Here is a 127,541-nt window from a genome sequence, read left to right as displayed (position 1 = left end):
TTTCTTTTTATACTTTATTTTTGTAAACAATTAATAAGAGGTACATACATTTTTTTTTTTTTTATACAGAGTCACATATTTATCAGCCCACATCACTGGAGTGGCACTGATGTTTAACAGAATATACTATAAACTATGGAAGGAGGCAAAGAGTGAAGAGGCACAGCACCCAACTGAAACAGTTCTCCTTAAGTCAGCTAATGGTAGCAGCTCTCTGTGCCCTAGATTTGTCTATGGTCTGTCTGCTGAGTCACTTTACAGAGGGAAGGAATTCTAATTTCAAACACCTCAGGAGAAAAAAAAAAAAAACAAAAAAACCTACCACCTCCATAAGAGAACCCCTGAAGAGAAGAACAACTTCTGAAACTATGAAAAATATCCTCCTTGCTGCAGAATGTTCTTACATCACTGAATACTTTAGACATGGAAGTTACGCTGCTAAATACCGAAACGGTGTTTAAGGTGTCTGCAAGACACACCTATTAGTTTCATCACATGTAACTGTAGGTGTAAGTGTAGGCGCGTCAGTGATTTAACCGTGTCACCTACCGCGGCACATGGTACATTGATTCACAAAAGAAAGCATTCTGCAAAACAATCTAATCTACCAAACTCAACCACAAATTACACAAACCACAACAATCAACACTTAGAGGTCAACTGAGCAAGACACTTTTATATTTTTCAAACCAAATGTAATGAAAGAACACTCCCTTTTGAGTTCTCTGAGCAAACATTTTATTTATTTATGTCAAGTTTGTGTGCAAGTAAGACTCTCTGTCTCATCGTTGACTGACAGTGCTTCAAAAGCTAATATTTACATGAGGAATGTAAGAACAGCCTCTCTGACTGCCACTCCTCACTGATGATTAAGCCAAAAGAACCCCAGGCACAGCTTTCTTCCAGGCAAAGAGCACAGGAAAAAAAACTCCTGGAATCAGAGCAAAATAATGAATTTGCTGATGATGATCATTACTCAATAGCTTTTGTTTTGTTTTGTTTTTCCTGTTTTGTGCTGACTGAATTAGCCAAACAAATTCTAGTTATTCTCAGGTAATCATAAGCAAAGTTGAGACATCAGCTACTAGAACATCCTAATTGCTTTTTGTCATCAGGACATTCCAGGAACCATCCAACGCAGCATTCCACAATCCTCAAGCCTACACAATCAGTAAAAGGAGCTTTGAACAAATATCATAACTTATTATGGCTGTGGCTTAGGGGAGGAATATAAAGAAACAAACAAACAAATTAGTCTTTTGCCCAATAAATCTGATACTATCATACGCTCATCAGAACAACTGAGTGATTTGACCACGAAAAGCATCACATAATCACGCTCAGCAAGAACTTACACAATTAAAGACAAAACAAGTCATGGAAAATTTTGAGACATTTTGATTTTTGGCTTTAGCTCCGCTTTGAACCACAGTGACATTCCTTGGTCATCCAATCCTCTTTAAACAAATTAACACAGCACTCTGCATCCTTTTAGAGATTTCACAGCTATGCTGGCCCAAGCAATGCCATTCTCCGCTGGGCAGTTTATTCAGTCATGGTATCACTGCCTTCTCTGCTGCCACCACATCATCTATCAGAACCACTATTCCATTATTTAGTTACCACTACAGACCCACATACAGCCCTGTTTTATAGCCTGAATGTGGGAGATTTACTGAGCCATGCTGAGAACTGCTGAGACTGTATCTGGAGATTAGTGAGGCCAGACTGATCATTAACTGGTTCTAATTAAATTAGAAGACAGGAGCAAAATCTGAAAAGATATCACTTGAACCATTCTTGCTCTGCTACAGTCTAAAAAAATTCATTCCTTGCTTCCCCCTTTTAACTTACACAGACACAAAAGAAAAACAAAAAACGCTCTTCATTGTAATCACCATACAATACATAATATAAACATAAGCACAAACTAACAGTAAAATCAAACAAAGCAAGCTATTCAGCCGTTAAGCAAGCAACTGAACCTTTCGTTGCAAGGCCTTGTCCTTCAGCAGTTCCCAGGACACAGCGTCGGAAAAGCAGGTGTGTTAATATTTGATGGAGTGTTTATGTCTGGGCCCCGCCCAGGCTGAGCAGCACCCTAACTGCTCCGAGGACAAGAACAACAGACAACACAGCTCGTAGTGGTAGAATGAGTAACTCAATACTCTCACATTATTTCATTTTCTCACAGACCAAAGGAACAGACCTACACATCCATATGGTCCAGTGTCGCAGATACAGCAGATTACTCCTCAGCGTGTGTGTGAGGTACTCGAGAAAAAAAAATGGTTATGACAGAAAATAAGCTAAAAGGCCCATTTGACTTGCTTAGGGTCAAAATTAGTTCTGACCTCTTTTAGTTCACCAGAGACATCTGGACTGTTCTTGTCCTTTGAGAGTTGGACTGGGATCTTGGTCCTTCTGTTTGTCTATCTGATAGCCATATATCCTGTTGCCCTGCCAGCCTAAAAAAGCATACCAAGCACACATTGATCGATAGTGGAAGGCAGTATAAGGTTACCGGCTCAGGGACAATACAAAAGCTATTTCAGAGAGATGGCTATCTTCTGCCTTTGCTTGGCTACTTCAGTTAGGATGCAAGAAAAGAGAGAAGATAAAGTCCTGACATCTGGCATGGTGCAAGATGGTGATCAAAAAATGGTGCATTGTTAGCAGAGGTGATAGACAGAGCTCCAAGTCAGTGATTCAATGTGTCATCTTCAACCTCAGAGTGACAACATATACTCGAGTACAAAGGGAAGTTTTAGTCTGAAGACACACTGAAGGGTAAGGAACCCATTCCGTCACTGGAACCCATTCTGTAACAGTTTAAGCTTCCTCAACCAACCGGGCAAGCTCAACCTCAGTTCAATTTGCACTGAAGAGAATAAACAGCAAACAGTTCAGGATGTTGAACACAGGATGCTTCACTTTAAGACAAGAGACAAAGACACTCAGAGGGAGCTGTCTGTATTGGCAGATGGTCTGAGCCCCAGGTCCTGCGGTCTGCCCAATGTCACCTTCATCTGAAACTAGAAGCCATCCTTCTCCTGCCATCCAACACAGGTGAGCAGAAGAATTTCTAAATTTAGCCCTCTGTCCCTAATGCAGAAGCCACCAAATCTGTAAATGAATCTGGAGGATGTTTTTATCCTATTCTTCCATATTCTCACTCATAGTTCTAAATTTCTTTCCTGGTACACGAAGGACTGGCTTGTCTGTAGACAAGGACAGCTTCAATTTCATTGGTCCTCACAGCGTAGGCTCTAAGCTCAATTTAACATCCAGCTGGGATTATAAAAGAGTCTGACGGCTTAGGTTTCTGTATTGCCTCGTGCGAAAAAAAGAGACAGCAAAACACACCAACAGATCTGGGCACAAGCACTAGTGAGGGGACAATGACGATTAAAATAGAGAACTTTCCATCCCGTCGCAGTCACATGCCTTTTGTCATCAACACTTCCCAGGATTTACTGGAATTTACCATAAAAAGCATAAACAGTCAGAGCGGAGAGGGAGCTGCATCATTGCTCATTAGATGAAAAATTAACAAAACTGACAAAGAACAACGTGAGGGAATCGTTCAGCAAATTTCAGCGACCAGACAGATTACTTGTGAGTCAGTGAAAGAGCAATCGTGCGAGGCAAAACAGAGAAAAGCAATACAGTCCTGGTCCGTGTCTGCTTACACTCCAGATGGCCTGTGACCTCCCTCTTGCTCACCTTTCTCAGTCACGTCTGTCCGTGATCACAGGCAGCTGCGCGCACACACACATGCACGCACACACACATACGCACGCACACACACATACGCACACACACATACGCACGAACACATACGCACGAACACACACACACACACACACACACCATGCCCTCTCCCACATACATAGAGCAGCACGGCATGGTTAATCATACAGCCCCAAAAAAAGAAGATCATGCAAAAGACCTGGATCATGTGTCAGAGCTCTCTGCTGTAACGCACCTTTAACACAACATGCACGAGAGGATAAACTAAACCCTTCCACTCCTTTATCTGTGCGCCTAAGGCAACATACAACAGACAACTATGCAGCTGGTTTGATGTCTGATATCTGACATCTAGACTGCAATTACCACAGAATCTGATGGCTTTAATCTTTTTTCAATTTACCTCCCATATCTTAATGAATTTATAAAACTACAATGGCGTGGAATTAAAATGCGATACGTGAATATTCACGAAACCTTTCAGTCCAACAACAGATACACTGCACTCCTTACATCTTTCACGGGACACTGCAGGGGAGTCGACAGCCTATTGCCAAGCTTAAAATGTGAGCTATTTCCAATCAAATTGGGGCAAAAAAATGGAGCGCTGTGATTATTGAGTCAGTCCCAAGTGGCACGTTGGCTCTTTGCTAGCTCAAAAAAAAAAGCTCCTGGATGGCCAGAGGCCTTTGCTGTACAATGTGACTGTTGTGTTGAAGCTGTTCTCCAGCACATAAACTCCCCTTCAGTGAGCACAAACAAAGAGATTCATTCTCACACAGGCCACCACCACTGTTGCTTTCTTCTGACTTTGTCCTGATCAAACTGCTCAATTCCAATGCCCGGACCATTCCCGACGGGCATTCAAAATTTCGCTGCCCATCACAGCGTGGAGGCGGAAAAATACCTTAACGGAAAATCGTTCCTAAATCTGGTGAAGACCAGCAAGCCAAACCATTGAATCTGTCCTGTTGGCTATTCCTTTTCAGAAATGAAGAAATGAAAAGTGCTGGAAGACATGCTGAAAAATGCACATCAAAAGTGGTAACCTGAATATTTGTTTTACAGACATTGCCTTTGTGAGCAAAAGCATTCTTTATGTTCTGGCCACTCCCTTTATTATGTTCTGTTTACAGTCCCAACCTGTTTTGTTGATGAGAAAAAATCTGTTATGAATGCACAGGAAACAGACTGTGAACACCGCTCAAAAGTCTTGACAACACTAAACTTTTTCATCAAAAGAACAGCATCCAGAACATCACACAGCCTGCACAAACAGATGCAATTTAGTTGCCCGTTTAACTGAACAAACATGCCATGGTGAGCTCACCATTAAGCAGACAATACACAAAGCTCCAACAGCTACAGCTGATTCCACACGGTCACTACCAAGACACCCAAAAGCTCTCTCATCACACACACCAAAAGCAAAATACAAAAAAAGCAGTTTGACATGCCTTCCATCTCGTCACCCAGTCTAGTTTACATCCCACTCAGGCATAGGAAATGACAAACCCATCTGTGAGGGCATTCCACAGTTATCAGATGACGACTAAATCTGAGAAGTTCAGACTTTGGTCTACACTACAAACATGTGCTAGGCTCTGTAAACAAGCTCAGTATCATTAGCAGGAAGCTAAAAGTAGCCAAACTGTGAAAAGTACTATACTTCAGCTTGAATGAGGAACGGAAAACACATTATCATCACCTTATCTGTTAAGTTAGAGAAAAGTGAAAGGACGTGGGAGCCATTTTGGTCTTATTTGCATGCACTGATAGCAGGCACACAGCTGGAGGATAAGCCACACTTTCTACCCGTGCACTGCCATGAGTCTGAGGCTGATACCACACCCAAAGCCTGGCACTACACATGAATTATCTAGAATGGGCATCCTGAAAATAGCCACGGGTGAGGTGGAGGGAAGGGAACGGGGCTCAATGACAGATACAAGTAAAATAATTACCACTAAGGTCAACTTATCTGCGTAAAAAAAAAAAAATAAATAAAAAAAAAGAGGAGAGGAGCCATTTTGGCACACGTGCACTAACTGAATGTAACCCAGTCTCAAAACATCCAGTTGGCTCTCTTCTGCACCGGCACCTTTCTGTATGTACTGCATTCCAACAGCTGAATGACAGTGGCTTTAAGTTAGGGCAATGTAATTAGCATTCACATGACGAAGGGCTAATTAGTAATCTTGTTAACAGACGTGAAAAGAGCTTTAACCCATTCCCTGTCATTAAAGCTACACCAGTGAGAGTGCACTTTCACAAAGCAAGAATAAAAAAAAACCTGTTCTCCCTTGCGTGTGCTGTTAAAGACACAGAGAATAATGAAAAGACATTGCTGAAGGGAAGAGAAAACATTTTGAGTGTAAGGGCCCTAAAAACATTATCTAACGTTTCCACATAGCTCTGGGGCATACACAGGCCCTCTCTTTGCACCTACATGTCTATGGGCCACATTACATTCGCACCAGACAGCACTGCTTACACTGTCAGTTAGGGTAATCCATGCAAAACATTCTGTTCTCCCCTTTAACTGCCCCTACACCAGCCATCGCTATTACACAGCAACACAACATACAAAAAGCAGGGAAATGTGTGTGTGTGACCCTGCTCCTTCCAAGATAGCAATTTGCACTGTAGGCAAATTTCAAACAGGATGTGTCAGAAACTGTCATTTGCAAAACAATTTGCATGGAAAAGAGCTAACTCCAAAACACACCCTCTGATGATCATATTGCATGGAATTCTCACTCACTCACTCACTCTCTAAGCCGCTTATCCTAACTAGGGTCGCGGGGGTTGCTGGAGCCTATCCCAGCGGTCACAGGGCGAAAGGCGGGGAAACACCCTGGACAGGTCGCCAGTCCATCGCAGGGCAGACACACAGACAATCACACTCACACACACACAATCATAGGGACAATTTTAGTGTCTCCAATTCACCTAACCTGCATGTCTTTGGACTGTGGGAGGAAACCGGAGCTCCCGGAGGAAACCCACGCAGACACGGGGAGAACATGCAAACTCCACACAGAAAGGACTCTGGCCGCCCGGCCGGGAATCGAACCCGAGACCTTCTTGCTGTGAGGCGACAGCGCTATCCACTGCGCCACCGTGCCGCCCTTGCATGGAATTAACTACTGTTTTTTTACAGGCATTTATTCTAAATAAGATTCTCATTCACCTTTTACATACACTGAGACATTCTGTCCATATGTGAAATTGATCTGCAACACTAGGTTTGAGCACTGTGTTGCAATACGCATATAGACAATAAGAAGACTTTGAGAGAAAATTACAAACATCCAAAGTATTCCATGAAACTGGGTCTGAGAGGAACAGAACTTCAATGGCAAATATGTGAAATTTTGACATTCTACAACAGATCATCACTAACAGTCAGATTAAGACATGCCTTGAACAAAGAAACTGATCTGCTTCAATGAACTGTGGTTGAAAGTAGGTCCAAATTTAGGCTAACTTATAAGGAATCAGTTACTTTATGGTTGTATGTAATGGGTACAACTGTTCCTTTATGCATTTTAGCTAAGATATCATTCCCAGAAGAAACGGGCGTTGAAACGGGCGTTTAAATGGGCGTCATGCTTTTTATCATGATAGACAATGTCATCATTACTAATTGTGTTTTCTGTTGTTTTCAAGGCGATTGTCAGGGTCCTTGACTAGAAGACGTGGGGAAAAACGGGGTGGCAGAGGAGAACTTGAGTTTCATCTGATAAATCTCTCTTAAAGTCGTTTATACAAAAAAAAAACAAACAAACAAAAAAGTCGTTACGTTATATAGCAAAAAAAACAAAAAACAGAAGGAGTTGCTTAGCCTGAAGTCCATCTGGCAGCTGGAAAAGTACAAAGCCAGTTCTATAGCTAACTTCAGGTTAATTCTGACATGGTGTGACTAGTCAAATGGATCGCTGGAGAAAAAATATATATACAAGCACAACATTTAGGTTCTCTTCCCATAGCTCATTTGACATCCCAACCATTGCTTGAATCTGTAATGGGAACCGTTGCTCAGAGAAGTTAATATGAGATTTAGGAGCTTTCTACAGCCTTCATTGTCTTATGCCAGCTGTAAAGCTCAAGTAACCCGGGATAACATAAAGCGACTGACACTTCATGCTGCTAGGAGGGTGACTTATTAACAGCTGATAAAAGTATCTTTTAAAATTGCGTGGGAATCGAACGGAGTTCACCTTTGGAATAAATGACACATAGCATGCACCCAGCGATGACGGCTGATGAAACATTAGGGAGTTAACCAGCCAACTTGGCTCACCACTTAATCTACCCACCTTGCTGAAACATCAGTTCAGTTACCCCGTTGCACTGTAAACCGTGGACCATAGTTTTAGGTATTAGCAGTCTGTGCTAAAGCGTTCTCATTGGTGCTAAACGTAAACATAAAAAGACAGCTGACATAGCCAAGTCGTCAGAGGCTGTGTCAAACCGCTTAAGTTCAGAGGTTAAACGTCTGGTCTTTCGGTAAACGTGAAATAACACTCGGATAGTTGTTTAAGTAGATGACTAATTAACATCCATACCTTGAACAGTGCCGATGAGTCCCTTGGGGTTACGCTAGTTAGCTAACAAGACGGGGCGTATGATCCACAAAAATCACCACACACTCAGGCTGTCAACCACGTTTTCTCTCTTCAGTGGCATCCATTGAGCTCCATCGGTCTGAATTCATATCAGGGTATATTAATTACACAATAAGATGTTACGCATCATAGTATGACAGCTAAAACCTGCAATCTGCGAGCTGAGTCTGAATGTGTTGCCGTGCCGGTGTGTACTGCTTTGATTCTCGATTTTTACTGAGTCGCATTACTGTCACACAGCTGACGCTGACGTCAAGGGAAACACACACATTCCTGCGCCTGTGACAGTGTCTATAGCGCCCTCATAGACAGGATGTGAAAAACATTTGAATGTCAAAGATCAAGTAAACGAAATTAACTCATTCATTAAATTATATGAACTACTCATACAGAAAATATCTCTATCAAGCTCTCCGTTTACTAATATAAAAGTGTACAGACAAGTAAGCCTCTCACACCTACCTAATGTCTATACACATAAATCAGAGTCAGCGTTCTTCAAAACGCTTACTGCATAAAAGGTCATAACTGGCATAAGGGCAACGCACTTATGCTGCTATTTTTCATCTCAGTCCGAGTGAAAGCAAAATAAACAGCAAGTAGAGGCACATGATGCTTTATTTGTCTACATTTGGAGCATGATCAAACCAAACATGAGATCTGACACCAGACAAAACATCAGTGTTTTGACTAAAGCAGGAAAAAGAAAATTTCAAAAATAGAGAACCAAAACAACACCCCAAGGTAATTTAACAGTAAAATAATATGGAAAAATCAGGTCGACACTCACTATTGTTTCAAAGTTTCAGTAAAACAACAAGACAGTGAAATATTTGCAGCACCCTCTATTCTTCTGAAAATATTGCTAAGAGACTAAAAATTCACTGCAGTTAAATAACACTATCTTGACCCTCTAGTCACACCTTTCACTGAAATCTTGTTGAACTGCTGAGAATCAAATGTGGATAACTACTTGAGCACACTACTAAGAGACTATCCTAATTACTGGGTCAGCATTTCTCCGTACAAACACGTTTGTTTTATCTTATTGTTAAAAAAAAAAAAAAAAGGAAAAAGGAAACAAAGATGAAGAATGTGAAAAAGAAACAATATGTATGTCATGGAATGAACTGCCATTATTTATCAGGGTTATAATTTGCAATGCTATGGCTTGATAATTGCTTTTATTAGAATGTTAAGAATATTTCAAATAGTTTGTGGGTTGAAATATAATGTTCTGCAGTTGTGTTATCAAAATGAGTGATCAGACTAAGGCTATTGATATCATAACTGCTGTGTCATTCAGAGAATTCCCTTCAAGCTCAAAAAAAGCTTAATCATTCTGTATAATGATGTGCCATGCTGGATGACTACGGACCTAAACCTGCTTTAAATATTCTTTAGAATTGCTTTCAGTATTGTTTAGAATGTGAGTGAGTACACAATCATGCCAGTGATGACATGTTATAAATAAAAACCTTAACCGATTGACCGACTGAATGCTGACCACACTTTGTGTGCTTCTTAATCACCTGCGTACATGACAAATTCTATTCCAAGACATTACACTACATTATGTTTTGGTAGAGCACCTTACTAGGTGCTAAAGCTGCCAATTCTGTTTGTCTGAGTCAGCTTCTGGATATGTTGGAAGATAAGCATCAAAATGTCAAGTGCAAATAGAGTCATTCAGTGACAATCTGAAATGTCTTCCTCCCCAAACTGTGTCATGGTCAAGCATACACACATTTGTGTAGCTTTAGGTTTCGTGGATCAGAGTACCTTTTGCCGCATTTATCACATATGTACTGCTTCCCTCCAGCGTGAACGTGTCGTTTGTGTGTCCGCAGATGACTACCCTGGCTGAAACACTTTCCACAATACTCACAACTATAAGGCTTTTCACCCGTGTGGATCCGTTCGTGTAACTTCAAACTGTTTGTATTGTTGAACCTCTTCTCACAGAAACTGCAACCAAATGGTTTCTCTCCAGAGTGAGTGCGACCATGTGAAATAAGACTGCTCTGCTGACTGAAGCTCTTTCCACACTCCTTGCAACTAAACGGCTTCTCTCCAGTATGGATGCGCTTGTGTATTTTTAAATTGACAGACTGTCGGAAAGTCTTGCCGCACAAATCGCACGAAAACGGTCGCAGGTCTGTGTGAATGCGCTCGTGGTTTTTCAGGTTGACGGCATGTCGGAAACTTTTTCCACAGTGGGAGCACCTGAAGGGTTTCTGTCCTGTATGGATAAGCTGGTGCGTTTTCAAAGTTATAGCACGAGTAAAACTTTTCTGGCAAATCAAACAAGTAAACACCTTCTGACCGGTATGAGTTTGCTGGTGCCTGGCAAGATTTTGTGCAAGATTGAAGCTCTTCCCGCACTCGGTGCAGCTGAATGGCTTTTCTCCTGTGTGAATAATTTCGTGTGTTTTGAGATGCGCCGCTTTCCCAAAGCATTTCCCACAGACTTTACAAGTGAAGGGTCGTTCTCCAGTGTGTACACGGTGATGATCGTTAAGGCTTTGCTTATGGGTGAAAGCCTTGCCGCAGAGCACACAACCAAACGGTTTTTCGCCCGTGTGAATTCGCTGGTGTGATCTCAGGTTGCTCTGGGTGGAGAAGCTTTTTCCACATTCGGTACAAATGAAGATCCTCCGACCTCCGTGCCCAATAGCACCATCAATCTCACCGTTCTCTTCACATTCTTTGATGTGAGTTAGGCCTTCACCAGATCCAGAGTCAAAAAAATCTGGCAGGAAAGCACAGACGTAAATGTACAGCCAGCAGGTTCTATGCACTTAAGTGGAATCTGAATCATTTTTGTCTGAGAAACAAAACATGTATTTCACTTTAATGCTTGATGCACTCTCTTAACTTACTTGCGCTGATGGTCTTCAGATCAACTTTTCCATACTCGTCTTTGATTTTCACAGCCAAAACCACAGGGGAGTCAGGACGTTCGTCCTCTTCAGCAGCAGTCTTATGGTACAAACCAGATCACATGTATCAGCAACTTGTAAACAGTGCAAGACTAAGCGATGAGACTTAAAGAGTGAATAGTTGAGAGGTGTATTTTACTCAAATACGGGAGAGTAACAAAAAGGAGAAAAATCAACGCACAACTGTAATTCACAATACTTACCTCATTGGAAACATATGATCCCATGCTTTTACCGCGCCCATTATAGGAATGCTCCTCCTCTAAAATTTAAATTGAATAAGGAAACATTTATTCAGTAAAGTAATATGCAGTCAGTGTATGTTAAAATAAATCTCTTGATGAAAAGAAATGTTCAGCAGCACCGTGCACAAATCACGTCTCAGTTAGACATGAGATATTAAATGCGTGATCACCATTTGTTTGTGCTTTTACAGACAAATGAATACAGGTCCACAAACAGAAATGTGTTCCAAACACCATAAATGTGAAAAGCAAAACAGAAATTTCAATCCTGCTGGATCTTTATTAGGTCTCGTTTTTCAGGCCAAAAAGTATTAAACAGTATGGGCCATAGAGAAGCTTGAGTACCCTTCTTGATGATTATGGTTCTCTTTAAAAGATCATTTCTGCAACCAAGAAAGGTTGATTTGCTTCATTTCATCAGGGCAAGTCAACTTCAAGGATAAAATACTATTCTGCAGGAACTTTGTACCATCTCATCTGTCAGATATAACACCAGGCACAAACTCCTTTTAACAAACTCTAAACATGTATCTGAGGACTTGAAAATACAGATAATTGACATTTATCTTAAAAAAAGAAAAAACGGAGGATTTAAGCAGACAAACAGGTTTTGCATTCTGGAAAGCTGTCTTGTTATACTGTCAATTGTAAAAGTGTGACATTATTTGTTGCAAAAACACACTGAATACAAACAATTCCCAACACACTTCTAGTCAGTCATTTTAATGGCTAGGAACATTATCAAGAAGTGCAAGTTTAATCAAGATTAATTAATATAAATCAATCTAATAAGTCAAAAACTGAACTGTTCACTCACAATTATAGAAGATACCTTTGGAGAAGGGAATAGTGAAGCATTTGAAGAAAAGAACACTTAGTATTTGTAGCTGGCTAACAAATCTTAGACAGTTATGTCCTAGGATCAGATAAGAATATGAAGTTGAGAAGAGAATAGTTGTTTCAGCAAAAAATAATCTGAAATACAACTCAAAGTCAACCACAAAGTACTTAAAGGAACGACTGAAGGTAGGAGGGAGGTTTTGGAATGGCCACTGCAGTCCACAGACTTAAATAATACTGAAAATCTGTACAGAGATCTCAGATATATTGTGCAACCGATGAAGACAATGTGTGAGCCAGAAGAGTTCTACAGGGAAGAACTGTGAAAAATCCAAAAGCAAGAATAGAAAGACTTCTAGCTCCCACCTTTGTCAATGTAGGTGTTACTAAACCTCTACCAAGAGGGTACCCAAACATTTTCAGGTGCCATATTTCATTAGTTTTATTATTCTTTTGATCCCTTAAAACAGAATGAGTCTTAAACGGTTACAAACTAAAACTGTAAGTTACAAGAGAAATCAACTGTAAAGCAGGGTCAAACACTGACCACTTACCTATGTCTCCAACGGACAGAATGTTTAGAATGCTCCCTGGCGGTTTCGCTCTTCTCCCTGAAAATGTTTTACATTCCATGTCTAGTAACAACCTAGTCTCATCCACAAGCTTGATTATTTTGCCAAGTGCCTCATTACCGAGCACTTCCATGACAGAAGCAAACTGAGTCTGAAAAGAGAACAACAGATTGAGACGCCAATGGCATGCGGACGAGACAATAACACAACGAAATGCGACACTGGACAAAGCTCTTAGCTTGTCTGATAACATTTAGAATGTAAGAAATCACGACACACATCTAGATTTGAGCAGAACATGCGATTTTCATGTCATAACCAACAACTTTAAGGACACATATACTATAGGGATCCATTTATCTGCGCAGATTCAAAACGTCAAGGGGCGCGTATTCAAAGGCCTTGAATCTTCAGCTAATGTGTAAGGATGAACTTACCATTCTAACTTCGCTTTCTGTTTGAATTTTCTTCTGTAAATCCTCGTTTTCGTTCTGCTCCTGGGAAAGCTCCAGACGCAGCACCAACATGCCCTCTTCAACAACTTTACACATTTCAGCAACAGCTGCGTGAACTAACGTCTCCATAACGGAGGCAAGGTGTGTTTGTAAAGCGACACAGCTCGACATTCTATTACCAGTCCCACTTTACTTTCAGCCTTCCGATTTTTTCACTGTTGCATTGATGCAAAACACTTATCAAAGGTGTTTGTAAAATATCAAGACCATCAATCGCCTTGATAATCAACAAACGTCTGAAGAACCCTTAAGTGTGGTACTCTTGAGGAGGGAGAGAAAACTCCGTGCGTAACGGGAAATGGGAAAGTCACATGACTTTCAACGTCCGGGTTATCCTCGATAAAAAATAAAAGTCCTGCTATTGTTTTCCCATGATCCTTTATCGTTGATCAGGCGGTGTGAATATCAATAGCTGGGAAGCGGAGATTAGTTACTGTATCACTGGTTACAGTGGGACGCTCCAATCAAGGATATGTGGATGCAAACTCTGAAGAAATAATGTAGCTTTGCAAAACAATCTCATGATCTCAAATAAACAGAATTAACATAGAATTTTGCTTTTTACCTTGCACATTTAAAATACTTTAAAAACATTGTGTATGTTCAGATCTATTGACAGAAAACAGTGGACCACATGTCGTTTTGGGGGAATAGCATACATAAGTTATGAGTACGGTAATTATGCTGCCTGCTTTTATATTTATCATTGTTTGCACTCTTTCCAAAGATGTACAATGTGAGACATAACCCAGTGAAATGTTGTTTCAACAAGTGTTTGTGTTTTTGTATGACCTCAGTACCGTGCATTGAGCAGGGGGCTATTTCAGAGTAAGTAGTAAACCTACTAATAGAAGAGACCTATGGCTTTATTCTCGTAGCAATACAAAGCCATAGGGCTCTTCTATTACGAGGTTTCCTACTTGCTCTTAGTTAACTATCTCTGAGTTTTCGCTAGACCCGCTTTCTGGGACACCCCCAATTTTCGTCTCCTTCTTCGTCCACAAATCGTCATATGATTTCCTTGAATGTGACGCCGCTCCACAGGGGCGCAAGTGACTGAAGTTTTCCAATTGGTTTATAGAGCAGCACCCGCGAACAGCAACAGAATCATGCTTAAACCGGCGCCATCTTTAAAATTTGTCACTTGAGTCAACAGAATCTACTTTACAGGCTGAAGTACAGCACGCTTATATCCTGCTCGCTTCGTTGCTGTGTCCATCTTCAATATATGATTATTACAGAGAGTGAAGAAGTGCTTCATTATGCCTGTTTGATCTGTTAATAGTGCTAACGCTGGATAAACTAGCTGCAGCTAACTGCAGGAACATCGATTTGACACAAGAGCAGGCTATAAAACGCTTTCCATAACGTTCTGATACAGGTAAGGGCATCTAAACAAGGCAACACTTCTATTGATTGTTTTGCATTTCCTTTTACTTGGCCTGTCAAATTTCACTCGGATTATCTTACATGGATTGTTTTCTAGCGACTCCAGAAGAAGCTGGGTTTGAATACGCTCAAATCAACTAGTTGGTGTCATCTTAATGTTTTCAGTTGTAATTCTAATAAGGAAACGTTAATTCGGTGCATTTAATGCATTTTTCTCCAAATAGCTGCCTTTACGACGTGCATTTGTATGACCCCATAGCGTAGTATGGTTTGAGGTAGTCATTTTGCACTCGACTGGTTCACAAGGTAGCTTCTACATATTGGCAAGCTAGTTTATGAAACGGTATCTGTTATCGTTTTTCAGCTAGTGAAACTTAGCTAACTAAGGCTTTACTGGTTAATGAGCCATTTGAAACATATGCTGGTATGTGCTGTTATTCAGTCATATAGCATCATCTTTCTGTTTCAGTCATATTTAAAAACGTTTATTAGCTGAATGTGTAATTACTTGACGTTTATTTTTGACTCAAGAGCATAACACCATGGGCATACTAGAGCAGTGTGAAGAACTCTTCAAGACTTCGAATCTTTACGAGGTTCTTGGCGTCACAAAGGAAGCGGCAGAATCAGAGATCCGACGTGGCTATTATAAGGTGTCACTTCAGGTACATCCCGACAGAGCTCCAGGAGATGAATTAGCGACTAAGAAGTTTCAGGTATGTTTTCTCTCAACTGAAGTGCCCTGCAATGGATATGGTAGTAAGGGTTGTAACCAATCGACAGATCTGCTAGGAGATTATCTGCTTGATTCCATCATGATTTCAAAACTTCAGATTTCTGTTGCAGTTAGACATGCTGTGAATGTAGCCAACGTTTTAAAGATATGTTTATTGGGCTTTTAAAACCTCAGATTCTAGGCAAAGTGTATGCTGTATTGAGTGACAAGGATCAAAGAGCCATTTACGACGAGCAGGGTGTAGTTGAAGAAGAGACGGACTCAATGAATCAAGAACGAAACTGGGAGGAGCACTGGAGGCGGCTATTTCCAAAGGTATTGTAGCTGTTTCTCTCTCTCGCTCATCTACTCTTACAATATAGTGGTATTTACATAACCCAGGAATAAAACCACAGAAATCCAATATCTAATATTACACCAGGGGGGTATTCCAGAAAGCAAGCTTAGTGAAAACTCAGAGTTTGTTAACTCAGAGTAAGTAGTAAACCTCCTAATAGAAGAGCCCTATGGCTTCATTCTCCTAGCAAAACACATCCATAGGGCTCTGATATTAGGATGTTTCCTACTTGCTCTTAGTTAACTAACTCTGGATTTTCATTAAACCTGTTTTCTGGAATACTCCCCAGGAGGCTTTTCTTTTTTTTTTAATGTCCAGGATCCCAACCTGGCATACTCGGCAATGTATAATGATTACATACAAATTCTTGTTTCTAACTAAATAATGAACATTATTTGTTGGTGACAAGATTCTGGCTTGAACACTACATACACTAAATGTCACGTACATTCATTTGAAACGGTGGGTTTGACATGTATTTGGTTGTCACAGATCACTTTACAGGACATCATGGACTTTGAGAAGAAGTACAAGGGCTCAGAGGAGGAGACGCAGGACCTGAGTCGTCTTTACCTGCAGCACGAGGGCGACATGGACAGAATCATGGAATCAGCTTTGTGCTGTAATGTGGAAGATGAGCCACGCATTAAAGACATTTTACAGAGCGCCATCGACGCTGGGGATTTGCCCGCCTACAAAGCTTTCACTCACGAGAGTGCCAAAAAGAAAAATAACCGCAAGAGAAAGGTAGCCAGTTGTTCTTATAGTTCTACTTGTTGTTTCTTGTCTTGGTTTTTTTCGTCATAGTAATGCACTTGATTGATGTTGATCGGTTTGGTCTGTTTTTAGTGTGCATTTTGTGGTATTGTCACTCAGTGGTTTTGTTACTGCTCTGCGTTGTCTAGGCAGAGAAAGAGCGACGGGAGGCTGAGGAGATGCAGAGGGAGATGGGGCTGAACAGTGAGGACAGCCTGGTGGCAATGATCAAAGTAAGACAACCAAACGAGGGATCCTGAAGCCTGCCAAAATTTATGTTCAGTGTCAGTTTACCTAAAATGAAGACTGTCAAGTTTAATTATGTCTATATATATATATATATATTTTTTTTTTTTTAGCAAAGGCAGAAATCCAAAGAGAGCGGCTTTAACTCACTCATCGCAGACCTGGAGGCTAAATACTGCAAGAGTGGAGGAAAGGCTGGGTCTGGAAAACGAGGGAAGAAGAAGTGACTGTAGTTTTCTTTTGACATAATCTGCCTTTTCCACCTACATATTAGGCTGACAATAAAATGGTGAACCTTGGCCACACGAAGTTCGTAAGCCAAATTCTGTTTTATCCGATGTGTGCGAAATGAATTTGTTTTGTATATATTGTCACCTTACCACTGTTTAACATGAATCACCCTAAGGACATCACGATAATAGACTGAGATGTGTGAGCATAATTACACAGTTTGTTTTTGAGGATTGTTGATTTGGAAAAACAACACTTTAAAAAGTGGCACTGCACAACGATCTGAAAGTGGTGTGATTTATACTGACCATACCATTTTTTCAGTTTTGCTGAAAACTCTGCAGTCGTTGATGTCAGAAAGCACTTGATAAACAGGTTGCTTTTGTTTTGATTGTGTTAGGTAAAGTTCTGAAAACGGGAGAACCTGTCAAAATTGCAAGGTCTTATGTACCTAAAACAAAACGGGCTCTGTTCAGTGTATTTTATTTCAACTCACTAATACTCTTTGGAATTTTTGAAAATTGTTTGCATACAATAAATGTTAATAATTTTGTTTAAATTATGTCAGTTATTTGTAGTTAAATAAATATAAGAGTGCACATTTTGTTAACTTCAACCCCAAAAGGTTTGTGCATTGTCTCTTTGAGGCTGTATCAGTGAAATGTTTAAAAGAAGAAAAAAAAGTTCACAATCTGCTGAAAAATCACCTTTATCATATACTGTAGTTTTGTACAAAAATGGTTGGAGGTAGATTCATTATGTCATTAAACCTAAGGCCACACTGTAATTACATTAAATGTATTATTTAGTTTTCAGAATTTTTACAGACTTAATAAGGATTTATATAGTTTAGGTGCTTCACTCCACAGTCTCCTTCACAAACAACAGTGTTCTGTGGCCTGATCTGTCCATATAACAGCTGGTTTGTAGTCATTTCATAAACAATGGCCACAGATCTTACTTTTAAAGTTTTAAAACTTAAAAATCAAGTGACTGGTCTATTTTGTCTGAATAAAGAGGTAAAGCAATACAAACTGTCTACATATCGCCTGGGTAAATTCAGTAAGTTACAGGTCTCTGTTAACTCCGTTTCAATTTTAACTGTTGCTGCTGGGCCCATTCAGAGATGAGTCGATTAGCTATGGCGTAACTCGGTGGGACCCAGAATGTGGGTGGTTCCCCTTTAGGGTTACGTGGTGGTTTCTTCCTCTGAAGAGCCTCTGTAACTTCTTCAAGAGTGAACCAACGAGCGTCATCCAACTCCACCTTATCCACACTGACCTGGAGACAATTACAGCAAATATTAGTGGAGGTGTGCTATCAGCAGTGCCTGAAACAGTAAGCATGCATGTGATGGGAGCATTACCTCGGTTTTGTCTGGGTTAACAGTGGCATGGCAAGCCACCATGAAGGAGCTCTGAGGAAAAGGCCAGTGCTGAGAGCCAGAGTACTGTAGGGACTGAACCTCTAAACCCACCTCCTCCGCTATCTCTCTGTGCACAGTTTCCTCCACAGTTTCACCTGTGCAAGTGAAATCAAATCAATACACCGGGAACAATGCAAAGAGGAACTTTTAAATGCAACTAAATTATGGTATATATCTGTATCTGACTGCAAGTCTTATACATACAAGAGGTAAGTTAATATCACAGCACACGAAAGAGTTATATTAGGTCCTTACTTGTTTCAGGAAGACTCTATGACCTTTTGAAACCCAGCTCCCCCTTTTTCTATCCTTTCATAGCAATCTTTGTGCCAAGTATATCATTGGACATACTTTGCATGTGTGTTTACTTCACTACAGGTGTGTGAGTGCATAATCAGAAGTAGAGGTACTTTATTTTAGCACATACACTGAGCAGTGACCTCTGCATTTAACCCATCCTAACAGCAGCAAGCACACACACACACTATGAGCTAGAAGCAGTGGCCAGCCACCGCCCACTCCAACTCCAGGTCTTTTGGCCAGTGCCTTGGTCAAGGTCACTGACAGGAGTACTAATCCTGTGGTGGGAGGAAACCCAAGCAAACATGGGGAGGACATGCAAACTCCACACAGAAAGGACCTGGGATGGCTGGGATTCAAACCCGGGGCCCTCCTGCTATGAGGCAACGGTGCTGTTATGTGTCTTGTCAAGGTGGAAAACTCACCCATGTCACAGAAACCTGCCAGTGCACTATACATGCCCGGCGGGAAGGTGGCCTGTCGCCCCAACAGACATCTGTTTCCATCTGACACCAGCACAATCACCACTGGTGCCATCTAGAGGTCACCAACAGAAATTATCAACCTATTTCCCAGGAACATGCTAGGTAAATGGCTTTTAATTGTTTAGTATTTTTTAATTTCTTATTAAAATGTTAGTGGGTAATATCAAATACAATTACCATAGGGTAGTAGGTGAAACCACTACTGTGGCACACTCTCTGACTGCCAGACTGGTTTCTGAAAGTGGGCTGTCCAGTGGCACTGCAGAACTTATGGCTCTGGTGCCATCTCAGAAGAGCCTGGCCCTAAAGCACAAAACAAAGTTCTATCAAATAGTATTAGAGGGAACACATACCTGATTCAATCTATATAACATTTTGTCTGATTCAGGTATATACATGATTACAAGATATTTGCATTTCAAGCAAAAAAAAAAAAAAAAAAAAGACTTGAGGGTACGCACTTTGGCAACAAGTGGAGCTTCATGTGCCCTCAACAGAAAGAAGGCTTTCCTAAGATCCACAAAGACCCCTCCACAAAGCTGTTCCACTTCACTTTGCTCTATCTCACCTGCAACAATGACATCATGGGGTTAAAAAATAGAACATTTTACAGTCTGATTCAACTAGAAAGTGTGGACTGAAAGAATATGGTGCATGTCAAACTAAAAATGTGTTTGTTGACTTGAGCTTTCTTGGAAGGAATATGTCTTGAATTCTCACCAAGGTCCAAGGAAAACTGGGCCTCATTTTCTTCAGTGCAGCCAATAAGGACAGACTCATCCACAAGTTGTTTGTCCTTGCCCAACTTCTCCAGAATTCCCTGTACCTCTAAAAGAAGGAGAAACTGATGCATTCACATTCATTCTACCATATGAAATTATCCAGCAGACAGGAACATGATTTTCTATTAGGTTGTGTTTGGGACATGGAGACGCAGCACATAAGTTTCACTAAAGTTTTCTCAATGTTACCTGAGGTCTTTATAGCTGGCATTTGGTATATACCATTTTTGTTCTTCTGCAGCAGTGGGGCAAGTTTGTGATAAAGAAATAAGCTTCCAGACTGCAGTGCTCCTCGACACACTTCATCATCTTCCTTCAGCTTCATCAGATACCTAAGCAAACAGACCGCACAACCCAAACAAGTAGTGAATGTACATCTCATCCCACAAGTAACTAAATACAATATAATACTATGTAGCATTATGTTGTATAACAACCATTTTATGTTTGAGTCAGATGTGTTTTACCCGCATATCCAATATCCAATCACCCACTGGAACTATTTTCATGGCGTAAAGTCATGATAAATACGATTCACCGACACTATTACCTCATCCGGGACACATAGCTGGAGCAGGGTCGGGATATGGTCATTGTAGGCGTGAGAAGCAACTTCAGCGTGTGAAGCATTGTTCAGTGTAGATAGGCTATGAAAGAGTGCAACAGCAGATGTCTGTGGATGACTTTGAAATTCTTGGATCTGAACTCGGCTTAGTATTCACAACAGTCGAGAACACCTCATACTTTTGCAAGCACAATTCTCATGACATTAGTGTTGTTAGTGCTGAGCCATATCTTTCAGGGAATACGTAGTTGTTTAAAAGTAAATCCCATGATCAACATTTTGACAACTAGGTAGGTTCGACGCTAATAAAGAATATGACTGCATCGTACTAACTACAGGCACCGGAGCACTGTGCAGAGACATCAAAAATGGAGGGTGTTTCGTAATTTCAGATCAGTCGTTGGTAAACGTTGAGTGGCGCGTGTCTGATTAACTTTAGAGTACATTCATTGACTGTTATAGTCTAGAAATCTCTGACCTCAGTGATCACATGCAAAATTATAAATGGATTCAACGTCATCGAAAAACAAAACCAACCGTGCTGTCGGCATAGGAGTATCAGGACGAGGTGGGGTGTTCGTTTGCCTTACTTAATGAATGAACTGAAAACAGCGACATAGGTGGTTCTGTCGAGTAGTGCAGCATGCATACACACTGTACTTACATACATACTTACATACTTAAAGTCTATTCAGCCGTAAATAGATTTTGATTTTTCTCTCTCTACCTCAAGAAGACTAAACTAAAGAATGCCAATAATCTTTTGCAGTTGTCTACTCATACATGCGGACATAGACCACGTACATAGATCCTCAGTGTGTGAGTAATTAGGCTAAGTAAGAAACGTTATTTATGTATGGATTTGTTGGAATGAATAAGTTGTCTTTTAACAGAAACGACAGTATACATACAAACAAGTACTGTCAGAGGATTTTCCTCTCTGCCTTTTCCAAAAGTGGAAACACATTCCTTAAATTCCTTAAATTAAGTTTAAAAAAAAATGTTTCACTATCTATCAGGTATCCTCGGACTGGCTTTTGCGTATATCAAGTATTCTTGGAATGGCTTTTACGACTGACAGAATTTTACGTTCTATCTCATAAAGATTCACTGTCTATCATTAGTTTCGCTGAACATTAGGACTGCTCCGACTCGAAATAAAAAAAAGGGAAATTGTCAAGGCTAAGGTCCTGGGGAATTATAGAACATGCTTCTGTATATGTTTTGTAATACCTTAAATATATCATTTCTTAAAATATTAAAATGTAATTTCATGACTGGATAGAGAGTACGACATTCTATTGTCCTGCACTTTGTGGCTGTGAGGGGCAATACTTCCGGTTTGCACAAGGCTGTTGTTGCTGTTTTCAGCTGAAGGGTCGTGAACAGCCTTAAAGTTGCATATACATTGTAGCCTGCAATCTTTGTGTCATTTTGCTGTTTAGAAGATTCTTTTCTGCATCGTCCATTTTTTATCTTGATGTGCAGATGATTTAACGCAAAGCCGTTTGGTTAACATTCACCATTTTAATAATAATAATAATAATGATGATGATGATGATGATGTACAGACTGCAAACAAGACATCACTGCGTTTTATTTTCTCAGTATAAATTGTTACCAATATAAATTATATTAGCCTATTCCAAAACCAACACTCAGTAAATTTCAAATCTTACCACCAGATGGAGCCATCGTAAAGATTTCTTTGAATCGAACATCAGCCTATCAAGCTGACCTTCTTTACCTTACACTAGCATTCTACGTGCGGAGCTGGACTGAACGACTGGATACTAGAAAACTACTAATATCCGACAGCTGGCCAGAATCGAAAAAGGTAACGTACGTGACCTTCTTAGTGTTTACTTACACAGTGTTTTTGCTGGCGATTGTCCTCAGTAGATATGCATTGCCAAGTATGCAGAGGAAGTCTGGAATTTTCCCCAGCGTTAGTCTTAGGTCTCTCAGTGGAAACAGCTTGTTATTGGGTCAAAGCTCTTTTACGCTCTTATTAGCCCTTAGTCTTAAACAAAATTGGTGACATATTTACACAAAGCGTTTATGTCCTCATCGTCAGTTTTGGTATTAGCTTATATGATATTTGTTATTTTCGGGAGATTTCTTTGTACCCGAAAGACATACAGCTATAACTGTTCGGCGAGGTCAGCAATCCATCTTAAAAAGGTGGAAAAGTTTTCATGTTGTCGATTTAAGAAAATGTAGGTACACAGTTGCTCTAGAGGTGTAGCCTATGGCTGTTTTTGTTATTGTCACGTTATTCAACGCAAAAGTAAGGTAAAGGTTTGCTATATGTAGACACACTGTTACAACTGTTTGGATTGTATGAGTTGTAGCAGTAGTGTACTCTATCTTGTATTTATTAGTTCATAGATATGGGCTCAGCAGTTGTGTTTGTATTTGTTACAACATTGTTATTGTGCATCATCCAGCTACAGTTACAACCAAGCAGTTAGCATTTGTTCTATGTATCTCGTCGTCGTGAATTTGAAATCTGAAATCTATGTTTTGCTGGATTAAAATTATGAGGAAACCTGATTTGCTATGCAAATTATTGCTAGTGCCGCTACCCGGAGAGGCTACATAGTTGCACATCGGAAACCTGAACAATACCAGAATGATTAATCACGTTGTGAAACCCTATTCTGTTACAACTTGAGACAGGCTTTTTTTTTTTAGGAAATAACGTAGCTTGATTTACTGGGGGAGGGGCAAGGACGTGGCAGGCACTGCATCTATGGTAAATGTAACATTACAGTAACAGCGTTTTAGTTATACCTCTGTTAAATTCAATTCTTTGAAATGTTAAATGTTATTTTGGCAACTGTCTTGTACAAATGGTTTAGTTCACTTCTTTAGAAAGCTATCAATAAATATATAAACGCAGAGGCATAATAATAATTATTAATAATATGATATGTAAGAACTAGTACAGTAACAAAACTAATAGTGATTCGTGTAGACCACATTATGCAAACGTATTACACTGACTGTGTGATCGAAATAACCCAGAATCAACAGCAGAACATCAGTTTAGTTGTTCATATTGCCTCAAAAATGCCATGAGTAAAGTTAGTAAATTAGCTTGATTCAGTCAAAGCAAAGATCATTTTTTAAGCTATATTTTCAACTAAACTGAATTCATTAAATTTGAAAGTATAACGGTGTTTTCAGAAGACTACTGGCTAAGCCAGTCTGCATGTCTCTACTGGTTTTCCTTGACTGAAAATGGCAGTTATGTCAAATCGCATGGCTTGATCCCATTCCTGTCCTCTGGCTGAGACTGTTTCAAAGTGCAGGACATGAAGAGCCTCAGGATGAAGTTTCATTTCTCAGTGAGCAAAGTGTGAGAAGACTTTCTAGCGCTGCTTTTACAGCCACCGACAAACATTTTGTCCTCGTGGAAAAGAGAACTACATTTGTTTCTCTGTTTTGTTTCTGCCTGATGTAACACCATGACCCTAAGAAACCTTTGGTTGATGTCAAGATAAGTTTTTAATGGTTAAATGCCAAATAATCATGAGATTGTCTGTTCCTTTCTCCAAAATCAGACAGTCTCCCATAGATAGGAAGATCTCCACCCTTAAGCCATCCAGCTCTGCCTTCCCAGTCCTGTTCTCTGCCTCTTGGCTTGAGACACCTCCCTGTTTTTACGTGAAGGCCTTCTTTTACAAATGTGTCAGCTGTTCAGCTGGCTACTTACCAACTCATCCTACACCTGCTGGCTCTCATTAACATGCAGCTGTTTTTCACACCTGAGTGTTTTCACCCCTCAGATGTTAAAATCCAATGCAACCAAAATGATAGCCTGAGGCATTGAAAAGTTATCACAGCTGACAAAAAAAAAAAAAAACAGTTCCCTAAGCTATAGTTTAACTTCCATACTGAGAAAAGATGTCATTCTGCCATTTGGTTTGTCTACACCTACATTTGCTGGGTTAACCAGCATAATCCATTCTTTTGTAGTTGTCTGTGTTGCAGAGCTACAGAAAATTGACTTTAGCCAGTTAAGACAGTAATAACCTGCTTAGTATTGGCACAATTTCACCGGAGTCATTCGAGGCCCGGCTGCCTTTGATTTACCGAGCAGCAGTGCTTTCTTAGTTACAGGGACAGTTTTTCAAACTACAACGAGCAGCTAATGGGGAAATAGTTGTTCAGCGAGGTGTGTGAATATTAGCTCGAGTTACTCACTGGTGTTTTATATTAACTAATTGAGGGCAGTGGTGAATGAATGGTGCCGTGCTGGTTTCGCAGTGAGCCGGTGTCAGACTATACAGGCATGCAGAGCCAGGGAGTATTGAAAAGTCCCAGTGGCATTCCTTGTTTGTCTAGCTTTTCAGACAAAGAGCAGCGACAGCCAAGCAGCATTCTCTGTTAGGCCGTGTTCACCCAGGCAGACAAGCCTGCTGAGATACTTCTGTTGGCTCTTTTGATCCCTTTTATTTCTCAACCCCAGAAAGAAAAGGCAACAAAAAAAAAAGAAAAGAAAAATATTTTTCAAGTGTTTTACCTATCCATCAGATATGACTGTTTGATGCTTTTAACGCCCAATCAGTGAGCGAATTCTACCGGTGATTCGTCATTGGCTGGTCTTTTTCTCTGCCAGTTTGTGTTTTGCTATGACATACATTACTCTTTCATCGACTTACCTAGGACGTGATGTATCCAGAATCCTAGATGTTGTTACCGCCTGAAGTCTGAGTAAAGATTGATCATGATAGTCTCGTGTCTTTTTTCCCTACTCAGTGTGGAGTCGTGTCATTGGCTGGCTGAAGATGGATGTGCGGCATGTTTGCTGCGTGTTAGTCACCAGCTGTCTGCTCCTCTCATCATCAGCTCATAATGACTTCTTCACCTCCATCGGTCAGTATCTCCGTCTCTTTCAAGTGCTGCAGTAGCTACACTTTTCTTCAGGTCTCACTCTCTAACTCACTAAACTGAAGCTCTGACGGGAATCAGTTGAGCCCCCTTCAGATTTATCTGTCTACGCTGCAGGACTTTTGGTCAACTTAAATGAACTGTCAACAGCGTTCATGACCAGATTCAAAAAAGACAAGATGACCCTCACATCTCTGTTATCCATTCAAAAATGCTAATTTGTTAGCCGTTCATCTGTCATGTCCAATCAACTCAGATGCTAGATTGTGTCTGTGTGTGTTCATTGTCCTTGCTGAATTTGCTTCTGTGTCATTGTCTCTGTCATTGTCCTCATATCCCCTCTCCTGTGCCCTCTGTGCAGGTCAGATGACTGATCTGTTGTTCACAGAGAAGGATCTGGTGGCCTCATTGAAAGACTACATTAAAGCAGAGGAGAGTAAACTGGAGCAGGTCAAGCAGTAAGTGGCATAGTAAGGTTAACTGTCACAATGTAGTGAATATAATAAGCCCACTGGGCCTGGCCATAAGGCTCAGACAACTGGTGCTTGTTCCTTTTCATTACTGTTGAACATTATCCAAAAAACATGCACAGAGATAACGACAGAGCATTGATAATATGAATATTGTGTGTGTGCGTGTATGTGTGCTCGTGTGTGTGTGTGTGTGTGTGTGTGTGTTTGCTCAGATGGGCAGAGAAACTTGATGCCCTAACTGCCATTGCAACACAAGATCCTGAGGGTTTCTTGGGCCACCCAGTGAATGCATTCAAACTGATGAAGAGACTCAATACAGAATGGGGTGACGTGGAGGACCTGGTCCTCAAAGACATGTCTGATGGTCAGTTCTTCAACTATTTTGACCACAACCACTGCAGTGTTATCTTGTATTGGGGAAAAAAAAACGTATTGCTCCAAGTGGTTCCTTTTCTTCAGGAGTTATTCTGTTACTGAACAGTTTCAGCATTGTTTATTACTGTAAATTGTCATCATACTATACTAAAATGTCATCATAGCACCCATAGCACAGATCTACGAAACATAATTAAACTTGTCAAAGACAGTGATTAAGATTCAGTCCTGTATTTCTTCATTTGACCCTGTGCAGGGTTCATCTCAAATTTGACCATTCAGCGGCAGCATTTCCCCAACGATGAGGACCAGACAGGTGCGGCTAAAGCCCTGCTCAGATTACAGGACACCTATCAGCTGGACACAAACGCAATCTCTACAGGAGATCTGCCCGGTGAGAGTCCTGATGAGAAGGAAAAGAAAGGGGTGGTGTGTGGGTGTGTGTGTGTGTGTATGTGTGTGAATGTGAGTGTGTGGTTCAGAGAGTAGGGCTAAGGAAGAAGTATTTGGGTTGCTCTCGTAGTATGAGTTAATAGGAGGTCATAGCAGAGGAAATGTTATAGATATTCAGTCACTCAGCAGTGTTGGAGGGGGGGAAAATCCTTAATTTTGTCTTTTTATATGTTCTCAGGTACTGACTCAGGTTTGCCATATAAGAGTACTCTGACCGTGGAGGACTGTTTTGAGCTGGGGAAAATTGCCTACTCTGAGACAGACTATTACCACACCGAACTGTGGATGGCCCAGGCTCTTAAGCAACTGGATGAGGGCGAGGATTCAAGCGTTGATGTAGTGACTGTCCTGGACTATCTCAGCTACTCTGTCTACCAGCAAGGAGAACTAGAGAGGGCTTTGGAGTATACAAAGAGACTGCTTGCACTGGGTCTGTCTGTATTTTAAAACAACGTTTCACAATTTTCAGTCACAGTACACACTGCAAACTTACAACATCTTATGGCATACCACATTCTCAGTTACAGACAGAAGTTGCCACAACAGTCAGAGAAACAACCAACAGATTTGTGTGCGTAACATCATCAGGAAAAGCAAACCGTCTTATGCCCTTTTCGGGATAGGAAGGATTTAGTATTGATTGTAACGACAACACCCGATTCTGTGAGCAAGGTTTATTCATTTTGCCCGTTTAGCCCAAAATAACCCAGAAAATCTTTATTTTTTCGTGGTACACCTGAATTTGCCTGATAGCACTGTTCTAAGACATTAGCACCACGTCTTCATTCTAAAGCCATACTCTTAATAGATTACTTCCCTGCACAATGCTATGCTTTTTCTTATCCACAGAAGCCATTGCAGGTTACACTTAGATTGCTCCTATATGATAAATCCTTACAATATACTGATAATGGAGAATGCCTGAAGGTTTATTATGATCTGGTGCATATAAACAGTCATAAGCACTCGTGCTGTCTTTTAATGCCCTGTGACAGACAATGTGACTCTTTATAACTGCAGGTCGTTAGTGAAGTGAACCCACATGGTTAGACTGGCCACACAGAGTTACCTTCAGGGTTACCTGTTCAGTAATGATAAGGGATGTAGTCCTTGAGAAAAAAATTGCTCGGCAGATTCAGTCCATGGACGGGAGATGTACGTAAACACTCACTAGGATGTGACAAAAAGTTCTCATTCCATGCATTTCCACTTCCGTTATTTTCCGGAGAGAAATTTGTCAAGACAGATGTAGCTCTCCGCAACACCAAGAGAATAAGATCCGTACCAAAATGATTAGTCTTCATGAATCCACTGTGTTTGTTGCGTGTGTATTCTTTTTGCTCTTTTTTTTTCTCTCTCTCCCTGTAAATGCGTGTAATCCATAACATATTTCCCACTGCAGATCCTGAACACCAGCGAGCCAACGGTAACCTCAGATACTTTGAGTACCAGCTATCAAAGCAAAGGAAGGCAGAGAAGGAGCAGAGTGGGACGGAGGAGGACTTAAAGGAGAGAAGAGACAAGAGAGCCGTCGCCAGGAAGAAAGACTACCTCCCCGAGAGGGACAGGTATGAGAAGCTCTGTCGGGGAGAAGGAGTCAAGCTGGTAAGTGGCTCAAAATACGTTTTATGATAAATGAAGATACGCAAAGCTGGGGGGGGGGGGGGGGTCGTAAATTTTTAATGCAACCTATTGCATGCCCTCTTGGAGTTTACTTGGAGTTTGCTGGAGCTTTGCTATGAGCAAAATTGGTTTACAAGAGAACTTCCTCACCCACAAGTTCAGTAAATTCAAAAAGACTATAAAGATGACCCCCAAAAGGTCAGATTGATCTGGGGGGGTTTTTTTATTGTTTGTTTGTCTGTCTGTGTATTTGTTTTGTTTTGTTTTAAACAGGATGGGTTTTTTTTTCTTATGACCGAAAATGGTTTAAATACTTGTCATAAGAGAGAAATACTTGTGTTATCCCACATGAATCATTGTAGAGTCTGAGCTATGCGTTGTTGGTCAGCAGACAACACTGGCGGTTTAAGAGAACTGAATTCTTATAATATCAGAATGTCTTCTTCCACTCTTAGGCTGCTCTGTCTTTGTCTAGTCCCTTTTAGCCATTCCACAGTATGTGGGTTGTCTTTTTTCACTGTGTTTAGATATGGGGTGGAGGCCTGTGCATGCGTGCGTGCGTGCGTGCGTTCTGTGAATCATATCAGGAAGAATCCAAAGATTTGCCTCGCTCCAGTTCTGTTTCAGAATACTTACCAATTTGGGATCAGCTCTCTGCCTCTGTCCTAATCTGATCTGCCCCAGGCCAGAGAATGAAAGTGTGCTGGATCAGTCGAATAGAGATAGAACAACCAGATTGCATCACTGCTATACCTTTCTGTGAGCAGTTAGTGAGTGGTTCTTACAGCTAAACGTTCTGTATGCAGCTTTAGGGTCAACAGTGTAAATGAACCCCACTCGCAATAAGTGAGTTTTAATTAAGCCTGTATCTCCTCTCAGTGATTCATGTCCAGATTCTGAGCTCTGAGTAGGTGTTTCATGCTAAAGGGATTCACGCTTTGAGTTTGTTAGCATTAGTGATTTAAAGATGTGGGAATGGATGTACAGTTTTTAAGTCTCTATCACACCCTCCACAGACTCCACGCAGACAGAGTCGTCTGTTCTGTCGTTACTTTGACAACAGCAGGCATCCGCGTTATCTGCTAGGACCAGTGAAGCAAGAGGACGAATGGGACCGTCCGCGCATCGTCCGTTACCACGATATCATTTCTGAGAAAGAAATGGAGAAGATCAAAGAGTTAGCCAAACCTAGGGTGAGTTCAGCTTCACGAACAAAGCAGTTTGTTTGGCGTTTGTGTTAACCGTTGATGGTATTTACTCATTCATAAAACTTTACCATGATTTAGCATATTAACAATCTGAGCCTTGTTTCCCAAAAGCATTCTAAATTTAAGCTGTTCATGAAGGTAATCTTAAGAGGCATTTTTTGTTTGCAAAGCGGCTCCCAAAGTCATCTTTAGATGAAAAGCTGTTGTAAACCATCGCCAATCTGTGAGTGCCTTGAACTGTTCTTGAAAATCCAAACGCATCATGTGATGGAGAAATATCACATACATTATTACAGATGTTGATCATTAAACAAGCTCATTTTATTTGTCAAGGTCATTTGTTATTACATGTTTATTTGTATTTGACTTATGTCTGTTTGTAAAGTAGACTCACAGATGGTAATGGTATGATGATTTTGTGTGAAATTTTCCTTGTTCCTCATACTTATCAGTTCATCTCCAGCTGAAAGATGGACCTAAGCCACCTTCTATTCCTCTGAAGTATCGCTTCCAGAAATGCATATAAAAAAAATAATAATAACAAACCCTCTGAAGATTGCATTAAACCCTCTTAAGAGCTAAGATTGATCGTCATTGGGAAACAAGGTCAGATTTTTACTCAGGGAAAAAAAAACAAGTAAATGAAAGCTACATAGCTGACGAAATTCCCTCTAATTTTCTTATCTGTGATAGTGTAGATAAAGTCCAAGCCCAAACAAAACATTATCACGATCAGAGTCAGAGACTTTGGTTGTGTGATACAGGTTTTTTTTTTTTCTAATCCTCCTGGCAGACACACCCAGCACTCAACATCTGACATCTCAGTCTGCTCCTACGTCCCTGCTCCTGCTAATCAAAGGCTTGATAAGGAGCTGTCGTGTTCGAGCATTTTATAAGATCAAACAAGTGCAGTGCCGTTGGCCTCCAGGAACAGTATTATAAGCTACACTCTAAAATGACATAATTAACTTGAAACTAATTAATGTCTTTGATTGGATCACGTAAGTGTTAGCGATTAAAGTCATGCTAGCTTCGTGCAAACTTAAATTAATAACATTACACAACTTGACACAATTCAGTCAAGATAATGAATTTGGGTACGATTTTCTCGTAGAGTTAAATGACATTTTACTTATCTCAGTCTGACAAACGCTGAAAGTTTCTGTGGTGGTAAAGTTTTATGAATAATGCTCACTCTGCTTTACCTTTCTGTATGTGGCCGGTGCATGTGCTGATTGTCGTGTCATTGTACGTGCTTTTGTACTGTGTTACCCTGCGGAAGGCCGACCTGTATTTAAGGAGATCGCTCAGTGTCAGTGGCTGGGTGCATAGGAAGCTATCGTGAGATGACTTACGTAGACAGTCTTTTGGAAGAACACTTAACTGGAAAAGATATCCTATACAGAATGAATTAGTGCAAATGACAGCTAATGAAAGGAGGTCATTCAGTGCAGTTTCAAGCCTTATTAAATTAAAATATTTGGATGCAAATCCAATTGTAAACTTGTAAACATTATGCAAACCCAATGATTTTATTAAAGCAGGGGAAACTGACTAATTTATTTTGTTAATTATTTCAGTCTGCGCAAACTCATTTACTTGATTCAGTCAGGATAATGATTGTAAAGTTAACAACTAGATTATTTGATATACCTTGATAATTCTTATTGGTATGTTATATGTAGTTTCTAAAAAAAAAAAAATAAGTCTCTGCGTTTGGTGGTGGGAATGTCTTCTGGACTGCAGAGGAACTCGTAGAATTGTACACAAGAGTTTATCCTGTTTTTCATTAGACTTACTGTATACTTTAGATGTAAAAATTACTGAGGTTTCTTAGTGTAGTGCTGCAGTGGTTGGGCATGACTGCGGTTGCCATGTAACTCGTCTCCTCTCGGCCGGTTGGCTCCACAGCTGCACCGAGCCACCATCTCCAACCCCATTACTGGTGTGCTGGAGACGGCCGAATACCGCGTCAGCAAGAGGTAAGCCTACAGGCCTGGAGCTCTGCCAGTCACTGTGTCCCGCCTCCTAACTGCATGCTTGGACAGCAGCTTTAACAAGAACACGAACAGAAAGAGGGATGACAGTGCTCAGTCAATGCCATCAAAACAAAATTTATAAAACATGACAAATCCTTTAACCAGTTCCGTTTGAGATTAGTTTATATCAACATCACTTTCAAAAAGTGAATTACTATTAAATATTCTTGTCTAGTGAATGTACTCTCAGCTAATAAATGTAGTGAACTGCATTATGAGCGGATGGATGTCAGCGAGGTCCTTTTCTGGTTGAGCAAAATGTTTGCAGTGAAGTGCACGGGTCATCCCTGTTTGTTTGGCTGTTCTTTTTGAGGGTGCTGTCACCGCGTTAACACTGTGGAGGTACAGACGCACAGCTATAATCAAAAGACAGTTCCCACAGACTCCTAAGCAGCCCAGCCATGGCAGATGCTTCTCAGCGAGTCTGAGATGGACCCTAGATCAAACCCTCACCTGACTGAATGGTCCACAGATTAGTGATCAGAGAGCCCAGTCTGAATGATGCCTTCAGGGTTACAACTCTGAAATGGGCATGGCATTAGCAAGTAGTGACACGCTTTCTCCTCCCTTTTATTTCTCAATCCCTTGCATCTCTGTCTTTCGCTCTTTCTCTCTCTCTCTCTCTCTCTCTCTCTCTCTCTCTCTCTCTCTCTCTCTCTCTCTCTCTCTCCCTCCCTCTCTTTCTCTCTTTATCCTGTCATCTCTCACTCTACCTGCTCTTTAGCTCAGGCGTGCTACCGTGCATGACCCTCAAACAGGGAAACTCACCACGGCCCAGTACAGAGTCTCAAAGAGGTAAGGGCTCAAAGATGATTGGTTGAAAGCTCAGGAATCATGCATCCCTGTCTGTTAAGTTTACCTGCCCTGAATGGGAGCTGTATGTGAATCTCCAATGAACCCTTTCCCATATAATCGGCCATTTTAACAGTCCTCATCGATCCCTGCCTCACAGCTCCAAACTTCTTAGACTGTCATTGCAGTGTAACTGCTCCATCTACCAGTGTTATAAACATAATGCAGGTCATTTAGTGACAGTGATCTGATTGCCAAACCTGTAGTAGAGCATTCTGTTAGATTTTTTTTACCTTGCAAGACACAATGTGCAGGAGGTTTCCATCTTCTCTTCAGGAGACAAGTGTTGGTCAAGTCAGACATAAGTCATTGTTTAACAAGGGAAAAATAACCCTCTAGTAAAAATTCCTTCCCCTACAGATGTGTTTAAAGAAAGGAAAAGCTGGGTGCTAATGTGAATTATTGACAAGTGGGTAAAGAAGTAGTACATGTGTGGACTTAAAGACTGAAGAGGCACTTTTGCTATTTACCAGATCTCTTTATGCATGTAGTGCCCTCTAGTGGACAAAGACAGACTCACAGTGTCTCACAGTCCTGCACATTAAACTATAATCTGTTCAGCTCTGATGTGTGGTGAATACCACCCAGTTTGATCTTCATAAAACTTCCAGATGGGCAGAAACAACAGGCAGATTTTTTGTGTAGTCGTCCAATATCCTCTTCTGCTGCCCCATTTGCTCAAATTTCCTTGTTTGTGTACTTCCGTAAAGTACACCTAGGATGATGAAAGCATATGCAGTGTATTGTGGAATACGGTTACTGAGGCCAGAGCGTTGGTTATTGTCTGGCTGACAGATGATGTCACTGTTTTACCGTAGTTATGCACTGGGGCCAATTTCTCTCCATAGTCACATCGCTGCCAGACCTTTGCTCTCCAACATGATTGCACTTAGATAATGTACAAACAATAAGCCATTCTGAAAAATGAATCCATCTGTCATTGGAGCAATCACTCAACAGAAAACTGATATTGCTGTCCTAAGACAGGCATAATACCATAACAAAGGTGACATAACAAAGAAAATATGCAGTCGAAACAGATTATTAAACACAGATGTTTATTATAGGCCTTGAAAATGATCTGAAACTAAGTCTCATGTGGATGAGTTTCCATGTCTGTGGATGTGGAATAAAAGCATGGATCTGAAGGGCACCCAGCATCTGATACTGCTTAGTCAATATCTGACTTATAACAAATTCATTAATCTTACATCCAATCCCACTCAAGTGTATATAAACTTGACTCCCTCTTAGACTGTACTGTTACGGACTAATCCTGTCTATTGTTACGGACTAGCAGATATAGCAGATAGTGAAGGGGTTATTTCTGTTCTAGCAAACCATTTTATAGTGAAGCAATATTAACAAAATCCATATGGTGCAAAAAACTGTGGAGATTAGCGTTTGCTGTCACTCTGAAGTATTTGTGTCTGTGTGGAGAGACAGCAGGCTTGTGTTGCACACATAATTTTTTACTAAGAGATTTTTTTATGTTATGGGGGGTGGGGGGGGGGGGGGGGGTTTGGTCCACTAAGTGATGTTGAAGAGTTCTTCCAGAAATGAAGTCACGCTTGGGTGTAACCTGTTTGTTTGACCTTTGTATGGTTATGATTTGACAGTTGATAAGGAAAGGCATCTAAGCATAATAAAATAAATAACTAGGCCAGAGTCCTTTATCAGGCTAAAGGTATGTTAACAGAAACTCCCTGGCAGCTTGAGATTCTGTGTCTGACGCTCACCTCTATCGTTCATCCTTAATAAGTGCCTGTCGCATGCTCATAGGATCTCTAACCATGACTACCATGCATTTAATATTGCTTTGTTCAGTTACCAAACTCATCTTACCTGGAGGTTTACTGTAGTCACTTATCGCCCATACGTCACTCACACGTAGACGGTGTTATTTATGACCTGAGAACAAAAGGCATGTGGATGTTTGTTTTTTTGACATTTCGTCTAAGCTCTGCTGCGTGGTGACTTTGTCCGCTGTGTTCTTACGGCCAAATGATCATGTGTGTGATCTCAGTGCATGGCTGGCAGCGTACGAGCATCCCGTGGTGGACCGTGTAAATCAGCGCATAGAGGACATCACTGGGCTGGACGTCACTACTGCAGAGGAGTTACAGGTGACGGGATGATACATGTCTGTGGTATAAGACTGGATGATACATGTCTGTGGTATAAGACTGGATGATACATGTCTGTGGTATAAGACTGGATGATACATGTCTGTGGTATAAGACTGGATGGTACATGTCTGTGGTATAAGACTGGATGGTACATGTCTGTGGTATAAGACTGGATGGTACATGTCTGTGGGTTTAGAACGATGGGTGGCTTTCCTAATGGAATGTGGTAATAAAGAATGCAGAATGCATGGAGTGAAGAGCTCTCTGTGTGTGTGTGTGTGTGTGTGTGTGTGTTCTGAGTAAAAATGAGAGAGAATCTATTTGTCAGGACTTTAATTGCTATGCCCTTTTACCTGGCACACCCATCATTACTGTTGGCGTCTGACTCCCTGGCTCTCTCCTCTGGTCCTTCAGGTAGCCAACTATGGTGTGGGAGGCCAGTACGAGCCACACTTCGACTTTGGCCGGGTAAACAAAGAATTGTCCTTTCCAGAAACAGTGTGTGTCTTTAGACTGTGAGCAGATCAAATGAGTGCTCGTAGACGCCTTAGATACATAGGCAGTGCTGCTGCTGTTTTGTCTGGATTGTTTCTAATATGTGATCTTTATTTTGTCTCACACCCGGACACACTGTCCCTTCTCTCCGTCATTAGAAAGATGAACCGGATGCCTTTAAAGAGCTGGGCACAGGGAATCGCATCGCCACATGGCTGTTCTACGTGAGTGCTTCCACCGCAGATTTTACCCATCAAAACGATTTTTTTTTTTTATATCCCCCCCCCCCCATCCTCGTCTTTCATTTTCTCTGCACTGTTTGTTTTATTGAGTCAGAGGAGAAAACAGAAGAGAGAAAGCCTTCTCTCTGTAGTTAAAAACAACAGATGATGTGTTACTCACTCTTTCCGTGTGCAGATGAGCGATGTAGCAGCAGGGGGCGCCACAGTCTTTCCAGAAGTAGGAGCTGCAGTAAGACCAATGAAGGTAAAAGACACACGAGTGTCTCTGTTTTTGTCTGTCTTCTTACCTCTGTGCATATTAGAAGTTAGGTTTTATGACATGGCATGTCTCTTCTTCTGCTTCACGAAACAGGGCGAAAAAAACAAAAAAACAATGCTTTTACATAATTGTGTTGTTTAGGGTTCAGCCGTATTCTGGTATAACCTGTTTCCCAGCGGAGAAGGAGACTACAGTACGAGACATGCAGCCTGCCCAGTACTAGTTGGAAACAAGTGGGGTTAGTTTCCAGTACTTTCTCCCAGCTCCCTCCACTACAACTACATCACAGCTTTTAATTAAGCACAACCTTCCAAAACACCAGACAAATAATGTGGCTTTGCTACACCGTTGTACCCTTGTCGTTGAATATATACCACCATTCTCGTTTTTCTTGATACTTGTAAGATTGTGATGACTTATTTGGTGCATCTGTTACTATCTCTTTCTCTAGTTTCAAATAAGTGGATCCATGAACGTGGCCAAGAATTCAGACGACCTTGCAACCTTGAGGAAACAGATTGATCAAAGAAGCACAACTCGCCTTCTTTCTCCTATTCGCCCCCTCTTTTTTCATGCTCTTCTTCACTTTCTGAGACTGCCGAACATCCCCCTTCTCCTGAACTGGGTGGGCGAAGAGTTTTCAGGTGTTTGCTAAGACCGCAGAGCTGTTGTCACACAGTTTCCATATCGTTCACTTCCATGAGCCGGGCTTAACACATTTCTTTTTTTCTTTTTATGGTGTGTTTGAATGTATGTACGTGTGTTGGCTGATTGTTTTTATGGAGTCTCTCAGTGCCTTTTGCCATAGTCTTTACACACCATGCCTACGTATGTGTGAAATCAAGTTTCTTCACTGCACTACACAAAGGTGTTTAGGATGTCTTATATTAACGCCATGTCGGTTTTAGGCTTAACTCATGACTTTTATGTAACGTCATCATATCACCAGGACAAACACACCTCCTGTCTGCCAAAATGCCAAACCTTTATCTCCATAACTGTCAGTGGGGCCTGCAAATTCAAACACTCCTCCTTCCCATTGTACCAGCAGTAAAGGAGATTTCGCCATTTGGTTAAAAAATTAATAGGGACAGCTTTATTTCTGCCACACCATTATCTAGATACCAAAAGAATTGAAGAATTGAAATTGCAGCTGTGGAGGCTTAACATCACAGATTTTGTTGAATAAGAACACTCCTTTCAGTCAGTCTCAGTGTGAGTCAGAGACCTCACTGATTTGGCTTCAGTTCACAGATCTGTTAAGTCAGTCAATGTTTTATCTCTAAATCAACATGCCACCCAGTTGCATCTACAGGTCTGACTTACTTAGCTTGCATCGCTCATTACATATTACCTACTTTGCATTTTTGATTTGAGTCACTTTATATGATCCATTGTGTCTGAAGTCAGCACAGCTAAAGAGACTGAACAGATGAGCAGCATTGGAATGGCAGTTAGAATACATCTAAAGTTGTGCTACAACTGTCAGGATATGTTCTTTGGTCTCTGTAGGATTTTTTCAGGCACCTTGTGCTGCTGCTGTATTTGTGCCTGTGTATGTGTGTGTGTGTAATAGAGAGAGAGAGAGCAGAGGAGAGATAATTAGGATTAAGACAGTGATTATCCTCAGATCACTCCAGGATCGCTGACTGCGGTTCTTGTGTGTATTGGCAGTTGCAGTTTCACTCTCCCTCAGCGCTTTATCAGGGTTTCCTCACATGGCCCTACCATTTCAGCACTGAGGTCATTGACATGAGCACAAACAGATAAACATGCATTCTGTATATTTAAAGCCAGAGGTACAGTATGTGCCCTGCCCCCCTGCCCCCCTGCCCCCCCCAATCCTCCGCCCCTTTCCCTTAGTCAGTGTAGTATGACTAGTTACATAAGACATTTTAGGCTGCAAACCAGCAGTAAGACATACAAATTAAGCTAAGTTGCATGACTGCTTTGATCAAGTAATGCAAATGTTTTGATAAAAGCACTGCATACGGTATGTACAGCAAAGTGCCTGATTTGGGGTCAGGGGCCTAAGAGAACAGGAGACGGGCAGATTTTGGCTTGGGCATCTATCAGCCTTGTCAACTTCAGCATTACTTTTGGATATTAGAGCTAACACTAGATCATCCTACTTTCTCTCCTAAAGAGCCTTACTCCACTCCACTCTGTAGACCTCCTCACACTGAAACTCCTCCTCATGGTTTCTATCTGCTGATCTAATAACATTAGAACATATCGTTATTTATGTCCTCTGATATCCAGTCTTTTTTTTTTTTTTTTTTTTAATTTGAGTATTCCTTCATAAAATGTGGAGGTATGTTTTGTATGTGTGAATCATGTGTTTTCTACAGAATTAAAATTTAACGTTACATCTAAGAAAACAGTTTTCTTTCATTTTGTCATTCTTTGAAGGTAAAGGCGGTTACAATTTGCCAGCATTTGCTGAAGAGTCTACATGACCTTTTTGCACTCTACATGCAGTTATATGTTTCACATGCTCAGTCACAGTGGAGTAATACTGAAATAAGGTCACTGACATGCAGTAAGCCACGTACTATGGCCTTATGAAGAATGCATGGATGAATGAGAACATCTCAATGCATGTGTAACAGGCTATTGATAATATGTAAAGTCATATGGTCTTAAGTCTTCCATTAGGTTCTTAAGACGAGGGCTACATGCATGGACATGTACTGTACTCTTCATACATACTTATGATATAATGTAAAAACAGTGTATCATATTGTACATTAATCACAGGTAAAAAGAAAGTAAAGTTATATTTATTGAAAATAAAACAATGTCTAAGTGTTCACAATCATATAACCCATATGGCCAAAGTATGAAATGCTATATGCAAATAAAAATTCAGTAATAAAATTTGAATTTAGAGAACAAGTGTACATTTTCCAACAGAAATAGCTCTGTTTTCTGCTCAGGGTTCTGGCATTTTGTAATCTGGTGAATGAGATCCCTCACGGACACGTCCAAAGCAGCCAAGAAGCAAATCCACTGCTGTGTTGACCGTGGATTTAATCTCTTCCTCTGTCTTCCCACGCTTTGGATTCACCTCAACCATATCCACTGCTGAGAGCAGACCTGTATGGAACACCTCACAATTCAGAACTCTATGTAAAAAGAATTCATCCTGTAATTTTTTTCCCCAAATTTTGTGATGTGTAGATGCATCCAATTTCCTCGTGAGAATACTTTAAAGTAGTCTAGATTTAGTCTGGTGAATAGACTAGCATGTTACCAAATCAAAAACACTGCTCTATAAAGTACAGCTCTGTTGATAGAACATGTCAGAACAGAAACCCTGGTATGAATACTCAGGGGCTATCTGTAGAGAAGTGTTAGGAGCTATAAATCTGTGTAGTATTAAAAATTCAGCTCATGATTAAAGTTCATAGGGTCATCATGAAATCACTCATTAAGAAAATGAAAATATATGAACCCCCCAAACTTATCCTACTTCAGGCTGTCTGCACTGACTGAGCAAACAGGCAAGAAGGACCAAGAACCAAAAGGCTCTGACTGAGAGAAGTATAATAGCCAGACGGGTGAGGTCACGGTTAGTGATTGAGATGAACTGCTCCAGAGGACCTTCTTTACAGCACTTCACAGAATAAATATTTTCTGCCTTTATGTATAAGAACGTAAAATTGACTTCAACAAAAGCAGCATTGCTATATTACAAGCTCTTTCAATGGATGTCATATGCTTAAGGAAGCATGCGACAGGCATTAGACAGTATATGATAATGTATGATGCATTCTGGGCAGGTTACTGCTGAGAGCGTCTCATGTTGAACGTGTGCTGTCTGACCTGTTTGACAGATGTACTCTGTGATGTAAATGCCCTCCCTGTAGCTTAGACCTCCCACCACTGGTGTCCCTGTAGCGGGTGTTATAGATGGGTCCAGGGCATCAATGTCATAACTTAGATGGATTGGCTTTTTCACCCTGTGAATAAAAACCCGTTCAATATCGTCATTTTTTCAAATATTAATATTATACATTTGAATGGAATGGCGCGTGTTTGAAAACTGAACGACCACTACCATTGACCATAACTGCAACAATGCGGTAAAGAACAATTACATGATGACATCAGTAAAATGTACCCACTTTGAAAAGATGTGATCACACGTCTGCTCCATGACTTTAGCTATTCCAAGGCGATCCACTTCTGTCATCGAAAAGACTTTTATACCCAAGCGCTTTAGAATGTAACTGAAATATAAATCATCATTATGAAGCGATGACTGACTGCATTTTGTCCTGAATCGTTTTCATGCAGTAGTTTGGCTTTCTCATTAAGCTGCCTTGAAAAAATAATACTAGTAATTACAACAGTTTATGTAAACAGAGGCTTTCTATAAATAGCACAGCTCTCCTTACATGACACTGTGATGAAACGACTTCAGCCAAGGGGCTGATATGTCACGGTGCCAAACCTCTTTAAATTTATCTATTAAATACATGTTTTAGGCATATTTGATTAACATAAGTTGTTATAGCTGGTTATGCAGTGTTTTTTAGTGTATCATTACACAGCTACATATACACCTCTGATGAACTGGAAGATGAGAGTATTTTTCACCACTGACACTCACTGTTCCTCTGGGTCAACGTCTCTCAAGCCAATATAGACGATGTCTTTCGCTGCGATGCAAGGTTTTATCCATGAGAAATTTGGCATTACAGGGATCTAAAATTATACAAAAGATAATAATAAAAAATAATTCATTCCCCAAATGATGGAAAATATGGACAAGACACCCTGCATTTATGCCTTAATGTAAAGATGCATTAATATGCCATTTAATCTATGTTGTTCAGTATTTGACAAACAAAAGGCATCATGCATCAAAGATTAACAGTGACTGTATTATAAAAGCACATTATAACAAGGATGAAAACATTAGCAAACTAGTCGAGCGATCAGTATTTGACTGTCAAATATGAGTATTTAAATATGCAAAAGTGTATAGTACAGTGCATTTAAATCTTAGGGAGAAAGAGACAAACCTTGGAGTGCAGTTCATGGATTAGGTAAGACATCGGTTGGCCATGGATATTCCCGGTGGGGCTGGTTAAAGGGGTGTTAATGTCTGCATGGGCATCCACCCATACAACACTCAGCTCATTTCGTGAGGAGGCATGGCCTTGGATCGAGCCAATCGCCAAACTGTAAGAAACCATTGAATACATTGAATAAACTGGGAGCACAGTACCTCTCTCAGTAGCTCAAGCAAGTGTTATTGCTTTTGTTAGGGCGGCTGAATATGAAAAGTATGACCATAGAAAATGACACACCTGTGATCTCCTCCTAACATTACACAGGTATGTCCATCATTTTTTACTCTCTCGACGGCGCTGGCAAGCTGCTCATTAGCACGGCCCACTGTCCGTGGCCTCTTAACTCTTCCAATAGGTTCATCATTAGGCACCTCCTCAAATATCAAATTCCCATAGTCCTTCACTATACAACCTGTGTACAGTGGGGTAAAAACAGAGGTAAACAGACTGTTTCGAATAAAGAAATGCAGTGAAAGAGGTGGACTTACAGGCTAAAATTGATACACTTTAGTTTTTTTCTCATAAAGAGCAAATTCTGAAAGTCATCTATGTAATGACTGACAGGGCAACAAACTTGTGGTTATATGTGTAACCAAAATACACGTCTCATAAACCCTGGCATATACTCACTGGTGAAATGAGTTACTGATTTGATATATGCTTTACTTGTCTCTCACACATCTTTAATGTCTTCTTCTAACCTCGTTTCTCATTCCTTTCTCTTTAAAGACACATCACACTGTTTTACCCACTGATCCAAAGTAAGCATGTCACTGCATGACACTGTTATTCTCCTCTCTGTAATGCACACACATAAACCGGAGGGTGGTACAAGTTTTGTTAGCCTGGTCCTATCAGATCTCGTCTTGCCGTTCCATGAATAAAACAGAACATGCGCCTGGCACTATTCTGTCACGCAGACTCGACAATCATTCAGGCCATACAAACGCAGACAGCAACAGTGAACCTTCTAAACAAGCTCATCCCGTGTACTAATCCTCTTCCTATCCCTCTGTATTTACTGCTGCCCACGTGCAACACTCTTTGTGACATCTTAACGATGAATAGCTATCAAGCGAACTGTTCAAGGTGCTCACTAAGAAGACACAACTCTGGGCCATTTTCTAATGTCTTATTTAAACTGATGAACTCATTCCCAGTTAGTAATGTGTTGTTCATATGTGTTGTTAATCTGAGTGCATGTTAGTGGAAATGTCTGTTTATTCTTCTACCTAATGCTGTTTGTTTAGTTATAAAAGCGCCGTTATATTCCATTTACGGAATTATAGCCAGTTGGGCTGCACGATAATTGACTGCGTAACGATAGGTACAATGTAAGTAATGTGTATTAAGGTGAAAGGGTTACTTTGCATGAAATAGATTACTGAGAAAAATACTGAGGTTGATAATCATAAAATGCTGAGTCGAATCAGCAATTTATTAAATATACTTAAAACAGTGAAAGTATCACATTCTTTGTTCCTTTCGAGGGTACGTCAATAAGAAAAAACATTGGATTTTAGTGACTTATTTTTTTATAAAATAAATTGCTCCACAAATGAATCTGAGGAAAATCTTGTGCAGTGAAACTTGATGTTAAGTCTGTCAACATCTTAAAAAATTGATGAACAGACGTTAATGGCAAATGGTCCTCCCCACCGCTCCGAGAAAACATCACTCTCTTTACAAAGATTACCATGACTTCTTTGGTCTGTTGTAATTTTCCCCCCTTCAACCGTCAAACAAATTCAGTTGGAAACAGAGCTGGAGTATAATCGTGTCTATGCTGTCGAGCAGACTTCATGATAAGACCATAGTGATCAAGTGCTGTCTAGATCCAGGTTTAGGATACCATATTCTATGTACATAACCAGTATACTGCATAAAGTTGCGCCAACTAGATTATTTCACAGTGTTGACTTCATGCCTATACACTACGACCCGCTAAAGATGGATTAATAACACACAGTATCGACTTTTTAATTAACGGTAGCAGACAAACGTTACTAATCCCACATTTAATTTACATTTGGAAAAAGTTTAGGGCTGTATACAAAACTATAGTGACAATTAGTCACAAATAGCGGTATATTTAAAAAACAAGACTACCAATGTCCAGTTATGCAAATGAACTGACAGAATTAATAGTTCCATTCAATGAAGAGCTGTATTTAGGAGCTTGTAAAGAGCGTTACCTTGCCCTTTAAGCTTCTCAACCAATCCGGCGGCGCGAATAAGGTCCGGTCCTCTCTCCACTCCATCCCTCGGCTACAGTAGGACAGTAATTTATGGCACCCCATGAATTACCAACAAAAGACCATCTGACAGATGAGGTAAGTCTTGACTTTCAATTAGTTTTGAAAGACTTGGAAACCGGACCTCAGTAAATGCTTGAATGTCACAGTGCGTGTGTAGGTTGATTTCGATATAGCGGCTACTTCCTCACCTGTCCTTTGGAAAAAGGCGCACCAATTATTCCGACGGAATGATGACCTCTCCTCAGTGTTCCAAAAGCAGATCGCAAACCGATCGAGCTCCTCATGACGCAACCAATCCGTGGGACACACTGTTCTTCAGCTATCGCTCTCTTTAAACGTCTCTCTGAAATCAAAGTGGATTACGTTGTGTGACGACACATACGAACGTGCAATAGTAGAGAGCCAGAGTGAGGCTGCAGCCTTCTGCCTGGCACCTGCAGATGCTTGTTGGTCCGTCTGGGTAAAGGTACATTGACCCATTTCTAACGGACTTTTGGAAAACGTCGATTCTAGTTTTTGCTGTTGTTGCTGTGTGTTTGTTTGCCTTCAACTGTAGTCTTCTAAATGTTTGCAGATAGATGAACAGCTTATGTGCATAACATATTGCCTCTGGTATGACAGTTTTGAATACACACATTTTTTTCACTCAATAAAAGAAAGACAAGTTTTCTGAACAGTTTTTTTTTAATGAAACCTTTTATATAGTTTCATATGTCTCACTGATTCATACACTGAGAATCATAACACGATCAATAGAGAAAATATTCAATGTTTATCATTCTATGTCATAAAACATTCCTTCTAAAAACAACAAGGAAAATCAAACCACTCATTTCTGTATATTTTTACAAATACAGCCTTGCTTAAAATCTATTTCTGCACATCCATGGCAACATCCAAGTGTGATAAGTCACATATGAACCCAAAGGGTCAAGGTGCCCTCAGCGTCCATGTCAACGACCGCCCTTATGAGCAGACTGACGCACGATTCCAAGGACTGGTTAATGAGTAAAGCTGGAGTATTAGAAAAGTGAAGAAAGCCTCAAATGGGATGGCACCTGTGGTGAAGTGGTCTCTGTGATCTCTAGTGACACAGGAGAGTTTATAAGGAATGTTTGTAGGGGTTATCCCTTCTTCTCAAGGAGGCTAGAATTGACCGTGGGCAGATAATAACGCTAAGGATTGGGTGACAGGAGAGAGAAAGTACGCTCAGATCTTATGCTTCATACGACAACACAAAGAGGTGGTAGCCGTTAAAAGTAGCTCTGCAGGGGTTCTCCCAAGATGTTCTCCATCTCCTGAATGACTTTCTGTACCTGGTGTTCCACCTCTTCACATTCATCTGAAAGACAAACGCATTTTTATCAGGTTTATACACATACACACTTAGTGGCAGGGTTGAAAGTAGTCAAGCATAGCATAACAACAGATAACAGAAACAAAATATTCGTATTTTCTCCAGAGCAAAGTCAAGCAGATTCAGGTAGACTACCCCCGAGGAAGCTGAAGAGAAAAACTAAATCCAGTTTTGTTAATGTGAACAGAGCAAACTTGTGTCAGCAGGCTACACTCCTTTGGCAGACAATGAGAATTCAAGAGATTGAGTATTCTTATGTAAGATCACAAAAATCCCTCCCCCAAAAAATCACAAAAAATATAACACATCTATCCTCTGTGATAGAGTAAAGGAACTCCAACCAGTATACATTCACACATGAGGGGAGGAACTCTGTTAAAACTGCCAATATCTCACAAAGTCACAACCTAACATATTAGTGGGCCAGTCATGAGACTGGATTCAAATTACTGGTCTTACCCTCCATGAGTTCGGCCAAGAATGGGATCGTCTCTGGTAACAGCACCATATAGTTCTCCTTTAATTTGCCTGCCAGCTCTAGCAACATGAGCAGGGCAGAGAACCGCACCTGTAAGTATACAAAGAGAGATTCAGTGAAATACAAAGCTCATTTCTGAAACTGTCCTGCACACACTAAAAAGAGAAGTTTTGTGCAATCGAGGTTTATGGACTTTTCCCACAGATCTTATCATAAGGTTTGTTTCAGTAGCATTACCTTGGAGGAGCTGTGTCGTGTCTTCAGAAGTATCTGATAGTTGAGAACTTTCCACTGTGAGTCGTCTCTCATAGCAACAGAGAACTGGGCTATGCAGGGTATTAGGTGCTTGGTGACTCTGGTCTGATAGACATCCTCACCTCCCAACATGTTTTCCAACTACAAACAGGTACGACAGACAAATACACCACGGGTTATGACAAAGGACACGTCAAGGCCTGTCTAGCCAATTAGGCTAAATCCTGGCAAATGCCAATCTCTACAACACTGTTTCCTGAACTATTTTCTCCTGCGGCACACTATTTACTATGGAAAAATCCCATGGCACACCACCATGGCATTACAAATATAAAATCCCCGCTAACAATGCACAATGGACCCGGAGTAGAGGAATCTGCTGTGAACGTGAACCCATAGCTTAAGTATTGATAATTGTATTATCTGTCGCTCACTGCTTTAATTCTTTTTTTCTGTTTGGCGTTACAAGAGGGGGATGTGTCAGGTTCATGGTCAGACATCCTTTTTAAGTATTTGTCCATTTTCTTTCTATGCCTTTCAGTTACACTGCATGGCAATTATTAGCGGACAACTGCGGGCTATAATCTGCTACTTTTGAATGCAGCTAAGTCGCTGTGCTGCATGCAAGGTGTGATTGGCTGTTAATTTTCCCTGCGGCTCACCCGGGCAGCTCTCATGACACACCAGTGTGCCGTGGCACTCAGTTCTACCGGATTTGCTTTTTTTTTTGTACCCGGCTAGCTCAGTCGGTAGAGCACGAGGCTCTTAATTTCAGGATCGTGGGTTTGAGCCCAGCGTTGGGCAAGGTTACCGTGGGGCAGCCGTGGTCTAAAGGTCAGAGAACCGGGCTTGTGAAGGGTTGCCTTTTTGGGGCAGCCGTAGTTTAGAGGTTAGAGAACCGGGCCTGTGAAAGAAGCGTTGCCGGTTCGATTCCCAGGACTGACACCCACGGCTGTGTACCCTTGAGCAAGGCATTTAACCCCCAATACCCCCCAGGCACAAAAAGGAATGCTGCCCGCTGCTCCTGCGTCTGTGTTCACTACCGGTGTGTTGGATGGGTTAAATGCAACGGACAAATTCACTGCTCACTGTTCACAGTGTGTGTGCACAATCACAGAGATTTACATTTACAATATAGCTAAATATTAATGATGGGAAGAGTGCAGTTCTCACCTGATCCACCAGAGGGCCCATAAGAGCATCTGCTCGCTCTTTACTGAGGAAGCGCTGCGTGTCATACAGGAAGATCTTATGCAGGCAGTCCAGCACAAACTGGAGCAGCAAACAGCTCTTCACTACATTATCATCATCATCATCATCATCATCATCCTGGCCAAAGAAAGGCTCCTCTGTGCCAATCAAAAGAGAAAAGCAAGAGAGAAAAGCAACATCCCAGTGAGAAACATGTGCAACCAGCTCTACTAAGATGACTGGTACAACAGAGAGACTGGCAGATATTTAGAAGTATGGAGAATTTAGTCCAGGTTAAGTTTGCTTTGTGTGTGTGTGTGTGTGTAGCACAGGCCCTAACCTAGGATCGGAAGAAAAGGAAAAGTATATTGTGGAAAGCTGAACACTACATACAGACAACAGATTCTTTGGCACCATTGCTGTGTCTTGACAGGACTAGGGCACGGTTTCTCTGGGTGGAAGCAGTAATGATACTGGTATTAAAAGAACGAGTGGCCATCTTATCAGAGAAAGGCAAGCAAGCCAGGGAGAGGGAGGCGCATTAGGGTAACTCTGGCCTTTTGCTGTTCCAGATCAACTCCTGCAGACTGCAGTTTGGTAAGTCATTTCACTGTTGAATACTCTATACTGATAAACCAAAATAGGATTCACTGCTGTTCCAGTCTGGTAAATCAGCTTTGACTATGTTTGCTCAAATATGGGTGATACATGTTTCTGTGTTTTATCTTTGAAATCATTCTTTGAGTCATTGACAGCCAATTCAAGCTTGTAGTGCCCACATGTCCTCCAGAAGTGAATAAATCTTACACACAAAGCAGATTCAAACAACCATAGCATTAGCTTCACTGAAAGTAAAGATTCTCTCTTTCTGTCCCAAATAAAATGAATACTAACATAACTGTATGTCTTTTCGTGCTGAAGGAAAACCACTGCAGATGAAAACCACACACACACACACACACACACACACACACACACTCTCTCTCTCTCTGTGGGGGGCTGAGGCACATACCTGTGACTGAAAGATTGAGCTGGCGGAGAAGGTCTGAGAACGGTTTGACCAGCTGGCCGGCAAACAGCACAAAGAGCCCCTTAAGTTTGTCTGCAATGCAGTCAGACAGTCTGTAGAACGTAAGGAGTCGATCTCTGGGCGCACCGTCTGTCTTACTCCAGTCAAACAGCTACGTAAAAGAGGAAATGATTCAAAATTCATTTCAGTTCAACAACTGAATAAAAGGAGGAGGCAATGAACAGCAGGAGCTGTGGGATGTCAGACCTGTGGTCTCAAGTTCAACATTTTGAGCTCAAAAAGTCTGACGGTGACATAACTTCGATTGTTTTATAGCAATTATGAGTGTTTAAAGCGCAAACACTGTATACATTTCCACTGACACTTAAAAGGAGCTTGAACAAAACGGTGATTAGACATAAAAAAAAAAGGGATTTAGTAAAACATTGATGCCTCAAACCTTAAAAGTGAGGACATGTCAGAGTGGCTTACCTTGAAGAAAAGAGGCCTGAAGGTGACCTCCGACAGCTTCATAACCATGACCAACAGACTATCGATCACATAGCCCTCAATTTCCTTAGTCTTCTCCAGATCTCCCTGTTAAAGAGTATATACATACATAATTATGTACTCAATGCAACTTAAAGCTGTGTTCAATTTTCCAGCATAACTTCTTTTTTTGTAAAGCAGCTTGACATTCCACTGTGAGTTTTTAAAAGAGACAAACATTGTGATACCTGACAGTGTTGGGCTCGCAAATCAAGAGCAGACAAGAAGAATGAAGTCAGCTCTGACTGGTGGGAGTTGAGCTGATCCTTCTCCATGTGGCTGATGTGTTCTTTCAGGATGATCATCAGGGGACCAATACGGTTCTACATACACACAGGAGAATGAGGAGAAACTTTGAGAAAACAAAACAGATCCTCAATGTCCATTTATCCCAAACCACTCTTAGTCCACTCAAACCAAACCTTCCAGATGTACAGTCTTCAAACCTGTATTCAACTTCTTCACAGCCTAACAGAACTCCTTGGTCAGAGTACTCGTGAATGCAAAAAGTTTTACAAGCTACACTGAAACACACATTTCTAACATAGATTCCCCATTAAAAGTCAGACCAACCTGTTTTGAGTCAACCATTTTTCCGTAGCACTTGGCTATGGTGGGCATTAGGACCCTGGGGGGAACCTTTGTGGCGAGGGTGGTCTTGAGGGACGTAAGCCGCACGGCCAGCTGTGGACACGACATGAGATGCTCCGCTACGCCTGTCAGACGCGTCACCTAGGAGACCACACAGACATCAGAAATGTAATAAACAGTTGTTGGATTTACAGCATCACAGCCCAAACTCACAACTGACCTTCATCAAATTCACAAAATCTAACAAACAAGTGTCACTCTAGACCAAAACATTAACATTAACAACATAATGTTTGAGTCAAGAGGTTGGAGGGAAGAGGTTGGACATTTCATCCGTTTTAATATCAGTGACTGAAATGACCTTTTAACCCTGAATATTGTGGATGTGTGTCATTGCGTGTCTTTAATGCTTACCTGTGTGAGTGTGTCCTGCAGGTAGGGACTAATGAAGTGAGGCAAGGTCTCTGACACACGCTGCAGGGCTGTGACAGCACTCAAAAGGTAAATCTCATTAGACAACAGCTCCTTACGCTCCTTCAGAGCCTGGAGCACAGCCGGCATCAACCTGACACACACACACACACACACACACACACACACAACACACACACACAGACGCAAAGACACAGCATTAATGAAGAACCACACTGGACAACATGTATTTCCCTTTAGATTTCAAGTCTTTGATAATCAAATAAGCGGTTTGTCTAAACATATATAAAGCTATATAAACTATTTAAAAGATCTCTATTCATCCCAGTGTCAACTGCCAGAGGTGTGTGTGGGTTCACTCTTTCTGTACCTGTGCAGTTGTGGGATGGCCAAAGCCTTCAGTGTGCTGGTCACCTCAGCCACACACAGCAGCGCACTGCCCATCACGTTCTTTTCCTCTTCCACAGAAGCCACCAGCTCCACAGTACGACTCAGCACTGGCACAAACACCTCTGGGTGGCCAGAGCCAAAATTACGGCACAGCAGTTTCAGACTATACAGGGCAGTTTGTCTGTTAATGGCTTGCTCATCCTCCTCCTCGGCGCCGGCCTGTCCGTGACTCCTACCCACTATACTTAGCAGGTCTCCAATCAAGTTCAACAGCCCCGTCACCTGTGAAAGACGCTTCAGGAGGTTAATATAGAAACTCAACAATTACAGTGCTTACAAAAGTTATCTGCATCTGACAAGCCATGTGAGGGTCAGGCAATACTCAATGTCCTAATTAACAAAAAAAAAAAATCATTAACTTTATAACTACACTGTCTCATTACTATTTACATTACTTTTACATTTATTCATTTAACAGACGCTTTTATCCAAATCGACGTCCAAAGTAGGCATAACATACAGTAAACCAAACATATAGCCATTACGGAGTTGTCTGTCGCAGCGTCGCGGCTATTTCTGCCTAATTTGCCCTGTATGGAAGTCAAAAACAGTCTACTGTTGAGGTAAGGGTTTAAACTGACAGAGAGAACGACATTTTTCACTAGGGAGCTGAGATAATTGTTTGTGCTGACCTGTTCCTCCTCCCACTGGGTCCTCTGCTGCAGTTTGTTATTCAGCAGTTCCATGGCCTTCCTCCTCACCGACGCCAGCTCATTACCCATGAGCCCTCGCACCACCGTGATGAACGTGTCCGTAGGCAGCAGGGCATTCACCTGAGATGAGATGTCATAACTTATAAACATGTGATGCTCCAGGTGATCTATTACCATAATGTGATCTGCAGTCAGGGATTACATACACAGATCCACTTTGGCTGAAGGTGGTTGGTCTTACCTTGTCCAGGACATCATAGGATTTGTTGAGCAGAGCTCTCCAGAACTTTGCTGTGGGTTTATCAGAGTTCTGCTCCACGCCACGGGCCACAGTGTGGATGTAGCGCAAGATCTCCTCCAGCATACTGACAGATCAAAAGAAAAAAAAAAAAAAAAAGAGTTGAAAAAAGAAAAACACCCAGAAAGATATTTATTGACGCAACACCTTTTTCAGCTTTAGAAAAGCCTCAATTTCCAAACGTAATACAAAAATGACCCAAGTTGCTTCCTCAAAGCACAGGCTGGTAAACAAAGGGCTTACCTTTGCTGGAGATTCTGTAAATTGCTTTCACTGATATCTCCAGAGTCAGCCACCTGTGAAGTACATGACGCACGGACAGAGTTACTCATATTTCATCTGAGAGCATTTCATGTCAAAGTGGTGAGCGGCGATTTGACGGTCTGTTACCTTTCCCACAAAGCTGTTGGAAGCCAGCAGCTGAGCCATGAAAGACACAGAGAGAAATGTAAAATGCCGCAACTCTTTTCCGCTGTGACTGTCCACGTCAAAGATCAGATCCTCAATCGTCTCTTTCCTCTTGCCTCCACGAGTTCTCTTCTTTTCAGTAACTGGAAAGAGAACAGATCACTGCTCAAGAGATCTTCTCTATGCTCAATGCTTAGCCCGGAGTCCAATTCTTAGGAGAAACACTCATTTATACTTTTCCTCAGTCCAATGTCAGGTACTGAAGTATACTACCATACTACATGCTAAAAATACTAGGAGTCATCTGTGTAAATGCTAGGGACACCTAAATACTTTGGATGTGGCTGAAATCTTGATCTTAAAAGTTAACACAAATGTATTCTCAGCTATATGAGTAACCTGGTAGCAAACAGAAGTTGGTTTCTTACCCTCTTCTTTGTCCTGAGGTAGGGCCATGAGATACTGTAGGATTTTGATGAGGGATGTAAGCTGATCTTCAACCTCAAACTCACAGCACACACAGATCCAGAACTCTAGATCACCCTCCAGAGCAGCATCCTGGACACAGATAAGGAACATCAACCTTTCAGTACATTCACTCAGATGCTCAAAAGGTATAAACCTCTATGTACAACTTTCCTTCATTCTCTAAATATAATTCTGAATCACTTTCCCACGGCTGAAACAAGCACTGTCAGCTCCGTCAAAGACTTGACCCCGAAAAGGGCGAGAACCAGGGCTCAAGGTAGCTGTTGGTGAAGGACAGTCTCCAAAAAAGAAAGTGTTGAACAAAACTGTGCTCACTTACTTTGTCAGCTCCGCCGGTGCTGGCACCGGCGTGCGTGGCATGCTGTTTGAAGAGGAGTAGCATTAGGACCCAGAGGAAGCGGGCAGGCCCCAGTGTGCCCACCAGCTGGCCGAGGATGGGCAGGCGTCTGTGCTCGGGCACGTGGGGCAAAGCATCAGTAAACACGTGCATGATACGAGTCACCACAATCTCCACATGTCCCTCAGACTTGGCACCTTCACCTTCATGAGCCTAAAAAGGTAAAGTAAGAATATCAAATTTTACGTCTGAAACACATATCCACACGCAGACAGCTAACATTCACCCAACAGACAAATTATTCTCTTAATCTCCTACACGCAGAATTTAAAACAGAGTAGAGAAATATTCTTTCCACGTTTCCCTCAGTGGCTCGGTAAAATCCACCGATCTTTGCCAAGCAAACCCACCTGTATGAGAGCAGGAATGACCGTCTGTACGGTCTTATTGATGACCTGGAAACTGTAGGCGTCGTCCAGTCGCATGATGCTGGCGCCCATGAAGGTGAAAATGGGCATAATGTTGTGAAGCACTTTCTCCTGTAGTGAGAAGACAAGAGAAGAGCAGATGTGAGTTCACCGCACACAATGGCACAACGGGAAAAGAGGTGGAAATCAAGAGAGAGACAGAAAGAAAGAGAAAAACAGAACATTGTGTTCACTGTCTTTTTCTACACGCCCCTGTTAAAAAAAATACGATCTAAAGTGCAGCAGATAAAGGATCCTATATATAGGATATTGCAGGGGCTCACTTTTGTCTCTGAGAGGTGGAATTTTATCATAAGCATTTATGATTAGTGTGTATGTATGTGAAAGAAAAGGCGTAGAGGAGAACTCACAGGGAAAATGCCCGCCACAGTGCCCAGCAGGAGCAGGGCGTGGTGATGAGTCTGAGGAACAGCCGACGCCCGCACGCACTGAACGATAAGCTCCACGTTAAATTTATCCTCATCCAACACGTCTGCACAACACAAACGCAAAACAAATCACATCACAAAACTCCTGACAGGGAGCAGTGTAGCAGCAGTGCTATTGCTGTATATCTGATTTAGCTTACGCTTCATGTTTACAACATGAAAAAGCAATGCCAGAGCTAAAACGTGAAAAACAGAGTGGGAAAGCTGCCATTTCATCAAAGACTCTCTTTCATTTAAAAAAACAAAAAAGAAATAATTTTAACGATGACATCTTAGAAGTAAAAATGGGAATGTCATTTTTTTTGCTGTTGTTGTTGATGTTGCATGGCTGGCTGGGTTAGATCTGTACACTAGCGCTCAGTGAGTGACTGGTTCAAATCCCAGGGAAGGCATTTCACCGTTGCCAATGTGTTTTTGAAAGAGACAAAGTGCTCCAGTTGTGGTGCAGCACCACCTGTCTCTACCACTCCAATTACAGAATGAGAGCCTAGAAAAGGAGCAAGGCTACTCAATGGCACCACTGTAGTTAAATATAAGTGATGCAACGCGGTGTGAATGTTGGAGTTATGTTAGATATGTGAGAGGTGGGCTGTACCCTTGCTGACTGGCCCTCCATCAGGAGAGAGTTTCTGGCAGATGTTCAGCAGACAGCTAAGGATCAGCTGTTTGGTGTATTCATTATTTTCCTGCTCTGCTGCAGCTGGGTCTAGACACCTTCAGGACAGAGAGACATGTCAGACGGCCAAACATTCATTGGTTGTTTCTAAGACAAAAGGATTTGACTATATTGAAGTAGAACAAAGCAGATAAAATACAGAGAGTACTGTACGGAACGATGGTTAGTATTTGTTTCACATCACGTTGAGCTGTTTGTTTTACCTGGAGAGGAGGCTGAAGAGTGGAGGTACCAGTAACTGAGGTCTCCTCAGCTTCTTCTTGTGTTGGAGCAGCTCCAGAATCAGCGTAACCCTGGGCCAGGACACAGCGCCCTCTTCAGGTGTCACTGTAGCATCTTCCTGAGCTTTCCTAACAATTGAAAAGGTGGACACAAATGTTTAATAGTTTGCAATATAACCATGAGTTAAAATATAAATAATATAGACGTGATTAAATGCAGTACGTTAAAACACCTGTCCTTTGAGATGATTTTCTTAAATTAAAAAAAAAAAAAAAGTCATCCTTTTGTCCAAATATTTGTCGGGTTACTCACTTCTGCAACATCTTGCTCCTGCGAGTCTGCTGCAGCGTGCTTGAGACTTTAGGTTTTTCTGGAGGGCTCAACTCTCTGGCCACCAACTCTGCATCCACTGTAATCTACAGAAAACAGATACATACTCAGAGTTGTTTAACAGGCATCCCTAAGGGCTAGCTGTCTTCTCTAATGCCGAGAAAGAGAAAAACAAACTAACAGATTCCACTATGAATCCGTAAGTACTTGTTATTTTATTGTTTGGCTACACACCCCTTTGAAGACGCTACTGATGGTTTGGGCACAGACTGGGTTTTTGTTCTCCACCAACATATCAAACATCACACACAGAAGTTTCTGCTGGATCTTCTCATCTCCCAGGGCAGCAAAGAATGGTTTAGTAATCTGTGGGTGGATGTAAGGAAGTAGAGAGAAAGTCACGAAAGTCACAACTAAGGAAGAAGTCGCAAACATCACAAATGGGGGGAAAAAAAAAAAGTCAGATAAAGTCGTTATTACGCTGATATTAGAGGAATCTGTTGATGTGGTCTGGGCAAACTAAAGCGAAGACAGATTTATATTTACATTTTTTCATTTGGCAGACACTTTTATCCAAAGCTACTTCCAAGACAGGCAGAATACAAAACAAGCATACAGCCTTAAGAAGCAGTCTGTTGCATAAGTGATAACTCAAGCTTTGAGGCGCGACTCATGAAATCAACAAAATAGTCATGAGCACCAGACTTGATCGATGTGCTACAACTCTCACCTGCTCCAGGGCTATGATCTGGAAGCTGGGTAGATTAGGGTGGGGCTGATCGGCAGTTCCCATCGCCTTGATGAAGACCTCCAGGCTTCTGGAGTCACGGGCCAGGAGAGGAGCAGACTGTTCAGTGTACTTGCCAAGCAGCAGCTGCAGGAGCAGGGCCTCGTCTGGCAGAAGGGAGGGGGTGTCTGGACCACGTTCGTCCAGCAGACACTCTAACGCAGGCACCAGAGCAGCCAACACGGGCTGAACCAAAGAGAACGGTCAAGATTTAAACTAGAGCGACTTTCCGAAGAAGAACGACGTCTAACTACCCATTACCACAGCACGGAGGTATTAATACGACAATAACCGATGACAAAAACATACTAGTCTTATGTCAATCTAAAATCTGCACCAACTACTGTCCCCCATACTTCAAATAAAGAGTTTAATAGATAGTTTTCTCCTACCTCTCCATTGACCTCCTGCAGGGCTCTGAGCAGGGCTTTGGCTGTGTAGGATGGGCAGCTGGCAGACTGGACACACTGCAGTAGCTGCTCCAGAGATGCTAAGAGTTTGCTCTTTCTCTTCTCTGAGATGGCCTCTTCATAGATCTTACCTAGGATCTGAACACCACACAATACTAGACTTCAGTTCACTGATATTCAACTAAGTCACTCATTTAATATATTAAAATTGGAAACTGAAAGCTTCAGGACCTTTCCAACTGAACAGAACAAATATTGTACAAGCTATCTAAGAGCAAAGAACATTCTGGTCAAGTCATGGATTTTATAGTGCCGACTGAGCACACTAACAACATGCAGTACTGAGATGATAGTCTGGACCGGATTAACAGAAAATGGAATATGTGAGGTGAACATACAAGACACCATTACTGTGTATGACTGTAAGTGTTCCCCTGTGACTAACCTGTCTGAGATACATAGGATCAGCCACCAGCTCCTCTGTGCTTTTGAGCAACCTCTCCACCAGGGGGTGATATGGAGAGCCTGTGACCCCCAACAAGGCCTGCAGGACAGCTACAGAAGCTCTGCGCACCTCAGATATTCTGGAGCACAGACACACCAGCAGAGATGGTACCACTGCGGGGAAACACACAGTCACACTGATGTTAATCCACACATGATGAGTGTGCCTGTATGCCTGGACGCATTAGGTGCACAGACAGAGAGCTGAACAAGAACTGCTCCCCTGGTTCAAATTCTAAAACTGAGGTCTTTCCAATTCCTACTCCATGTTCATACATGCACATCCAGTTTCAGCAGTGAGCAGAAACTAATTCGATGAATAGAAAATTAAATCTGTGTAGGTGGTACCTGGTGATGAAGTAGAGGCCAGTAGGTTGAGAGTTTTAACGGTCTGGGTACTGAGCAAAGCTTTGCCCACGTACAGCGCCTGGGTCTGCAGGACAGCGCTCACTTTACAGTCCAGCTGGTCTCCAAGGTTACAGCTGTAGCCCCACAGCAGGGACAGGAACCGGAAGAGCTCAAGAGGATCGCTCAAGTGCACCTTCAAAGAAAAAAAAAAAAAACATAGCAGTTTCAAAACTATGTGCGTATATTTACAAAGAAGTTATCAGTTCAAAGATTCTCTCAAAGATCACCAAACTGTGAAACAATAACTGTGTCTAAGTCACTAATCTTCCACTGTCTCACAATTTTTCACAATACCTTACGCACCTGCTCAACCTAGGTGACCTTTCTTGAAAAATCTGAACTGTGTCTGGCATAACTAGCATAATGAAGTACCTGAAGTAACGGCTGCAGGAGGGCCCTAAAGTTAAGGGCCATAGGCCCTTGACTGGCCCCTGACACGATGACTTCAAATAGATGACACAGTAAACGCAGGTAACAGCACGTGTTGGTGTCAAGCTTCTCTGGGTTCCACCAGGTTTCACCTGAATGACAAACATACAAACCACAGTCAGTCTTACGAGTGTCATTAAACAGTACTGAATAACGCAGACAATTAATTAGCACAATTAGCCACACAGCTCTGAGGACTGTGAATGAATAGCCAAATTTTACACTCACAAAAGTCTCTTACAAGATGCATAACATAACCACATAAAATAATAAAGGTCAGATAAATGATATTTCCACATGACACCTAGTTGTATGTGGGGTAAAAGTAACTTTAACAGTTCAAACATAAAGTTTGTTCAGTGAATCATATGAAGCACTGCCACCTGAATCATGAGGGTTCTTCAGCGCTAATGGTCAGACAGATTAGTTAGACGGGTTATACAGGTAGAGAATGAGCATTGCACCTTTAAACGTGGCCTGTGGGCATTTGAGGGAGGTAATGAATAGTTTGAGAAGAGAAAGGAGCAAGAGGCCATGGACTCTCTCAGCTCTGCCTCCTGAACGCAGCTGGTAGAGGTATTCTCCCAACCATTCACACAGTGGCAAAGACGAGTCCATTGGATCATCATAAACCTGGACACACACGGACACACAGGTATACATACAGGTATAATTTACTGCATATGGGCTATTTGACACAACATATCTCTTCGCACTGACAGACCTGAAGAGAAACGGGACTGACGAGAAACAAAACTAGAGGGGAATGGACAAAGACACCGCGACACTGGTGTATATGCGTCTACAGTTCCCGTACCTCTGTGGAGTCCATAGTGAGGAGCTGCAGTAAGGAAGGTTCCAGAAGGCTGTAGACTCTCTGGACAGTGTGAAGGTGCTGACTCTCACAGAGAGCCTCCAGGCCCTGTCTCAGAGCATGACAAAAGACCACAAACGCCACTCTGTCTCTAACACTGTCCTTCAGTCTGCCCAGCGCCTCACACATACACTCCATCTGAGGGACAAACAAGACACCGATGTCAAAATCAACCCACACACACAGTTAAATTGTGGAGGTTTCTGTCAATCCTCTAAGTTTTGAATTTATGAAGCCTAAACTGAAAGTCTGGTTAGCGTCCCTGTCAAAATTCAACTGAGAGACTAAAACTAAATTTCTTCAGTTCTACTCTCCCAGACGTGTACAAATAAAAGACTTTGAAAATCTTTCTTTTTTTTTTTTTTTACAGATCATCATCCTTACAGTACTGCGTTTGGTGGAGGGATCCATGCTGGCCAGGTTTTTAGTCAGAGTTGTGATGAGCATCTGATTGGCCACTCCTATGACATCAGCCTGAGCGGTTTTCTTCAACACATCCTGCAGCACTGTCAAAGACAACATTCACTAAACACTCACAGAAATGAACCAAAACACACAACAACCCTCTCACAGAAGCTTCAGTCTTCAGTGCAGGATTTTTCATTTTCCAATGACTGTTAACTTTCAAGGGAATTTCTAACTGCAGGATTACATAGCTACCCTTGACCCAGCCCTGTGTGAGGGGATGCTGGGAGAACAGAGTGGTTTGAGCCACATGGGAGGACAGCTCCAGCTCGGCCGAATCTGAGTCGGGAGACGTCACTACCAGGAAAGGCAGCATCTCCCAGTAAATACGGGCCTGCAGGTCAGGGTTGCCCTTGACAACACGGGGGTCATCAAGAACTCGGATGGTCTCTTTCAACACATCAGACCTGCGGCGATAAAAAATTCATGAGTGCAAATAAAGCTGTAAAGAGGGCAAAACTTCCCCTGCACTCTTTAACATGTTTGATTTCATAATATCGTAGTGGTCATTTCACATACACTACATCAACATATGGCCACTGCATGACATGTAATATACATTGATGACTTAAAACACAGAAACAAACACGTACAGGCCTTCTCTTTGTACATTACAAACCCTTCAAAATGTACATCTCTTTTCAGTGAAGTGACTGTTATTTAGAAAGTTCATACCCACAGTTGCTGACTGTGCTACTTACCAGTCTGTCGTCTCTAAGACGCTGACCCTGTGGAGCAGGGAGAGCAAACTGCTCACGGTTTCCTCCGAATCCATGCGATCAAAATACAGCTGTGGAGGAAAATGCGAACATGCAATGAGCTTAGTTCTTTAACGGAGAGAAATAAATCACACGACACGAGCGACCAAAAAAGGCGAAGCAAACCAGTCTTCTCACCTCCACGGCGGCGAGGGCTCCGCGCACCACCGCTGGCACATCGTCCTTCATTCGCTCCAGTAACGCGTCCCTCAGAAACACCTCCTCAAAATCCTCCTGCCAAAACACACAGGTTCAGCCAAGAACATTACAGCACAACTCCTGATACCCCTAAAACAGTTTAATAGCTGTTGATGTAGGTCTGACTGTGCATCATCCTAGGGGTTCAGTCCTCACCACACAGCAGTCTAAATCGTAATCAAAGACAAGGGTGCGGTGCATATACACTCACCTGTCCTGAGGAGAGGGTCTCTTTGATGTAGTCCAGAGCCATGTTCCTCACAGTGGGAAGTGAATGATTCAGACTCAGTACCAGAGATGTGTTTGAATCAGCCAGGATCTGATCACAGCATTACAAAAAAACACAGTACAAGGTCTCATTAAATGTTTAGTCATACGATAAGAACTCATCCCTCACAGAACGCAAAGCTTAAGCACACCGCATTGTCTACAGATCTGAGAACACAAATGTATTGAACACGCTTCCAATGACGAAACATCAATCAGCTCACACATTTCAGTCTCAACTCATGCTAACCCTACCTTATATTTCCCACTGCTCATGGTGAGAGAGATGAACTGGTGAAAGATGTTCTTGTCTTGTTCAGATGATGGATCACTAACATAGCTCTCCAGGACTCTGTCCAAAGCCCCTGGGTACCTGGCAGAACAGGCAGTATTAAATTATAAACACTGACTGTCAAGTTAAGCACCGAGGTAGGAGGAAGAAAATCAGTGGCTGTCGGAACACAATGAAGAACTGCAACAGAAATTATTTGTGTATCTCTGGTTTAGTAAAAAAAAAAAAACCGCTTATTTCACAACATTTGAACTTCAGCAAAAACTTACTTGGATTCAAAGAGTCGGACAAACGGCTGCATCCTCTGATTAAGGGCCGAGATTTGATCTGCAGAGAGCTGACTCTGGATGCCATGAGAGAGATATTCCTCAAGAAGAAGTCTGTGTGTGAGAGAGATTCAAGGCCCTTCAGAGGCAGACACTACCCACAGATAACTAAAAGAACAGCTTCCAAAATATTTATCTCTGTTCACTGTTTAATCCAAAGGGTCTGGGTCTGCATTACATATGAATTTAATATTCAGTAACTTTAGTTGAATGTAGCTGTTTTTACTTGGCGACAGTGTTTTCCAGGCCGTTGGTGAGTGGAAGGTTCTGGAGGATGGAGTCAAAGAGACTGCTGTGGTTTGTCTTCTCTGAGTCCTCCTCATTCATCTGTTCATCTGTCAGGGAGAGAGAAACGTGCACCAGACTGAACATATCATGACCATGACAGTTTGACTACATAAGACAGCATTTGGTACTGGGTTAGCATTTCGGAAGATGCAGCCTCAGTTAACAACCCTGGCTTCAAAAAGTAGTCCTACACTAAAACAAGCATGTTACTATCAGTTATACCAACAACGCACAGGAGTTTATAACCAGACCACAAATTATAATCCTCCTCACCAGACTACACAATCTTCAGTCTCAGAGTTCACTACATTCTGTTCTGCAATCTACAGATGATCCATGTGGTTTCTGATTTAATGCGGTTTCATTTATGTGCTTATCAATTCAGAACATTTCAGTTTAGTATCTTAATGCACAAAATATTTCCAAATAAACAGAAATACAATTTATTAAGAATCTGCAAGAAGTCAAAAATGTTGGAAAAAAATGTAAGGATGCGAATACTTTCTGAAGGCACAGTGTATCGAATGATGTAGAAAATTCAGTCTAAATAATAAAAACTAACCGGCGCTACAGAATCTGAGAAACATCGAGAGAGATACTGACCACTCTGTGTGACAACACTACGGATGAGATGGGGGAGAAGGCAACGGAGCAAGGGGCTGACGTCATGAACTGCTGCTATGTCCTGCAGCGCAGGCACCAGAGAGGTCACGGAACACAAGTATCTAAACACTCTGCAAAGAAGAGCGAAAAAAATCAGAGTGAAAGGATTACAACTCAATGAAAGTAAATTATAGAGGATTTTAGCAACTAGGTGGAAAACATTCTCTTTAGTTGGTCAAATAGAGTATGAATAAGAAACATAAAAAGTGGTATGAGGACTACTTAAATTGTTCTAATTTTCTTTATGAAACTGACCAAACAAACAGAAGATTTTCTTCTTCCAAAATCAAAGAACAGATATATATTTCCTTCAATACATAAACATAAGTCTGGGAAACTCACTTTGGACCAACTGCAATTTCTTTCTGATTCTGCAGGAGAACAATGAGGCAACCCAGGCCCTCCCTGGCTAGCACTGGAGTTTTACACAAGGACCTGCTGAGCTGCCCTGCCAATGCATCCACCAGATGGGCCTCCATCACCACCTTCACTGCCAACTGGCACACAATCATGTAGGAGGCAGCCTTATAGTCAGACAAAGCCGACTTCAGACCCTGCAGATAGATATCAGATATCAGGTAGAATCAGGAGATAAATACAGATTAGATTTTCTCTGTGCAGTCTTGTATACTCTTTATTAGAGAAATAAATGATGGTATGTTTGAAAGGATAGCTTAAAGTCACAGTGACATATGGATTTAATCTTGTAGCTGTGCTATGCGAATCCATAAACATCCACACTTAGCATCTTATTGCTGCGCTACTTCATTAACACATTTTTAAAAAACTCAGTAGATCTTTTCAATTTGGGTTTTACCAGTTGCACGTAGGGAAGTAACTTGGCTATGATGGAGTCTGTGATCTTCTCCACTGCCTCCAGAGCAGGTACAATGGTCGAAGCATAGAAGGAGAAAATAACTCGCAGCTGGGCACAGCTGCCATCCTGAACAAATCCAGTGTAGGCCTGTAATAAAAAAAAAAAGGTAATTATTTAACCGACCGCTTCCATTACTTTATTTTTCCTTGAGGAAGGGAAATCATCTATAAAGTAACGACCTAGTCTGCTAGCAGCTAGTAAACAACTGCTTGTGTAACAGTATATTTAAGAGTAAAATCTCTTTCACTTGGCAGCAAAGTATTACATTTGATTTTAGATGGAGATATTACAAATCCAAAACAGAACATTTGCGACTTAGTAACAGCATTTTTTAATCACAGACATATAGTATATGTATAGACAGATATTCTGACTTCTTACCTTGACAGAATCGGTGACCATAGTACAAATGAAATCCATGAAGCCCATATCTTTATAACAGTGAGTGAGAAGAGTACCTCTAGCCAGAGGGACCCCAGGTTTCTGTAAATGTAACAATGATAATATAGTCATCAAACAGCAGGACATATACATCAACTTGTTTAAAAAAAAAACACTTCCAATGAACTTGAAAACATGCAATGTGTTCGCCTGTTATTTTATTCTAATAAAACATAAGAAAAATATCAACCCTCTTCTGACTTGCTCTAAGGGAGCAAAGTTAGACAGTGATGTTTTAGATTCTTCCTTTTCTATGGAACGCTCCACTGTGTCATAAATGTCAAAAATGTTGTGATATTTATGACATCTCTATTCCAAAGTATAATAAAGAAAAAAAAATAACTGAAGTTGACTGACATACATGTACATTCATGAGATTTTTATTAAATAATGTTTATTTACGGGGATCTGTCGTGCCTCTGATATAAACAGATATAAAATGTCACAACATGTTTGCTTTTTTCTGAATCATGTTTTCCTAAATTGGTATTTATTTGGTACTTTAGTGCATAGCTCTTCTCCAACATAAAAAAAAGGCAAAGAATGGCAACTCAAGGAAAACCAGAACATCATTGTCCAACTTCTTTCCCATTCACACCGACTGACTCCCATCTCTCTTGAAAGAATGCACATATGACAGATAAGATGGAATACCTGAAGCCCATGTAGCCAGTTCCACCTGTGTGTAGGATCCTCTATATTTAACAGCTGTATAACTCTGACAAACATTTTGGTCTCATGGTATGGCAAGGCACAGGCAATTAAACTGTCTGGGTTGTACAAGTGAATGTGGAACCTGCCAGGAATTTGAGAGGGGGAAAAAAAAACAAAAACATGTTAACGACTGAGTGTATCTGAACCCATGAATGCACACTGGGGAAAATTATAATTATGCAAGACAAAAAAGTACATTAGATACAACAAATTCTCACTGAAATTATGCGCTTGATAAATAAAGCATGAACTGAAAACCGTAATGACAGTATAAAGTGGTTGCTTGGTGAAATAAAGAAAGAAAATCACCTGTGAATGAGCCACTCGATGCATTTAAGTGCTGGCTTGAGCAAGAAGTAAGGTGAGACGCGTGTGAGGAACAGAGAAATTCCCTTGTCCAGTTTCTGGTTGACCTCTTTAGACTGCACACTGCGCTCCAGTCCCAAAGAGGCAGGGTTAAATAACGTCTCCTGAAACTCTGTGAATGCTGCTTCAATGCCAAGCAGCTCATCTAATCCAGTGCAACCTAACAATTGCCAATACACGAAAAAGACAATGGTTATATGTGTAGACCATTACAAATGAGCACAGTGATAAAAACTTATCATCTGGCAGTCATAAAGAGGCTAAATTCACCAGATTGGAGGTTGCAATAAAGTGTTGCCTTGCTGACTGTTAGCATAATTGTTATTGTTGTGGTCATACTAAAGATTGACAGATTGAACTCCACTTTCTATTAACTCAGTTCGGCAGGCTGAACTAGATTTTTCTTATGATGGCTTACCAAGCGCATAGAAGGTACTTCTGTCCATACTAGCAGCCTCCTTAGGGTCAAAGAGGAGAGAGGCAACCTCCCGACGGGTAAAAAGATTTGGATCATTTTGCGGCAAGGCAAGCCGCTTCAGTTGGTGGGCTAAAGATGTCATCTTGAATGATTCCTGAGACATTTAAAGACACCAAAGTGATTACACAGAGCTCGCGATTAAATAGCTCCAACTTCAATGTGTGGGCATTTTCAAGCATTCACGTGGCTAAACAGACATGCACTTATTTGGTTAACGATCAAAACTGTCACGACTGGTCAGAAACCTGATGTCAGTAAATTAAAAATCTGAACTAACAGTGATGACAAACGCGATTTTACGATCCTGCATGACTACATTATGACTTTGAGAACGCAATGTATGTACACAGGTAGCTATGCGACCAGGATAGCTAGCTAAATTGAACTTCGTGGACCATCCTGTTAAGGCTGACTTCACGTTCTCCATTTTCAGAAACAAAGGACAACTCACCACAAACTGGAGTATATATGTCAATACAATCTATCCAGAAACTACAACGAATGGATATCTTTATAAGGTACTTGCCTTGTTTCAGCACGGCACCTCAGGTTCCACATGTGTGCGATGAACTTCTTCGCACTGTATACGAAAAGACCGACAGATCAAATCAAAGCTTTGCCGCCATCTACCGTTCTGGAATGTAATAACTTTGTGGCTTCACCAGAGCGCACAATGTCTGAATTTGTGGAAATAAATAAATAAATAAATAAATAAAAGAAGGTAGACCTATTGTTGTGTAAATATTTTTCTGCTTTCATAGAGACAGCGATGACGAACTTAAGTATAATAGCGCAAGGACTATAAAATATGTTGAGAAATTCAACTGAATTTGGTCCAGTCAATTAAGCAAAAGCATTTTTGTCAAAGCTTGAAGCAACTAAGCCTGACTATTAACCATAATCATAATGTAGTTACAACCATAATCAATTTATGCTTACTCATATTATAGACTGATATTGATCAGTCCTGACAACCTCACTGAAGTGTTGTAGGGTAAATAGAAAGTTGACTGGATGTGTAAAATCTATCTATCTATCTATCTATCTATCTGTCTGTCTGTCTGTCTGTCCGTCCGTCCGTCTATCTATCTATCTATCTATCTATCTATCTATCTATCTATCTATCTATCTATCTTTCTTTTCCAGAGACCTCATACAGGTTGAGTTAAAATTATGATCTATGTTTAGTATCTAGGTTTAGTATCTAGTTTTATGTTGAGCAGACTGGTCCAACACACACACAAGTTACTCTTTTCAACGAGCAACTTAAATTTTTCAACATATCAGGGCATCTGATTGTCAATTTAAATTCGGTTATATCTCTCATTTCTCGCTTTTAAGACATGTTGTTGGATTGTCTTGTCTACGGTATTAGGTGATCAGAGAAAATGTATCTAGGTGCCTGCATCATGACATGTGGCAAAATTAAAACTAGAAAATTAGAACGAGAATAATCATGTGGCTACGTAGATATTTCCAATCCATAAAATTGTTATTCTGCCCTGGGTCCAGTAGGAGTCGCAACTGAATTAAAATTATTAATCAAAAATACGTGGTTGTTTCATGATCGAGCCATCTGGGGTTGGAGATTAATCGTTTAGTAAGACTGGAGATGTCTGGCTTGTCTGCGATACAGGCTACGTCGAATTATTATTTACCAAACCATCGTGTGTGAGCACAGGTACCAAAAGGAATCAGTGCGTTCGAACTGGATTGTAAACAAATATACCAGATTCTTTACGTCAGTTGCGATAATGTGTTAACCTCCCTTTGACTTCAAAGTGTATTTCATACAAGATTAAAATAAATGGAGTTCAACTGAATGTAAACTGTCTCCATTATTTGTTGCATTCCATATAATAGGGTGCGCACATCTAGTCGTATATCCGGCGCGTACTATGACCTAGTGGTGCGCTTTCTTTTTGCAGCAGCAGCTGCAGCAGCAGTAGCCCGTTCTGCGCGAGCAGCAGAAATCTGCAGCTGAGTGAATGAAGAGATCAAAATGATGTGGCGAAAAGGGATTAAAAACAAGCAATCTGTCGTCAGCGGGAAAAATCCAGGACGCATTACCGCTGTGTTTTTTTCAATCTCTCATTAATGCTTTTGTGATCAACACATTTCCGCCGATATTTTAAATTTCATTTGGATATTGTAACACGGATCAGTGAAAGATGCATTGCTTTTCATTCTGCTCTTGACAAGCTGTACATGGATCATGCTGCTCAAGGATTTGTAAGCTATTTATATTGTTTTCACTCTTTTCTTTGGTGTAATTGCATTGCTTTTGACGAGCTGGTTCCTGTCACTGCGCTGCAGAGTGGGCAGTGGACTGCGAGGGTCTGATTTCTAGGGTGTAGTTTTAAGAGAGAAAGCAATGCCGTTACTGAATTGCCGCGGTGACGCTTAATTGACCATGATGAAGACCGAATCTACGTCCACTAAACCAGCCAGCACCACGCTTCGGAGCCCTTCTCCGCACCGGAATGCGTACGAAGCGGGCATTCAAGCACTGAAGCCGGCGAATGATATTTTAAACAACGCCGCTAATGGTGATGCTCAGGATGGAAAGCCCAAGCCCTCTACCCGTGGTCGCACGTACGGCTCAAACGTGAACCGCATCAAGAGCATGTTCATGCAAATGGGTGCCTCTTCCCCCACGGAAAGTGAGGAGTCGGCCAAGGCGAACGGCGACAGTAAACCGGTGCGTCTCACTCTCCCTCGGGCTGGCAGCCTAAACGAAAACGTGGACCACAGTGCGCTTCTGAAGCTGGGTGCTACTGTCTCAGAGCGGGTAAATCGTTTCGATACTAAGACGGAGGGCGGAGGGGGACAACAACGAGGCTCCTCCAGCTTCTCCAAGCTTCAGGAGACGCGAAAGATCTTTGAACAACAGAACCAGGAGAAACAGTCTGCCTCTAATCGCGTGCTATTGAAGAAAGAACGCGCTGCAGGTTTTCAGGATGGACGTCTGGATGTGGTCGCTCGGTTTAACGGTAGCACTGAATCGCTGGACAGCTTGGATGCGGTCGGCGGAACAAGCGAGGCAGTGTCTCCTACCGTTAGTCAGCTCAGCGCTGTTTTCGAGAGGGCCGCGGAGCTGCGTAACAACCTGCACCGTCTTTCCAACACGCCCCCACTGCCCTCCCGAGGAGTCACTGCCAGAGTAGGTGCTCTGAACTCAAAGATTATCACCAAAAAGGTGCGCACCTTTACTCCGGAAACCAATAAAGAGGATGGGATAAACAAAAACCAGGACCAAAAGGACCAGGAAAACACACCTAAGATCCTCAGGGGAAAAGGGCCTTCCCAAACCCAAGGTGACCAGACCTCTTTGGAGGAGACCAAAAGGAATGACAATGACAGAAATGTTGTAGATGGCATTTCTGCAAATAAGACTGTTGAAGAGGGTAGATCAGAGCAGGCTGGAGAAACAGAGGCCAGGAGCACCCTGATCACCGCTGAGATCCATGCCTCCCTGGGGAATGGAGCAGTAGCCACCAACAGTGGGAGAGACTCAACCCAGGCTGATCTTACAGACTCAGGGAAGAGAGAGGATAAGGAAGCTAGCAGTGGAGGTCGGTCTGTGGGGGTCAGTAAGGAGGACGATGAGGAAGATGATGGTACTCTGAAGGAGGATTATTCTGGGGCAGACCTGATAGATATCAGTGCCTACAGTGCAGTGGGTGAGGATTCTGGGGGGAGTCAACTGGATGAAGATGAGGATGATGAAGATGAGGTTTACGAGCCAGAGTCTAGCTGTTCTGAGATCCCAGGACTGCCTGCTGAGGAGGATCCACCGCCCAGCCGCAAAATCCGTTTCAGCTCTGGACCCATTAAGGTGAGAGGGAAGTCCACAGGTGTACAGCAAGTTCTTCTGAAAATGTTATTTGACTCTGAGTAAAGTTCAGCTCACATGAGATATAGTTTCAAAATAGCAGGTTTGATGGAAGCTAAATGTGTCATAAATGAGCAATTACACCTCTGAGTTGTTTGAGTCTGCCATTACTAAACCGTTTCCATTGTTTGGAAAATTGATTAATTGTTCTGCTTTGCATGTGCCAACTTCACCAATATTTCGATGAAGAAAAAGGGACCTCTCATCGCTGGCCCATAAGCATTTGTTTTAATGTTCATATCACACTCAGTGGGGGGTGCATCCCACTTTTTCTGCGTATTTTTAATTATCGAACTTGTCTCAGTAAATCAGATGTGCCATTCTCTGATAATCTACACAGAATCTGATTGACTTTGCCCACCCCAGATCATGTGAAAAGCGAAATTTAAGCCGATAGAGGCTGGTGCACTTGGTGTCCTCGTAGAATATGACAATCAGCTTGACTTTAGGCATTTCATTGAATTATCTCATCTCTAAATGTTTTCTTTTGTCTTGGAAACTGGCGTTCCAGTCTTTTCTCTGTTGGTTGGATCTCCCATGGTACACAGGGCATAGACTGGCACTGCCAATGCACAGTTCATCTAATGAACAACACTGTTTGGTCTGTGGGTGATCAGGATCGGGCTGTGATGTCCATCTTATCATCACATCCACAGGACTCAGACACTTAATGTGTTTGGCCCCCTTTTTTTTTTTTAGACAGGATTACTTTCTATCTAACCCTCTCTGTCTGTCTCTGTCTCTTTCTCCTTCTGTCTCACTCCGTCTCTTTCTCACTTTCTTTGACCCTGTTATCGAACGTGTCTCTTACTGGAGACATGCAATGCACAGACAAGTGTGGGAGGCTCTGGGGTTGACGAGAGAGAGAGACAGAGAGAGAGAGACAGAGAGAGAGCGAGAGAGAGAGAGACAGACAGAGAGAGAGACAGAGAGAGACAGACAGAGAGAGAGAGAGAGAGAGACAGAGAGAGAGAGAGACAGAGAGAGAGAGAGAAAGAAAGAGAGAGACAGAGAGACAGAGAGAGAGAGAGAGAGAGAGAGACAGACAGACAGAGAGAGACAGAGAGAGAGAGAGACAGAGAGAGAGACAGAGAGAGAGAGACAGTGAGAGAGAGAGAGAGACAGAGAGAGAGAGACAGAGAGAGAGAGAGAGACAGACAGAGAGAGACAGAGAGAGAGAGAGACAGAGAGAGAGACAGAGAGAGAGAGACAGAGAGAGAGACAGAGAGAGAGAGAGAGAGAGAGACAGAGAGAGAGAGAGAGAGAGAGAGAATGTGACATGCAAAGGGTGGAATAGAAAAGGGAAAGGGAAGTAAATCAGCTTAGGGTGACACAGATCTATCTCTTTTTCTCTTCCTCATTTTGAAAAGCAGGAAAATTGAGAGAGAGAGAGAGAGAGAGAGAGAAAGAGACCTATACAAAAGTTTGATATGTATAAGATCTGATCTTGTGCCTTATATGTGTGACCATGTGACTGAAGAGTCTTTGACCCCCAGATCCTTAATGAAGACTGTTTGGGAGGAAACTGCAGTTTGGATATATTACGTAAAATGAAATGGGTGTAGCATAAACCTGTAATTGTTGCATCGAATTTTCATACAGATGATCGTTCTAAACTTCAACAGTGTGTATTTTGACATAAAGTGAATAAAACATCATAATTCCACCCACACAGCAACTTCAGTGACCTTAGCTTGAACTCCCATAATGCACCTGAATTTTGAGGAGTTGTCCAGCGTAGATAGCGTTAAAATGCATTTGATGGAGAGGAGTACATGTAAGAAAAAAAGAAAAAAAAACTCCTGTAGGCCGAAAATAAAGTAGTCTGTTGGATGACAGAGACTGATAAAACTGCTCGGCGGATGTTGAATGTACCTCATATAAATCAAACTGGGGAAGGCTGAGTGTGGACTCATTTAAAGCAGGGAAGCTGATTATCCTCCTCTGAAATAATGAAGGCCCACACACACTCTGTTAATGATTAGTGGGGAGGAATGAAGCAGGAAAACAGTTTGTGTGTTTCGTGTGTGTGTGTGTGTGTGTGTGTGTGTGTGTGTGCAGGCATCTGTGTGAGTATTTGTGTATATTGCGATATATGATGCTAATAGAATATGAATATTGCATCAGGTCTGTGTGTATTTAGTAAAGAGTGCTGTTGCAGTTTGCGGGGTAGATAACAGTGAGAAAGCAGAAGAGATGGGAGGAAATGGACAAAAAGAGGATGGAAGCTTTGAATAGATGAAATAAAGAAGTGAGAGTGTGAGTTGGGAAAAGGAGGAGGAGGATAGTTCACATTCTAAATAGCAAAACCAAAAGACACTGTCACGATTATATAAGGCAGTGAGAAAAAGAGAGAAGGGGAGAGAAATCAAGATTGATTCTGTGTGTCATGTTCTGACTGTAGGGTTTAATGAACTGAAAGATCGTACTGTTATCAACTCACTTGCATTCTCTCTCTCTCTCTCTCTCTCTCTCTCTCTCTCACTCTCTCTCTGTCTCTCTCTCAAAATGTGCCTATAGTCACACGCTAACACACAAACTTATGGCAGATATCTCCTGGCTTTGCTGTGCCTAATGCTAACACTGTCCTAATACATCTCTGATTACTGTGCGTAATGTATTGTATACTGGCACAGTAATATTGAAAATAACAGAATTGACAGTAATAATGATTAGTTATGAATAGTAATTTCATAATTACCGTAAATTCTAAAGTAATGCCCGGGTCTCAAATTGCTGCCTGTTTTGGCAAATGAAGGCCGGTGCCAAATACAGGTCGGACAAGAAAATAAAATAAAATAAAATAAATTAAAATAGCCTAAGTTACAGAAATGCTTAAGTGGTAAATTAATGGAAGAAGCACTATAGTTACTCAAAGAAAATGTTTATTATTCGAAACATAGAAATGTTTAAGTGCCTTCACTACAAAGCCAGTAGCCAGCTACAAACAACTAACTGGCAACAAAACTTATCTAGCTCGGCTGAGTAAACGGAAGGCGAAGGTTTTTCTTAATGAAGAGAAGCATTTCCACTCCCTCACACGTAAGTCGCTTTTCTCTCTCATTAACAACTTGAGAAGCTGCAGTGAGTTGTTCGCTCTCAACACTAGTACATGGCGCTGATAGAAATTTCTGAGCTGTGGAAGCCAAAGGAGGGAACCTGAACTGCATTGCCTCTCCAGGGGGGGTATTCCAGAAAGCGAGTTTAGTTAGTTAACTCAGAGTAAATACTAAACCTCCTAACAGAAGAGCCCTATGGCTTCATTCTCCTAGCAAAACAAAGCCCATAGGGTTCTTCTTTTAGGAGGTTTACTACTTGCTCTGAGTTAACTAACTCTGAGTTTTTACTAAACCCGCTTTCTGGAATACGCCCCAGTACTCTAGGATGACGATTCTTTAAACGATTTGTCAGATTGCTTGTGTCGTAGCGGTTTCATTTTCTTTGTTTTGAAGTTTAAAGAAATACCAAATAGCTGACATGATTCCAAGTTTGATTGCAATACTAGGGCTCCGCTGTTAGTTTCGGAGCAAGTTTACGGGCTACGTCATTATATGTCAGTGTACTCGTAATTGCAAGCATTAAATTATGATGCAGATACCAAGTACAAGTGTTTACCATGCTGTATCGGCCGGATACGAGTACCAAGGGGTAGTATCGGAGCATTACTAAAATACATTTCTAAAAAGGGACAAATCATAAATAATGGCCTATCTCTAATCATATCCTGTCTTGGGGTAAATCAAGGCCCTGGCCAGTATTTGAGAATTTACAGTACATAGAGATATAAAGTTTTAATGAGTTTTCTGTCCACACCTGCTCTGTATTATTCTTAAAATGATGCAGCAGATCCAAAATGTCCTTTACTCCAGTGCAAGATATAACTAAATTATAGGTAAAAACTGATGTGAAGTTGTAGTTGTTTGTTGTTGTTGTTGTTGTTGTTTTTCATTGACATCACATTCTGAATAGTGTCAGTGCAGTTGTGGTGCAGTTTCACAGAGCCTTGTTTGTCTTAGAGCTTGGTCCAGCTTTGACGTTATCATTGGTCGGTGTGGGAGACTATAGAGTGACTTAGCCAGAAGAAGAGAGACTGCATTTAGCGCCTGCCAAGCCTCAGCTGCCTTTGTGTTGGTCAGTAAGTGGCTGTGTCACTGTTGCTTTGCACCCTCTCTCCCTCTCTTTCTCTCCCTTTCTCTTTCTCCCTTTCTCCTGCTCTCTCTCTCTCTCTCTCTCTCTCTCTCTGTCTTTCTTGCTCTCTCTTTTTTTCTCTCGCTCTCTCTCTTTCTGTATGAACTGGAGATGTGGGAGTGTGTTTCCCCCCAAAATGTAATGTTTAACAGCTCCTCTCGCTAAAACACAAGGACTCTTGTTTTCACTAAGCCAGTGGGCTTGAGCAAGGCTCTCTCTCTCTCTCTCTCTCTCTCTCTCCCTCTCTCTCTCTCTTTCCCCTCTTTCTGTCTGTCTGTCTGTCCCTCTCTTTCACTCTTTTGCTCTCGTCTCTTGCTCTCTCTTTCTTTCCCCTCTTCAGTGTGGCACACTGATCTAAAAGCCACATCTCACACTAGCCGCTTTGTTCTTGTCTCTCTCTCTCTTCCCTCTTCCCCATTTCATGCACTTGCCCCCCCCCCCTCCCCCCACCAACCCTCTTTATTTTTATCAGTCGTGATTTCCTTCTTTCCCCCTCTCCCTCGTTCTCTTTCGTACTGTAGCTTCATGTTGTTTTTCACACTCATACAACATTCACTTTCCTCTTATCCCTCCATAGCATTTACTTTCATTCATCTGTCATTCTTTTCCCTCTCTCCAGCTCTCATTGCCCTGTGTCTGTGTGTGTGTTGGCAGTGTTTATAAATAGCAGTATTGTAGATGTCACAGGCAAGCCTCCCCTACAGGGCTTCACAAACCAAATGCAGGGAGCTGTTCTCCTTCTTTATTTATTTGCTCTTACTTCATATTCTCCCTACACCCCCCCCCCTCTCTCTCTCATACACACACACACACACACACACATACTCTTACCTCCCTCTCCTTGTCCTGCTAGAACTTCATATTTTGTACATTAGAAAACTGGAAATGTTTGCTTGAACAGAATCCATGTATTGTATTGTTAGGGTGATCAGTGAGAATCTTCTTGTCTTTCTTTTTCATTTTCTTCCTCTTTTCTTTCTCTCTTATCCTTCTGCGCCCAAAGCCCGTAATCACACCCTTCACACCACCACCACCACATACAGAGCACAAACCATCTTTGTGCTCCTGTAGTCAGTTAAATGCCAATCATTTTTCTCTGTGATTCAGCACTAGACAAAGACATCTTATGAATATGTATCTGTGGGGGGAAAAAAGCTCTTGGGAGTTCAGACGTTTAATTAACTCAAGTCAGAAACTTGCATAGGTAAAATAGTGTCTGAACTATGAAAGCTCGTTGTGGTATTTTATTTGAATTAGAACTCTATAAGGCTAACGCTGTCATCTTTTATCATTTTTTATTGCATGTGACAGGAAAGGCACTGATCTGTGTAGACACATAACGTGACGTGACAATTTATGGTAGACCTTTCCCTTTTAGGTTGTTGGTGTGTTGTAATATAGCATGTGCTGTAGATCTGCCTTGTCATGTTGAAGCGGGCTGAAATCTGCTCTGTATTTTTGTCATGGCACCATGGCTCTGTCCTGTTTCCGTCGTGATCTGTTAGAAAGACATGGAGTGGATCTCAGAGAAGCGTGGGCTAAAGTGGCTGCTGGAGTCTCAGGCAGTGCTGTAATCATGGGGGACATTTGAGGCAGGTAATACATCAGGAACACACCAGGTATCCCAGAACTGTCTGAGAGAGAAAGAGAGAGAGAGAGAGAGAGAGAGAGAGAGAGGGAGAAAGAGGCTTCACACATAAGTCCTGTGGGAGAGCCAGGGGTGGCGGAAAAAGGGATGGGGTAAGTTGTAAAAGGACAAACTTGCAGGGAAGGTGACTGTGTCCCACTTCTGAGCACACACTTTTTTTTTTTGCCTCATTTACATTAGCCAATGACAAAACTCACATTACCTTGGCTAATATTACAGTAGTGATATTTCAGTACATGCGCAAAGCATGGTGAGTTTTTCATTCTCTCCTACCCTCCCAAAAAATGTACCTTACACACTAGTTTTAGAAAATGTGTGTGCTTAATGCAGTACAACTATTGCCTCCCAACATACAGAAAAGGAAGTTTCCACCTTTATCTATATTTCTGGCATCGACTTCCCTTGTAACTGTTTATATTTGTTTGTTGCTTCCTGTTATCACATCTGTGCAGTTTCATGTTTAACTACTTCCTGTGTCTCATCTCTCTAATTTATCAACTGACTGGGCAGATGCATTCCCTTACCCTCCCTGTTAAAGAGAAAAAACTGGAGCATATTTCTGTTTTTTTTCTGTCTATAGACTTCTTAGCCCCTGCTTGGGCAATGATTCTTTTTTCTGAATGTCCCAGTTGAAAAAAAAAAAAAACGTTTCTATCAATGATGTTTTTACTGTTTATGTAATGTATTTGGTTCCATTCAACTTTTAGAATACGGCTTAAACTAATTTTTGAACTTGAATGGGTAATAGTTTGTGGAAAGAATTGATAAAGACTTTTCCTTTTTCATTTTGATTAGCAAATTAATCTGGGTTTTTAGTCTGGCTGAATGTCAGTGACAGTCACTCTGGCCTCTGGAGTACATGTGTGGACAGTTTCACTGAAGAATGTCACAGTGTCCTTCACTTTATCAAGAGAAACCTGTCACTGTGTGTGCACTGCCCTATCCATTGCATACACAAACACACACGCGCACGCACACACACGCACACACACACACACACACACACACAAAGTGTCAGCCAATTTTTCTTCCCTTCCTGTGTACATAACATCACCTGCAGCAGTGCCATGCCAATCCAGAACAAAGAGCCAAACCAAATCAAAGCTGCCATGCCCATATTTATTCTGTTATATATTTATCATGGAGAGCCTATTGAAAAGAAATGTTTTGACATTTAGATGAGGGTTAAAGTGCACAGACCCAGCCCTGGATCTGTAATTATGCGTCTGGATATTGTCTTAGCTTTGATATCAATGTATGACACGTTGCAAAAAAAAAAAAAAAAAAAAGCTATAAATACAGACATTACTACAGGCACATGTATAAAAAAAACCCAACATGTCTAGAGACACACAAAAGATTTAGGGGGAAGTATCAGAGTTGGTGTTTAGTCTTCAGTACTTGGTGGAGCAATGCAGTGAGTTCTGGCTCCTGTTCTAGTGTGGTGGTAGGAGAGACATTGTTCTTTCTGAGGAAAGAGCTTAGAGGTTTTTTGTGTGTGCATGGTGTTCAGACACTGTTCAGTTTTGTGACATTCACTCTGTTTTACCGCAATATATTTTTTTTTCCACTTCAAGTGATCCAATGCCAGTGTCAGTAACTGTTACTTCTGATAGCACTGCTGGCAGGTTGAGCTAATTGGATGCAGTTTTCCAAATGTGTTAGAAGAAACGTAGAGAAGTGCTTTGTGTACCATCGTTTATTTCTGTAACCAGGAACCAACCTTGTTTCTTTTTTCTCTGAGCCTGAATAGAAGACCTGGGCAGTCTCCAGAAATGACTCCATACCAACCATGTTATTTGGGTTTTTTTGTCTCCTAGCAGCACTCCATAAATGGGCTTTCCTGAGTGAATGGCCTCTTTTTTTTTTTTTTCACCACAAGTGAAGTGTCTGGGCCTAGACGCACACAAGTGAAGAAAGGCTATTACCTCAAGAGTGCTCTTGAGTTTCACTCTGAGTCAGGAGTGAATGTTGGTCTGATGGTAAATATAAGACAACAACAGGGCAGTGCTCCAGTCACCGTTAACCTGTCACTGCAACTGTGGTAGTGTAATAGGGCTTACAACTGCATAACAGCGCTCAAAACATCACCGTATTACATACGCGAAACGAAGAAAGAGAGTGGCATTCTTCATTCTAATGATTTATATTCCTGCCTATCTGTATAATGTAAGATGTCACGACCACATAATTACGGTGTTAGTGTGTGCCACAAGTGAGACTCTTTGAGTAAAGTGTTAGTGATACAACTCTACTCTCTAATTAACATCGTGGAGTTAACTGCGCTGTCCGTGATGAAGGTCATGCCTTAGATTCAATGGAGCAGACATTGAATAAAGAAGAAACTATATGTTCAACTGCATGAAACAGCGGTGACGTGCTTTCCACATCAGACGAGCTGTAGCTTTGGCCCTGACGTCATTACCGTCTTTAGTAGGACGCTTTGGTATGGGCGGAGGAGGGGAGTTCCTGGCCATCTGCTCTGGGATGTGACCTACTCTCAGTCACAACTGGAGCAGTGCGCCCTCCTCTCCCTCCTCCCACTCCTCCTCCTCCTGCTCTCCCCCCTCATCTTAATCCCAATGTTTGTGTCCCAGTGGGAAAAAATGGGAAAAGCCAGTTTCGTCTGACCTCAGTGACTCGCCGACTATCTGTGTGGTTTAGTTGGCGCAGTAGACCTGGTGGTCTGTGATACTTGCCGTGGCCCTGTGCCAGTGGTCAAAGGCTTGGTGCTAGCCAGTGGGAGGGGTCACCCCAGTGGAGAGACCACTAGGTCAAACATTGGCATGCTAGTCGAGAGTAAAGCAATTACAGGGCTGTGGATGCGTGTGTTTGAGCTTGAGTAGGGCGGGGTTGGGTGTTTTTGCGGATGTCTGGAAGAGGGGTAAGGTATTTTGGGTGCTTGTGGTCTGCTGGTTAGGGGTTGGCATATGGGGGGTATAAGGGTTATTTAGTGGTCGGTGGAGAAATGCATGACTGGGTCCATGGGAGTAGGGTATGTGGTTATAAAGGAGGACCTTGGGTGTTTGTCACAGTGAAGCTGGAACTGATTCCTTGTTTGTCCTAGTTGTGGTGGTAGATTTAGAGTTAGTGTTGTTGAAGATGTTTGACATAGAAGGGCAAGATCTGATGCTTATGTTTTTGTGTTTGAGGGGTAGAACAGTGTAATGTTTCTCAGCACACTGACTGTAAAAGAGAGAGTCATATCCATAGCGTTAGGTTTTTATTCTTCTCCCAGCCCTCTGCTCCTGTTATATACAGTAGGTGGCATCATCTAAGGTTACAGGATTTCGTTTGTTTTGTTTTCACTGAAGCACTCATACTTTGATGATTACAGTTATGGAAATGGGTTGTACCAGCTGAGACTGCTGACGGTTACAACACCACCCAGAAGAGAGTGAGAGTGTCTATGAAAAAGAGAGAGCAAGTGTTAGAGTGAGAGACGAGGTTGTTGTTTTTTTTTTATAATTGTTTAATGCCATGAAATTCTTTTTATAGATATGAATTATAATGTGAAGGATTTGATATATAATAAAGCATGAATGTTTCACGAAGCTGCAGGTATATAAAGCGCATGTGATTTATGTAAAGTTATGGATACCAGTTCATAGCCACAAAACCATTTCATTCCACACACCACAGTGTGAGCCTTCACACAAGCTTATAATCTGAGTCATTGTACAGTTTGTGTCTGAGTGTGTGTGTTAGTGAGCTGCTTTTTCGTATATATCCAAAAGATGTGAGAAATCTCATTTTGCTGCCAGCATGAACCTAGGAGGTGAGAAGTTCTGTTTTGACTCTTGTAGGAATGAATAACAGGCAGTGGCTTGGATTTGTATCCGCTTACATGGGCTAAAGTAGGCAAGCCACAGAAAAATTCTGATTTTTGGCAGAACAGATACATTTTACGTGGTCTTACGATCGTTGTAAAAAACATAATGCTCTACAAAACACCTTTACTGAGAACGGATACAGCAATGTGGATGTGCAGATCTGCATAACAGAGAGAACCTGACATTCATAGTTGTGACAGGAAAAAAGTAGGATAGTGGGAAACCTCCATAATGCAAACTAACTTATACAGCAAGTCAGTTGCATAGCTGTGTTGTTGTCATGGAGACAAGACCTGTGGACATGACAGCAGTTCTTGTGATTTCAGCACTGTTCATATACCAAGAAACGAAGATGGGGAGACTGAAGCAATAATAAAAATGATAGCAGTAGTAATAATGATAATAATAATGGAATAGAGATCCTAGTGACATATTCTGATCATTTTCTTGTTTAGTGATTAAATATATAATGGGTTTTTTTTTTCGCTTATTTTTTATAAAATCGTAAAAAGTGTTTTCTCAGCTCATCCTCACCATTTTCCCCCCAAATGCATACTTATCTGCCCCAAATCTGGTTATCCATGTGAAAGCATATGATTGGCAAAAGCTTTTGAAATACAGTGGGCCTGTAGCTCCCTGGGTGAAGTTGGCACAGAATACAGCTCTGTGCCCACATAAGCTGGTTATGTAAAACCGACAGGCCATCATGCTGTTTGAGTTCGGTCTAAATATGAATACCTTACTACGCAGAATATACCCTGCCTATTTCATCTGAGCACCCTGCCTGTTCACGACAGCTACACAGTTAACAGAGAAAAAAAATGTTTTTTGTATTCAGTCATACAGCCTTTATGCCTGTGCCTAAATATGGCTAATATGGAGACGCGTGTTTTAATTAAATATAACATTGACCTCATACATCATCCAGTGATATGAAAAATGCAAAAGGATACTGTGTCTTCCTATTTTTGGAGGTCAACCTCCATTTTGAACTTGCTTTCTCTCGGTGTTTTAGCTTTCGTGAGCCGGTGCATGAATAGATGCAGATAACACAATATGTTTGTGAACAGTTTCATACAATAACAATTGTATACTTTTCGTTTATCTTTCTCTGTCTCTCTCTAATTTGACAATGTAAAATGTTGTGAAGTAACTGATGAGTGATCTCTTTCAGGTGTTTACCACCTACTCTAATGAGGACTATGACCGGAGGAATGATGAAGTGGATCCCATGGCAGCCTCTGCAGAGTATGAGCTGGAGAAACGAGTGGAGAGACTTGACCTGTTCCCTGTGGAGCTGGAGAAAGGTATTGGGTGATGGATGGATGGATGGATGGATGGATTGATGGAGGGATGGATAAATGGGTGAATAAATGGATGGATGGTGTAGAAAAATGAACTGGTAGCATTAATCAGGATTGAGTACAGCAGCGAAGCAGGTTCAGGCAGTGGACCGTTGAACTAGTATAGATAAGTTAGAAATAAATAGGTGAAGAGGTGTTAGACAGCTTTGTGTTTTGTTTATTGGAATAGCATAGCCTCAGTAAGCCATTACCATTCTGTAATACTCTTAAGTCATTTGAGAGAATGCTTGAAGATGTTTAGAGGTATTTGAAGACAGAGACAAATGTATTGTCTTCTGGTCTCTGTCATAGTTATATCTGAACCATAAGGAAGAGGACAAAAGGCCCCATAAATATGCAATGAGAAGGAACATATCCAAGCAGCTTGTTTAATGAGACAGGATGACTGCGCTGCCAAGAGAATCCACTGCCAATGGAACACATAATACATTAGCACTCAAACATCAGCACGCCTCACATAAGGGGGTGGGGCTAGGAGAGCAGAGATAGGAAATATATGTGTGTATATATATATATACACAGTATTTTGCATATATATGTGTGTGTGTGTGTGTGTTTGTGTGTATGCAAAATACTATATGTATATATATATAAATATATATATATATAAATGCAAAATGTGCATATATGTGTGTGTGCGTGTGTATTTGTTTATTTAAGCACTCATATGTATGCCCGGCTCATCAATGGTGAATTGTGGACCTCAGGACTGCTGTCAGCTAGATGTGTATTTGGGTAGCAGACCATCCTCAACACTGCAGTGACACAGATATGGTAGTAGCATGGTAACGAGTGTCACATTGGGACAAGTGTATCAGGCACAACAGCGTTGTGTTTTTACACATGTCAGCGTCACCGTGGGCTTGAGAGTGGTCCATCACCCAAACATATCCGGCCAACAGCAGATCCGTGGTCAGAAACTGACCCTTGATGAAGGACTAGAGGATGGTTAACACATACTGTGCATGGTAACAAAGTCTCTAACTGTATACCTACAAATTACATCTACAAGGTTGGTATTTCTAATGATGTGGCCAGGGAATGCATGTACAGTACAGAAGTTTCTAATTTGTCGAGCCAGTCATGATTTGTTAATGAGGGGGTCTAACATAGCGTGTTCTGCGTGTCTCAACCCTCTACTCTAACTGTTATCTTCAGATGTCTTTGGAGGGACAAAAAAAAATCTTTGAGAAAATCTGGGTGGTACACTGCGTTTATATCCGTGTGTTTGCTGGTGGGTCCACAGACAGCGAGGGCCTTGGTATCAGTATCATTGGGATGGGAGCGGGAGCAGACATGGGACTGGAGAAGCTGGGCATATTTGTCAAGACTGTCACTGAAGGAGGGGCTGCACACAGGGATGGGAGGTACGTGCACAACTAAGACCATGGACAATGACCCTCTGATGTGTGACTGTTATTTCATACAATCAAATCTCTCTCTCTCTCTCTCTCTCTCTGTCTCTCTCTCTCTCTCTCTTTCTCTCTCTTTCTCTCTCGCTTTCTCTCTCGCTCTCTCTCTCTCGTTCTCTCTCGCTCTCTCTCTCTCGTTCTCTCTCTCTCTCTCTCTCTTTCTCTCGCTCTCTCTCTCTCTCTCTCTCTCTCTCTCTCGCTCTCTCTCTTTCTCTCTCTTTCTCTCTCTCTTTCTCTCTCGCTCTCTCTCACTCTCTTTCTCTCGCTCTCTCTCTCTCGCTCTCTCTCTCTCTCTCTCTCTCTCTCTCTCGCTCTCTCTCTCTGTCTCTCTATATATCAGGATCCAAGTGAATGATCTAATAGTGGAGGTGGATGGGACAAGTTTGGTTGGCGTGACTCAGAGTTTTGCTGCGTCTGTTCTGAGAAACACCTCTGGCACTGTGAGGTGAGCACTTACAGCAGAGAAATAGAAATCAACAGTGTTTTACAGGAGCACTCTCCCTGATTTGTACACTTTCTCCAAAACTTGAGGGTGAACTTGAAGTTGTAACTCCACTTCATCACTCACACACTGACATACTCACTAACTCACATACTCACTCACTCACTCACTCACACACTCACTCACTCACTCACTCACTCATTTATGCACTCACTCATCCACTCACACACACACTCACACGCTCACACACTCACTCACTCACTCACTCACTCACTTATGCACTCACTCATCCACTCACACACACACTCACACGCTCACACACTCACTCACTCACTCACTCACTCACACACTTATGCACTCACTCATCCACTCACACACACACTCACACACTCACTCACACACTCACTCAATCACTCACACACTTACACACTCACTTATCCACTCACACACACACACACACACACACTCACTCACTCACTTACCCATTCACTCACTCCCACACTCACTCACTCATTCACTAACTTATTCAGTCGTTCAAACACTCATTCACTGCAGCCTGTGAAGTATATGGAATGAAGTGTAGAGACAAGTACAGCAGTGTACAGTGTCAGAATCAGAGACAAATGTTATCTTAACATTTAAGAGTCATTTGGGAATACACATTAAGGGTTCAAGGTTTTAAGAATACCCCAAATGCCCTGCTCCTGAGAGACACTTTGGACCACATCCTCTTAGGGAAATCATGAAAACCACAGAGTAAAAGAAAACATATGAAACAAACAAACAAATGTTTGGAAATGAAAAGTTACTATTTGTAGCTCAGTAAATAGGGTCTGTGGATTCTCTGTGCACTCTCTGGTCACCCTGTGCTCATTCATCATTGAGTGTGTGTCATAGTTATAATTGTTATGTGTGTTATGGAGCTTCTCCCTGAATGAGATGGATAATACACTTCTGTATTATAGATGAGTGTTAATGGAGAAGGAGCTGGGGTGTTTGTCTATGAAGGGGGGCAGGGGTGGGTTCTCTTCACACATACACACACACACACACACACACAAACCCTCACACAGCAATGCACACAACCATCTGCAAACACAGTGAGATGGGTGCAAAGAGAGAGGTGGCTGTCCAATTCTCAATTATGAAAAATAAACAAAAGAACATGTGTTTTTGCTGTCCGTGCAAAACAGAAATTATAAAGGTGCCACTGAATTGTTGGACTCATAGGTTTTTTACTGCAAGCCGCTCACAGTAGCAAAGGTTGAATAAGCATGGTTGAGTTAATGCAAACACAGTAAAATGTGCACATTTTATTTGCTCACTTTGTATTAAAATAACCCACTGGCCCCTGTTGATTTTACATGCAGGTTCTTTTCTCAGACCATCTTCTACGACCTGCAAGTGTGAAAGTGTCTTAGTTCACCCTTGCTCATGGATCCAGTGAAATGATGGCTGATATTATTTTGCCTTTTTCCGTCCACTGAAGGGGAGTGTACACCGCCATGCCACAAAACACTGAGAAAGTTGGTTGGCTGTGCTAGACCTCTCAGTATTGAGGCGTGTGATTTGTGTATTTTAACAGACTCTTGTGTATTCAGGTTTACTATTGGCCGAGAGAAGCCGGGCGAGCAGAGTGAGGTAGCCCAGCTCATCCAGCAGACCCTGGAGCAGGAGCGCTGGCAACGAGAAATGATGGAGCAACGCTATGGGAACTACATGGGAGATGAGGACGAGGTGTGTGTGTGTGTTTGTGTGTGTGTGTGTGTGCGCGCGCGCGAAGGGGGGGGAGGGGGGTGTTGAAGCAGAATCTGAACACAAGTGATTACTATGGCACATGTTCTGTGGTAGGTTTGTACACTGTTTTAGGATTGTTTTCTCAGTCCTGTTAATCTGTGAATGAGTGTTAAATATCCACCTCCAGACATGTTTTTTGGGGTAAGAATAAGGTTATTTCCTGTTGGTATATGCTGCCTGTAAGTTGCTTTCCCTTGACCAAGATGCTCTTCACTTACCACCTCTGAACTGACCCAGAAAAGAAATTCATATGAATCATCCTTACAGTCACAATGACACATCTCGATCCCCATGACAACAAACCTGTTTCTCCACCAGCCAATCGGATCCTTTCCCACTGCCAGGGTGGGGGGTGGGTGGGGGTGGGGGTGGTGGGCTTTGGGGGGGGGCGGGGGAGGGTGCAGATTCAGTTCACTTGTATCCACGGTTACGGAATGCCATGTGCGGTTGGTGTTATCCGTGCATTTCCGATCAGCTAGTCCCTGACTGTGAGGAGACTGAGGGGTGAAATCACATGACGATGACATTGAGGAACAGAATAATGAATGTACTGGAGTAAAATCACAGATTCAAAATGGACGTCTGTGTGCTTAAGGATTTTTCATTTGTTTGTCCTGGTTAGTCTCCTCTGCAATTTAGGTGCCACATTGTCTCATGTTTTCCTAGTATGAACTGTTGCCATCTAGTGGCCAGACTTGACCACTGCAATCATGAAAGTTGAGCGATTAAGTTAGAAAAATACAGTAGATGGAGGACAGAAAGGACAGAAAGTGTGGTAGGCCCTATGACTCTCTCTCTCTCTCTCTCTCTCTCTCTCTTTTTCTCTGTCTCTCTCTCTCTCTTTCTCTCTCAAAGCCTGGTGACTATGGCAGTGATGAAGATGAGGAAGAAGAGGAGGAGATGAGCCCTATGTATCCCAGTGCCATAGAGGTGTTTGACCTGGCTGAGAATGAGGATATGCTATCGCCCATGGAGATGGACCCAGAGAAACTCATGCACAAGTACAAAGAGGTGAGAATGAAGGGGAGCAGAACCCACATCAACCACGCCTCACACTCAGACCACACTGTTGGGTAGGGTGAAGTTTAAAATCATAGTAGGACCAAGGCTCTTGTGAAGGACATGGTTGAGCATGGCTGTAGGCCATCAGTATTTAAATACATTGAAGAAGATCTGAAAAAGACAATTTACTATTTACAGTGCAATATCTGATACTGTTGACTCACCCTGATTTGTCACTTTACAAAACGATGCATTTTATGAGAGAATATTGCACAGTATCTATTTCGAAGATTGCATTCCTAACCATTGAGGGTTAATTGCTATTTTAGCTCCAGATTAAGCATGCTGTGACCCAGGCTGAGATCCAGCAGCTGAAGAGAAAGGTAGGAGAAATTATAAAACGCTGTAATCTGAAGGTCCCCTTTGATATTTGTATCATTCGCTACAACACACTTTGACCATTTTTGAAGCTATTGCCTTACATCTGTTGTAAAGGTACGATTACAGAATTGTTTTCTGATTGTTATTTTTTTAACATGTATGCATGCATGAATGTATGTGTGTGTTTGTGTGTGTGTACATGTGTGTGTGTTTGCAGCTGAATCATGCAGAACAGGAGAAGCAACGTTGGCGTGGGGAGAAGGCTCAGCTGGAGCGTAGTCTGCAGGAGAACAGGGAGCGTATGGAGAAGCTGGAGGGCTACTGGATGGAGGCCCAGAGCCTGTGTCAAGCTGTGGACGAGCACCTGAAAGAGACCCAGGCTCAGTACCAGGCTCTGGAGCGCAAGTACAGCAAGGCAAAGCGTCTCATCAAAGAGTACCAGCAGAAGTAAGAGAGTTCTTACGCCATACAGACATGTCCATTTAAATAAACTCAACAAACAAACAAACAAACACACACACACACACACGAGTCTCACGCATCAATCATGTGCATGCCCAGATTTGATAGTAAGACATGCAGATTACAAAGAACCTTTTAAGTATTTATAGAGAGTTTTTTTTTTTTTTGCCGCAGGCAGACCTTTGCTTAGCCCAAAATTTTCAAATGCCAAAGAATACACACAACAAATGCTTTGCTTGTTAATCATAATAGACATACTAAAGTAATGACTATAATGTTTACATGATGAAAAAAAGAAGTAGCCGGTTGAAGAATATATTCTATATATTGGTTGTCTAGAGGAGAGTTGCCTGAACAGCAGAAGCGTTGAAGATGTGTCATGCCCACTGATGATTCATATGATGAGAGAAATATAAACATTAACATTTGAGTACTGACTGAGGTGGAAGTAAATTCTTCTATTATTCTTGATTTACCTTTGTGTGTTAATATTTGTGTTGGTAAGATTGCTTAAAATATCGGAATACTTGAAAGTCAACTGTCTATTTATTTTGTACTCTGTTTATTTATTTTGAAATTCACTCGTTTGAATAACTCATGTGCAGACTTTGCAGTGTCTCACATGTGATAATCCGAATCAAATAATTTAGAGTGTCTTCTGGTCCCCCATGTGGCTGCCAATCTGTGTCTGTCAGCAGCTTTGCCTCACCATTCCAATCAAATTATTTCTTTTTTGATATCACTGTAATCCCGCTGACAACACCAGCAATTTATTGATAGCCATTTTTGGTTTTGGCCTGTGACACCACATTCCACACTTTTGAGAATTATACATGTTTTGTCTTCATTTCAGACAGCAATACCTCTATCTCGGAAGTCAAAAATTCCCTTTCGCGGCCTCTTTTCAAAATGTTTTGTCAGGTCCTTCTCATCTGTTTTGTTTTGTTACACTGATACATACACACACACACACACACACACACACACACACACAAGAAAAAATCCAGAATCATAAGCATGTTTCATGAGTCTGTGAAAACAGCATTTTTTCATATGCACTCAGCCGTTTTTGGGTTTTTTTTTGGAACTCAAGAAGAAATGTCAGAACATTTAAAGAAGTGTTTGTGCATGAGCCCCAGTGGTAGCACAGGTGTGAGTCTACATATCTCTACCTAAATATCTTTTCTCTCTGTCTTTGTCTCTGTCCTCTCTCTCTCTCCCTCTCTCTCTCTCTCTTTCTCGCTCTCTCTCCCTCTCTCTCTGTCTCTCTCTGCCCCCCTCACGCCTTGATTACTCTCTCTGAATACCGTAGCATGCTAAGTCTTCCATATTCTGTTTTGCATTTTTGTCAGACATTTGGATCCTGTTTTAGACACTGTATGAAAACCTTTTGTTTTCCCTGTACTGGAATACCACAACAAACACACAGAACACTAATATTATGAGACTACAGTCAAGAATGATGAAAGATTGTTTTAACTCTGTAATACAGTAATAAGACAGATAGAACAATCTAAAAGTATTTTTCAACTTTCCCCTTTATTGATCAAATCACACACTTCAAAGCAATAAAAGCTTTTATTTGCTAAAGCAGTAAAAAATAATATTACACTGTATACAATCATTTATCAACTAAAGACATGCAACCACCAAGCAACTGATTTGTAGCCAATGAAAAGAGGTTAAGTGATTAATGTAAATCCCCAGTCATATCCCAGAGAAGGTTTAGCGAAACGAGCACGTCGGCTCCCTCACTGATGTACCACACCGTGCTTTAGTCGTCTGTATGAATAAAGAGATCGTTCTTAGTCATGAAAATCGTTTTTAAATGAGCGCATGCATGGTAGGAAATCGAAGCTCACCTGTGTGAGTGCTGCAGATGAAGTTGAGTTTTTCAGTCTCAGGTCGGCTGTGCCACCTGTTCTGTCCTGCGACTCTGTCCACCGCTCCTGTCCTCACCACACTCTCGCACCTCTCCGTTTCAACCCTGCTGTCGGGTGCCCAATTGTCAAAGCACTCAATGTCTCCACTCACCCAGTACCACACGCCAAGGGGGCAGAGGTAACGCAGGCCCACCCACACATAAGGGGAGGAAGCTTGTTTGGCAACCAAAGACACCCAGGCCTGAGTCTTGTTTGTGTGAATAGATACCAGATCCACATACTTCTCTCTGCAGTACTGCAGCGCCTCCATCCATGTTTTTTTCTCATGAACCAACACCAGTTTATCTGGACACCATTTAGCCAAAAAAAAAACAGAAGAGGAAGAGAGAGAGATCATACTATATATAGAAAAAATATTTCATCTTCTGTTGATCAAGATTTGCCAAAATATATTGAGACTCAGGTTTTGATAACAGATAAAAGATTGTTTATTGACTGACTCACCAGTATAGCAGACAAAAGGCAGTTCATCACTGCAGTTCCAATCGTTCCATCGTCCGCCTTTGTCAGGCCAGGTTTCTGCACAGTTTTGATTCCCGTGCAAATTATTAGGCTGACCTGAGTCCCAGTATTTGAAGGAGAAATTACTGTGGTCTGACCACCTCCAGGAGCCTCTGAACAAGCCAATCCAGACTTCATTTGTTGCCAGTGTCTCTATCTCTGTATTCTCAGTCTGGTTCATTACACTGACCAAGTCTGTGTGATGCGCTCTACAGTAGTTCTGAGCTTCTCTCCAAGACCTTTGTTTGTCAATTTTTACATATTGGTTTGCAGCTCCTTCTGTAAGACAGATTGAAATGGTCTTGAATGCGCAACAGTTCGTTATGTTACATCTAAAATCATATGCTATCAGGGTGACAAAGCACATATTGTAGTCTTATTCGATTTAAAGTGCTGTCAGATTATGTTTGTATCAACATCAAAAATAGATGAAAACTGACTGCAGATACCAAAAACTATGTTGGTAGGCTGAAAAGTAATACATTGATTTCTCACCGTCATAGCACACAAATGAGCGTGCACGAAAGCAGTTGTCATCGTGCCACTGGCCGTTTGCCTCCATAAATGCACATTCCTCCATTTTACCCTGCTTGTTATCTGGCTGCCCCTTCCTCCAGTTTGTATATTTCATGCCACTCAGGCCATAGAGATCTTTGTCTTCCAAGGACCATTTCCAGCTGTTGATATCATTGTACAATCCTATCCAAGTCCGCTGGTACCCATAACCACTCCTTGCTGTCTCTTTAATCAGCCTATTTATGTCGTCTTTGTTGTCAAAAGTGGCCAGATCAGTGTACCTCTTTCTGCAGTATCTCTGTGCTTCTGCCCAGTTCTTCCTCTCATTCACATAATGGTAGTAACGAAGAACACACAGAGATAATGTGCAGAGTCCTGCAAAGAGCAGAGGCCAATACCATTACTTTTCAGTCAACTGATACTGCAATCAGATTTTAAAAAATCAGTCAATCAGTCAGCCACACTCATTCACTGAAGTGTAGCACAGCCAAGCAGTAAAGTAAAAGATGAATGTGAATAGGTTAAAAGAAATGTAAACAGATGTATAGTAAATATAAGTAATGTGACTTATTACATTTAAATCTGTAGTTTATCAAACATATGTACTCAAACACTGGGTAGCCACTTGAGTAAAATGTATAAATCTTACATGGTGCCAAACAGAAAACACTCACGTGAGAGAAGAATGAACTGAATAAGGTGAGCCATCAGCTGAAAGAGACCAGAGCGGAGATGAGAGATGAACAAAATTTCTCTTTGTATGCCTCGACCCCCGAAGAACTCTGTGTCCACTCTTACAGTTACACACTCTCAAAACATTCCAACTCTTATCAGGCAGTGATGTGCAACATATTTGCGTATTTGTTGTTATTATTTTTTGTGACAGGAAGGTCTAACTCTCATTACACGCAAATGAGTGCTCATGTTTGGTATCCTATCAATAAGCCTTTGTGTCCACAGCTTAAAAAGTCTTTTTTTTTATTCAGTACAGGTAGTGATGTTCAAGGCCAAGACATTTCCATATTTACTCAGATTATTTACATGGCGGCAAGATCCATTTCTTCAGACAAACACTGAACTAGCAAGCACAAACAGGACATCTAAAAGTACAAGTTCAATATAAAGATCCTTTTTTAAAAAAAAAAAAATCCATACTGCAACTCCATACAAGTCCTACAACTTATGTCTCAAGTAAAAGTCCAAACTGTGCAGACGGTTAGACTGTTTTTGAGGATTAGCCTTGGGCCCTTCCTTATATTCCTCTTAATCAGCTGTGTGGCATCAGGCACAGAGGAGCCTCTGGCTCTGATTATATGAGCTCTCAGAGCCGCACAAGTGACGACCTGAGTGGAGAAGGTGCAGCTGTAGGTTGGACATAAGTTCTCTCTCACTGTACATTACTAGCCTGCTGCTAACAAATTGAAGCTAGACATGTCAGGCGGACTGTGATAACCTTAAAGCAGACTTTACAAACAAACTCGTAAATGAGAGGTCTACAAGATATTTTGACTAATTATGAATTCTTAATTAAAATACAGGTGTCTCTGTAGACTTCACTCAAACCACAGAGACACTCTTTTCAGTGCGAGTAATGTGCCTGAGTTGTAATTATCTGTTTAATGTTGGATTGGATGTGGGTCTGCCCCATATTGAGGCTGTGTATATAGTTTTTTTTTTTAACTTTTCTTTTGAACTATGCCCTGTGTGTGTGTGTAGGGAGATTGAGTTTCTGAAGAAGGAAACAGCTCAGCGGAGGACACTGGAGGAGACAGAAGCCTCACATAAGGAGGAGGCAGATCAGCTCCAGGACAAGGTAGGATAGTGTGTGTGTGTGTGTGTTTGTGATTGTTGAAGTTGCATTTTAGCATTAGACCGATGCCCTGAATGAGGCAGAGTATTGTGTTCCTTGAAACTGTATTGATTTTTGAGTGCTGATCTTTGCTTTTCATGACTGGCACAAAGTGTAACTTTGCAACTTGTAACTTGAATTCTTGTAAGAAGAATTCATACATCAAATTGAAGCTGTAGTGCAGTGTCTTCAGGTTTAGTGTGAAGCAGAATCTACTCCTGACTGCCAACAAACCTGAAGACTTTTGTAGCATCCAGCTAAATAGGATACTATATCTTAAAAAACACGTTCTCTTTTGACCCTGTTAATAACCTCTTGCATCTATATTTGTTTATACTGTTACACTGTGCTGTTTTATGGTTACTTAATCCAGACACTCATACTTTATCCTGACCTCTTCTAATTCATCTAACGTGTGCTTAAGTTGTGAATCTGTACATCTTGGAGATATTATAGCATTGTAGCGACTGAATGTAGATGGTGATAAGTGTTTATGGGAGTGAGTTTCTTATTCAAGAGCAGTCTTTTTCTGCACAAAATTATTTTCATACCACCTTGAAAATGAAGTATTGTGTCTCCTGATTTGTATTTTTGTTTGTTTGTTTGTTTGTTTTTTGACATACATCGAACCACTGAATTCATCTGGTGTTGAGTTGGTTAACAATTTTTTCTTATTATTAATAAAACGATGCCTCTGTCTTCTCAGGTGTCTGACCTGGAGTCTCGCGTGGAAGAGCTAAAGACTTCTGACCATTCATAAAGATGGCCCCCGTTTTCAAATGCAACTACTACAGGAGAGGAGAACTGGAACACGTGGAAGAAAGGATGTATTTGTGTGCTCTTTCTTATTGTCAGTGAACCCAGGATTTTGCTCTTACCCAACACATTCCTTTTAGCTTGATTTTCAAAACATCTGTTCTTCTTTTTTTTTTTTTTGGACATTAGCTTCTTTCTGCTGTTTTGTGAAGAGGCATTTTATCTTTGGTGTTGCTTTTAATACTATGTTTTCAGTTGTGCATCCTACTAAAAAACTGCTTGGATCCAACTAACACATGAATTGTGAAAGGACAGATTTTAACTGCTCCCACAATGTCCTGAGAAGGATAGTAAGTGGGATTCTCTGTTTTCTTTTTTTGTTTGTTTGTTTAGAGCTGGTTTCAGTAAAAAAAAAAAAAAATCTGTCATTTCCCTTTTGTTACTAAGAACTGTGTTAGTTTTAAGGTGGCTCAAATATTTTTAGTGGTCTTCCATTGCTGTCAGTGGAGGCTCTGGACAGTGCTTGGACTTCTGTGCTTGCAGTTGAAATATTAGAGAAATATGTATAATAGAAAATGTCTAAACTTTCCCTTTTAGCTTTTCTGTTCATGTCTCTTTCCTGGGTTTATTCTGAAGTTACACCGTTCTGTATGTGGTATATCAAATATGAGCGTGATTTGTATATATTCTTTAAAGTATATATTAACATAATTATAAACATTTTAAAACATCGGAGGAAAGCACATCACGGAGAGATATTATGAGGTTATCACAGGAGAGAATTTCAAAGGCCTTGAAATCATTAAAGCATACGAATCTTCTCTCCATCAAAATGGAAAATGACGTATTACAGTGAGCATTTGTGTACATTTGATTTAGCCTAGCCTTACTGGATCCCGTTTTTTCTGGAGGATCACTTTAACAAGAAAACCATCTCCCGATACACCCTTATCTACTCCCACTATACCTCCTTTTTGCAGGGTTTGGGTGACTTGTACCTTAAAAACCGACTGCTGCCTTTCTCACAGTATTCTACCAGATGTATTTTGTAGTCTGTCCTAGTAGCTGTTCTGAACCTTCCCAAGCCCTGCGTATGACAGTGGCTGGAGGCAGTTGCTCCTGTCATCTCCTCCACGCTCTCCCAAAGGGACTGTGTCCTTTATAAACTCTTACCTGGCTGTGATAGTAGCAGGCAAAGTCAAGAAGCTGTCCTGCAGACCTGTATTTTTTGTCTTTTTACTATCCCATACGTGTTCTCACATGTTAGCCTAGGTGGCGATTATTTAAGTGACTGACACAAAGAACTCGGGCGTAATTTGCAGTACGGTGGTAAGTTGATCCAGATGAATGGCAAGTATCCAGGCCTCATCACTGCTGACCTGTGCTAGCAATTCATGACCAGTGCAGTACAACTTTATCTGTCACGTGTCCCACAGATCTCATACTAGTTGCAATAATAAAATTCAAGTTAGAAAAGGTGATATCTTTTTCAGTGGTATGGTTCCCAATCGTTAAGGAATCAAGTGAATCTGTGGAAATTTTCATGCAAAATGCAGGACAGAAACATGAAACAAAAAAAAAGCTTGTGATCATAGATTTAGGATGTTATCATTAGTCTGTGAAGAGGGGTTTAAAAAAGTGTAACGGCTTGGCCAAGGCCGAACATGTATGGAAAACATGCTTGAGTTTTGTTAATGTTCTTTTATGGAATAAACGGTCAACAGTACTAAGGCTGGTGATGGTTGTTGTTTTGTTTTTGTTTTCCTGACAGTGCCCTTATTATTTCTTGTTAAATGATTGTTTACTATTAAATACCATTTACCCATACAAGTGGTATCTGAAATGCAATCTGTTAAAATTCTGTAATTATGAAAAGTAAAAGAATAAATAAAACAAAATAAACAAATGCAGACACATAGCAGATACAATATTAAAGAGTGAAATATAGTGCAGAGGACATTTCAAAAATTATTTTAATTCATGAACATCTTATTAACGTATTGATTTTTCATTAACATTATCAGTTATTCTGTTTAAAACACAACTAAAATATGCAATTTAAAATATATTGAAGCACAATCAGATCTGAGAACTTGTTTCCTCTTGCTACAGATTATTGATTTCTGTTGATCGAAACGTTCAGACTTTTTGTATCTTACATACATTATGAAATGGTTAGTCCAGTTGCATACATTAATATTTATACCAAACTATCCTGCATGAACAGAAACGGTGGTTCATGTTATTAAGTTCACGGTAAAACACATCAGTGGTCCATCCCAGTAGTACCATGCGTAACAACAGTTCTATAACATGCCTCACAAAACAAGCCCAAATTTTCACGGTATTTCAGATTTTTAATGTTTGACTGCGTGTAGATTAGTTATTGTGACAGATAGCACGGGAAAAACAAATCATAAACAGCTAAAGAATGCCAGCACAGAATGCCAGTTGACAATCAGGTACAGCGGTTTCTGCTCAGTTCTTTAAAGACACGCGAGTCAGGAGTGCATTTTCTGATGGTGCCTGTTCAAGTGGTACCTGCGCGTGAAGCTTTTTCCGCACTGAGCGCAGGAGTAGAGTTTCTTGCCACTGTGGAGCTGCTGGTGGGCTCTGAGGCTCTGCGGCCTGCTGAAGCTCTTGCCGCACTCCAGGCACTGGCACGGCCGGACGCCCGTGTGCTTTCGCTCGTGCCGTTTCAGGTCCCCCGACTGCCGGAAGCTCTCGCCGCACTCTGCACACAGGAAGGGCTTCTCGCCGGTGTGTGTGCGCAGGTGCACGTTCAGCTGGCCCGAATGCACGAAGCTCTTCTCGCACTGCGGGCAGCTGAAGGGTTTCTCTCCCGTGTGGATGCGTTGGTGCTGCTTGAGGCTGTTGAACCAGCTGAAACCCTTTCCACAGTCTGGGCATAAATAGACTTTCTCTCCATGTTGCACGCAACTATGCGACTTGAAGCCCTTGAGCGAGCGGAAGCTCTTGGAGCAACGAGTGCAGTTGTGAAGTTGATCGTCTCCCAGCGGGTCCTCGGTGCTCAACGCCTTGATGCACTCCAACGGGTGGTGCCGACGGATGTGCTTGTGTAGGTAACGCTCCCCGGTGAAAGAGAAGGGGCAGTGCGGGCAGGGGAAGATGGTCGCGTCGGAAAGAGCGGCGCACTGGCGGCGGGCTTTCCGTCGCACGTGGCTCTGCTGGTGGCGCTTCAGGCTGGACGACTGGGTGAAGGACTTGAAGCACAGCGTACAGCAGTAAGGTCTTTCCTTGGAGTGGATGGTTCGTTCGTGGCGACGCAAGTTGCACAGGCGGTTGAAGTAGAGGCTGCATCGTGAGCATCCGTGTGGACTCTCTCCAACTTGGATGCACTCGTGTGCTTTCAGCGCTTCCAACTCACTGAAGGATCTCTGGCACTCCCCACAAATATGAGGTGGGGTGGGGGGATCCCCCGTATCTGCATCTGGATCAGCATCAGTGCGCTGAGGAGCCTCTTGCATCTTTGTGTTGGGGAGACGTTCGTCACATTCAGCACCACTGCTTAAGACGTCTTCCTGTGAACTCTCAGGGACCAGCTTCTGTCCGACTCTTTGTTTGGTCTTGGAAGGTGGTCGTCCCCGAGGTCGACCGACGCACCCTCTTTTGGGCCGATTTTGAAGGGGGTTCGGTGCAGAGAGCCGTACATTGGTTGGAGGTTCGTACGGCGGGTCCAGTTTGTCTGAGGTCTTTGAATTGTGAAGTAGCGTCTCAGCACTAACGGACCCATTCTCCACCAGTCTGAGGTACTCCTCATAGTGGTGGCGCTTAATGTGCTTGTGAAGGTTGAGTTCGGTTACGAAGGAGAAAGAACACTTATTGCAAGGGAAGACATCAAAACATACAGGATCCTTTCCTGCTGCCTCTTCTCCATCCATCCTACTGTCTTCTTCTACCTGATGGGTCTGCTGATGTCTCTTTAACCCTGTGGCCTGGCTGAAACACCTCTTGCACTGGCTACAACAGTAAGGCTTCTCCTTTGAATGGATGGTGCGCTGGTGTCTCTTCAGGTGGCACAACCTAACAAATCTCCTCCCACATATGTCACATCTGTGCATCGCCTCGGATGATGCTTCTTTGAAGCAATCGGCTTGGTGACTCTCTGTACTGCTAAAACCATTGGTGCAAGTTTGCAGGGAATCAGTGTGATTATGTAAGTGTGAATTATGTGAGTTCTCTGACTGTAATCCTGGCTTACTCAGGGTGGAGAGTTCACAGGTGTTGGTGACTGGCTGAACTGGGGCTGCAGTTTGTGTATCTGAGGGCAGAGGACACTGGCTCATGTCCGTAATAAGTACAGGATTCTGGGATTCAGGTGGCTGGGTCTCTGTGTAGTGCTGGTACTCCTCTGGGTGTGTGCGCCTAATATGCCGTTGAAGGTAAGCCTCAGCTGGGAAGGAGTATTTACAGTAAGGACAGGGGAAGACTGGAGAGGATTCCTCTGGGCTTCTCCCTAACATGGGACACAAAGACACAAACAGAAATGATGAAATACCGGATCTGTTCTGGTACTTAACTGTACACATTGTCGATGTGTGATGTCCTTAACAACCAAAAGTAGTTTATATGCTTTCCCAGAAATGAAGATCATTGTACTATCAAACACACAGGACAAAAGAAGGGCATCAATTATAAACAAAGTTGATGGGTACCTGTAAGAGTGCATTTTCTGTCCCAGAGCTGATCCCATGTAATACCAAGGCCTTTAGCATACTCCTCTGCATACCACACCTTCAATTCCTGGCCTGGAAGAATGGGTCGACAGCAACGGAACAGGACACGCCCGCTTTGCTGGAACGCTACAAGATTCTGCTCCATCACATTCCGTGAGCACACAACATATCTAAGAAAAATTGAAAATAAAAGACTTTACGACGCCACGGGGTTTGAGGGGGTCTCACCCGAATGAGAAAACCACACTGATTTACCTCATCCAGTTTGAATGTGTGTCTCTTTCTGCATCAATGTACTCATACTGCTCTTTCCCTCTGCAGACCTGAAAGGTTAAGACTTTTGAGATATAGGTTTATGTGTAATCACAGACATAATGAGAGTGAAGTCAAAGAAAACATGTATCCCAAAGTATTCACGGTTACTTTGCATCATTATAATGCATACTGGTGCCCAATATTGTCATAAGAATTTAGGGTACTGCTGAGATTATTGTTAATGAGTGCCAGTTCATGAAAAGTTCATGAATTCTATTTAAGTTTGGGAAAACGGAACTGCTTATACATACCACCCAAGAATATGCACTTTCCAAGGCCTTCTCTCTGCTGGTCACGTCCCCATCATAGGCTCCAAAATGCATTCCAGCAGGGACTACCTGACCTTGGTTAAAGACCCCCAGTCCTGCTCCTGGGGTGCTGGATCTCCCGATGACTAGGCCAGAGGGAAGGGTGAGGAGAGCTCTCTGAGGCATCCCAACAGGTGTAGGTGAGTCATGGGTGAACACAGGAGGACCATGGACTTCACACTGGCCCAAATAGAACTTCAGGCACTGCTCACAGTCTGCAGAAAAGAGGGTGTTAAACAAGGGGAAGCCAGAACGGTAGTGTAAGTGTACTGTTGTGTTGTTAAATGGATTGGTGAAGTATGTTGTAAAGTCAGCAAAAACACAAAACTCACAGAACTGTCTGTCATCATACAGGCTGTCCTCATTACTCTGTTCGACCATTTCAGCAGGGCAAACAGCGACCGAACCGGGCATTTCTACGTCCTTACATGGTAGCGATTCTGTTCAACAGTCAAAACAGACACACAACATACAGTTACTCTGAGAGGGCAGCTCGTACTGATGGGGATTGTCCGCACTAACAGGAATTCTCCATTCGCGATGTTGTATGTTCTCGCAAAAGGAAAAGAACATACATGTGTGACAGCCGAAGTTAAAACAGTGACAGCTGTACTTAAAGAGAGAAGCGGCATTAGTTATACTGAGTGACAACAACACTACAGCAAGACAAGCAAAGCAGCTATATTTTCCAAGAGAAACATACAAAGACCCTCACGCCAAATCACACGTTACATTGTTGCCTTTAGTATTTTTTGAGTCATTTTAAAAAAGGCAAACAAACTACCAGGCTGACAGCTCTCTGTTTTTATTACGCCACGTTCATCACGTTAAACATTGAACAGAAATTACATGTCCACCTATAGACAAAATCCGCCGAAAAAGATGCTGTTTTTCTGGTTAGCTAACTTTCCCACAAAAAGCCTCAAGGATTCCCGGGCTACTAGGTTACAACTTAGGCTATCCCTACATTAGCTAACATTCATTAGCTAGCCAAGCTAACACTTCAGAACTATTTTCAGAAAGTTGTACATATTCTAAGTATACCCACCTAAGCTCTCCGACATTCTGCAACAGATATACTTTCTGTGAAATGTTGGTCAATTTTTTGCCCGTGCAGATTAAATGCAGAAGTGTTAATTTGTCTCACTATAAAAGAACATCCGTGGTAGCAATAGCTTAAAACATACAACCTCCAGGAAACCGGAAGATGTCAGAATGTTGTAGATGACGCATCTTCACAGTGGGTCATCGTTTTCAAAGCAACAGAAACATAACTTTGTAGAAGGCGTTCGAACCGATTGAGGATACATTTATTTTCACTTTGTTTTTTGTTTGTTTGTTTTGTTTTGTTTTGTTTTGTTTGCTGTTGTTGTGGTCGTTTTTGTTTTCTTTAGTTTTGTTTGTTTGCTTTCGGGAAACTCTTGAACACTATTAAAACTTTATACAGAGGCTCCAATACCTCAGTTAAACTGTCCTAAAGGTCCGACACCCAACCCCCGCTCCTTTCTCTCTCTCTCCCTCTCTCTCTCTCACACACACACACATACACACACACACACACACACACTTACTCTTTTCCTTTTCCATTTTTGTTAGTAACAAACATTGGCAACCCAAATTAAGAGGGACCAGTTTAAGGGAATTTCACCACTAGGTAGAGATATGAGATATTAAATTATATTAAACTAAGTCAACTAGCTAACAATACTATGCTTCTACCAATACATAAAGAACAAACTGAAGAATGTGATTTGAGAGAAATAAATGGAATGCCAGTTATAGACTTTTTCATATCTAGAGACTGTTGTGTGTAAAGATAAAAAGCAAAGGAAATGATCTGATCTCTGAGCCCATAGACTGAAGAGATTTAATATGATTAATGATAGATTTGTCCTTGAATGGGCATTTCAAAATGCATTTCAAGGTTTATTTATGTTTCTCCCTCATTGGATGTTCCAGGAAATGTAATTAACGAGTTGGACAAAATACTCTCTCTCTCTCTCTGTACATACATATATATATATATACTTTTTCCTGAGAAACAAGGTTCATTATTTAGAGAAAGAGCTGATACGTACCGACAAAGAATATGGAGGTCTCAGGGTGTTAAATTTTGAAGGGCTCAGTAAAACGTTAAAGGTTAAATGAATTATCGAACATATCAAACAAAGACAGCCTGTGGAATATATTTCCAAATGTCTACTTAATTCTTTAGGTGGTATTCACTTCCTTTAGAAATGCAACTTCTCTGCTGACAAAATGATGACTTCTCTGATCATCAGATTTTCACAAGCAGGCACTTCTGGCTTGGTGCTCGTCTGAAACCATCATTCTTTCACACCGCCATTATTTAATATATACAGATAAAGGTATTCTTTATAAAATAAAGGTCTTTTCTATCAAGCATGGTTTGATTATAGAATCCTAATTGTCAGACGAGTGCTCAACAAGCAAGGTTTACTATTATCAAGCGCAGAACTCTCTGAAAAGTCCAAAATTCCCATAAAACCAAAAGAGTGTGCCATTGTTTTAGATGCAGTCCCTAGGAATGTTGTCTCACTTCTGAGGGAGTCAGATGACCTTAATGGTCATGTAAACCTGGACAATTACGTGAATGCCATTTTTATTGGAGTTATCAATATTCTGAAAGATAAATGTAGTGACATCTCTATGTTTAAGGCCTTTGTGTAAGAAGTGTAATTGAGTTCCATCAGAAACAGTGTTCTGGTATGTTTTGGACACATGTATCTAAGTTTATGACCAAAAACTTGGGACTTTACTGAAAATTAAACTGTTTGATGAAATGATATATTTTGATCAGTGAGCTGTTGATAGTAATATGTGTTTGTTATACAACTATTCATTATAATGGGAAAGCATTACATTCTCAAGAATAGTTAAGTCAAAATGCACATATGTTTTAATGAATGTATGTAATACAGAACTGTTTTAAGTATTGTATTCAGTTTGGTATCTAACTGACAGTTAGGATAAACAGATATTTGCATTTTGCATTTTACATCTTTGAAGTGGCGTTCAGTGGAATTTTCATTCCTTTAAATATATCTTAGAATATGGAATATTATTCCAAACCTGCCTTATTGTGAAATGTTTACCATTTCACACTTGTAAAAATGTAAATATCCTGAAGAGGGTTCCTGTTGAAAATGACTTCATCACCTGCAAACTGATGAAAATCCTTTGCTTTCAAACTAAAGGACTAAACTGTATTTAATGACTCCAAATAAGGCTTATGTGCACCGCCCCTACTTGCCCTCCCCTGCTTTGTCCCTCCTCCCCCCACCCTGCACGGACACACACCCACACACACACACAGTTTTAATGGACAGGGTTTATGGCTCATGTAAATGTTAGAGTGACCCTTTCCCTCAGTCCCTCCTCCACATTAGACTGTGTCTCTTCACTCTCTGTCTTCCATCCCTCTGTCACTGTCTCTCTCGCTGCATCTCGCTTTCCACCTTTCAGTAAGCTTCTCACTCTCTCTCTCTCTCTCTCTCTCTCTCTCTGTCTCTCTCTCTCCCTCTCTCTCTCTCTCCCTGTCTCTCATCAGTCCTTGGGTGTGTGAGTTGTGTCTTGCTGTCAAGTTGTTGAGAGACAGCTCTGTCTAAGGCACTGTGGATTTGTGTTAAAGCAGAGAGAACCTTCCTGGAACCAATAAGCACAGTAAGCAAAACAGGGAAGCAGGAGGTTGTCGACTTAACCTAACAGCTGACTTCAAATGTAGCAGAATACACTACAGAGCACGGTGAGTTTATTTTATTCAACCTTTTTTTTTCTACTGTCCTGATTCACGATTGCTTTCTTCAGTTTCATATATGAGCACTGATGCATGCATCGACTTTTTGGAGAACACATTTTAAGTGAACTACAGTAACGAAATCTTCTTTTCACATCTTAGAATCTCTAATCAGGTGCCTCTCTCACGTGAGCAGGTGCATTTGTCAGTAGATGTGCTTTATAATAGTGTTCCCATTGCAATCCATGTTACAATAAATTACACTTCCTGACTGTATTTAGCTCTGTACATTCTTTGTGAGAGTGCTTTATTAGATAATATCTGAGTGCAGCACAGGTCTAATTCATGCCCTTTCCATCTCTATATTGACCTATTTGCTGTTGCTGTTCCTTGCATGTCAGCTACTTAGTAGTCCTGTCAGTGTCCTGTCCACTTTTCCAGTGATGATAATGGGTGTGTGTGTGTGTGTGTGTGTGGGTGTGTGTGTGTGTGTGTGTGTGTGTGTGTGTGTGGGTGTGTGCAGACAGGGCTTTTATGACCTGCAGGTTTGGCCTTATATCTGCTGCACATTATGAGAAGGGAGAGAAAAATGATTCTGATTACATTTATATTGAGTCATTTCCCCTGACAGTGTCAATATATTGCCAGACTGAATACTTCATAGAATTTCAATCTTATACTTCCTTCTCTGGACAACGGGGACTGGTAATAGCAATGCTGTATGCGTACGTTTGTGGGGGTGCTAGTGTGTATGTTTGTATGTCTGTTCTGAATCTCATGAATGTTTAACCCCTGTTAGCCTGTAAGCACGTCTGCACATTATTGAACAAGGGGCTTGCCCCAAGCTATGGGGGAAGTGCACGTCAAGTCCCTCATCTCCAAATAAGAGCATATGCACACCTCTCCCATACACACTGATAGATAGATAGGTAGATAGATAGATAGATAGATAGATAGATAGATAGATAGATAGATAGATAGATAGATAGATAGATAGATAGATAGACAGACAGACAGACAGATAGACAGACAGATAGATAGATAGATAGATAGATAGATAGATAGATAGATAGATAGATAGATAGATAGATAGATAGATAGATAGATAGATAGATCACATAGCTATATGAGGATCATCCATGCCCAGTCTAGTGCAAACAATAAGTCTGCACATCATTTCTCTCATAAAAATTTCATGAGACAGATTCTGTAAGTCCATTCCCTTAGAGTCCATTAGCACTAAGCCTCAGACAACTGTAAAAACCACTGTCAATGAGCTTGTGTGGACTTTTCTTCTGTAATATACAAGTGCAGAGTTTGGCCCTGGTATCACCCTTTTGAAATCCTATTCTCCAGTGTCTGCCCGATAACTTGGCAGTAGTAAGACAGTTTTTCTCAGACTTGAAATCTCAGGTGAAGGATTGCAATTCTTGAAGAAAAATGTTGTATTGACATACATAGTTACATCATGGTTCTGTCCCCCATCAGTATCTAGTATAGACAGGGATTCTGGTTTAAGTTTCAGAGTGTAAAATGTAATGATAACCATGAGGATTTGTGTAGAGGACTGTGCTGATCCACGACAACAGCCCTTTGGGCAAAGACAGTGTCTGTGGATAATGCCAATAGGTGGTAGGCAGCAGATGGCACAGCGGCTCTGTCCTGCCATTTCTATTGCCTTGGCACTGTGCTGCCAACCCACAATGGAACTAAGTCCAGCCTACCAACCTGGTCACCATAGTGTGTATGCAACTGTCTTCTCTCTCTCTCTCTCTCTCTCTCTCTCTCTCTCTCTCTCTCTCTCTCTCTCTCTCTCTCTTTTCGTGTGTGTGTCTGACTCATTGGCTGAATAGTTTCTGTATCTCTGTCTGCTTTGCAGTGTCATGTCTTCCTCTCCACTAGCAGAGACAGAAGGAGATGTGTTTGGTGAGTGACCCCCTCCTGCATCCCCCTCCTTCAACATTCTCTGCCCATTAATGTCCATCTCCTAATTTACACCTCCACAACCCTGGGCAGGGCACTAGCATCAGAGAGCAGCTTAGCGTTAGCGCCCCCCCCCCCCCCCCACCCCTCTAAATGCAGGACAGGTCAATCAATAACCAAGACCAAAGAAAAGAGAATGATGTGTTGCCATTCTGGGACAGAATATGTCTATTATTTATTACATTATTATTTAGATTATATTATGTGCACCTGTAAATGCAATGGTTGCACATATTTTAGTGCTGGATTTGTTGGAAATTTCTATGAAGAGCCTTTCTGATGTGTGTATTTCAAATGATTGTTCTACTGTGAGCAGTAAGTACATTATACTTTGCAGACCTCAGTGATTTCCATATGTAGCCATACACACACATCTGTACATGGACATATACCTTCAGCATAGCTGAATAGCTGTGTGTGCATGCATGTGTGCGTGCTTGGGTGCATGCCTGCGCGCATGTGTGTGTGTGTGTGTGTGTGTGTGAGGAATGGACTGCCATCATTCACACAGGTAATCTGTGCCTGCAGACAGCTTAATAGAGCTTCAGCCCTGCTTTACGATTTCACCACATTTTATGGATCGTAACAAAGATGTGTGTATGTGTGTGTCTGTCTGTGTATGTGTGTGTGTGTGTGTGTGTGTGTGTGTGTGCAGCCACTGTGTGTTATCACTGTGCTATAGACATTACAATGGAAGGCACAGCACTGTGCAAGTCACATCCTATTTGGGCTTGTCTGACAGCAGAATGACTGTATGCATGGGATGTGACTTTGAGTGTGTGTGTGTGTGTGTATGTAAGATGGCATAAATAAATAACTAAGTGTTCATAATTTTTTAAAACAATGTTCCTGATGCGTTACAATGATGTTTTATATTTACTGGAGTTGCAGCTTTACTTGTTGATAATTGTCAACTGTCATTAACGAGATGAATCATAACCCACGCTGAGAAACTGTGTTTTTTTAATACGTTAGTCTGTTAACCTCATTTTCTGCAAAAGTTTTCAAAGATTGACCAAAGTCAACCTTTAACGGTAAAATTTTCCATCAGATCTGACAGCAGCAGTCCCTGAAACCGAGCGACTGGACACCAGTCTCCAAAAAGCTAGAGCACAGCTGTCAGTCAAAGCCCGGAGGCAACGCCCATCTCGGTCCCGCCTCAGAGACAGCCTAAGCTCTTTCGAGGGAGATGAGAGCCTTGACAGAAAGGTCTGTGCACGTTTCTGTATATTTGTATATATTTGTAGAAAACTTTGTGAGCACGGGAAGATCGTAATACATCGTAATAAAAATGAAATGCAAAAGTAGGGACTGTGGTATTCTTGATGAGTGTCTGAGCAATATGAGCATTCAGAGGATGTTGCTTTGTCCTTTTTGTAGTCTCTGCAGAATAGTAGCAGCCCACTGCCCAGCACCTACTCTCCATTCCACTCCTCCCTTCACTCTTCCTCCCCTTCTTCTGATCTCCTCCTCTCCTCCTCTCCTCCACGGAGAGAAAGGGCCTTCACTTTTGATACCTGTCAGCAAAAGGATAATCGGGAAGCCCAGGGGAGAAGGGGGTATAGACATCTCCTAAACACCTCCTCTCAAGAAGCTTTGCTCCCCATGCCTTCTAGCTCTCCCTCCAGGACATGCGCCAAATCAGAGACCTCCTCCCCGGCCCATGTGCCTTCGGGAGAACAGGTCCGGACGCACCAGGTGGAACATACTAACCGTCAACAGACAGACTACACTCAGCTGCACCAGGAGGACAACTCCCACAGTGAAGGTGTGATGTTGAAGAAGCGCAACGAAACCTGTCCATGAGAATTTTCAACCTTTTCACTTCATTTACAAACTTGACAATCACACAGATTATTTTTTTTACTTCTTTGAGTGTTTTAGATGTTTGCTGTGGAAAAGAGAGCATGTTGTTTGAGAACTGAAGAACCAATGAATAAATATTACTGGAATGAGTCTGTGATGGTGATACGTGTTGACTGCAAAGAGTAAGCAGATCCTTATGTTATTTCAGATGACAGTCATGACATAGGTCCAGATGAACCGGGCAGCCCCACTGTGCTCTTGGACAAGAAGAGTCGGAGACGATTCCTGGACCTGGGGTTAGTGCAGGCATTCCACAGTTTTGGGGCAGATAAAATACACAAAATGTCATTTTATCGGCAATACCATTTAAGAGAAAGAATGTCACTTGTATGAGACCCTTACCCTTGCATTTCCACGAGCAGAGTAACCTTTCGCCGCACTTATGGGAAAGTGAAAAAAGACAGAACCAACAGATTGTCTGCAGGAAATCGGTAAGTGTATGTGCGTGATACGAGTGAATGTACTGACTGGACAACTGACATTTTTCTTCATTTCTCAGGATGCCTATTTATTGCTTTAATTACTTTTTTGACAACCATTATTTGCCCTGAACATGTAGGTCTTACGAGTTTTATTTCTTTTCTGTGGGACATCCATACTCTCAGATGCCGTCCATCTGTATGTTCCGTGCATGCACAGTTTAAATTTGTTTGTATAGAGCAATGTGTTATCAGTGAGTGGATGTGAAGTAGTTATACCCAGCGTCTGAAGGTGTCTTTGTGTGCAGAGAAGGGGAGAGAGCTGAGAGCCGCTCCTCTCACTCCTCTGGGCCTCCATTTGTGCCTTTCTCCTGGTTCAGCGACAGAATCAGAGGATCTGCCTCCAGTAAGTCTTCCTCCAAGGAGCCAGGAAAATCAAACTCACAGGTACAACCAAATCAGTTATGTCAATGACCTTGAGTCAGACATGATGTCACAATTTACATAATTTTGGTCACAGTCAAACAGCAAAAAATGGAAAAAAATATCTCTAACACCACAGAATGTGTACACATTGACACTGGACTAGTATCTTTAAGAATTCTTTACATGTTCTTTTTGATGTTGTAATATGCAAACTCTGTGCATTAACTATGGTGCAAAAAAAACCCTTTTTGCTTGTAATTAAGGGATCTGGCCTGGATCGAGAATCACAGTCTTTGCAGCCTTACCAGAGCCTGTCCGAGTACTCTGATGAGGTGAGGTGACCCACCAAAAATGACCTTCTCAAACTAGGCTGTTTTATTCGATCAGGTTTGGTTCACTTTGGGGGTTGTTGTTGTTGTTTTTTTAACATGAATGCAGTGTTTCTTGGTTTGAATTACTTTTCAATAGTTTGATCCAAACCCGTAGCCACAAAAATTCCACAGCATCTAAAGCTAGAGGAGATCCACCTGCAGCATCTGAATAAAAACAAACTAACAAAAAAAATGATCTTTAACTCATATACTCTTTTCAGCAATCTAATCAAAATTGTGCCATGTACATCCTTTATATCCAAACTGGAGCAGTGAATCTCAGCATCACACACAGAGAGACATCGTTCTGGCAGACCCTCAACTCACCCAATGTCACACTAAAGTCCAAGTGCAGAGAAGCCTGAAAAGGGCTACAGAGTTACTTTCCATGAGCATTGATATTGACTTTTTGTTAGGAGCTCATTTTATCTGTCACCTTATGTATGGTGGATATATATTTTCAGATTTTTTGAATTGATTGTATTTCATTTGATACACTAGCTGAGAGAGCAGTAAATTGTCTTAAATAGCTATGTGACCTTGAAAGATAATAAACTGTGACAGTGTCTTAATTAAGATGCAGTTCGATCATCCCAGATGGATCTCTGCCTGCTACATTTTCATTTGGTTTTGATCAATAAGTCAAATAATACAGGGAGAAGAAAAAAATGGCCTCTGAAATGTTTTGCTCTTTGTACTGTCAGACACAGACGCTATTGCTACTTTCTCCATTTATTGCTATTTGTGCCACAAGAAACAAGTTACCACAAAAACTGTCATGGGACATGTCATTATACATTGAATGAATGTTTTCTAGGTCCTCTACCGGTAAGGGTAGATTGTTGAAGTATGTCTAACACCCACTTGCACCTGGTGAATATTAAAGGATGGCATATTGCATACACTTCTGTATTTTTGTGTGTAACAGGGTAGTAACGGCAGTTCTGTAGACCCCAGCTTAACGACTGAGACCAGAGAAACATCATGTGACGTTGAAAATGAACAGAAAGCTCAGAGGACACAGAGGCTCAGTGGGACTCATTCAAAGCAGGACTATGAAGATGGACAAAAATTACTGACGACTTGATTTCACCATTGTATTTCAGGCCTTACTCATCATACTCTTACTAGTATTTGAGAATATGGATACACACATTCAGAATTGAAAACAAGAAATTACATCTTTATGTTATTTTTGAAAGGTATCAATGCTGATGATCGTCAGCAACAACTTGTGTTATTATGGGCGATCTTTGACATGAATTTGTGGAATGGCAACTCATTAAAAATATCTTACAAAAAAAACTGTTAAGCATATCACTAAGGTAGTAACGAGGGGATAGACTTTTGAAGTACCTTGAAGTTTGCAACTCCTAATGCTTTACATTTCAAACAACAAGAATTCATTAAACATTCTCAATAACAACAATAACAAAAAAAAAATTGACACATAATCTTGCAAAATCAGACTAACTGAGGAGAATATCTGGACAACACGGTATGTTCAGAGGTAGAGGTTATTTTTCATATCTTTGGTTGATTTCCTATTCTTTGCCACTGGTAAAAGAAGAGGTCAGCACCTGGCTTCAGTGATAGAAGATTGTGGGTGACACACAAAAATCACTTGCTTATTTTCAATATATTTAGCTTTATGGATGAAAGATTTGATCATCATAAAGATAATATCACTCACCTATTCAACTTTCCTGCCCTCAGGAATTATCCAGAATATACTTTTCTCTGTAAAACAACCGGAAAGATTATAAACCTTTTTTTTCTGGCTGTTCATGTACATCATCCCAGAAGGTTTTCCTATGATATAATATAATATCATATTTCCATAAGAAATTAATGGGATGAATAAACGGCATTCAAGATTTAAACATGGGCCTCCTCCTCGACCATTAAGAAGAGCGTGGATTTTAAATAGTTGGTCGGATACTTTCAATAGTGGGTGTCAGAGATATCAGTGAAATAGAATTTGTCTTAGAATAGAAGGGGTGTGGTGTATGTGTAATGCAGCCGCAGGCTGACATTTTGAGGTTGTGTCCTCACTGTATCAGTGTCCATTAATCAAGAGAAGTAGTAAACAGAGAGGTGAGGGATACCCACTGTCATTTTTCTATTTACCATTAACATAAATATATATAATCATGTTATATAAATAAATATAATCATGTTATCTACAGCCATAAGGGAAGCTGTATTTCTGACAGAATCCTAAAAACAGTAGGTTACTAGTACCATTCAACAAAGGTGCTATTGACCATATACTTATATTGATCCAGGTATAAATATTTGTCACTTATGAAAATATGTCTGTTGTTCCAAAGTGGTGTCTTGTGTCGTGTGAAGTTGTGGCTTTATAAAAGTTTTCAGCACAGCAATACTTGCTGGTGGAGACTTTTCTTCCTTTTTCTTCCTATTACAACTTCCTATTACAATTTCATGCGCAGATTTTGAACAGAAAAGGAGAAAACCTCCGAGTCCTCCTAACTGTTTAAAGATATTTAAAGAAACAGAGTAACAAAAAACGTTGTCATTTTTCATAAAGGACTTTAGCCAATTCATTTTAAGGCTGCAAATAGTATCAACGAGATTCGGAGTTTGTCGACAGCTATTTTCAATTATCCGAGATTTTTAGTGTACTTGGCTCATTGTTGCTTCTTTGTCATCGGAGGAATACCACTGGGTGACGCTAGAAATATTTAACATTACCCCATCAGAGTGGGAGTCTTCCTTCTCCTTCTCGCAATTGGATGTTTTCGTCGCGAACTTCCGGGTTAGCGCCGCGATTGACGCGTGGCGAATAAACAAAAGACCAGCACTTTTTTCTTACCTTAATATTAACTCGTTTAGGTGAGCCACGCTCTTAGAACACACATAACTCTGTCTTTTGTAAAATCACAAACGCAAAGTTTCTTTTCTTTTTGCCTTACATGACTATGGGCTTGGGGCAGAAGTTCCCAGGTTTCACTATCCATCTCGGCTAGTTATGGTAGCCCTTTCCATTCATTAAAGAAAGCTATAAAGACAGAGTTACGTACTTTTAAAGTTTTCAATTTTGAGAACAAATCAGATTACATGCCCCAGATATCTACCCTAGGTACCTGTTCTGGATTTCAGTTTCCGAGGAGTTCTGAGACAACAAAAAGTGTTTTCCCAGAAACCGTTTGCTTTCTTACGTAAACAGAGCAGAGGCAGAGCAAAATAAGTCAGAACAGAAGAGCGAACTCTCCTGCAACCGCTATGCTAAACTGAGTTAAAAGAGCTAGGTCAGGAATTTACTTATTACATTTGTAGAACATTATAGGGCTTTTCCGAAACATTTTCAGGACACTTCTCACGTCTTGTGGTTATTGTTTGCACAGTATGAAGGTGGTGAACCTGAAGCAGGCCATTCTCCAGGCTTGGAAGGAGCGCTGGACTGACTATCAGTGGGCCATCAATATCAAACGGAGCTGTCCCAAGGGAGTAACATGGGATTACCTCAACCTGGCAGGTAAACATATCGATACATACTTGTACGAAGCATTTGATGTTGGTGGGCTTGGATCAATCCTTAAAATGACTATATTAAATGAGATCCAGCTATGCAACTTGTACCAGTTTTGTAGACCGTTGATGTCTGAAGTGTTTAGAAGTGTTGATGAATGTTACAAGTATGGTGTGAATTGAAATGGTAATGTTGTGTAATAGAGGAAAAGAGAAAGACTGCTAAGTTTGTGTTTATATTCTTGGTGCAGAGGCTCTTTTGGAGCAAGCGATGATTGGTCCTTCACCCAATCCACTCATCTTATCCTATCTCAAGTATGCCATCAGTTCTCAGGTAAGCATTCTGATCACTCCTCGACAGTGTATGTGATGTTAGTCAATATGAATTAGCACTTAATTGTTGTTATTGCTACATTCCCATGCCGTGGATCTGTTTTGGACAAAATGCATTCGTAGCATTGTGAAGATGAGGAATAATATTAATGGAGTCCGTAATCTCACTTGGACGCAGAGCACGAGCTGCATGGTCACCGTTATGAATGCATATTCGCAAAGTGTAAAAATAGAAATCGTTTTGTGGCTAACTGCAAGAGGTACCATGGTTTATTAAAGGACTTGCAAAGTTTACATTAATAGAATGGAACTTTAATACTGCTAATAACAGTTCAAACTGGGCTGCTTGTCAAGAGATGACCTGTCTGCCAAAGGCAAAAGGGATTATGGCAAAGGAGTGAAATGTAAAGTCAGTGATGGAGAATATTGTGGCTTTTAAGAGCTGTAGGTTCTATTTGGCTGCAAAATGGGCCTCAGGATATGAAAAGCTAAGCATTGTGTGAGTTATTTCTCTCTTTCTCTCTTTCTCCTGTAGATGGTATCCTACTCCAGTGTACTAACAGCTATCAGCAAGGTTTGTCAAAATTTGTCATATCTGCACACTTTACCAAGCAGCGCTGTCACCTGGGATTTGCCTGTTGGTTCGGTTTAGTGTTTGATTCCTTTGGGGCCTACATAAAAACATGACTTATTGATATGCTTTTTTTCTCTCTCCTAGTTTGATGACTTTTCTCGTGAGCTCTGTGTCAAATCTCTGTTGGAGATCATGGATATGTTCTCTCACCGCCTCAGGTATCAAGCACATTCAGTAGCCAAAGACATCCAAAGCTTCCCACATGGTCTCCCTTGTTTCATGTTTCGGAGGCATTTTCTCACCCCCTCAGATGTGGTGTGGAAAGATGCTGCAGTTTTATTTGAGCAAGTCAGAATGAAAAACTGTTATGATGCTATTACAGTTTTTCATTACAAGTTTATATTTCATTACGATGTTATATTCTAGTTTGTTGTTTACATATTCTAGGGATCTTACAGCAAACTTGCATGAGTTTTCTGCAAGTAGAGAAGTTGGCAGTAATTAATGTGCATATATAAAATATAATCAGGAAAAAATAGCAGCTAAATTCAAGTGCACAAGATGAATTAAAGTGTTGGTAAAACTTGGCACATAGAATGAGAATTTTGTACATTTTCTGCCTTTAGCAGTGCAAGGTTTATTTTGGATTCATATTTTCCTCCTCAAAAGACTGCAAAATTATCACCTGTAAAAGTGTTTGTTAAATTTAACCAGTCTTCATTAACCAGTGTACATGTCTGAATCTTGCTGTGTGGTCTGACAGCTGCCACGGAAAGGCAGAGGAGTGCATTGGGCTGTGTCGGGCTTTGCTTGGCAGTGTGGCATGGCTGCTCCAGGGTTGTGCCTTCTACTGTGAGAAGCTGAGAGAACCAGGGGCCCTACATGGGGGAGAGACCAGTCTTAGGGCTTGCCAGGAGCGTCTGGACAGCCTAATCAAGAGCACTAAGAACAGGGCCCTGGTGCATGTAGCCAGACTGGAGGAGCAGGGTAAATAAGCTGCGTGTGTTACAAAAAGGCCAATAAGCATGTGAATAACTTTGATGGTGAATGTGACTAAACGTACCGTGTTTCTGTTCTTATGTCCCCGTTTGTCCCCCATCAGCATCTTGGACCAACGTGGAACAAGCTTTGGTCAAACTTACCGAAAATCTTAGCAACGTGACCAATCAGACACTGAGAAACAAACTTGAAGAGTGTGCCTCATTGGTTAAGAGGTGGGACAGGATGAAATCAACAACCAGATTTAGAACCTGCATAAAACATTTTCTCTTTTTTTTTCCCCTCTTCTTTCTGCCGAAATGATTCTTTTATCCGTCTGTCTTTCTCTTTCTCTCTTCTGTTTCAGCGTGCCTCAAATGTTGTCCGTTCAGTGTGATCCACCTCTTCATACCTCCTTCCCCTCTGTGCATGCGTTCATCATGCTGGAGGGAACAATGAACCTCACAGGGGAGACACAGCCATTGGTGGAGCAGCTCATGATGATCAAGAGGATGCAGGTGAGACATAAAACTACATATAACAACATTAGCTTGGCATCTTCTAGTCGTTGGCTTACTCTGGAGTAGGGACGCACCGAATCCAAGATGGTTGTTCTTGTGTGCGTAACTGAAATGAGTGGGATTCGATTTCGGGTTCGGCCGAATCTTAAGCTCTGGATCTGGTATTCGGCTGAACCCTAAAAATCAAGATTTGGTGCATCCCTACTCTGGAGCACGCCCTTAATGTTATGTAGCTTGTGTGATTTAGACTCATGAAGGGTTTTTTTTTCTCCAGTTCCTGAGATGATGATTGTGTGTGTGTATGTGTGTGTGTGTCTCACCCTCCGTTCTCTCCCTGCAGCGGATCCCGGCCCCGTTGTTTGTACTGGAGATCTGGAAAGCCTGTTTTACGGGCCTTATTGAGTCCCCAGAAGGAACAGAAGAGCTCAAGTGGACGGCCTTTACTTTCCTGAAGGTCGTGTCGTACTCATATCTAACAGTGACCCTTCACTGACGGCGCCTCACGCAGCTTGGTCATGACACAAAGAGTCTCACTTATCAAAAATCAAATGATTTTGTGTCACCCGTTCGCTCTCCCTCTTCGTTTCTGTTCCTTACTGCTTACTCTTTCTTATTTTCCCTCTCAGATCCCACAAGTGTTGCTGAGACTAAAGAAGTATCCACAGGGAGAAAAGGTACAGATCCAACTAAAGGTTTAGCTTTCCTTCTTTTTGTTCTGTCATCACGTGCTTGCCAATCAGGTGTCTATTTACTTAATAGAGAAGTGTTTAGTTTTACACGCGGTCATGTACAGTAGCTGTTCTATAAGGTTGTCCTCTCTTCTCAGGACTTCATGGAAGATGTGAACATAGCCTTTGAGTACCTTCTGAAGCTTACTCCACTGCTGGACAAAGCTGACCAGAGATGCAAGTGAGTCACTCTGTAGAGTCGAGGCCTCCTGTTTCCATGTTTGAAGGTTTTTTTTTTTAACGTTTAGTTGCCTACCTGAGCAATCCAATATACATCCTATATGGATCTGTTAAGAGACAGCATGTAGTCAGATAACCTCCGAAAACAATCACACTCACAGAGACCATGTTGTCTTATTTTTTTGTGTGTGTGTGTGTGTCTGTGTGTGTGTGTGTGTGTGTCTGTGTGTGTCTGTGTGTGTGTGTGTGTGTGTGTGTGTGTGTTTGCATTGCAGCTGTGACTGCCTGAGCTTGTTACTACAGGAGTGTAATAAGCTGGGTCTGCTGTCTGAGTCCAACACAGCCAACCTGACAGCCAAACGGTACACTCTGTCCTCTCAGCAGTTGTAATGTCATCAGAGAGTGTCACATGCTCCTACAGAGGAAACTGAGCCTCATGTTAATCTCTTTCATTTTGTTCTCCTCTCCTTTTCTTTTACTCCACCTGATCCCCTTTTTTCTTCCTGCAAATCTATTCCTCTTCCTCTGTTCTGCCTTTTTTCATCTCTCTTTACCCCCACCCCCCTTCTGTCACTCTCTCTCTTTCTCTCTTTCTCTCTCTCTCTCTCTCTCTCTCTCTATCTCTTTCTCTCATCTCTCACTTTTCTTCAGTGCTGAGGACAGGGAGCATGCACCACGGCTAAAGACAGCAGAAAATGCCAATATCCAGCCAAACCCAGGCCTTATTCTGCGTGCTGAACCTACAGTCACTAACATTCTCAAGGTTTGCTGTTACGTTTCTGCCGCACAGCACATGTTACCCTCAGCTTCCCTCTGACTAGCCCCTCTCCTCGAAACGCTAAATTCTGCAGCACTGACTAATTAGGGGCCAAGCAGCAAAGCTGCTGGAACCCTATTGTAATCGTTAGAACTTTTCATTATTATTATTATTATTATTATTGTTTCTCCTCAGGGAGTCTATGGCAGCCCCATAAACCCCTTGGTGGATTTTTCTGAAATTTGGCACATTGATAGAGGACAGTCCAAGGTACCCAGGCACCAAATTTGGGGTCAATCCATGCATCCCTGTAGCGCCACCAATACGCCAATATTGGTACATATTTACTTATAAATTTTGAACCCTTTGTGCTAGAGTTGTGATCTTTTTTCCCCCTGAATCCTTGGGTCATGACGAGTCAAATGCACCCATTGCCGTCAATTTCCGCTTAATCAGATTTTCCGCCATTTTGAATTTTTCGGAAAACCTACTTTTGCGAACTAGTCCTAGACCGTTGAGCCTATAACCACCAAATTTGGCACATATCATCTCGAGCACACTCTGGCCAATAAAAAAATTTGCTAGGTCAAACGGTATTGCCGCTGTTGTCCAATGAATTTCAATGGCGAAGGCTCCAAACAGGAAGTGAGCATATCTCAGCAATGCTTGCATGGATTGATGCCGAACTTGGTACAATTCATTGACATGAAGAATACTGGGGCCCCACCAAGTTTCATGAAATTTGGCCACATGATGGCGCTATACTAGGAAAACATCAAAAAATGTATTCAAATACCCATAACTCCAAGACAAAAGCAGATATTTCAGCCAAACTTCTCGTGCATCATCACAGTATCAAGCCCTAACTGGAAGATGACCCCAACCCGTCAGCCATTTTGTTTGTCGGCCATCTTGGAATTAGCAATTTTCAGTGACAGATCATAGAAGCCCATGGATCATGATGAAATTTGGCACCCTCATAGAGCAGACTACAAGGTATCCAAGCACCAAATTTGGTGTCGTTCCATGATTGGCTGTAGCGCCACCAACAGGCCAAACCTTAGAGGACATTTTTGCTCATAACTTCCTGACCTTTGGACCTACCCCAGGAAGCTTTACTGTCCCTGAATCCTTGCATCCTGATGAGTAGAACGGACCCATTTTATGGAAATCTGCCATATTGAATTGTCCGCCATTTTGAATTTAAGAAAACTGTACTCTTGCAAACTAGCCCGAGACCGTTGGTCCTATCACCACCAAATGTGGTATTTATTATCCACAGAATGGTCTGACCAAAAATTGTCAAAAGAATCTTTGCTAGGCCAAAGGATATGGCCGCTGTTGTCCAATGAATTAAAATGGCGAAGCCTCCAAAACAGGAAGTGAGCATATCTCAGCAATGTTTGGTTGGATTGATGCCAAACTTGGACCACATTATTGGGAAGGGAAGTAATGGGGAACCACCAGGTTTCATAACATTTGGCCACATGGGGGCGCTACACCAGAAAAACTCACACTAACGTATTACATCTCAAATTATTCTAAGAAGACAGCGTATTTCAACAGGAGTATTTCAACCAAACTCACAGTAGAGGACCCTAGTTGAGAAATTATGAGCCATCTGTGTTGACTATTTTGTATTTCAGCCATCTTAATATGATTATGTTTTCAATAGTTTTCTATGACAGGTCTTTAAAGCCCTGTGTTGATTTTCGTGTTGATTGTTGTGTGTAAGAGTGGGTGGCAATGGGTCTGTTCAACATGTGATGAACTGGTGTCTTGTTCACAAGTTCTTCTGATTACTTGTCTGCCTGGTGCTCATGAGCTGCTTGGCCCCTGCATTGCTGCTCGCAGCTATATTTTTCATTTTATAGTAAATGCCTAGTATGATGATTTAACGAATTATGATCTTGATTACTTAGTTTAGCACTTTCATATCCTGATTTATTTGATCATTTCAAAGCTGCATGTTTGGACCTCTTGCTAGACAGGGGCAACTAAAACCAAACTGTCAATATGAAACCCTCATTGCTATTTAGAGTGTTGCTGAGTTGTGTGTGTGTGTTTTTTTTAAAGTATGTGTTGGAAATACCCAGCTAGTTTGCAGTATTTCTGTGCTAGGGGACATCAACTTACCAATCATTCATTTTTCCTATAGTAACCCAGTGAGGTAAAGGGTCTCACTTCTGACTCACTGTTCTGTTCACCTTAAGAGTTATAATAAGAAGAAAGCTGTGAAGCTCTTTAGTTATGCATCTTTCAAGAATCACAAGGCCACAGTACATATCCTGTTTTGTTTGCTGTGGGCATGTAAAGCCCTTTGAGACTTTAAACAGTGATCTTGGGCTCTAAATAAACTTGAAACTTAAACTTAAACCTAAACATAGGATATAGTAGGATGAAGGAGAAAGACAGGGTATTAATAATAAAAGTAAAACAATATACAACGCATGAATATGAAGAAATGGTGTGTTAAAACAGGAAAAATTAAAATCAAAGGCTAAGAATGATAAGAATGCGAGGGGGCAATAAAGCAACATCGTATGGATGGCCTTACGTTAAGAGAAATGTAGACAGCGGCCGTGGGGTTGCCGTGACGCACGAGAGATTCCAGTAAGGGTAAGTATGGTAACCGTTTTTAAAAAAGGCGGACAGGAGAGGAGTGGAACAACGCGTGGGCCAACCTCAGTAGATTACTGTCTTGTTCGGTTTTGAAACTTTGGATAGAATCCAGGTGTCAGAGTTGTGGGCGAAGTTGATCAGGTCAGCAACAGTGCAGGCAGATTCGGGAAATTATTAAAAGGCACGAAGACATGCATATGACAGGGTGGGGGTTACTGGAAATGGGAATTGTTCTTTGAATTTTAGTGCTCCTGAGGAGTGGAGTGATGAAGTGCTGAAATATTTAAATGATCTCTCTCGCTCTCATTCCGCAGACGGTAGACGCGGATCATTCCAAGTCTCCAGAGGGTCTTTTGGGAGTGCTGGGACACATGCTTTCTGGCAAAAGTCTGGATCTTCTACTGGCTGCAGCAGCTGCAACAGGAAAACTCAAGTCCTTTGCTCGCAAGTTTATCAAGTGAGACAACCGGGAGAGATAAACATGCTTAAACTTTTGTCCCTAGACACTGGTTTTAATACCTGTTAACATCAGTGAGAAATTCTAAAGAACTGGCCCTATATTATTCATCCATAGAAACATGAAGCACCACTACCAGTCTGTGAATACAGACACAGTGTCGGTGGGTCATATTTCCACGATTGTGTTCTGTCTGTTTCTTTTCAGACTGAATGAGTTCCCAAAGCACATCAGTGGAGAGGGATGTAAGTACACAACTTTGCCCTGCTCATCTTATTTGAGAGCAGAGAATCTGGAGTGCAAATGATGCGCGTGTTCTCTTTTTATAGCAAAGTCGGCTTCAGTGCGAGCATTGCTGTTTGACATCTCCTTCCTCATGCTGTGTCATGTAGTACAGACATATGGATCAGAGGTCAGTCTCCCACCGCAACAACACTTTTACTGTCTCACCCAGAAGAAGAGTGAATTTTGTCAGTGAAGTGTCGAGTCGTTGACTAACGGCACCGACGGAGCTCCGCTCTGATTCATACTTTCTTCTCGGAGCGTTTCCCAGTGCGCTTCATGTCTGAATGGTTGTTGTGATAGTTTGTGCTCCGCTTGATCTTGGTTGAAACGTTGTTACTGGAGTGTGAACGGCAGCTTACATACAGTCTGTTTTCATGTATTCATAATAGACTTGCCACATTATAAATGTAGAGATAAATGAATACGGTGACATTTCCCTGTCATACAAAAAAACAATAGTGTCCCTCTGTAGTTTTGTCTGCTTGCAAAGGAGAGTTTTTGCTTGTTTGGTTTGTGTCCAGGCCTGTGTCCCACGTGAGCTGTTCTTAAATCAGTGATCAGTGCTCTTCAGAAATTGGAGAACATCAAAGGGGACTTTTCCTAGAAATCTCTGTCTCTTACTGTCACAGGATGTCTTGCATTTAGCTCTGTCTCCGCATGCAATAATGAAACTGAAATTTATTTTTGCCTCCTTCTCTCTCTCTCCCTCTCTCCCTCTCTCTCTTTGTCTCTCTCATCATCTTAAGGTGATCTTATCAGAGCCCAGTCCGTCAGGGGAGACTCCATTCTTTGAGACGTGGTTGCAGATGTGTATGCCTGAGGAAGGCAAAACTCTAAATCCTGATCATCCATGCTTCCGCCCTGAGTCTGGCAAAGTGGAGAGTCTGGTGGCTCTTTTAAATACCTCCTCAGAGATGAAGCTAGTGTGAGTGAGGCCAGAGAGACATTCTACACACACACTGTTCTTTAAGCGAATGCAAATAGAGACATTGTACACACACTGTTCTTTAAGAGAATGCAAAGAGAGACACTCTACACACACTGTTCTTTGAGAGAATGCAAATAGAGACATTGTACACACACTGTTCTTTAAGCGAATGCAAATAGAGACATTGCACACACACTGTTCTTTAAGAGAATGCAAGGAGAGACACTGTACACAGACTGTTCTTTAAGAGAATGCAAAGAGAGACACTCTACACACACTGTTCTTTAAGAGATTATAGATTATAAATAGCGATTATTAATGAGATTTATACATCTAACAGGTATAGATCATAAATAGAGATTGTTAGTGAGATTTCTACACATAACAGGTATAGATTATAAATAGAGATTATCGGTGAGATTTGTGCACATAGAAACTTGATCAACTCAACCGTTAGGGCAGAATTAATGATGTTAATCTCAGAAATTCATCTTTTCCGTTGGTTAATGTGTCATCTTTTTCCTGAGCATCACTCCACAAATGTGCCGAAACGTATGACTGACTGTTAAACCTGTCATAAGAACGGTAATCAGTATGTGTAAAGCACTTTTTTTTTTTTTTTTCCATTTTAAATGATGCAATACATAGTGTTTGGTATGATGGATAAGACTTTATATTTGCCTTTTCTTTATGCTATTTGGCTGATAGATATTTTGTAGAGGTTTGTATATGTTTTTCAGGAATGTTCTCTTTTTCGCAGGCAGATGAAGTGGCATGAGATTTGTCTCAGTACCCCAGCAGCCATCCTGGAGGTCCTGAATGCTTGGGAGAATGGAGTGTTGTCTGTAGAGGCTGTGCAAGTATGTGGAAACAACTACTTCCTTCTTTTTTATTCTCTCCTTCACTTTCTCTCTCTGTCTTTCCCCTTACCAAGTATGTCTTATTCATAAGGTCACTTATTCATTCATTCATTCATTTTCTTTCAGTCTCCTTTTGTCTCTTATTTCTCCTCCCTCGTCTGAGTCCCTCTTATTCTTTCACAGCTTCTCATACATTTGGTTCTGTGTGTGGTTCTCTCTTCCATTCCTGCACGGGAGCAGTTTTGTTGTCCCTCTGAAAATGAGAATATTCAAATTCTTTTTCTCTCTCTGTCTCTCTCCCTCTCTCTCTCTGGTTCTTGGGTATTGTAGAAGATAACAGACAATATTAAAGGGAAGGTCTGTAGCATGGCCATCTGTGCAGTGGCCTGGCTGGTTGCTCATGTTCGCATGCTGGGATTGGACGAGAGGGAAAAACCTCAAACTATGATTCGTCAGCTGATGACTCCTCTGTATGGAGAAAACACACTGCAGTTCTACAATGAACGGTGAGAAACACGTGTAGATCTACTGTGCTACAAATATAATTTAGCATAACTTACATCGATGACTCAATGGGTTTAATGAGCATGCTCCTTTTTCTCTTTTGCATGTCCCTCTCCTCATCTCTCTCTCTCTCTCTCTCTCTCTCTCTCTCTCTCGCGCCAGTGTTGTGATAATGAGTTCGATTCTGGAGCACATGTGTGCAGATGTGTTCCAGCAAACAGGTCTGTCTCTACGCCCTTCGGTGGAAGGGCAGGAGCCCATCCCTTACCGGAACCTTCTCCCAGCACGCCAGCCCATCCGCCAGACTCTTCAGGCCCAGTTCAGAGAGGTTCTGGGCAAAGGCTGGGTGGACTCCCGTGCTCTGCACATTTTTGAGAGCCTCCTTCACATGGGAGGAGTGTTCTGGTTTACCAACAACCTGGTCAAGGTGTGTGAGAGTGAGAGGCAGACAGACAAAGGATGTGTATTCATTTAACTGATGCAGTTATTGTAAGTCGCTTTGGTTAAAAGCATCTGCAAAGTGCCAAATTGTAAATTGTAACTGTGTGTATGTTATCCACTTATGTAAGTGACTGAAGGAATAGTTGTTCAATGAGGTTTATCAGCATAATTTGAACTGTTTGGTTACAGAGTTTGGTGTGTGTGTGTGTGTGTTTTTGCAGGAGCTACTGAAGGAGACCCGTAAGGAGTGGGCGTCGCGTGTGGTAGAGTTGCTGTACAGTATATTCTGTTTGGACACACAGCAGATCACTCTAACTCTCCTCGGTCACATTCTACCCAATCTTCTGACTGACCCCGCCCACTGGCACAGTTTGGCAGACCCGCCCGGCAAGGCCCTTGCTAAGTAAGACCACTCATATCTGTCTCCTCTCCCCTCTCTTAGCCTGACAGCTGCCTCTTTATTTTAAATCTGCTGATGCTCATTCCTTTCTCTCCTCTTTTTTCCCCTCCTTCTGACACGGGTCGCTTTTTTCCGTAGTGTTTTTTTTTACTGTGTTTTTCTCGCCTAAACTTCCTCATTTTAAGTATTCTCAGTCAGACAGGATGTCCGGACTAGAGGATGCAACACTGGGTTTCTGCTTTCCATTCCACTCTCTCTTATTATCTGTTTTTAGTAAGTGATACTCATGTAGTACATGTCACTTTTTTAATCCCACATATAATGGGATTAAATGATGGAAGATATGTTTTCTAATAGGTTAGTATGAGGTGTAAGACTGATTGCCCACTCTGTTTCCCTAAATAGTTCTTTAATATGTGGTTTTGACATGTGAATGTTACGCAATAAGATCTTGGAAAGACATCGAACCCAGGAAAGTCCATTTGATTTCATCAGAAATGTGAGTGACAGGTCATGATGACGTGTTGGGATCAGAAATCTCAGAAGTCTTTGCCCTGAAGCATCTTTCCGTATAACAATTCACTAGTCCCAGTGCAATACAACATAAAACACAGTACAAAGACTACTGCAGGAAAGGGAAAAAAAAGTAATAAATAAATCAGTAATCAAATAAATAAATAATAGACTGTCACTGCAGTACTGTTGGGTAATATATACAAGGTATGGCATCCGAAAATAAATCTATCAATATACATGTTATACATGTAAAAATATATATGAATGCCTAGTTGAGGTGTCTATAATTATGTGTAGATATACATTATGTAGTAGTATTGTCAAGTATTGATGATAGTGGCTAGGGTATGTGAGGTCCCTGGTGATGTGGAGGGTTCTCTTTAGACATCTCTTGTTGTATATGTCCTTTATGGGTGGCAGAGCAGTGTCACTGATTGGCTGTGCTGTTTTTACCACCGGTCACGTAGCCTTATGGTCATTCACAGTGGAGTTGCTGTACCAGACTGTAATATAGCTGGTCAGTATGCTCTCCACTGTGCACTTGTAGTCTGTGAGGATTTTAGGGTGTAAACTGATTTTCCTTAGCCTCTTGAGGAAATATAAGCAGTGATGGGCTTTCTTGATGAGAGAGGAGATATGTGGGGTCCACAGAAGGTCTTCACTTATGTGGACCCACCAGGAACTTGAAGCAGTTAACCCTCTCTAGAGCGGTTCTTCGTCCCTCATGTGAAGTCTGTGAGAGGAGGACCAGTGGCACAGTGTTGAAATTAACCACTGTGGATCTGACACGCTCCCGTCAGTGACCAGTCACAAATGTTCTCTTGTCTTGTTGACTAATGAAAACAACCAGTAAAACACATCTTGAGCCTGAGGGTACGTTTACTGAAACAGACTTCATAAAAGTACACTCCAGCAAACAAAAGGGTGTGACCTTGGCTTCACGGTTTTAATACTCATATCTATGTTTATCAGAGTAGATTACGGTCAACAGACACATCCCATCACTAATCTAACCACAGGAGATGATAAAGGCTTATATGAACCATTTTTTTAACAGAACTGCTGCGTCTACACGCCTTCAGAGTGAAAAGATTAACTAGGAGGGCCAGTGGAGGATTACTATATGGACTGTATTGATATGGTTGAGTGGTCACCCAAGAGATGAAAAAACCGTGTCTTTCACCGGTTTGTCATGCCTCAGTACAGCAGAGTGCATCTGTATTTGAAGAGACCCTAATGCCGAGTAAATATTAGTCAGTGAAGTGAAACCTTATCTTTGATCACTTGATACACGTAAGAACAGCAGTAGCTGAAACAGGTACCCTGCTCTGCTCAGCAACATCTTATCACAGTGTTGAATCAGTACATTTCAAAATGGTCACATGAGAATGCTGCAGATTCTGGCATCCAGCAGAAAATTGAAAAGATGAAAAGATATTGAGACTGAAAAGATGCACTTTTATTTAGATTTTATTTATTAAATAAATAAAAGTTAAAGGTTTTAAAAAAAATGTTATATGAAAATACAACATATATAGAATGTTTAATGTTTAGTTACTGGATTTATTCATATTAGAAAAAAAAAATTCAGTTAGCTAGTAATAGTGGTTATTTTGCGTGGTGGATGGTGACAGCTGACATATTATGGCAGGACTGGGACTTAAGAGCATGTGTGTGTGTGTGTCTGTGTGTGTAATTGCGTTTGTTTGGTTTATGGCTCTTGTGTTTGTTTGCTATAGGTTGTCTGTGTGGTGTGCTCTCAGTTCTTATTCTTCCCATCATAAAGGCCAGGCCTCAGCCCGTCAGCGCAAGAGACAGCGAGAGGACATAGAGGTGATTCTCACTCTTTTACACCTCCCTGCATTCATTCATAAGTACTGACGTGCAGTTTGACAGCGTATGTTTCATTCACATCTAGTTTGTCACATCCGGCTCCATATGCGCTTGTGTCTGTACTCAGGGTTATTATTGCCATTATTACTCTCTCCTCCTACTCATATTCCCAAACTGTGAGAATGATTCATATGTAATAAGAGATGTGCACTCATTGGCCACAGGACTACACCAGTTTGTTCCCACTGGACGACACACAGCCGTCTAAGCTGATGCGTCTTCTCAGCTCCAATGAGGATGAACCTGTCGTGCTGTCCAGTCCAGGTCAGTCACTCACAGTCACACTGCTTTATCACACACTGAACGCTGTGTCTTCAGGCTTCACTTGCCTGGACTTGAGGGTAGTTCTTTTCGAAGCCCCAGATGTTTGATTATGCATTTGTGGGGGGGGGGGGCTATGTTTGTTTTGTTTTGTTTAGTTTTGCTATAAAATCTAAAAAAAAAACCTGCAAATTGTCCTCATAGTGGAGATTAGAAAGATCTGTTACAATTCTGAAATGTAGCATGGCATAGCTCGAATGCAAATACTGTAATTCAGTCCCGATGCCGAAAGAAATATTATAAAGAAAGACACCTCTTCATTTATCTATATTCAGTTCACTGTGCTGGCAGCTGTCCACATACTGTTTGCTTGGACAGGCTCAGAATATTCAGGAGGTCCTCCATTCTGAATTTTTGGTTTATGCAGGTTGTATACTTCACTGCATAGTTTCACATGATCCTCGATGGGTCAGTGCAGTTTTTTTTTGTTTCACTTAAGAATAACTCTATAATTATTGACACAAAAAGGCATGCATATGCAGCTTATATGTCCTCTTTTCTCCTAAATCATTTTGGTCACAAAAATGTTCTTTGTAGTGGTTCTCTGCTTTAAAACATGTATGCAGCTTATAGCTGTGTGAGTTGAAGAGTTAATGTGCTTCACAGGGTATGTTGCTGCTGATCCTATCGTAAATTTACATACCACTTATTTCGTTGTGCTTTATGGTTCTGCCTAAGCAAAGAGTGCGGACTCTTTTTCTTGTTATAACACGTCTTTCTGTGAACTGCAGAAGTCAGCCCCGACACCGCCAGGGTTGAAAGAACTTCAGTTACTCTCATGCTCCTTAGATTTCATCTTGGGGCTTCACTGCTCTGCAGGATCACACATGTAGAGCTCTTTGTGTCTTTTAGAACAGGTTTTAGGACTTCAGGGAATTGGTGTTTAGCTTTGAAAATTAAGATTAAGTTTCAGTCCAGTGAGGAAAATTGACCATGAATTTACTGTGAGCATTTACCATTAAGTGTTTCACTCACACACACACACACACACACACACACACACACACATTGTCAATTTGGTAACGGGCTCCTCTACAGAAAGGGAGTTAGGAATGTAGGAGTGTCTCATTTTTCATGGAGGGCTTTAAAAAAAATTGGATGATGGGAAGGGATTAAGATAGAGACCTCTCAGGAAGGCAGTGATCAGATGACTGTGAGTATAGACAGCGCCATGGCGTGTATGTGTTAGTCATGGTGGATCACTGGGCCCCAGAGGACAGAGAGGAAGGACCGCAGTGTGATGTAATATTTCCATGTTACACTGCACTGCTGTTGACTGACTTCTCATCTGTTTGTAGGTGACCGCACCATGAGCAGTTCCCTCTCCGCCTCCCAACTTCACACGGTCAACATGAGAGACCCTCTCAACCGTGTGCTAGGTTAGTACATTTTCTCCCACACACACACACACACGCGCGCGCGCGCGCACACACACACACACACACACACACACACAAATAAAGAGACAGAGTGACAATGACGCTGTGGCTCTGAGTAATCTGTGTTTTTGTGCTTTGTCATACTTACTCAAGCGAACCTGTTCCTGTTGATCTCCTCCATCCTGGGCTCTAAGACAGCTGGGCCCCACACTCAGTTTGTGCAGAGTTTCATAGAGGAGTGTGTAGAGTGCTCAGAGCAGGGCAGCCGCGGAAGCATCTTGCAGTTCATGCCCTTCACAATGGTGAGTGACCCACTGCATACAGAGAGAGAGAGAGAAAGCGAGAGAGAGAGAGAGAAAAAGCTAGAGAGGGAGAGAGAAAGCTAGACCAGCAGGGTGTGAGACCATATCTGAATTTTGTTAGATAAGAGAGAAGCTATTGGAGTGTTTCATGGCTTTTCTCACATGGAGAGAGGGATTACGTAAGGGAGGGGCAAATCAGGAGAAGGAGAACAGGTTCAGCTTTGTGGAGGAGTGTGTGCTGTTCTTGGAAAAGTCCTGCAGAGGTTTGTGGGTTTAACTTTTCATTCTCTGAGGCGTCTCATCTTACCTTTTTTAAGGCACATTGCCTCATTAATCTTTTTCACACAAAAGTCTCTGTGTGGTTTTTATTTGTGTTTTGATGGGTTTTTTGTTTGTTTTTTTCCTACACAGGTCTCTGAGCTTGTGAAGCTACCTGCCATGGCAAAGCCCAAAGTGATCCTGTCAATCACAGACTTGACCCTCCCATTGGGTAGAAGAGTAGCTGCTAAAGCCATTGCAGCCCTCTAGGGAAGACACACACACACACAAACACACACGCACTCATTCGGTCCGCCACACTGCCTTCTAGCAGTGTTTTCACAAAAGTCCTCTCAGAGTCTCCCCAACAAAGTCAACTTCTCTTCAAGACACTGCTTTCTTGCACTGTTCAATACAGCACCCAGTTTTGAATTATTTTGATATTCAGAGAATTGCAACAACATCTTTTAAGTGTCACGCCACAGTAGACTTTTTGCCAACGTTCCAACATTCAACCACATAAGGTCCCCTGTTACATTTAAAGTTTTAATTTTAGTTTCAATACACCCCTCATACTTTGAAAGCCAGTTTACATTTTTGTGGACGCTGTTGTTTTGAATATAAGTTCAAAACCCTCTGTTGTTAGTAGAACCCTTGAGTTACTTCAAAAGACCTCTTCGCTTTGCGGTACCACATGTCAGACTTTCATTCTGGTCAGTGGGGAAAAAGGAGATTTACAAGAAGTAACAGCTGTTCTAAACATATTTATCTGTAAAGCTCTGAGTTGTTCTAGACAGTTTGGCGTGAATCAGTGGGTGGAAATGAAGAGGATGGTTTTATGACTCAGTTTTGATATGATACATGTTGGCTTTGCTCACACCCTTGCAGTATTGGTTATTGCTGATGTAAACAACACCTTAACCGATGCATTTTTTTTTTAACTTCTTAAGAAGGGGAGAAAAAATGTGTAGGTATGTATTTTGTTGTAGCCAAGTGTTTTAATCTGTCAAAGTTCATTTAGTTTCTTGTTCATTTATATTTTCATGTTTTTGTTTTGTTTTTTTGTAATAGTAATACAAAAGTGCTGTGTTTGACTGATTATAATACCATGTATGCCAGTTGAGCACAAAAAGAAACAGAAAACTTTGCACTACTTACATATGTAACGTATCGCAAATAAACTTTTTTTTTTTATTATGCATGAAGTTTGGGAGTCAAGTATGTCATTGTTTTTTTTCATATTGTGACTAAAACCATATTTAATTATCAAATTGAATAGCTAACCTGTCACAACCATCAACCATTTCTGCAGAGCTACCCATATAGTACTTAAATTATTTTTTTTTATTATTATTTTTTGATTATTTTTTATTATTAGTACATATTTTGAAATGACAATCGAGCCTTTTTTGCAAACATTAAACATGTGCATCATATTTTGGCACAGGTTAGGTGGTGAAAGCTCCTATGTCTGCAAAGAAAATACACAAACTCCTGTCGCCATATAGATAACTCATAACTGCATGTGCCAACAGGAAATAGGAGCTTAGCGTGCCAAGATATGCTGTATCTTCAGTCGAGTTCACGCCACCATGACCAAAAGCAGTGAACAAAAAAACATTTATTTGAGTTTCGGTCGCTGAATATTTGAGTGTTAAATGAAAGAGACCTAAGTATTAATAATTTTCAAAATCAACCCTCTTGATGTCCCAAAGTAGAATTGAATGTACATGATTTAAAAAACAAAAAAAAAAAGAATTAATGCAGTATGTCAGAAAACATATGGTCCTGTCTGTTTGTGTGTGTGTGTGTGTGTGTGTGTTTAATTTATTCTCTCGTTTTGAAATGTGAGTTTGACCAGATTTTTAGATCAATTTTGAATATCCACTAACAGTAATGTTTTGCATGTACACAGAGCTTTTATACACATGTGCAACCTTGATCAACTTGGATGGACACAAAAATAATAAAAAGAATAATAATTATTATAATTAGTTATAATGATAAAAATGAGCTTTTTTTCTCCTGATTTGGCTTGCATGATTAGTTAATCTTGCTCTGCAGTGTGTGTGTGTGTGTGTGTGTGTGTGTGTGTGTGTGTGGGATTGCCTGATTTAGTCAGAGATGGCTGTCAGGCAAGGGAAGCGGGTACTCATGTGAGATCATGGGATGACATTCCAAACTAGGTCAGAAAAGAGGAAAGGATGCAAAACCTGCAGATCAAATTGCACTAATTTTAGTCCAGTTGGTTTAATTTGAGACTCCAGATTTGCGTAACTTTTGTGTCCACAAATCAACTTTCCTCAGAGGGCAAACGCAGACATTTGAGTTAATGTTTTTAGTGAAAATGGTGTTTCGGATTTGAGCTGATAAATGTTTGTACAACTTTGTGATTTTTAGCCCAATGTAAAACTAGATTATAAATCTGAGGGTAGCATTTTGTGGAGAAAAACGTCATGTCTCGCATATCTAACAAATCAGCAATTCTAATTGGGACAGAGGATGTTGGATGGCCTAGGAAATGAATGAATAATGTAAGTGAGAGGTCCAAGTGTGATACGAGAGGAAAATGGGCCTAATCACAAGACATGACTACGTTATGAGAGTAAAGGATAAAATGAAAGTGAAAACCATGAAGTACAACTTCCAAGGAAATCACTCCATCAGCCACTGTATGTGACGTCTTTTTCCATTTACCGTCATGGGTTATAGGTTATTTCGGGTGTCATTGAAACCAGGGAATCCCCCCCCCCCGGCCCCCCACTGGTCGTTTTTCTTTTTATTGTCTGTGTCGTTTCCCAATTGTGGAAGAGTTTACTTGTCCATTTTATTGTCCATTTGTCATGTGAATATTGACTGTCATCTTGATTACTCATTACATATTTTGGACAACAGTAACTATGCAACTATGTTACAGCAGCCTTGCCCATTCAAACTGAAGCTGTCCAAAAAACATAACTGAGTCTTTGAATTTTGATTAGCAACATAGTGTCTTTTGATTGATACTCTGGTCCTTGAGGTCAAAAATGAGGAACATACTCCACTCTTCACTGGTTTTGTGCTTTTTGTATTTTTTTCTTATAAAAGTGTCTGAAAATCTCTCATGCATTATTTTTATCTTTATCAGGAGCTATGTTTCCCTCTTTGTCCACCCCACTCACAGTCACAAGCACCTTTATCATCTGTGAGCTAAGACAATGTTATTTCTTTCTTTTGGATTATTCTAAACAGAAAATATTGCTTTTGTTGTGAGGAACATTCAACTGTTTTTTTTAAGGTTTCCTTAGCACAGACTGACTCTCTCTCTGAGTGCTATAATTGAAACTATTTATTTACATCACTAAGTCTTTTCTTTCAGGAGCTCAGTTATGGTCGAAAGTGCTTGTTTCAATGTTTTTTTTTTTTTTGCTGTTATTTAGAGTAGTCCTTTGAAGGCAAGTTTCACTTGCAAAAAAGGTCTGTAGACTTCAGTTGCACTTCCTGGTGAAATAAGGGCTGAGTAATATAAACCTCTTTTTCAAATTTTCAAATTTACCTGCTGTGGGATGGTATATATCAGATCACCAACTACTCAGTTCAGTTCAGTACAGTTTAATTTACACTGTACCTTTACCTTTCGTAAACATACATTGTCACAAAACAGCATCTCAGAATACTTCACATTAGCCCTTTGCTGAGCAAGGCTAACACAACGACAGCAAAAAAAAAAAGATCTCCTTGGCTGTGGTAAAAAGAAGCCTTGGGAGAAACCAAAACCAAAAAAGGGAAACCCAGTCACTTCTTGCAAGCACTACCCCTCCCCTCCCCCAAGTATAAAATCAGAATAAATAATCATTTTTTTGAATTGGAGAGACAGAAAGATCTGGAAGGCCATTCATTGTGCATGTGCAGAGACACTGAGGGATTGGAGTTCATCAAGGCACAGGCAGAGCTGAGAGAGAAAGAAGAGCAGGACCTTGGCAGGCATGTGGTTTGTCATTCGTGGTCAAAGAGTTGCCCCCAGGGCTTCAGCCAGTGATCATACAGGCAGATGGCTGGACGTGCTATGTCTTGCAGGACGTGCATCCTTCACGAACGCCTCAAGTTTGGGACATGTGCCCCAAGGCGCGCATAGTGGGACAAAGAATGGGCATGAGCACTTATGTACTCCTTTGACTGCAAGGTTAACCAAAAAAAAAAAAAGAGTAGTTAGCTAGAACATATTTAGGGCATACATAGGCTTGACTGAACAAGTATGTTTTATTCAAGACTTGGAGACTGAGCATGTCTTTCCCCAAACACTTGTCGAAGGCCAACTCCATTGCTAAGGGCTGTGTAAGAGAACCCTCTACTTCCAGCTCTAACTCTTGCAATTCTTGGAAGTGCCAGATAACCTGCTCTATTTGAGCGAACCTGGAGAACTGTAAAGAATGAAGAGATCATTCAATAATTTTTACTGAAGTTCATTTTTAAAAAGTATGAATGCACACAGGATACCCAACATATCTGACATGCATCTTAAAGTGCCATAAAGCCAAGATCAGCCATCAATATAAACTTTAACCACCAAAGACAATAGAAAGTAGTCTGAATAAGCATGTGTGCATTTCATAAAAACACAGTCCCCTCAGGTTTCCTCAGTATTTTCAGACAGACTTAAGTACCTTAAGTGCTTCCCTGCGCATTCAGTTCAACTCCTTATTCAGATTCATTGAAGTACAAAGTATTTTTCGAGTACAATAAGTGGAAATTTCTTTTAATTTGAAACCTGACTTAAAACACCAAAAAAACAAACATTAATTAAGGAATAAAAAAAAGTAAATTCTAAGCAAATGCTGAAGGCTAAACATAAAAAATGAATGATTAAATATGTTATTAAGTAATTAAAATAATATCAAAAGATGCACCTATATTGTGGGGCTTTACATTATATAGTACTAAATTTACGATGCATGCTGCGCTTGCATGAGTGTATAAGCCATCCGTGAATAAAATGAAAGTTGGCAAGTTCTTTGTGTTGAGGCATTTTATTTGCTGTTTAACAGGAAAGAGTGATGGGGTAAAATGTACAAAGTTCATAATATTTTTGCAACTTTGCTTGGAATATACTTGTCTAATGTCATTGCTCAATAACACTTTAGTAACATCCCACTGCTTTTACACAACAAAATGACAAAACACATATAAATATAAAAATAGAAAACCACTGAAGAACTCCGGTATAAAACACTGAACAAATAATTAAATAAATACATTAACACATTTAAATTAAATAAGCACTTAAATAATATGAATCTGAACAAAACATTTTAGATTCTTCGAAGGCATTCAAGTACCATATTCAAAATAACATCATCACATGACATCACATCA

The 127,541-nt window shown here is 41.4% G+C and overlaps 9 protein-coding genes across 12 annotated transcripts; 5 read left to right on the top strand and 4 right to left on the bottom strand.

The window, feature by feature from the left end:
* Positions 1 to 9,486: 9,486 nt before the first annotated feature.
* LOC115811441 (zinc finger protein OZF) lies at positions 9,487 to 92,884 on the bottom strand. Of its 2 annotated transcripts, XM_030773633.1 has the most exons (5): positions 13,421 to 13,722; positions 12,966 to 13,134; positions 11,530 to 11,588; positions 11,267 to 11,366; positions 9,487 to 11,136 (listed from the first exon to the last, which is right to left on the bottom strand). In XM_030773633.1, the coding sequence occupies exons 1-5, from the start codon at positions 13,607 to 13,609 to the stop codon at positions 10,118 to 10,120; spliced, it is 1,536 nt and encodes a 511-aa protein (XP_030629493.1). In that variant the 5' UTR covers positions 13,610 to 13,722; the 3' UTR covers positions 9,487 to 10,117. The 2 variants fall into 2 exon arrangements, with proteins under 2 accessions (XP_030629493.1, XP_030629491.1); XM_030773631.1 differs by lacking the exons at positions 11,267 to 11,366; positions 11,530 to 11,588; positions 12,966 to 13,134; positions 13,421 to 13,722 and adding an exon at positions 91,906 to 92,884 and having other exon boundaries at positions 9,487 to 11,046.
* dnajc9 (DnaJ (Hsp40) homolog, subfamily C, member 9) lies at positions 14,630 to 17,729 on the top strand. Its single transcript, XM_030773639.1, has 6 exons — positions 14,630 to 14,879; positions 15,419 to 15,603; positions 15,798 to 15,938; positions 16,453 to 16,707; positions 16,866 to 16,949; positions 17,076 to 17,729. The coding sequence occupies exons 2-6, from the start codon at positions 15,430 to 15,432 to the stop codon at positions 17,187 to 17,189; spliced, it is 768 nt and encodes a 255-aa protein (XP_030629499.1). The 5' UTR covers positions 14,630 to 14,879; positions 15,419 to 15,429; the 3' UTR covers positions 17,190 to 17,729.
* Positions 18,000 to 21,557, bottom strand: nudt13 (nudix (nucleoside diphosphate linked moiety X)-type motif 13). 2 transcript variants are annotated; one of them, XM_030773635.1, is made up of 9 exons: positions 21,289 to 21,322; positions 20,737 to 20,833; positions 20,376 to 20,518; positions 20,125 to 20,232; positions 19,866 to 19,972; positions 19,582 to 19,707; positions 19,345 to 19,456; positions 18,560 to 18,714; positions 18,000 to 18,474 (listed from the first exon to the last, which is right to left on the bottom strand). In XM_030773635.1, the coding sequence occupies exons 2-9, from the start codon at positions 20,814 to 20,816 to the stop codon at positions 18,274 to 18,276; spliced, it is 1,032 nt and encodes a 343-aa protein (XP_030629495.1). In that variant the 5' UTR covers positions 20,817 to 20,833; positions 21,289 to 21,322; the 3' UTR covers positions 18,000 to 18,273. The 2 variants fall into 2 exon arrangements, with proteins under 2 accessions (XP_030629495.1, XP_030629496.1); XM_030773636.1 differs by lacking the exons at positions 20,376 to 20,518; positions 20,737 to 20,833; positions 21,289 to 21,322 and adding an exon at positions 21,543 to 21,557 and having other exon boundaries at positions 20,125 to 20,248.
* Positions 22,520 to 36,477, top strand: p4ha1a (prolyl 4-hydroxylase, alpha polypeptide I a). Its single transcript, XM_030773634.1, has 15 exons — positions 22,520 to 22,588; positions 25,519 to 25,635; positions 26,012 to 26,108; positions 26,336 to 26,487; positions 26,755 to 26,892; positions 27,130 to 27,381; positions 28,354 to 28,556; positions 29,591 to 29,767; positions 31,694 to 31,764; positions 34,700 to 34,799; positions 35,217 to 35,270; positions 35,456 to 35,521; positions 35,715 to 35,783; positions 35,940 to 36,036; positions 36,250 to 36,477. Exons 2-15 carry the CDS (start codon positions 25,548 to 25,550, stop codon positions 36,318 to 36,320), a joined length of 1,635 nt encoding a protein of 544 aa, XP_030629494.1. The 5' UTR covers positions 22,520 to 22,588; positions 25,519 to 25,547; the 3' UTR covers positions 36,321 to 36,477.
* On the bottom strand, positions 38,545 to 43,484 carry arg1 (arginase 1). Of its 2 annotated transcripts, XM_030773637.1 has the most exons (8): positions 43,329 to 43,482; positions 43,078 to 43,150; positions 41,120 to 41,294; positions 40,832 to 40,991; positions 40,417 to 40,511; positions 39,929 to 40,033; positions 39,627 to 39,763; positions 38,545 to 38,897 (listed from the first exon to the last, which is right to left on the bottom strand). In XM_030773637.1, exons 1-8 carry the CDS (start codon positions 43,422 to 43,424, stop codon positions 38,734 to 38,736), a joined length of 1,005 nt encoding a protein of 334 aa, XP_030629497.1. In that variant the 5' UTR covers positions 43,425 to 43,482; the 3' UTR covers positions 38,545 to 38,733. The 2 variants fall into 2 exon arrangements, with proteins under 2 accessions (XP_030629497.1, XP_030629498.1); XM_030773638.1 differs by lacking the exons at positions 40,417 to 40,511; positions 40,832 to 40,991 and having other exon boundaries at positions 43,329 to 43,484.
* On the bottom strand, positions 43,914 to 63,883 carry heatr1 (HEAT repeat containing 1). Its single transcript, XM_030773629.1, has 45 exons — positions 63,853 to 63,883; positions 63,267 to 63,420; positions 62,792 to 63,008; positions 62,423 to 62,564; positions 61,709 to 61,810; positions 61,268 to 61,414; positions 60,793 to 61,004; positions 60,394 to 60,521; positions 59,726 to 59,834; positions 59,443 to 59,553; positions 59,137 to 59,254; positions 58,826 to 58,933; positions 58,555 to 58,650; positions 58,360 to 58,448; positions 57,854 to 58,065; positions 57,578 to 57,699; positions 57,137 to 57,331; positions 56,784 to 56,952; positions 56,263 to 56,411; positions 55,831 to 56,023; positions 55,424 to 55,596; positions 54,961 to 55,116; positions 54,512 to 54,754; positions 54,016 to 54,147; positions 53,764 to 53,867; positions 53,433 to 53,579; positions 53,149 to 53,267; positions 52,476 to 52,597; positions 52,048 to 52,176; positions 51,620 to 51,850; positions 51,240 to 51,369; positions 50,794 to 50,954; positions 50,647 to 50,699; positions 50,347 to 50,470; positions 50,085 to 50,225; positions 49,373 to 49,674; positions 48,985 to 49,135; positions 48,553 to 48,711; positions 48,168 to 48,302; positions 47,923 to 48,027; positions 47,434 to 47,602; positions 46,404 to 46,579; positions 45,213 to 45,371; positions 44,957 to 45,065; positions 43,914 to 44,482 (listed from the first exon to the last, which is right to left on the bottom strand). Exons 2-45 carry the CDS (start codon positions 63,406 to 63,408, stop codon positions 44,394 to 44,396), a joined length of 6,480 nt encoding a protein of 2,159 aa, XP_030629489.1. The 5' UTR covers positions 63,409 to 63,420; positions 63,853 to 63,883; the 3' UTR covers positions 43,914 to 44,393.
* ppp1r9bb (protein phosphatase 1, regulatory subunit 9Bb) lies at positions 65,589 to 89,334 on the top strand. Its single transcript, XM_030773630.1, has 10 exons — positions 65,589 to 67,164; positions 78,065 to 78,197; positions 79,501 to 79,621; positions 80,007 to 80,111; positions 81,710 to 81,845; positions 82,761 to 82,916; positions 83,237 to 83,290; positions 83,506 to 83,735; positions 88,427 to 88,523; positions 89,266 to 89,334. Exons 1-10 carry the CDS (start codon positions 65,740 to 65,742, stop codon positions 89,317 to 89,319), a joined length of 2,511 nt encoding a protein of 836 aa, XP_030629490.1. The 5' UTR covers positions 65,589 to 65,739; the 3' UTR covers positions 89,320 to 89,334.
* Positions 92,885 to 100,275: 7,391 nt separating the features above from the next.
* samd14 (sterile alpha motif domain containing 14) lies at positions 100,276 to 104,544 on the top strand. Its single transcript, XM_030775036.1, has 8 exons — positions 100,276 to 100,318; positions 101,427 to 101,584; positions 101,765 to 102,143; positions 102,390 to 102,477; positions 102,604 to 102,672; positions 102,969 to 103,107; positions 103,350 to 103,418; positions 104,386 to 104,544. The coding sequence occupies exons 1-8, from the start codon at positions 100,276 to 100,278 to the stop codon at positions 104,542 to 104,544; spliced, it is 1,104 nt and encodes a 367-aa protein (XP_030630896.1).
* A 2,075-nt stretch (positions 104,545 to 106,619) lies between these two features.
* med24 (mediator complex subunit 24) lies at positions 106,620 to 123,356 on the top strand. The gene is made up of 26 exons (XM_030775208.1): positions 106,620 to 106,732; positions 106,829 to 106,959; positions 107,204 to 107,286; positions 107,821 to 107,859; positions 108,004 to 108,077; positions 108,623 to 108,846; positions 108,962 to 109,073; positions 109,205 to 109,355; positions 109,699 to 109,812; positions 109,985 to 110,032; positions 110,185 to 110,267; positions 110,542 to 110,628; positions 110,918 to 111,029; positions 113,960 to 114,102; positions 114,310 to 114,347; positions 114,432 to 114,514; positions 115,134 to 115,312; positions 116,076 to 116,175; positions 116,506 to 116,681; positions 116,842 to 117,106; positions 117,342 to 117,523; positions 119,776 to 119,869; positions 120,094 to 120,193; positions 121,549 to 121,629; positions 121,783 to 121,931; positions 122,343 to 123,356. The coding sequence occupies exons 2-26, from the start codon at positions 106,830 to 106,832 to the stop codon at positions 122,457 to 122,459; spliced, it is 2,964 nt and encodes a 987-aa protein (XP_030631068.1). The 5' UTR covers positions 106,620 to 106,732; position 106,829; the 3' UTR covers positions 122,460 to 123,356.
* The last annotated feature ends 4,185 nt before the right edge of the window (positions 123,357 to 127,541 follow it).

This window comes from Chanos chanos, chromosome 5, assembly GCF_902362185.1.
Source record: "Chanos chanos chromosome 5, fChaCha1.1, whole genome shotgun sequence".
NCBI classification, from domain to species: domain Eukaryota; kingdom Metazoa; phylum Chordata; class Actinopteri; order Gonorynchiformes; family Chanidae; genus Chanos; species Chanos chanos.
Note: the sequence above shows the minus strand (reverse complement) of the source record. Positions and strands in the feature narration are given on the sequence as shown.

What these genes read in the sequence shown, in the direction of transcription:
- samd14 (XM_030775036.1), top strand. Translation starts at nt 100,276, where the DNA reads ATGTCTTCCTCTCCACTAGCAGAGACAGAAGGAGATGTGTTTG. An exon ending in ATGAGAGCCTTGACAGAAAG is followed by an intron (nt 101,585 to 101,764) that starts GTCTGTGCACGT and finishes TAGTCTCTGCAG; the next exon opens with AATAGTAGCAGCCCACTGCC. An exon ending in GGACAACTCCCACAGTGAAG is followed by an intron (nt 102,144 to 102,389) that starts GTGTGATGTTGA and finishes ATGTTATTTCAG; the next exon opens with ATGACAGTCATGACATAGGT.
- LOC115811441 (XM_030773631.1), bottom strand. Translation starts at nt 92,803, where the DNA reads ATGCAAGAGGCTCCTCAGCGCACTGATGCTGATCCAGATGCAGATACG. An exon ending in CCACCAGCAGCTCCACAGTG is followed by an intron (nt 11,047 to 91,905) that starts GCAAGAAACTCT and finishes TTGGGCACGGAG; the next exon opens with GTCGGAGGATCTTCATTTGT.
- nudt13 (XM_030773635.1), bottom strand. Translation starts at nt 20,816, where the DNA reads ATGCTTCACACGCTGAAGTTGCTTCTCACGCCTACAATGACCATATCC. An exon ending in AAGCTCCACTTGTTGCCAAA is followed by an intron (nt 19,708 to 19,865) that starts GTGCGTACCCTC and finishes TTTGTGCTTTAG; the next exon opens with GGCCAGGCTCTTCTGAGATG. An exon ending in TTAACCCAGACAAAACCGAG is followed by an intron (nt 18,475 to 18,559) that starts GTAATGCTCCCA and finishes AATTGTCTCCAG; the next exon opens with GTCAGTGTGGATAAGGTGGA.
- heatr1 (XM_030773629.1), bottom strand. Translation starts at nt 63,408, where the DNA reads ATGACATCTTTAGCCCACCAACTGAAGCGGCTTGCCTTGCCGCAAAAT. An exon ending in GAAATTGCAGTTGGTCCAAA is followed by an intron (nt 60,522 to 60,792) that starts GTGAGTTTCCCA and finishes TCTTCTTTGCAG; the next exon opens with AGTGTTTAGATACTTGTGTT. An exon ending in GGCCTCTACTTCATCACCAG is followed by an intron (nt 55,597 to 55,830) that starts GTACCACCTACA and finishes GTTTCCCCGCAG; the next exon opens with TGGTACCATCTCTGCTGGTG.
- dnajc9 (XM_030773639.1), top strand. Translation starts at nt 15,430, where the DNA reads ATGGGCATACTAGAGCAGTGTGAAGAACTCTTCAAGACTTCGAATCTT. An exon ending in GGAGGCGGCTATTTCCAAAG is followed by an intron (nt 15,939 to 16,452) that starts GTATTGTAGCTG and finishes TGGTTGTCACAG; the next exon opens with ATCACTTTACAGGACATCAT. An exon ending in GCCTGGTGGCAATGATCAAA is followed by an intron (nt 16,950 to 17,075) that starts GTAAGACAACCA and finishes TTTTTTTTTTAG; the next exon opens with CAAAGGCAGAAATCCAAAGA.
- med24 (XM_030775208.1), top strand. Translation starts at nt 106,830, where the DNA reads ATGAAGGTGGTGAACCTGAAGCAGGCCATTCTCCAGGCTTGGAAGGAG. An exon ending in AGCCAGACTGGAGGAGCAGG is followed by an intron (nt 108,847 to 108,961) that starts GTAAATAAGCTG and finishes GTCCCCCATCAG; the next exon opens with CATCTTGGACCAACGTGGAA. An exon ending in TCCTCAGAGATGAAGCTAGT is followed by an intron (nt 115,313 to 116,075) that starts GTGAGTGAGGCC and finishes TCTTTTTCGCAG; the next exon opens with GCAGATGAAGTGGCATGAGA.
- arg1 (XM_030773637.1), bottom strand. Translation starts at nt 43,424, where the DNA reads ATGAGGAGCTCGATCGGTTTGCGATCTGCTTTTGGAACACTGAGGAGA. An exon ending in GACGTTGACCCAGAGGAACA is followed by an intron (nt 40,034 to 40,416) that starts GTGAGTGTCAGT and finishes TTTATATTTCAG; the next exon opens with TTACATTCTAAAGCGCTTGG. An exon ending in AGAGTACATCTGTCAAACAG is followed by an intron (nt 38,898 to 39,626) that starts GTCAGACAGCAC and finishes TGTTCCATACAG; the next exon opens with GTCTGCTCTCAGCAGTGGAT.
- ppp1r9bb (XM_030773630.1), top strand. Translation starts at nt 65,740, where the DNA reads ATGATGAAGACCGAATCTACGTCCACTAAACCAGCCAGCACCACGCTT. An exon ending in ACATGGGAGATGAGGACGAG is followed by an intron (nt 81,846 to 82,760) that starts GTGTGTGTGTGT and finishes TCTCTCTCAAAG; the next exon opens with CCTGGTGACTATGGCAGTGA. An exon ending in ATCAAAGAGTACCAGCAGAA is followed by an intron (nt 83,736 to 88,426) that starts GTAAGAGAGTTC and finishes GTGTGTGTGTAG; the next exon opens with GGAGATTGAGTTTCTGAAGA.
- p4ha1a (XM_030773634.1), top strand. Translation starts at nt 25,548, where the DNA reads ATGGATGTGCGGCATGTTTGCTGCGTGTTAGTCACCAGCTGTCTGCTC. An exon ending in AAGAGTTAGCCAAACCTAGG is followed by an intron (nt 29,768 to 31,693) that starts GTGAGTTCAGCT and finishes TTGGCTCCACAG; the next exon opens with CTGCACCGAGCCACCATCTC. An exon ending in CTGCAGTAAGACCAATGAAG is followed by an intron (nt 35,784 to 35,939) that starts GTAAAAGACACA and finishes TGTGTTGTTTAG; the next exon opens with GGTTCAGCCGTATTCTGGTA.